This window comes from Sminthopsis crassicaudata, chromosome 3 (assembly GCF_048593235.1).
Source record: "Sminthopsis crassicaudata isolate SCR6 chromosome 3, ASM4859323v1, whole genome shotgun sequence".
Classification (NCBI taxonomy): Eukaryota; Metazoa; Chordata; class Mammalia; order Dasyuromorphia; family Dasyuridae; genus Sminthopsis; species Sminthopsis crassicaudata.
This window is the reverse complement of record NC_133619.1, coordinates 433,157,482-433,301,660: the sequence shown is the minus strand read 5'-3', so window position 1 is coordinate 433,301,660 and position 144,179 is coordinate 433,157,482. Positions and strand designations below refer to the sequence as shown.

Below are 144,179 nucleotides of genomic sequence, written 5' to 3'. Positions count from 1 at the left end.
TAACTAAATACCTGCTATTTGCAAGGAATTGTACTGGGCCTTGGATATCAAGAACCTAAGAAGCCTTCTGATTGAAACCCTTTCTTTTATAAATGAAGAATTAAGGCCCAGGGAGACTGAGTAATTTGCCCAACATCACACAAATAGAAATCAAAAAGTTTGGATTTGAACCTGTCTTCCCAATACTTAATTGTCTTTAAATCAATCTGTGATTTCATTGGTGTGATTATTCCTTCCACTGGTAAAGATTAAAGGCCCACTACCCTTTATCCTATATGAGTCCAACCTTTCTCTTCCATGGAAGATTTAGCAAACTAGTGCAAATATTTCTCTTATCCTTTACATATATTGGGATTATCATTATGGCACTGTTGACATGACTTGCTTAACTTACATTCTTGGAGTTCATGTCTTTAATGAGGTCTTTTTACCCCACTTCTCTACTTTGTATATTTTCATCCACTATGCACATTTCCTTTGCCCTTTGGGTTGCTTGTACAACTAAGGTCCTGATTAGTACAAATAATGGATCCCTGTGAAGTGATCATATTATTTGAATTTGTAATTCATATTTCTATTGGGATGGAACTAAGACCATGTTTTACATAATTGTAACTTCAAAATCCAGTGAATTTGAATGTGAGACCACTTCATAGAATTTGTTACTTATTCCATGATCAGAACTCTTGAATCCTTCAAAACTGTTTATTTTTATAATACTTTAAATAATATTATTTAAATTAATATATATTTATAAATAATATTTAAAATTAAGATTTGCACATCTTAATGGGAAAATAACAAATTGCACCTATCTGCTATATAATTTTGATGATTAACCTTATCTTGGAAGAACAGATATGAAATGTATACACCTACTTCCCTGACTGGCAGAGGTGGAGGATTATGGGCATCAAAGACTTCATATATTGTCATATTCAACTTAAGCGTTGGTTAGATTTGCTGATTCTCTTTCCCCTTTCTTTTTTTGTCCTTTTGTTTTGAGAAATGCTTTTCTGGGTTGAGAAGTAGAGATATATGTATTGGGAAATTAATTTAATCCAAAGAGGTATCATATAATGGTTTACATGTAACTCTAATAATTTGGTTCCTGATTCAAGAAAGAAATTCTCATTCTCACAAGGAATTTACTTAAAATTTAATGATATCAAAGCAAAGAATAGAATGAAAATATTCTCTATTATTTTATTATTCATCATTTATTTTTTGTCCCTCCCAATTCATTACCCCTCTGGGGGAAAACACACACACACACACACACACACACACACACACACACACACACACACCTAAAAACCATTGTGATGTACATAAAATCAAGTAAAACAAATTTCTACATTGGTCATTTCCAGAAATTTTTATTTCATTTTGCATGTTAGGCCATCACCTCTCTATCAGGATGTATGAAAATTCTTCACTACTGATCTTTTGGAATCATTGATCATTCCTTGATCAGAACTCTTGAGTCTTTCAAAAGTGATCATTTTTATAATATTGATATTATTGTATGAATTGTTCTCTTGCTTCAGCAGCAAGAATATATTTCATCAGTTTGACATAGAGGCACCCGGGTCCCTTTTTTCTGTAAGCATGGAATTTAGTCAAGAGGTGACCAGCTCTGCCAAGATTTCAATTTGAACACCAGTAGCTCCCAAACTTTGGGATTTAACATGTGTTATTCCTAGTCATAAGTGAAGGGAACAGATTTCATCAGTTGAGTAATCTAGCATAAGAAGTGCTCTCTTCCCCTCTCCCGCCCCCATGACTAATTACTATTATCATGAATGAGCTAGGTAAAGATGTATCTAAAAATGGGTAGAATTTCTTTTGTGCTTAGTTATTACATTTATGAATTTATTAATTACTCTGCCATATAACTCTCCCTCCTTCGTATAGAGGAAAGTGGTCACAGTCTATTTTATTTTTTGAGTAATAATTTTTTTCCCCAATTACATGTTTAGACAATTTTTTCTAACATTTTAAAAAGTTTTGATTTCCAAATTCTGTCTTCTTCCTTTCTCCCTTCTCTGGATGGTAAGAAATTTGATACAATATATAAATGTACAATCATGTAAAATGTTTCCATATTAGGCATTTTGTATAAGACTCAATTTTTTTCCTAGTTCTATTTTTTAAAAATAATTTTTATTTACTAGATATATGCATGAGTAATTTTACAACATTGGCAATTGCCAAACCTTCTGTTCTAATTTTTCCCCTTCTTCCCCTCCCCCCTCCCAGATGGCAGGTTGACCAATACATGTTAAATATGTTAAAGTATAAATTAAATACAATATATGTATACATGATAAGACTCAATTTTAAAAAAATGAAATAAAGTGAAAAATAATATACTTTATCATACAATATTTTTGCTATTATGTATAATATTCTCCTTGTTCTGCTTACTTTACTTTGCATCAGTTCATGTAAGTCCAGATTCTTCTGAAATCATCCTGTTTGTCATTTCTTGATAGCACAATATTATTCCATATAATTATATACCATAACTTGTTCAGCCAATCCCAATTGATGGGCATCTCTTTGATTTCCAACTCTTACTTACTATAAAAAGAGCTGTCATAAAAATTTTTGTACATGCCTGTAAAATTTTTTTTTTATTTTTGCACCACCTCATGCCCCTTTTGTGATATCTTTTGAAGTTAAGTATTATGAGTAGAGAAGCAAAGGTAATCTTTCTTTCTCAGTTAATTGCAATTTTGGAAACCCTAGTTATGGGTTTCCTCAAAGCTGTGGTCTACAAAGACATATATAATCAATGCATTTCGAACACAATACCTGGGAAAAAATAAAAGAGTTATGGAATGAATGAATGAGAAAACATTTATCAAGTGTTTTCTATGAGTCAAGCATTGGGAATACAAATACACATGTGTTACAGCCTCTTCCCTCATGTATAGCTAATGTGATTCTTTCCAGACTGGGAAGATTGCAATCTTCCCTCAAAGAGCTTTCAGACCATTAGGGGGTAGATCATACATATGAAAAAATGATAGAGAGGAATGAAGATGGTAAGATGACAACAGGGTAACTATATAAATTCTGATTGTTACCAGTTTGAGCATATAAAATCAAGGATATTTTTTTGTTTTGAAACAGATTGCAAAATATTGACCATTATTTGTACCTGCTTTTCTTACAATTTATTGCTTTCCAAAATGGTATTTGTTGCTTGGTATCCTAGACTTAGTAAATATTTGGTTCACTGAGTTGGAATTTGTTTATTAATTCAGACATTCCTCACCCTTAAAATCCCCACCTGAATTAACTGGCTCCTTCTTGGCACTTGGCACAGTAATCACTTAATAAATTTCAGCTATCTGATCCATCTCCCTCCCTTCCTTGATTCTCTTTCTTCCTTTTGCTGTCAGTCTTCTCTTTTTCTGTCCCCCTTCTCTCCCTCCTTCTCTATTTACCATCTTTTAAGGCTCAACTTCATTCCAACTTCTAATTTCCTTTCATAAAAAAGTGCTTTTCCTCCCTTAAGTCTCACATAGAATTTTGTATCTTTTTTACATTCTTACTGTTCTAGTCTATATTTGAGTTATTTCTTATTTATCTTAAGATCATAAGATGTAGAATTGGAAAAAAATTATTTTAGAGTTGAAGAACCGAGGCTCAGGAAGGCCAAATCATTTATTTAAGTTCACAGCTAAGAAGTGGCCTATGTGGGATGTATATGCTATTATCTCCTGTCTTCATTATTGAGCTCCAATGTGGTGGGGGTTGTATTTTCTTGAAATGAGCATTTCTTTTGTCATGCTCATACATTACAGTGCTCTGATATGTTGGTATATAGTAAGTGGTTGCTTATTGAATGACTAAATCAACCATGCTTAGCTTAGTTCCTGAGGATAGTTGTCCTTGGTTTTACACTTCATTGATAGAAGGACAATTATATTCCCAAAGACAGTTTAGGGATTCCTGTTAAGTAACTACTTCACTGGGGGTAATTTCAAGAGTGGAGCAGTGACCTGAGAACAAAACCAACACCTGGCAGTTGTACTGATGAAGAGCAAAGACGTCATAAATGAGAGGCTTCTAGCACTGTGTCTCTAAGTTGTCTGTTAGGAGAGCTGTTTCTGTTTAGTGATATGATAAAATTTGGGACTTGAATAACTCATGTATAGCTAATGTGATTCTTTCCAGACTGGGAAGATTGCAATCTTGGGTCAGTGTCTTCTTCCATGACATAGATCTTGTTTGTGCTGAGTAATTTGAGTATTTTTTTTAATCTATTGGTTAAAATGGCACATATTTAACGGATCCTTTCTCAATCAGAGGAAAGCATGACAGTGTTTAACTTTTTTGTCTCTTTTAAGAACACAACCCTGAGCAATCTATTTCCACAGAACTTTTGGTGATGTATAGTTATATCACTCAAATGAAATATACCAGTAGGCAATTGGTGACATGGTAGATTGAGTGCTTGGGCATGGAGTTAGGAAGATCTGATTTCAAATATGGCTTCAAATACTTATAGTCTGCCTCAGTTTCCTCAACTATAAAACTAGGATAACAATAGCATCCATTTTCTAAGGTTGTTGTGAGGACCAAGAGAGATAATATTTGTAGAAAGCAAATAGCATAATATCCGACTCATTGAAGGTGTCGTAGTAATATTTAATTCTTTCTCCCTGTAAGGCTCTTATATCAGTATAGAGATGACCGTGGGTTTTTGAAGGCCAAATCAATAAATTGCAAGGTTTGAGATAAGTCTGGAGACAAACCATATATCTATTATCAAAGGATTAGACTAAGTGCAGAGAAAGTTGATCATAAGATCGGTTAGTTGGTAATTGTCTTTTGCTCTCATAAAATTAACTATGGGGAGATGGATTTTTATTTTTATATAGCTATTCTATTAAAGCTCAGAGGGCTTGTTTTCCATATTGAAAGAGGGTGAGTTCACACTGATAAAAACCTTCATTGAAATATATTCCCTGTCATAGGTCATTGTTCTATAGATTTATGTCAGCAAAAAGATGTTCAAAGTTTCTTTCTGTTTTATACTCAGTAAAGATGTTTTTATAGAACTAGGGAATTTGGAGCATGAAAGCACTTCAGAAAAGGACTATAGACTTGTGTTCTATGTTAGCTTTTCTCCAGCTCGTATCCAATCAAGAAACATGCAAAATTTATTACTTGCTGGTACAACTCAAAAGACGGAAGCAGGGATGGAGGGAGGAGGAGCAGAGGAAGCCTGAAAAACAATGTTCGAGTTGTTTTCTGAATCATCTATTTAGAAAAGAGGACAGTCAAAGTTACACTTTCATTTCTCCTTACTTAGCCCTCTCTTATATCACTCTACTTTTATTCTCATAAGATCTCCTAGGTCAGTAGTACACAGTGTCTTTGAATTCCTAAAGAAGAATGGAAGATCAAATATCCTATAGTCTGTTCTATTATCAAATTAAAGCTAAGAAAAAGGAAATTGGCACAAAGCTGTTTCCAAAACATTTGATGAACTGGAATTTGATTATGTTAGAAAGAATTGAAAGTATTTTTGATTGTGTGGACATACCAAAAATGGGTAATGCAAAAACTTTGCTGTTATTCCCAGCCTGACTTCAGCTTATCTTTCTAGCATTCCTATTCTCTGCCCTGCATCTATTTATTATAATTACAAATATTTACAACTTATTCCCATGTCACAAGAGGTCATTTATATGGCAAAAAAAGTACAATCAATTAATATTAGTATCCTCATTTGAAAGTGTATGCAATATATCATGTCTGTAACATCTCACATACAGTTATTTTTTATATTCACAGAAATCTATTTTCTTTCTCTCCCATCTTTCCTGCTCCATTGAAAAAAGAAAAAAAAATTCTTATTATATAAGGTCAAACAAAACAAATTGCTTCAATGGCTGTATGCAAATATATATATATATATATATATATATATATATATATATATATATATATATATATATACATATTTTTAAAATATGATAGTGTATTTCATCATTGATCTTCTGGAATGATGAATGGTCATTGAATTATCATAGTTCTAATCTTTTGAAATATTGAAAGCAATTTTGAAGACCATTCTATATTTAAAAGAAAAGAAAAAAATAGCTATCAAAATGAAGAAACTTGACTTCTTAATTTCTGTAGCATGTGTAGATGGGAGGAAAAAAGGTGAAGAAATGCAGTGTGAACAAGATGACTTAAATGTAGATGTAGCCTTTTTTTAATTAGAGGATTCCAAGCTGGAAGACTCTTCAGAAGTTATATTCCTTCCAGTTCTAAATATTATCATTATAGGAAACTGGGAGGAAATTGGAGAAGGACAATGGTTTTCTCGGTCATGTAAGCAGTATACAAAAGAGGTAGGTTATTCAATTTCAAACTTGGTATCATTGCCACTACCACACCATTCCTTCTTTTGAATGACAGGAATTGGTCGTCTTGTTTTTGTTTGTTTGTTTGTTTGTTTTACATACATTTCTTGTTTTCTCTACTGCAATGATGCATTTGTTCTATGCTGTTGGGACAATACTTTTTTTTCCTTTAGCTTGTATTTCACATTAATCTCAATATTTTGGCAGACAGATGCAAACACATTGAATCTCTAGTTCTGTGGACAATTTAAGTTCAGTGTGTGTTTTGAATTCCATCGTAGAAAGGAGATAGTCTAGAAGAGACATCAAGGTGATTGGATTGTTGAGATAGTGAGTTTTACATTGAACCCATTTAATACTTGTCACAATCTATAAATGTGTGTAATGAAAAAGCAAAAGGCATCAATAAAACTGAAGCTGTAGACATTTTTTAAGGGGGTGGAGAGGAAGTTGGGAAATCATTGAAGTCTGATGGTGATAACACAAATGTGCCATTGCTTTCACAAATCATAGCTCTTGCTTTTTTGGTAATTCTTTTTTGATCTCTAAAATATAGTCCTTTGAGGAAGGTACTTTGTAATTGTCACAGAAGGCACTGAGGATATATCTCACAGCAGACTCTGGACAACTGAAAGATGTACTTTTATGTGATGTTCTTCCATTCCCAAAATAAGGACTCAGGACAAGGGTATGTTGGTGAATGTTGAATAACCAACTCTTCAAAAAAAAAAAAAAAAAAGTTGACGTAAAACACCTTCAAGTTTAAATCTTCCTTATTAATACTTTTCCATCATTTTTTAAAAAATTTAGACAATCCACAAAATTATCAAGCCCTGATTTGTAGCGTTTATTGTTGCTGTTGTTGTTTTCAGATATAAATGCTCAAACATAATTTAACAATCAGCTTTTTCAAGCTGGTACAAATTGGTTCTAGCACATCACTTGGTTCAAGGGTATTTTTGACAAATCACCTTAAATTAAATTGTCATACTCATTTCCTTCTTATAGTTCTTCATAATGTGTGACTTAATCTTATCAGTAGTTATGAATTTTGATAAAAGGTACATTTTATTTCACACAAGTACAAGGTACTAAAAAGAAATGCGAGAGAAAATCTTTGTCCTGAGGACAAGGACAACAATGGAAAGGTACAAACAACAATAGAGAATCTCTGGTCCAATTGTTTTTAGGCTATAATAAGAGTAAAAGGGAAGTTGGGCTGAGCGGTAGTCCATTAGAGAATCTGCTAGTAGACTTTGCAGAGTCACTTTTATGAAGCTGTTCACTACTCCTAGTCAGTATATTGTCTAAGTAGGGTTCTGTCATCTTCATAATAGAGCAACTATGTAAGACAGCAAAGGTCATGAGTTTTACGGAGAGAGAATGTGTTCCCAATCAGATATACCACGTTAATTTCTCATATCATTATGAATTTTTGGCTCAGGAAGAAGAGAAATCTGGAAATATTTGGGAAATGTAAGTAATGAGGGGCATGGCATTTTTTCAGAAATATGTAAGAATTTTAGAATAGGAGGCTGGTATTCCATATCAAGTAAGCTTTCTGGACATAGAGAGACCAAAGAAACCACACTGATTTTTTTTTAAGCTAACACAACTTATCATCTATATTTTGAAAAGCTTCTTTTCTGTCCATTCTATATATGCCCTAACAATAATTCCCCTTTGCATACAAGTAGAAAGACTGAAGTCTACAATTATGATTTTTTTCAGATCTCTCTTTTCTCATTAGATGGTTAGAAATGTATTAGTTTAATTTCTTTTGACAAATTCTTGAGGCTTCTTTAACATTTACTTCACTGACTTGGAAATTTAAATGAAAATATCCAAGCATTGCTTCCAGCAGTGATCTAACTCAACACAGTTTGCTTTTTGGAAGGACTAAACTTTTAGATGCCAAAGAAACGTGTGGAGAAATAATTCTTTCTCATATCAAATTTAGAAATTATGCAAAGATGGATGACTGACCCTCTTTTGTCACTGGGTAAATAGATGTTTGGGTTGTTGTTATCAAAATTTCCTTTGTAATTTAAAAAAAAATTCTTATTTATAAATAGTATTCCCTTCTCCCTGTGATACTCTGTATATTCTAGCTTACACTATCTTTTTTATATATTTGAAAGTATATTTTGTTTATATAATTAGCAAATTTAATATAAATATTTAATTCTTGTGCAATTGTGCAGGGTTCCTCTCCCCCTCCCCCCCAGACATTCCACAATTGATGAGCTCCTACTTTTTTTCCATTTCTTTGTTCCCTTCAAAAATGCTGTTATGCATACTTTGGTGTAGAGTGGTCCTTTCTGTGTTTAATGTTTTCAGCATATGTGCCTACTAGTGAAGTTACTGTATTAAAGCATCTGAAACAATTTCATTACTTTTCTTACTTAATACCAATTCACAATTCCACCAATAGCGTATTAGTATTCAAATGAATGCTTCTTAATAAAGTTTTCCACCATGTTTTCTTCTATACTTATAAGCAGATGATTTTTCTTTAAAAGAATTTCTGGTTGACTGGCAAAAAATGGTTGACAAATGTCTGATGCAAAAGCAATGGTTACTGAAGAAATTGTCTTCCAAAATTTCAGAGAATTATGCTATTAAACCTAAAGGAATCTTAATGATAAGATCCTATAGATCATTTTCCAAAGTTTAGCAGCCATCATAGTTTTTAAAAATCACTTTGTTGGAGAAATTACTGACTAGCAGTATAGAAATATTCTATCTTCAACATTTCACTAATTACAAAATAAAATTCATCATTCAAAGCTTTTCTTTTTGATGGTGGTGTTTGGTGATCCTAGTTCAAAGAATATATATCTTTTCCCTGAGATTTTTCTCTACCTTTTTCCTTTTCTTCTTCCCATTTTTCTTCCTTTTCCCTCTTATTTCCTCCTATATTTCCCTCTATTGCTTTGGGGTCAAATAGTATAGCTTTGGAGCTTTTGTTTAGTGAGAACTTCAAGTTAGGTAAATTCTCATTCTTAGGAATATACTAGAATTAATGATCATAATTAATAATAATAATCAACATTTGTAAAGTACCAAAAGTTTACAAAGCAGTTTACATATTACTTCATTTACTCTTTATGGCACATGTAGAGAGAAAGGTACACTTCATTCTGTGCACTAATGAAGCCCCTGAATCAGAGGTTAAGTGATGTCTTGAATCTCACAACTAATTAAGTCTCTGAGGAAAATTCAAAATTATATTTTCCTGATTCCAGTTCCAGAGTTCTATCCACTATGCCTCCAATTTGTATTAGAGGTTTATCTGTTTTTTAAAATAAGTTTACTTTTACATGTATTTATAACTGACACACACATTCCCTCCTCCACCTCCATCTTCCAATTCATTGAACAAAAATTGGAAAAATAAAACCTACTTGTAAGTAGGCATAGTCTACTGTAATGGTCTCTTCTCTAAATTATAATCGTTCTCTAGGAGCAGATCTCTTAGGGAGCTTCTGGAGGCAGCCTTAGTTTCAGTTCAGTTCAATAATCCCAAATGCAGCCAGGAGTTAAAGTCCTTTACTGTCTCTTTCCAAATCTCTGTTTCATTTGGGGCTCAGCTAGTTTTCTGGAGGCCTTTCAGATCTTGGTTTCAGTATTCTCCACAGGACAGCCTGCCACCACTTCTCTGTCTTCCTTTGTTCTGTGAATCTCCTTGACTGAATCCTGACTCTGAATCTCCCAAAGTCCTCTTTGGCCCTGAGAGCTTCTTGCTTATATTCTGCACACTGAGCACCCACCAATCATTACATCACTAGGAAACCATTATTTGTTGTAGGATTAAATCAATGCTAAATTAGATTGAACCATGCTAAATTAGATAATTATTGTCTCTATCCTCCAGTCACTTAGCACCTTGTAAGAATCCTAACAGTCTACCAATACAAATTTTCACATGTTTCATGCTTGAAAAGTTATGTCTCTTTCTACATTTAAAATTTATCAACTTCCTAGCAGGAAATTAATGTCATTTTTCAACTTTGGCGTTTGGAACTCCTGCTTTAATCATTGCATTGACTACAATTCTAAAATATTTCAACATTGATTTTCTCTACAATGCTATTGTCATTATATATATTCTAGTTCTACTCACTTCACTCTTCCATGAGTTCATTGAAGTCTTCCCCTGAAACTGTTCATTTCATCATTTCTTGTATTTTATGGTATTAATTTGTCTAGCCATTTCCCTAGTTTCTAATTTTTTAATCTAATAAAGAAGTTGCTACACACACGCACACATACACATATATAATTTTGTAACATTATGTGTGATAATATATAAATATGACATTTATATTTTCTGTATATTATCCTTCTAATGTTTCAGAGTTTTAAGGGACCTTAGAAGTAATATTGGAGCAATGATGTTTCAGATCCACAGTCACGAAGATCTGAGTTCACATATGATCTTAAAACACTTACTGGCTGTATGACCCTGAGCAAGTCACTTAATCCTATTTGCCTTAGTTTTCTCTAGAAAATGAAGGAAGAGAAGGAAATGGCAAAGGAGTCCAGTATTTTTTAAAAGAAAATTCCACAACAAAAGAAGTAACATAGTAAAAACATCTTCATTTTACAAAAAAGGAAACTGAGTTCCGGAAAAGTGGAGCAGCTTACCCAAGTAAAGTAGGCATTGAGGAGCATGGTCAGGATCTGAACACAGATCTCATTTCTCCAAATCCAGTACTTTGTCCCCCTGGACACTTCTTTCAACTAAAACAACAGCCTCCTTGATTGCATTGACTCAAGGCTTCTAAGCAAGTTTATATATATATATATATACATATTTCCTAAATCTTCCTTGTCTGGGACTGTTTAAAAAAAAAAAAAAGCAGAAGTTTGCATTTCATCTTCTTATTGTAAGGAAAGGAAATGCATTAAGGAGAAAAAAGGTAAGAAAAATTAAAGAATGAATTCAAGTAGTCCATGCTGTAGTCATTGGGTTCCTGTTTTCAGGAGCAGTTTTTAGTTTATTTAGAGAAGAACCTAAAGTTTTCATTGAATTTGACTAGTTTGTTCTTGGGCCCTATTATTACCAGAACAGAAACAGGCAGATGAAGAACAATGGTTGAGTTGGCAGGCAATGCTCAGCTAATCACAAGCATCTAAAGAAAAGTAGGAAGAAGAGAAGTATACCAATGATTTACATTGCATGTACCAGCCTCCTCTGGGTACCATGAGTGCACTATGCTATGTGACTAGTGAGGATTATGCCCAATATGAAATTGTGCCAAGTATCTGTGAGCACAAAAGTGATGTCAATCTTGGAACGGGAAAAGAATGCAGCTGAGACAGATTGAGACAGGCAAAGGAGATTTTATCATCATAACCAAAACTGAAAGTAAATTCCTAAATTCCCAAATAATATTGTCAGTGCTAATCCCTGTTACTGTTGTATTTTTCTTGCCTTAAAATATCAATCTCCTTAGAATACCTCTCAAAAATAGTCTTGTATAAAAAGGCATGGAGGGGGAGGAAGGAGAGATACATTTTAGTGTGTAGTTTCTGTTCTGTCATTTTCAAACATTGACAAAAGAAAAAAGGAATTGGACAATTTTCCTGTTTCAACCCTATTTTCTTTCTTTAGAGTAACTCTTCTTAGGGAAGTCAAAATATATCTTTGCAACAGTTTTTAAATGGTGTGAAAGTTAAAGAAAAACACAGAGTACTTTCATCTTATGGGGAAAGTATATTTTCTCGAATTCTCTAAAAATGTGTCCTTATTTTTATTACTTTGGTTTCCCACTTCCCACCATTAATCTAAAGCTCAGCCACTGTTGCCTTCTGTATCCACTACAGTTACCTTTCTTCTGCCTGGAATATATCTTGGAAATGCTGATTTAAATGTAAAGTTGTTTTTCTCTAGAAGATAAAGTTCTTGAAGAAAAGGACTGTTTTTACTTTTTCTTTGTCTCCATTGTGTAGCACAGTGCCCGGATCACAGTGCTTAATTTAATTGACTTTTACAAGAATCTTTGGGTTTTTTTTTTTTTTTTTTGTTAGTCACAGTATCTTTAATAATGTAGCAATTTGCGAATGAATTTAATTTTGTGCATATCTCTTGGCTTCATTCTCTTAAGAATTGATCTCCTGATTTTTGAGGGGGACGGAAACATGGATATGACCCTGAGTTCTCCAAAGCTAAGCCAGCACAGTAGAGTTTCTGGCTGGTGTTAATACCACGCTAGAAAGGCTTCATTTACTGGCTCAGTGTCAAACCAGTCTGCCTTCTGAGGATAATCCTCACTTATTTCAAAAAACTTCATCACTAGAAGAATGGCTAGAATAGGATGATCCCATAGCATTGGAGAGAAACAAAAGATCTTATTTATTTATTTATTTTTCAAGTTGTATTTTATTTTTCCAAGTACATGTAAAGATAGTTTTCAACATTCATTTTTGTAAACCTTTGTGTTGCAAATGTTTCTTCCTCTCTCTATTGAAATTTGAGGGCAGTGCCTTTCCAGGGAATTGCCAGGAAACTCCTTACCTTTTCAGCTGGGGCTGTTAGTCACTCGGGGAGGTACATTAACTCTTTCAGGACAAGTAACTACATTGTCATATAACCTTTATGAATACAATCATTAATGCCCAAGAGTTAATGTCACTCTGAGGGCATCACTACTTGGGTGCTTTGGGAGAGTAGAACTTATGAATTCTCGACCTAGCCCCTTGAGTGCCATTAATACTCTTGTGTGTTCTCTTGGGAAAGGTAACTCTGTACGATCTTCCTCCTCAGTTAAATGTTGAACAAATCTTTCAGATTATTATTATTTTTTTTGTTATCTTCACACATAGAAAACTAATATTAAGGTGGTTGTTCTCTGAGTGTTGTCAACTGTAATAAACTATATTTGTACCTTATGTAAAGGCCTCGTGCTTGCCTCTTTGTTTAAAAACACTAGTAGCAAATTCATATAACTTAGACATGTATATATTGTACAAGTTTGTGGCTCCACTAAACTATGTCATCCACTATGTTTCCCTGTATCATTTCGTGTGTGTTTGTGTGTGTGTGCATGCATGTACATGGACATGTTCTCATTATGCCTAGTTCCCCACTTCCTACAAACCCCTGCCTTGGGTTATTCTTTGGTTTGTTTTGAAGGATAGTCCATTTAAACTTCTGTCCTCTCTCATCAATTCAGTTCATTTGGTATTTGGCACTGTGCTGTGTTTTTGTGGATCGTGCAAATCTACTCCATTACAGATCCTTATTGAGTCTGAAAGTAGGAAAAGTGTCCATTTGGGCCATTAGTGATTATAGTTTCATTTGAAGTATATTGCAAGGTTATAAAATATCTAGGGGAAAAAAAAAACATATTACCTAGGCCCAAAGTATTACTGATTCTTGGCCATGTGGTTGACTGGGCAGATGGTATTTAGTAACACTTGAATCCATGACCCATAACTGAATGATTGATTATACCTACATGTAACTGAGGCTTTTACTTATTATAAAATAAATAATTTATTTATTTAAAATTTAAATTTTGAAAATTTATTATTATATTTTTTATTTTGAGTTAACTCTTTGGTATTAACTAATATGTATACATATAATATATGCCACTGCAGCCTACTTTATTTATCTATTCATTTATTTATTCATGCATTTAACTATCCACCTATATATCTATTTAGTCTATTGTTGTGCCAGTGAATAGTGTGAATATCTTATTACAGTCAGACCAGTATTCTAAACTTTAGCGTTTTTTGGTTCCTATGTCTACTAATCCAACATATCAGCTCTTCCTCCTAGCTTTGTGTCATCTAAAATGCAAAAATTATGCTATCTCTTTATCTAAGTCATTGACACCTAATTTTACTGTTTTCAACTCACATTTCTCCATCTTTTCCTCAGGTGCAGCATTAAGTTCCTTTGTCAGAGATGTTGCTAAAATCAAAATAAAGCATGTCTATGATATTCCTTTAATCTACCAATCTTGTACCCTTTAAAAAAAAGGGAAATAAGATTGGTTTGACATAGTCTGTTCTTGATGAAGCTACACTATTTTTAAATTATTCCTTCCTTTTTCAGATATTCATTAACTATTTCCATTATATTATGTTCTAGAACTTTGCCAAGGAATGAAACCAAGTTTACTAATCTATAATTTTAATACTTTATTCTAATATTTTAAAAAATCAGGGCATTTGTCCTTCTTTATTCATATAATATCTTTCCTGTTCTCCATCTTCTTCAAAAAATCATTGTCACTGACGTCCCATCATATCTTCTAGTTAATTTAATGTCCTCTGGCATAATACATCTGAGTTTGAACTCATTAAAGGCGACTAAGTACTCACTATCTCCCCGTTTATCTTGCTTATCTACTATTTTTATTTTAATTGTCTTTTCATAATTTTTCCTTGATGAAGAAAAAAGAAAAGCAAAATATGAGTTAAACAATTCTGGTTTTGGTTCATCTTGTTATCATCTCTTCCACCCCATACTATGGTCCTGTCCTTTTTTTGATCTTCCTTTTTTCCCAATCTAGGTGTTTTTTGTTTGTTTGTTTTGTTTTGTTTTGTTTTTGTTTTTGTTTTTGTTTTTGTTTTTGTTTTCCTTTTTGTTTAAAAAACTTTTTAAACTCAATGAATTTTTTGTACTTATGGGGGGTGGGGAATGATACTTTAGTATACATCATATTATCTGGTCTTGCTCCCTTCTTTTGTATGGATCTTTTTCCAATCTTAATTGACTGATAGATTTTCTATATATTAACATTAGTGTGTTTAGATTAATTCCCTCCTTTTCTTGCTAACAAATTTTCCTTTGGAGCAACTCATAAATGAAATCCTGATGGCATTATCTTTTGGTCTGACTTCTGTAGATTGATATGTAAATTCTACCTATTTTTTCCCCTCAGCACTAAAAGCTATTCTCCCAAAACCTAGCCTGAAAGGCAGACAGATTGGACTTGGGTTGCCTCTACTTTTCCATCTTAAATTCCAAAATGAAATGTTAATTTCTCACCATGTAAGGTTGCCATTATTTCACCTCAGCAATCTGTTCTTTCTATTTGCAAGAATTAAATCAAGAAAACTTCCTATTATTCATTTCCCCATATTTTTAGAGTGAAATGCTTACTAAGGGAAATAAGCAAATTAATTATTAGCTGTTGTGCTTTGGGCAGAGAGAGAATACTGCTATGTGTTCAGATCATTGCATTCCCCTGTCACTAGCATAACATGTTTCCATTTCTGTCTTGTCATTGATTCTCCAAACTCTTTATTTCCTCTTTATGTCTACAAGTTCTGTGGCTTAAATAGAATGGTTATTCCCTTCCCTTTCCCTTTTATTTTTATTATATTTTGATTGCTAAGTATTTTCAAATATCACAATTATGGCAATAAAAGGAAAAGAGATAGGTCTGGCTTAAGATCTCCCAGGAAATGCAACACTCTCATTTATGTGCTCATAAAGAGATTTCTTCACCTAAATAATGGCTTTCTCCACAAAAAAGTTAAATTAAGATTTTGACTTTTCTCTTGACTCACTTCTGATTCTAATCTTCAGTTATCTCTGGACAAGCATATATGTGTCTGTTTTGTGTTTGCAGTTCATTGAGTCTTTGAAAATTGTGGTCCAAGGTTCTAACCCTAATCTTTCCACCATTTGGGGGAAAGTAGCAAAGATGATGACTCACCTGTGGGGCTATGGGATTTTAGACTGTGACAAAAAAGCCTTGAGGCCTGGGATCTAAAAGGAGGATGAGGGTGTTAATATAATTCATTTTCCAACTCAGCAAAGCATGCCATGTACCAGTCTTGATTCTAAGCAGTAGAGATACAAAGAAAGGCAAGATCTTGAGGAGCTTACAACCTGATGGAGGAGACAATGTGCCAGCAATTTTACACACACACACACACACACACACACACACACACACACACACACACACACACAAGAAATCTACAAGATAAAATTAGAGTTTATCTAAAAAGGGAGGATCACTAGCACCTTTGATAGAATCCCTAGTGTTTTTCAAAGCTCTGAGAGTTTTCTGGATTCTCTAGCTGCTAGTGCCCATTTAGCCACCCCCACCCCCAATTCTTTGTATTTATTTGATTGGGTAAACATGGTGTTTCCCAGATACAGTGTTCACTTCTTTGTGACAAGGACTCTTTGCCATCTTTGAGGGCTAAGTATTCAACCTTAGTCCCCCAAACAGTATCTAACATATAGTAGGTTTTTACTCAAATGCCTCACAAGTCAATTAACCCTGGAGAAGGAAGGGGCAAAGTGCTCTGATTGTCTTTACCAAGAAAACCTCAAGTGGGATCACAAGAAGCTGTATATATGACTAAAAATGACTAAATAACAAAACAAAATTGAATGCCTACTTATTTATCGGTGAGTATCCTCCTGAAAACTGATTAATTCTTGTGGTGGATGACATAGGTTATTGAGCCCAAACTTGAAGTAAAGTCATTATCTTTTAAGAAATATCATTGATGAGCACCAGCCTTGAAGTCAGGAAGACCTGAGTTCAAATCTAACCTTAGACATTTAACACTTCCTAGCTGTGTGACCTTGGGCTAGTCACTTAACCTCAATTGCATCAGCAAAAAAAGAAAGAAATATCATTGATAAAGGATTCTCATGGATGAATTTTTCAAATGTTGTTGATCAAGATACTGTAATCCTTATATTCCTTTGTGGTCATTCAGAATTTAAGTAACTTAAATGGAATGGTAAGTAGAGTGTTAGATGTAGAATTGATCAAATATTGCTTAAAGATACCTAATAGCCATGTGACCCTGGGAAGATCATATCATCTACCTTATAGTTTGGTTGTGAGAATCAAATAAAAATTTATTCAGATTCAGATACACACACATACATAGTTTACTTTGCAGTTTTTAAATATTATATAAATTCTAGTTTTTTCTTATGATGGAAGTTTCATGGACCCTACATAATGGAGAACATATCAGAATAGTCTTCTCTGTGAAATTCTTGTTTATTATATCTCTGAATCATAAATATGAATTTCATATTTATGCTACCTAGCAGATATGTAGAGTATGTTAGAACCTAGCAACAGGAACAGTGAACTTATTCCTGTGAGGGGAAAAAGGAGACAAGGCAATTATATGTTCACGGCTAGCAATGATGATGATTTCAGTCACAAAGTACTTCTTGTCAACTGGAGTAATTATTGTAGAGTTAGGTTTTTTTTTTTTTAATCTATATTCATTCTTTGATTTAGAATAGTGTTTTAGATAATCTCTGAAAAAATGTTCTTAGATAAAGTGGCTGATATGTATATATGTTATATAGCCTAGCAATTCTTAAACAATGTATTGCCACATATCACTGAGTAAACAGAGAATAATTGGATTCAACTTTAATGTAGTAAAAAGATAACACTGATTTTAGATACTCTTTCTTAGCTTTGCTATGTGTAATGAAAAAAAAAAAAAACCACCACTGGACAGAATGTATTTTATTTCTTAAAAATCTCTTCCTATCCAATTCATATTATACATATCTGTAAACTATTTTTCCTAAAAGGTATATAAATAGTTCACTCCTCTCTCTCCACCCAGTAAACTCTAATGACTCCTTATTACTCCAAGTTCAATTATCATTTCCTTTATTTTGCATTAAGACTTATTAGAGGGGGCAGCTAGCAGCTAGGTAGTATAGTGGATAGAGCACTGGCCCTTGATTTAGGAGGACCTGAGTTCAAATATGATCACAAATCCTTGGCATTTACTATTTGTGTGATTCTGGTCAAGTCACTTAATCCCAATTGCCTCTCCAAAAAAAAAAAATAAATAAATAATAAAAATGCTTATCACAATTTGACCCCTTCCTATCTTTCTAACAGTCTTATTGCACGTTATTCCTCTCCACATACTTTTACCAACCTATCATATTGACTTATTTGCCATCTCTCACACATGATTCTTCATCCTTCATTTTCATCCCCTTGCAATGATTGTCTCTCCTGGAATGTCTCCCCACTCATCTCTACCTTTTAGAATTTCTGGCTTCTTTCCTTAAAAACTCATCTCAGTGCCATTTTCTGCAATATACATGCTCATTTCTAACAGCTACTAGTGTCTTTTCTAAAGTTATTCTCAGTCTCATATATGCCCATTTATACCTCTGAACTTCTCTGGTGCAATTCTAAATTATTAATGTGCTAAAATCTACTCAGGTACTCACTGAAAACTTCTTGTCTATTCTTTGGGTGATCTTAACCATAATTTTTTGTAGGCTATGGCAAATCCATTATTGACAACAATAGAAATCGCCATAAGAATGTTTTTTTAATGTGTTTTTCCATGATATAAAGTTGTCATTCCTTATATTTATTGTTACATTGTTATTTTCAACAAACTACCAATATCCCAATCTAAATGGCATAGAATACTTTTGTGCATCATTTATATTTATCCACATGCAGATTTCAATTAATAAACATTTTAATAAGCACAATTGGTAAATTATTATTATTTTTTTTTTAGAATGTAGGGTCTTTGAGGAAAGGGACTATTTTGACTTCCTTGGTTTTGTTAGTGCTTTGCAACCCTATACCCAGCATTTTGTAAGGACTTAATAAATGCTTGTAGATTGATGTCCCAGATCAAACATTTAGGCTTCTAAAATAAAAGAATCTTTAATGTTGGCATAACTGTGCCAGGGATGAAGGTGTTATGTTCTTTTTGCCAATGCTTTCCTAATCCCACTGATGTGGCTAACATTTTTCTGCATATTGCTGCAAGCAATGCTGCCCTTACAAGTTGTGTTGGCTATTAAATAGAATCAATTCCAGGATGTTGGCACTTGCAAGTGATTAGGGCTGGTTCAGTTGTTGTACACTTCTGTAGAAAAAAGAAAGTATTGGCTGAGGGTGCAGCCTGGGTAGAATTTGCTTCCAAATCAAAAGCAGTTTAATGAGTTTGGTTGTTTCTATCTGATCCCTTGGGGGCATTTGAATACATCACAAACCACCACACTGTTGGCTCAAGTGGCTGCATCTCTGCGAAAAACATTTTAGACTAGAATTTAAAAGTACTTCATATTCAGATACAAGGCAGTTCTTACTTTCCACTTTATTGGCACCATGCTTGGCTTTCGAGCTTAGACTTATTAGACTATCTTGATTTAACAAAAGGATTAGACAGTGGTCTATCTAGTACTAGGTTATTATTCCCCTTTGCCTAGATTAAATATAGCTTAATCTAAGGGCCAACTAAGAGCTTTAAAAACCATTTTCATTTGCCCAATGGATAATTTTGCTTAGATTGACCTGTGATTCAGGAGAAATATCAGGAAATTCTTACTTTTTCATTGTGTTGGAACAAATATGAACTCTCCTGTGAAAAAGGATTACCATTACTATTCATTGAAATATTAGGCTTTTAAGTGTGCAGCAACCTTTCTATTTTTTTTTCAGTATTTTTTTTTAAAGAGTGATTTTTGTGGCAGTTAAAATAGTTATCACCACATTTTTTAAAACAGTAATTATTTTATTGAATTTTCCATTAAAGGCATCTTCTAAAGACAATAGAAAGCAAACATTCTTTATGTCAACACATGAAGCAGCTATACACCTTACTAATATTGTCAGATTTTCTTTGAGGATTTCTTCAGTCAACATCAATTCAACTTTCTATTAATTTATATATAATTCATGCAGCTCAAACATAAAAATTGTAACCTTTGTTATACATAGGATGTATGCAGCCATAATATAAAGCTCACTTTGCACTCATTTTGGTCTAAAGAAATTTCTTCTGTATGAATTAAGTGCTAATGCTTTCCTTGTACATAGTATCATATAAAGTAACATCCAGAACTTAGAATATTAAGTATCACCACATTTAATGATACATTCATTAAAAGCACCTTAAGGACAATTTTGTTTTGTTTTGAACCTCCAGGCCTATAGTAATTTCATTAGTATGCAAGATTTATATAAATTCTGCCTTAAGTTTAAGGCCAATGATTTTGCACTATGTTTCATTTGACTTATGTAAGGTCAATTAGGAAAAGATAACCACAGTGAGGGGAAAAATGACCATCTACAAAGAAAATATCAAAATGATTCTAGAGAAATTCCCCCTCCCATGTCAAACAGTTCTAATTTGTATCCACTTAGAAAAACTGACTAGACCAGAAGTCCACAAACTGTGGCCTGCAGACTAAATCTTGTCTACTGTCTGCTTTTGTCTAATCTTGGAGCTAAGATGGTGTTTAAACTTTTAAATAAACTTTTGTTTCATTTTCAAATAGTACTCATAGTACTCATAGTACTCATAGTACTCTAATAGTACTCAAATAGTACTCATAGTACTCTAGTTTCCTGACTCCTAGAATAGACTGTCTGATCCTTGAACCTATAGTCTTTTTGGATTACAATTTGGAAAACTTCACTGGTCTATTCATTTTACTATGCACTGTGGTCTTGCATAGATATACCTTTCTAGAGATATCAGGAAAAGACAGATCCTGCCCTCTGGGAGGTCACAACTTAATGAAGGAGACCACAAACAAACAACTAAGAAGCAAATTATATACAGGATAAATTGAAAATATTCAATATAGCTGGGAAACTTGGCAGTGCTTATCAAGTCCGGAGGAACTATGTAAAAAATAAAATCAAAAACACACAAATTATTCATGAAAAAATCCTGAGAAAGGGAAAAAAGTCAAAGAATGTTTCTGCAGATAGTATAAGGGATGTTGATTACATCAGGGATTTAGCTGCTTGGAAAAAAATTTCTACCTGAGACCAAGAAGATGAACCTATGCTCCCTTTTTGTATTGTTGTTTGTATGTTGCCTCTTTCTTCAAACTGCTAGCTTTTTAGTGGAAGGGGACGTTTTTTCCCACCTCTTTCTGTTTCCTCAGCATTGTCTAGCACGTAGTAGGTGCTTAAATAAATGTAGTAGGAAAGGAAAGAGAACCTGAGATTATGAGCAGGATGTATTAGTATATAAGACTAAATACTACAGAAGGGAAGTAAAAATAGGAAGCATTTAGAAGATATTGTTTAAATGTTTTAAGGTGACAACAAGCTAAAATATATATATGCCTAACTATTACTTACTGGCACTAAGATGTCAATCCCTCTCCCTCAAAGATTCCAATAATGTCTATTTGATTGGCCTTTTGGCCAAAGCATCTGATAGATTAGAGAACAGTGTAGAGAGCTAGCATTGGAGAAAACTAAAACACAGATTCCAACTACTTTAATCTGAAGAATTTCTGCAAAGAATTTCAGCAAGATAATCTGGGCAGGAGGCCATTAGGGAACTTTATGATTAGGAGCTGACTGTCCATTACATCCATTAGAATACAAACTCTTTGGGACCACTGGTTGCATTATCTTTCCCACTGTTTCCTTAGCACCTAGCACAGTACTTAATAAATGCTCTGTGAATGGATAAATGAGGTCCACCAAGTGGTGGAAAATGAGATCCAAAACTCAGTTTGCAGATTCAAGTTCTATAGTTAGGAAGTCTAGTTTGAGATTAGCAAACTACAGTATAGTACCTGGTACATAGTAGGCACTTAATAAATGCTTATTAAAGACTAACTGCTAATTTAATCTCAGTTTTTTTTTTTAAACTAATAGCACTTCTTTAAAAAGTCCCTTTTTTTTTTTTTTTTTTAAAACAACTTAATTCCCTGGCACCGTGAGCCTATGTAGATGACATATAACTTGTTTCTGCCAAACATATTAGCATATTCAGCCTTCTGTTGGTGCTGGGTCATGGGTGGCCTCCAACCAGGCTAAGACTGGGAGTTGAGCCAAGGATAAATGGTCAACAGAGCTCTGAAGGTGAATCAAAAGTCAGTCAATGAACAAAGGAAAAAACTCCAGGACAAAGTTCTGAATCTAAGATTAGGTTCAAACCAGGTGGATAGAGTGGCAATGGAGTGTAGAGCCTGAGATAATCCAGAGTTCTACTTAGTCATGAGATCAAAGGTTATAGAATAAGGTACAGAGCAAGAATCAAAGTTTAAGCCAACTCTGGGGAGAAACAAAACGAAATGGCTAAGAAATGGAGCTTGGTCTGGGAAATTGGGATAGTATCTTCTGAGCTTGAATAGACCTGCTTAACACCCACAGCAATACAGTCTGGGATCTGTCAGTTTGGATCTCTCTCTAGTTTAGTTCCCAATATACAGCTAGAAGTTTGGCTGGTGGTCTACGCAAATGTACCTTTTTGTTTTTTCACTCGTGACTGACTCCTCTTCCATCTCTGTCCCTTTGCATAGGCCAACTTTCATGCTCAAGTTTGCCTCATAAAATTACTAGTTTCCTCCAGATCTCAAGTTTGAGAACTTTTAAGAAACCTATTCCAACCCACCAACTGCTGCTTTCTTTCCAATTTTTGTGTACTTGTATGCATTTGTTTGGTACATACTTGGATATGTTCATGTGGCTTCAGTCCATTGTCATTATTAAAGAAGTAGATTTTCCATGTATATCAGTTCATCTCACCATCAACCATCACTTTACCCAGTAAACCTATGACCATGTTTTTTCCTCTTATCTATAAAGTGATTGACACTAGCTATTTGAATCCACTGCTACTGCCCTCAGATGAATTCATTCCTCCAAGTGTTTTTTTTTTTCTTTTTGCCTTTTGCTCCAGTTATATCATCTATTTCTGAGAAAGCAACTGATACCACTTATTACCTTCAGATTCTCATTATCTGGCACAGGAAAATGAGAGGATCTCTGAGTTGGAATGGAGCTATCTAGTCAGAATTCAAACTTAAATATCTACCAAAGTAGATAGCTCTTCTTCTGCATTCCACCACAGGAGGAAGTATCTTTTACCTCCATTGAGAGGAGAAAGCACTCCCTCCTGAGGAAATCCATTCACATTTCAAGCAATTATATTTGTGATTGCCAACGATCCTTTTTCCTTCTAGGATATCTGAATGTAGTTCCTTGATCAAATATTTCTTATCCAAGTGGAAAAAAGAATGATGTTTTCTTTCCAAATTGGGCATTCTTTTATTCATAGACAATGCCATAACATAGATTCCAAGGCCTTATCCTGATAGAGATATGATTTATGGACTTGACCTCTGCTATTGCTTTTAAAATCTATCCTTTTATGTATTTGACCTTCTGGATGTGGTAATCTTCCAGAGGAACTATTAGTTTCTGTAACTTTGATTTACTATGTTATAGTACAGGTGGAAAATGTCTTTTATAACTGTTTTGTCTAATAGTGTATTTGGATGGACAAGCAACGATTGTAGTAGAAAATATGACAGTTCTGATGCCATTGTTTTCATGAAATTTGGGATTCATTTTCTGCTACCTCTCTGCTAGACTTGTGATCTCATTCTTTCCAGAAGTTATACAAAACTTTGGGTAATTCTAGGTGGGAATCATGGCCTGGAAAGTGAAGGGAAGGTAATAAGTGAGCATTTATTAGTACCTTGTATATATGTGCTAATTCCTTTACAAAGATTACCATTTTTGATCTTTGCAATCTCCCTGGGAGGTAGATGCTATTATGATCTTCATTTTACAGTTGAGAGAAGTGAGGCAAATACAAATTAAAAATGCCTAATGTCAAACTACCAGTAAGTATCATAGGCCAAATTTCGGTTTTCTTGACTTTAGTTCCAGTGTCCTATCCATAGTGTCCCCTATCTATATTGGATGCTGGTAATGTTTTCCTCTTAGAGTCCTATTTTTTCTTTTCTTTTAAAACTAAAGTTGAATTTAAAAAAGTCGAATTTGAAAGATTTAATTTTTCATTGTTTTGGGGTCAAAGATTTTGGGTTATGATTATTTCAACACCTTTCATTTTATTTTTTATTTTTTATTTATTTATTTTGGTCTGCTGGTCATTTCTTACAGAACAATAATATTCCATAACATTCATATACCATAATTTACCCAACCATTCTCCAACTGATGGACATCCATTCATCTTCCAGTTTCTAGCCACAAAGAAAAGAGCTGCCACAAACATTTTGGCACATACAGGTCCCTTTCCGCTCTTTAGTATTTCTTTGGGATATAATCCCAATAACAGCAATGCTGGGTCAAAGGGTATGCACAGTTTGACAACTTTTTGGGCATAGTTCCAAATTGCTCTCCAGAATGGCTGGATTCTTTCACAACTCCACCAACAATGCATCAGTGTCCCAGTTTCCCCACATCCCCTCCAACATTCATCATTATTTGTTCCTGTCATCTTAGCCAATCTGACAGGTGTGTAGTGGTATCTCAGAGTTGTCTTAATTTGCATTTCTCTGCTCAGTAGTGATTTGGAACACTCTTTCATATGAGTGAAAATAGTTTCAATTTCATCATCTGAGAATTGTCTGTTCATATCCCTTGACCATTTATCAATTGGAGAATGGTTTGGTTTCCTATAAATCAGGGTCAGTTCTCTATATATTTTGGAAATGAGACCTTTGTCAGAACCTTTACTTTTAAAAATATTTTCCCAATTTGTTACTTCCCTTCTAATCTTGTTTGCATTAGTATTGTTTGTACAGAAACATTTTAGTTTGATGTAATCAAAATCTTCTATTTTGTGATCAATAAAGATCTCTAATTCTCCTCTGGTCATAAATTCCTTCCTCCTCCACAGGTCTGAGAGGTAGACTATTCTCTGTTCCTCTAATCTATTTATGATCTCATTCTTTATGCCTAAATCATGGACTCATTTTGATCTTATCTTGGTATATGGTGTTAAGTGTGGATCCATATCTAATTTCTGCCATACTAATTTCCAGTTTTCCCAACAGTTTTTTCCGAATAATGAATTTTTGTCCCTAATGTTGGTATCTTTGGGTGTCAAAGATTAGATTGCTATAGATGTACCCTTTTTTGTCCTTTGTATCTAATCTGTTCCACTGATCTACCGGTCTATTTCTTAGCCAGTACCAAATAACACCTTTCATTTTAAATAAAAGCATTCCTCACTTTTAAAATGTTATTAGGCATGCATGTACACATCTGTGCCACTGTTGATATTCCACTTTCTCTTCAGTGTGTTCCATGTGCACAGATTTTTAACCTTAGCATTTACAATGGAAACCTCTCTTGCAGTATAATCAAATGAAAAATCAAGTAGCTATTGACCATGCTTGTGCATACCAACAGTTTATTCCTGTTGTTCCCTCCTCAGTGTGTATACTCTGTGATACTCTGAGGAAAACAGACACCCTATTTTTTGCATTCATTCCTTTGCAGATATTGCTAATTTCTATTCAGCTTGACCAGGTGATGTGGTAAAATTAACCAGATGGGGACATGAATTCATCCAGGTCACATGAATTACAATGCAGCCAAAAACTTAGTGAATGATCAGATGGACAAACAAAATCATCACCAACTTTCTTCGTATTAGAATTCAAAATGTAGTGATATAGTTTGTTAATAAGCAAGATTTTTTCATGCTATAAAAGAAAAGACAAATAACTCCAATAGCCCATAGGAAACATTCAGTATTCCAAATAAAAAAGTGATTTGATGTGTATCTTAGAATCTAGGACATAATGTGAATCTAGAAGACAATATGCCTAAAAAATACTTGTTGATTGATTGTTTACCATCATTTTAAGAAATTGAACTTTGCTTCACATATATACTTACGTATTTATGGGTTGTTTTGTTTTTACTTTTAGGTGATTTGGCTATCTTCAAAGTTCACTACAAACTTTTAAGTCAAATATGATCTGCAAAATGGAATAAGGCTGGCAAAGTATCCACTTTTTTCCTCCTATGTGAGACTGAGACTAGATTGGGATGGTCTTTGGTGCTTGTGACTAGATTCTCACTGCAACCATGAGTTCAGAGGAAAAGGGCATATCTCCTGCTCACAGAACCTCCACTCCAAGCCATAGAAGTGCCTCCTCTTCATCATCCTCCCAAAGGGAAAGTAGACAGGTAAGAGGACAGTATGAGACACTCTTTGTTTATGTATGCATGCTAATATAATGCTAATTTTCTGTATGGTAAACTTGGTAATTCTTACATTAGACTCAAGTGAATTCTGGAAAAACACCTAATGTGTTTCCATTTTACTTGGTGCCTTCTCTTTCTCTGCTTCCTGGACCATGTGTTTGATATCTCTTCTCTTCAAATAACTGCTTTTTTTTTTTTTTTTTTTTTTTTTTTTTTTTTTTTTTTTTTTTTTTAAATTCTGATAGACCATCTAATATTCTATAGGAAAACTTATTGTTTTTCATAGATGCTCCTTGACCATGGCAGTAGATGATGAGGACTCACCACTTTTATCTCTCTTTAAGTGTTTTTTCTCCTTTCCGAGAGTGGGCTTCAGCCTGGAGATGGACAGTGGTGTGGAAGTGTGGAAGCCATGATATATTTATATGTATCAAACACTGGGATCCTAAGATGGTAGAAGGGGCAGAACCTTTATAAATATTGTGATTATTTTCTTCACTTGCAGGAGGAATGAAAGATTTTCCACAACAGAAAGGAACATTCTTGCACAAAGGTGTACAGTTTCACACATGTTGACTTCTGTTTAATATTTGATTGGACTTAATGATAATAAAAGTACCCAAATGAAGATAAATTGCAAAGCACAAATTTTATTGTTTTATTTGAGCCTCACAACAGCCCAGTTATTATATCTCTGTTTTACAGATAAGGAAACTGAGACTCAAAGAAGTTTAAGCAGCTTGCCAAGAGTCACAGAGGTAGCAATTTTCCCTAATTAGATTATAAACTCCTTGAAGTCAGAGATCATGCCATATAATCTGTGTATTCTCACTAGCACAGTGTCTTATTCATAACAAATATACAATAAGTATTTGTTTGTTTTTACTGTCTCAAAGTCAGAAGGTATATGGATTTTTAAAATCCTGAAGATTAGTCAAGTTTTCATTGAAGAATTTTTATTATATAATTCTTTTTCTCTTTCATTTCTCTTGCAGACAGAAAAAATAAAAAAAATTGCCAGATACCTGGCAAGTACAATTGTTCTTCCTGACACTATTTCATGTGGCCCAATTAATGAAAAATATTAATGAAAAAAGTAGAGAAGTAGTGCCCTTCCTATTTCCCTTTTTTTTTATTTTTTAATCAATTGAGGAGCCTAAGAAATTGTTTTCCAGGATGTTCTCTATTTAGTATTTGCCAAGTTGAATATATTAGCAATTATCATTTGCATTTAATTCAAGTCCAAAATGTCTTTTTTTCTTTTTAATCAACAGCTCACAAATGAGGCTTTTCCTACAAAACCAACTATTACTCATCAGCTACAAGAAGCATACTTATTGAAATTTCAGATAGGAAAGGAAGGGGCTGAGTAGACATCTGCTTAGGTTATTCCTCAACAAATGAAGCAGCAAACAAATCTTATTATCCCTGAAACTATCCTGAGTGCCACAATGGTTTATAATCTCTTACCAAGTGATAAAAAATGAGAATATTGACTGTGGTAGTTCTTTTGTGGTATAGAGTATTTTGCCAATGGGTTTTGGCAACATCTTGGCTCAGATCTTTTTAACAAGAGTAAAAATGAGAAACAGTCATAATGTGGCCATGTGATTTCAATGGTAATACAAAATTGAAAGCTATCAATATGTTCTACTAATATGTAGTGGACTTTTCAGTGATAGGCCAAGAAATGGGAAAGCATAGTAGCTGGTCATCACTAAAGGCTAAAGTTCTGAAGAATATTAAATTTCTTGTCCCTTCCTCTGTGATTTTTTAATACTGGAATTAAAAGCATATTACAAATAACAACCAGATCTTATTGCACTAGCCCATTTTTTTTTTGAGGAGATATATGTAAAGGTTGAGTAAATTACTTAATAATTATTACTTTATAACTAAATTAAATTAACATTATAAAGCTTAAATGGTTCTTAAATGTGCTCTCATTTGAATCTCACAATAATCATGTGAAGTAAATCTAGAAATACATATATACATATACCTTCACATACTATATATATAGATGTATTTATTTGCATATATACAGATATGCATATATGTGTTTCTTGTGGAAGGAAGCAGGTTATGCATAAGATTGGTTTATTTTTATGATAATACAGATGGAGAGTACATGTTTTAGACTAGTCTAGAGAAAAGGATGAGGAAATCAGTGGGAATGAAAAGGAAGGAATTTAGTGGCTGACTAATGAATAGTAGGAGGGGAGTAGGAAAAGTTCTAGTGAGTAATTTAGGTTTGAAAATTGCTAGGAAGAATGTATTAGTTATATATATATGGAAGGGGAGTTGATTCAATGTGAAAAATGAAGCTTTTCATGTCAGAGATGTTGAATCTACAAGTATCAAAGGAGAGCAGTCATTGTTGAAGAGAATTGGAAGTCTCAACAGAAATAATTTTTTTTTTTAATGCATGAGTAATTTTTTTTTTATAACATTATCCCTTGTATTCATTTTTCCAAATTATCCCCTCCCTCCCTCCACTCCCTCCCCCCGATGACAGGCAATCCCATACATTTTACATGTGTTACAATATAACCTAGATACAATACATGTGTGTAAATACCATTTTCTTGTTGCACAATAAGCATTAGATTCCGAAGGTATAAGTAACCTGGGTAGATAGACAGTAGTGCTAACAATTTACATTCACTTCCCAGTGTTCCATCTCTGGGTGCAGTTATTTCTGTCCATCATTGATCAACTGGAAGTGAGTTGGATCTTCTTTATGTTGAAGATTTCCACTTCCATCAGAATACATCTTCATACAGCATTGAAGTGTACAGCGATCTAGAAGGAAAATCTTTATGAGCAAAAAGCACAAAGGGGCAAAGACAGACCTTTGGGAATGACAATTTTTAAGGATAAAGAAGAGAAAAGGCTAGTGAAAAAGAAAGAAAAGAAAATAATTGGTGAGAGAACCAGCAACATCTCAGAGGCCTAAGGCAAAATATTCAGTTCTCCTTTTCAAAAAACCTGCACAGTCATCACTGGACAATCTCCTAATATTATGGAATCTGATTTTTTTAAAAGGCATATTTAAATGGAATGTTGGACTTGGAGTCAAAACAAAATTTGAGTTTAAATCCTCTCTTGGGTCTTTATTAGTTCTGTGATTGGACAAAGCTATTTAACCTCATTCAATCTCAGTTTCTTCAGTAAAATGGGAGGAATAGTTACCCTCATTTTATAGGGTTGTTGGGAATATCAAAGTGACACTTTGCAAATCTTCAAGTGCTAGCTAATGCTAGCTAATATGATTTAAATGATAGGATGTTAGGATTGAAAACTAGGGTGGTTAGGGGGATTTTGTTGTCTTTTTTGTGTGTCTGGTTCTTGGGGACTACATCTAGGTTTTTCCTGGTAGACATGGGAGAGTGGTTTGCCATTTTCTTCCCTTGCTCATTTTATTTTATGGATGAGGAAACTGAGACAAATATTGTGAAAGGCCATAGAGCTATTAAGTGTCTGAGGTCAGATTTGAAATCAGGAAGATGGTTCTTCTTGACCCCAGGCCCAGAACTCTATCCACAGCTCCACCTAGTTGTCCTGGTTAGGGAATTACTCCTTCACAAATGTAGATTGCAGTCTTCCATGATTTTATGTGTGCATATATACAAAGAAACTTGATGGCCAACCTATCCTGGTCTTCTGACAGACACAAAGCCATTTCCTAGGATTTTATGAAAAATCTTTCTAGCTTAATGTTATTTGATGTGGATTGCTTTGTGTTGGCATGGCATTTGGAAACTTAGAATGAGGCATCTTTAGGTCTTGTTGGATGCATCTCTTCACATCATTAATCATCATTAACATTCATAATCATTAATAAGAAAGCTTTATAATCTCCACTTAGATAAGAAAACAATAAACTTCCCCATTTCTTAATTATAACAGGCTTTGACCCCAAGGTTCATAGCAGTGTTATATCTTAGGAACTCTTTTTCCCTGATACAGAAGACAGGGAAGACAAAGAGAATATAAAATTACTCCCCCCCCATATTTCTGGGAATATGGGGTAATATTAGTGAACTTTCAGTTGCATGAAGCCGATTTTGTATTTTCATAAGATGGTAGTTCAACTCCCATTTATGTCAACCAAATTCTAAAGCCAGCTTCATGGAAGAGTTGGAATATTCCCATTTGCCAAAGCAACCCTCCATAGTGTTGAGATTTTTTTTTAAAGACCTAAAACCTTTCAATTTAACACCATTGGGAAAGAAAGGAAGAAAGAAAGGAAGGAAGGAAGGAAGGAAGGAAGGAAGGAAGGAAGGAAGGAAGGAAGGAAGATTTGAACAACTATTGCATGCTAACAATGCAATATTATTACAAACTAAAGTATGAGGAATCCAGAAAAAAGGTGGAGAACACGTATGAATGGAAATAGAATGAATTCACCAGAACCAAGAGAATAATATATACAATTGCTACCATAATGCTAATAAAAAACAACACAAAAAGGCACCTAAATTCAAAATAAATGCAATGACTAATGTTGAATCCAGAGGTCAGTCAACTACGGATGCTGAATGTGGCAGACATTTTCTAGTTCATTTTCTAGTATTGCTTGACTATTTTTCTTTATTTCAAGCTTGGTGGATGGAAGCATTTCTTTGGGGTGGAGGAAAGAGTATAGAGAAGAATTATGGTATTAAAAAAAATTTTTAAAAACCAAACATACATAGTCTTTTTTTAAAGAGAAATTTGACCCTTTTTACTTGGCCCCAGGATTCAGGAATTTGGAGCACTGGGTAAAAAAGTAGAGAAGCAAATTTAGACTTGATATAAATTAAAATTTCCTGACAAGATATATCCAAAGCATAACCTCCGACTTTTCTCCCTTACTAAAGGTTTTCAAGTGAAGGCAAAACAACCATTTTAATAATGAAGCTATCAAGAGAAAGGGTCTTATTCTGGAATCACTTGGAATAAAGAGTCTTTGAGGTGCCTTTCAACTCTTGAAGTTCTGTCATTTTTATCTCTAGCAAAAAAAAAAAATACAGATGCAAATTGAGTAATTCTGTTTTCTTTTCTTTATTATTCTGAGTGTTCAGCCTAGGCTAGACTAGTAATTCAGGCTAGGGATTAGAATTCATCAAATGCAATAAAATATCACTAATAACAAAGTGTAAAAAAGAATAAAATTCCTAAGGTTAAAAAAAGATAGTAATTCAGATAAATCATTTTTTCCACTTCATTTCTGATTTCATCCACTCATCACAGCAATTATCCATGCTCTGTAGCTCAGAAGAATCTTGACAAGATAATGAGAATCCTGAGAATACCTTGACCTGATAACACCAGTTCCCCATAAGGTAGACCTTTTATATTTCAGGCAGTAGGGAAGTCAAATGACCTCCCTATTTCCTTGAAAGAACAGAACAGGACTGTATAAAAGAGGTGCTACTCCTATATTTCTTATTATTGTTCTTTTTTACTTAAAAAATTTAAAAGTGTCACCTTTAAATGTCCTTGCTTTGTCTAATATAGCTTTAAAAAATGTTGTGCATAGTAGAATTGCAGTTTCATATACAATCATCTTTTTTATTGTGTTACATTATAGAAATGCTTGTTTTATTACATAAATTAAACATAAAATTAAAAAAAAAAAAAAAAAACCTAGTCCTTAACATGAGTAAACCTAGAGTTTGTTGAGAAGTAATCTCAGACATCTTCCCTTAAATCGGCTTTTTAGGTAATATTTATTAGTTGCTTTTGAAATTTTTATTTCCTAATTTTTTTTTCATCCTTTCATACTGAATTTCCAGCTTTAGCACCATTTTGCTAAGTAAAACTTTTATCAATCAGTTAAAATAAGGCAAAAATCTTGCTTTTTAGACAATCAGATAGAAATTATTCTGATTTTTGTGTTTACTATATATTTTGAGCTTTCTTAAGTCGTTTATGAGCCTAGTCCCAGACCAAAATCAAGTTCAGGTGCCTTTATCCCACTTTCTGGAATGAATACCTTCCTTCTTTCTGTATCTTCTTTTCTATACCTTCTATTAAGGTTCATTAGAAGCACCACTTAATTCATGAGACTTTTCATGTTCCTGCAGTAACAAGTGCTCTCCTTACTTCAGGTTATCTTGTATTTGTTTGGATACACTTTTGCAGACACATGCTGCCCAACATAATGTATGTTTCTTGAAATATTCCTTACATCTAACACAATGATTGGCATCCAGCAAAGGTTTAATATAGGCTTGTTAAACAAATGGATGATGGAATGAATGGATCAGTGGACAATATTAATCTAAATAGTCTTTGCTCTGAGGGGTCAGGAAGTGCTATCTTTCTCTCTTAAAAATTGGTGTTTTTCTTGTTTTAAGGCCAAATAATGGGAATCTACCCTGCCCATCTATGTTAATGTAAATGTCAGTTCTTGATTAACTAACTGACTTATGTCCATTAGTAATTGAAGGAACCATTTAATTTCAGCATAAACAGAAACAACAGAAATCACTTATTTGAGAAATCAAAGGTATTAAAGCCATTCCTAAATATTTTCTTCATATTTCAGTTAGCTGATTATCATCCATAGGTATAGTTTTACTGGGTTTTTTTGGTACATATTGAAAAAAAAGAGTTGATTTTAATATTAAACTCATTGGTGTCTATCCACCACAAAAATACACGGTCTATTTGTCTTGATATCTTGACTATTCCCCGCTCAAAAAAAAAAAAAAAAAAAAAAAAAAAAGATCAAAAAAAAAGTTTAAAACATGTGCTTCAGTCTTCATTGAGACTCTACTCGTTCTTTCTCTAAAGATAGATAGCATTTTTCATCATGAGTCTGTTGGAATTGTCTTGGGCATTGCAGAAAATAGCTAAGTCATTCATGGTTGATCATTATAAAGTATTTCTGTTACTGTGTATAATGTTCTCCTCATTTTGATCACTTCACTTCACATGATTATGACTTTAAAGAAAACAGTAGTTTCTTCTCCAGACCTAGTTTCTGCCTTTCCACTCCATGTGAATATATTTCACATTTTTGATAAACTAATATCTTTCTCTCCCCGTCATTTCCTCTACTGTACATTGTTTCCAATAGCCTAGAATTATAGTGCCATTGAGGAATCTCTGAGGCTATTCAGTCCAATTCCCCCATTGTTAGGGGAGAAGACTGCAAAAGCCACATGGCAATGTTAGACAGAGGTTGGATTTGAAATTAGGTCCATTGACCCCAAAGCCGGTGTTTTTTCCTTTACACCACACTCTTAATAACCTTCTGTCAAGTGAACTCAGGTTATTTATATCTACTGAGGACATTTGCTTTATCAGCAATTTTGGTGCATCTGCTACTGCAGTAGTGATGGTGGCACTGCTAATATTATGGAATTGGCAGAGTAACAGTGCAGTGTTGACTCATTTCTTCCAGAAAGGGCAGGAAGGATTATGATAGGCAGCCTCTGTGACACATCACATGTGGGAGTCCTGCTGAGCTTTACCTTGTGTGTGTGTCCTTGAGAAAAGGAGGTTCAGGACCCGGGAATACATGAGAGTCCTCTAGTGTTTTGCATGGCACAGTTGTAAGCATTCTGACTGCCCTTATATTTTCAGGATCTTGTCATATTTTTCCCCAGAATAAAGCTGGCGGACTGGATCTTAACTCTTGCAAAATGAATGACAATCTTTTATTTGGGAAACTAATTTTGAAGCTGAAAAAGAAACAATAATTGCTTTAAGCTGAGCATTTATTATTTATAGTTATATAATCTTTTCCATCAATTTCTTTTGTTAGATTTGTACAAATTGTAGAAGTGTTAAGTTCCTCTGACATGTTTATATAATTTGATTTCATGAGTTTTTTGGCACGATTTTGGACCTTAGTCTTTAAACATCATTTCTTAGTATAAGGAAAGAATTACATTGGCTACAGAAGTAATGACAAGAATCAGCTTTTTAAGAATAAGGAAATAAAAGTTTTAGATGTTTCTGACATTAAAAAAAAAAAAAAAAGTTTGTGGTTTGCTTTTTTATTCCCTTCTTCCCTTGCAATTTGTACTCTGCAAAAACACCTTGTGGAGTGGGACAAACTACTAGCAGAAGAAAATTAGTCTTTGACCTTATTCTTAAAGGTATACAATCATCTCAAAAATTTTAATATCGTTATTTTACTTTTAAAAAAGAATTTCCCCCGAATTCATTATATATCAGGCATAAAAGAAAATAGTACCAAAAGCCCCTTGCTAGCCTTTAAAATGAAGTGCAAATTAGTAAATAAATGATGGGGTTGCCAGCCTAAGAAAACCTGTTTAACATATTTATTTCCTCCTGGACTTTCATCCTTCCTACCCAGAAACCCTTTCTTTGAGAGTCATATTCTTAGTTACATTAAGCAATTTTATTCTTAAGTTTCTCATTGTCTGCCTGTTTACCCCACACTTTACTATGAAGCAAGGGAGTGGCAAATTTCTACTTGCTGATGATAAGGCATTGAGATCAGTGTACAACAACCTGGTAAGAGCAAGATTCATAAGATTAAAAGGATCCTGTAAAATGATTTCTAGAACTTTGGTCCTCAGAGTGAACATGCAGCTCTTCTCTCTCTATAGGAGAAGGAAAAGGCACGTGAGTACTTTTTAATTTCAATCAGGATTGTCCAGCTGATCTTGAAGTCAGATAGAATGATTTTAGGCATTCCATTGAAGTGTCTAAAAGTAAGCCAGCATAATGGAAAATGTCTCCTATTTCTTGGCTGAATACTTTTATGATTGTATCTGAATTGTCTTTCTCTTCACTTTTCTTATTAAAAAACTGGAACATGAGTCCATCATCAAAGTTTTTTTCAATGTCTGTTATGTTAAGATACCATACTAAGTACGGCTGTAGGAATCTATGCCCTTTAGGAATGCATGATCTAGTAGGGAGATGAGATAAATATATTGGAAAGCTTAGATAACAATTCAGGGATGATTAACATCCAATGGTATTAAAATACTGAAGTCATAGCAGAGGAAGAAGTCAGTTTTCAGCAATACATAGTCTAGGATTGTCTGGAACACTAAGAATTTAAGTGATTTGGCCAGTCTTATAACCAGTATGTCTGAGTTAGGACTTGAATACACATCTTCCTGATCCTGAGGCTAGCTCTTTATCCTTTCATTCCCAATAATTTATGAATTCTTTAAAAAAATAAAAGTCACATTTTACCCATTTTTTAAATCTTCCATTCTTCTGCACAAGTGTTAATATACATACTATTGTTTACAGTTGTTATTTAAACAGGATTGTTTGTGACCCCATTTGGGTTTTCTTAGCATTTCCTTCTCCAGTTCATTTGACAAATAGGGAAAATGAATCAAACAAGGTTAAGTGACTTGGTCAGGGTAAGTGGTTGAGGCCAGATTTGAACTCAGGAAAGTGAGTCTTTCTGAGTCCAAGCCAGACCCTCTATGTCCCTTATTTGTATACAGATGCCACCCGATATAATTAGTAAGCTTTCATCTGTACCTACATATAATAGGAACTTAATAAATATTTCAATGAATAAGTGAATAAACAAATGAATGAAAGCAATTATTTGGAGAATACAATTTCTAAACATTAATTTTTTAATAGTTTATGTGGTTTTGATATTAAATATGAGCAGAATGTTTTAGAATTATTTGCTTGGAGTAGTTTTCATATTTAGAATTATTTAATGAAATATTAACACAAATTCTGCATTAACTTGAAATAAAACTTGAACAACTGATGTATGCTATGGAGATGGAGAATAACATAAAATCAAGCTTGGGAGCATTTTTCCTCTGGCTTCATGTAAATTAAAACCATTTTTATGTTTTAATGTTTTTGAATAAATATCTCAGTCAGCTTTTTTCTTAAATTAAGAATAGACATGTTAGAACAAATATATCAAATAACTAAAAGAAATCCTTACTTTAAGTTTATATTGTCATTTAATGACACAAGAGAAAGTGAAAAGAAGTATATCAAAGGAAAAATGAAATTATTTCATGTTGGGAAATATTTTTTTTAAAAAATGTATAAGGCACTATGGAACATGGGGATACAAAGACAAAAAACAATTTCTGCTCTCAAGTAGCTTGTAATTTACTGTGAGAATACCACATGAACACCAAAATGTATAAGGTAGGGAATGTAGTTGGGAAAAACTCCCAGAGAAGGTGGAGAAAGTATAAAAACTCAGTCAAGAGCACCTTAGAAGGATGGTGGCAGCTAAGTTGAATATTTGAGAGAAATAATGACTTCTGAAAGGTGAAGTTGAAGAATATATGCATTCTAGGGTTAGAGTAAATGCCTGTACAAAGAAAACAAAAAGTTCAGTTTAAGAGAAAAGTAAGTAGTTGGGGTTTTGGGGTTTTTGTTGTTATTGTTATTGTTGTCATCTAAAACATACAATGTATGAAATGCCAAACAGAAGGTTAGAACTATATTAGATGATATTTACATTCCAGATTAAGGTGTTTTTGGTTTTTTTTTTAATTAATTTATTTTTGCTAGAGGTGATAGGAAACTATCAGAAGTTGGATTTTTATGTATTTTCTGTTTGGTTGGTTGGTTGGTTGTTGTTCACTTTTTGGTTGATTGGTTGGCTTCTATTTGGTTTTGTTGCAGTTGCTGTGGTAGTTTTTAAGCAAGAGTATAACGTCTTAGGAAGATTATTTTGGCAGCTGTGTGGCTAATTAGTTGAAGAAGGTAGAGACTTGAAGCAGAGAGATCAATTAGAAAATCTGTTAAAACAATCCAGCGCAGAGGTAATAAAGGCCTAAATTAGGGTGGTGTCCATGTGAAGGGAGAGAAGGGTAAAGACGCAACAGATGTTATGAGATTTTGTTAACTGATTGGATATTTGGAGAGCAAGAAAGAGGAATGAGTTTAAGAAGGATTGTAGTATTATTATGAATCTGCCTAACTGGGTTATACCTTCCCCAGAGGGAGGAATATTTGGAAGAAGAATAGATTTGGATGTGTGTGTGTGTGTGTGTGTGTGTGTGTGTGTGTGTGTGTGTGTGTGTGTGTGTGTGTGTGATGGTGGTAATGAATAAATTATGTTTTATAATAATTTTATTTTTATTATATGCAAAGACAATTTTTAATATTCATTTGTAATATAATTTTGAGGTCCAAACTTTCTCCTTCTTCCCATCAAGTGTAATCAATTTGATGTAGATTATATAGGTACTATCATGTAAAATATATTTTCATATTAGTCATGTTGTGAAATAAGAAACAGAAAAAAAGGGAAAAAACAACAAAGAAAGTAAAAACAGTACTCTTTGATCTTCATTTAGTCACCATCAGGTCTTTCTCTGGACATAGATAGCATTTTCCATTCTTTTAGAATTGTTTTGGATCATTGTATTGTTGAGAAGAGTTAAGTCTACCATAGGTGATCACTTCACAATGTTACTGTTTCTATGTACAATGTTCTCCTGATTCTGCTCACTTCACTCAGCATCAATTCATATAAGTCTTTCCAGGTTTTTCTAAAATCTACCTGCTCATCATTTCTTATTAAAAAATAGTGTTCCATCACAATAATATACTACAACTTATTCAGCCATTCTCCAGTTGATGGGCATCCTTCAATTTTCAATTCTTTGCCATCTCAAAAAGAGCTACTGCAAATATTTTTGTACATGTAGGTCCTTTTCTTTTAAACTTCTATTTTTGAAGAGAAAAAAGATTTCAAAATAAGATAAATAAGATAGGGTTACACAAAAATGGAAAGTAATGTTTACTGAAATATCACGTTAAAAAGATATTCAAAGTATCATTCTATTCTTTAAGATAAAATTCAATCAAATTATTTTGTAAGCCTTCTGTCAATTCTAACAGTTTTAGTATATGTATACTACAGAGATGTATAAAGAGAGATATAGAATTTTGTAAATGATCATCCTCATTTTATCATTTTATTAGGATATCACTGCTAAAAATTTATATAGCCATGCATACAAATATAAGAATAATAACTCAGCCTGGTTTGCATGAAATTCAGACAAAAGGGGAAATGTCTGAATTGTTCTCTTATGTCCAAATTCTGTTTTTGTTTATGTTTTCCATTTAATTTTTATTGATATATTTTGTTTTTTAACATCATCTTCATTTCTAAATATAGCTCTCTTCCCTTCCACATTCCTAGGAAGCCATCTCTTAGGACAAGTTTAGAAAAAAAGAAATTTTTTTTTGCTTTTTTTTTTTTGTTTGTTTGTTTGTTTTTGTTTTAGTTTAGTTTAGTTTTGTTTTTTTAAAGAAGTTTAATGTATAACCTATATCAGATTGCTTGCTGTTCTGGAGAGGGAGAGAGATGAATTTGGAACTAAAAATCTTATAAAAAATGAATGTTAAATTATCTTTACATGCAATGAGAAAAACACATTTTTTAATTTTTTTTTTAAAGCAGTTAAGCAAAACTTATTCAACATATCAACAGCGTATAAAAAGAATATGTCCTTCTGGTAGGAATAGTAACCAGAAAGAAAAAACAATCTATGCAGGACTGGCTTTACCAATCCAAAGTTAGGGTCATCTCTTCTGACCCCCTCATATTGAGACTCAAGAAGGCTAAAATAACTTGTCTGCAACAGAGGTGATGGGAATTGACAACAAATTTTTGAACCCAAGTCCACTAATACCAATCCTGCAGACATCCAGCATTAACAGAATGCAAAATTATTTTTACTGCATTTATCAAAAAAAAAGAAAAGAAAAAAAAATTAGTTTTGCTTAGTTAGAAAGCAGATGGGGGAGGGTCAGTATCTATGAGAATGGTATTTGAAATCTTTGTTCTGTAGCTTTATACTGCATTAATACTGATTAATGAGTTTTCTTCAATGTCTAAGATGAATGGAATTCTATGGCCAAATTAAAATTTTTTGTTTTTACCAAAAAAAAAAAAAAAATGTGAGTTAATATAGTTTTTTTTTTTAATTTTGTTATCAATAATAATAGCTTAACTTCCTGTAGTGCATTGATGTTAACGCAGTAGATGGATATTAGGATCATTAATATATCCATATATAGTTAGCCTAGGAAGGTCAGAGTCTTATACAGCTCATCCTGGTGAAGCCAGGACTTAAATTCAGTTATCTCCTGACCAGACCTAGTGTTTTATCTACTGTATTCATTGTTATCTATCTAAATGATAAAGGAAGATATAACTTTATTCTTACTTTTTAAAAAATGGTCCACTATATTGATTTTAGATATGCCTGTGAAGATTGGCCAATTTCCTACTGGTTTTAATTTATGTCTAAGATCCAAGTGATTAAGAACCCTGAAGATTAAACAGATCATGAATCAGAGATCATTGAGCTAGAGTTTTAAAAGACTTTAAAGGCCATTTATTCCAACCCCTTCATTTTATAAATGAGGCATTTAAGACCCAGAGCAGTTAAAATAACTTGCTCAGGAAGTGTCCATTATTGTCTAAGAAGAAAAAAGGAAGGTTATAGTGCAATATTTCAAGGTATGATATTTCTTTAATGCCCAACAGGGAGGGTGGGAGAGTGGTTTTTAAATTTTTTAAATTTTCCTCTTATTCAACTATGTGGTGATGTTATAAGAGATAACCATTATTTGGATCCCACCATCAATATCACTTTGCCATGTAAAGTAAATTTCTCCAATTATTTCCAATTCTAGTTATTCATCCTTTGTGGGCCATCTAACAGGTTTTTTGTGCTTATACCTCATCTTATGCTGCATTTCTGCTGCCTAATCATGGTTTCATTCTTTCCTTGGAAAAGTATTGATATAACTTTTTGAATCATAGACTTTTTTTAAAATTAATTTTATAATTATAAAAATTTTTTGACAGTATATATGCATGAGTAATTTTTTTTATAACATTATCCCTTGTATTCATTTTTCCAGATTTTCCACTCCCTCCCCTAGGTGACAGGCAATCTCATACATTTTACATGTGCTACAGTATAACCTAGATACAGTATATGTGTGTAAATCCAATTTCTTGTTGCACGTTAAGTATTGGATTCCGAAGGTATAAGTAACCTGGGTAGAAAGACAATAGTGCAAACAGTTTACCTTCACTTCCCAGTGTTCCTTCTCTGGGTGTAGTTATTTCTGTCCATCATTGATCAACTGGAAGTGAGTTGGATCTTCTCTATGTTGAAAATATCCACTTCCATCAGAATACATCTTCATACAGTATTGTTGTTGAAGTGTACAGTGATCTTCTGCTTCTGCTTATTTCACTCAGCATCCGTTGATGTAAGTCTCTCCAAACCTCTCTGTATTCCTCCTGTTGGTCATTTCTTACAGAGCAATAATATTCCATAACATTCATATACCATAATTTACCCAACCATTCTCCACCTGATGGACATCCATTCATCTTCCAGTTTCTAGCCACTACAAAAAGAGCTGCCACAAACATTTTGGCACATACAGATCCCTTTCCCCTCCTCAGTATTTCTTTGGGATATAAGCCCAATAGCAGCAATGCTGGATCAAAGGGTATGCACAGTTTGATAACTTTTTGGGCATAGTTCCAGATTGCTCTCCAGAATGGCTGGATTCTTTCACAACTCCACCAACAATGTATCAGTGTCCCAGTTTCCCCACATCCCCTCCAACATTCATCATTATTTGTTCCTGTCATCTTAGCCAATCTGACAGGTGTGTAGTGATATTTCAGAGTTGTCTTAATTTGCATTTCTCTGATCAGTGGTGATTTGGAACACTTTCATATGAGTGAATATAGTTTCAATTTCATCATCTGAGAATTGTCTGTTCATATCTTTTGACCATTTATCAATTGGAGAATGGTTTGAATCATAGACTTTTAGAACTGAAAGGAGGTCATCTAGTTCAACATTTGCCATTTAACAGAGGAGAAAAGAGAACTTCTCATTGTTACAGTTGTCACTTGAACCCAGATACATAAATATTTTGATTACTCTTATTACTCCCATTCCAATGAACTATGTATCAAACCATCACACAGCTATCTCTTATTGAGGTGTAATTTATTTTTGTTGTAACTTTTATTTGTACCTTCTATTTTTGTAGCCTCTTCACAACAGTTTTTCCCTCTTACTCCTCAGTCCCCTACTCCAAGCCATCCCCTATAGCAAAGCCTTAAAAAATAAACCAACACATCTGAAATGAATGGGTAGGGATGGTTGTTAAAGGCCTATTGAAGGCCTGGGACTAAGACTGAAACAGGTTTTTCAGAACTTTATTAAAAACTGGGAAGACATGGGATAGTGAACATGATACCATCAGATTTTCTATTACTACATATACCTTGTATTTATAGCTATTAACTAGCCATTTGATCATGTCATTTTTGAAAGCTTCCTTTTGTAACAATTGATGTCACTATTTTACTTTAAATATTTGTTCCTACTGATTGGAATCTAACAATTCACAGAGCAAAAAATCTAAAACTTTCTAAGGCTCTTAATTTCATGTAAGAACTCCTGCTTTATATTATGAATCTAAGAATAATTTAAGCAGTTAATTTGAAATATTATGCTTACTTTGGGTTTAATTTAAGTGTTTTAAAATATATTGTCATGTTTATATTGAAATGCATGTACCATTAATTGTGAATGTTTATCATATATGATCATTTTTCATATTAAGAATTCAGAATTTCATGTTTTTCTATTCTTGTAAATCAAGCACATTCTAGGGCTAGATTTTTGGCTAGATTGGGATGTATATTATACTGTATCTTGGGAGAAAATAGAATGAGAAATTGCTTTTCTTTTATGTAGACCAGTTGGTATTAGTGTGAGCTATGAGTGAAAAAAGTTTGTTAATTTGACCAGTTCCATTCCAGCAACTCTTAAGCATATTGATTTGTCACTCCAGAGGTCAAATTCATTTAGCCCATTTGATATGCATAAATTCATTTTATTGCAGCAAATTATTTCTGTGATTTGACTTGCACATTAAATGATTCCTTTTCCTAAACTTAGTGTCCTAATTTCTTGAATAATAATCTTCTCTTTCTGCTGTTTTGCTAATGTGAAATTTCTTCTCAGATTTTACTTTTCTAACTGTGTACCCTTTTTCTTGACAGATTTGGGAAGTAAGGTCTGTTCTTAGGGAAAACAAAGTCCAAACGCTCAAAAAAATTTTCCCAGAATTCATGTCTACTGCAATTTTACCTCTTGATGAATAGACTACTTGACCTGGGGACCATAAGAGAAAGATATAGCCACAGGAAATTCTACAAGGAGAAGAGTTGTTCAAAGAAAGTTTACTTTTAAATGTTTTTAAAGGAGAGCATACCCAGTGTTGCTTAAACTACCTGCTGTTTATTCTCTCCTTCTATTCACTAATAGGCATTTTCTGGTTTTTTATAATGCTGTCTATAATTAGCTTAATTGTTAATGAGGAAAAAAAAGTTGATTTATTTTCATTAACTAAGTGATTAAAAAAATACATCCATGTTTACATGGTCTATGTGTTTCTTTCTGCTTTCCACAATTTCATTCAAATATATTTAAAGTAACATTTTAAAACCCCTAAACATTTTCCTAGAACTTTTTCTCATGGTAGTTCTGATAATAATTGAAAAATAGGTTCAATTTTCTCTGTACCAAATTTTCCATTACATTGCTTTATGAATAGGTTTGGTGATGCAGATGGATTGAAAGGGTTTAAAAACATTTCAGATCAAATTAAAATTATGTTCAATAAATATAATTAAATATATCAGGTATGTTTTTCCTTTCTCCATGTTTTCTTTGAGAGAGATACCATGCTAACAACCTGCATGTTGAAGGAGAAATCAATATTTACCTTTAAGCTCCATGTTTCAATTCCCGAGAATATAGTCTCAATAAAGAAGTTTGAGTTTTATGTTCAGCTGATTTTCTTTGGTTATGGGATGTCATTCAGATTCTAGGTTCAACTGACAAATGGATAATGCTAAGACCTTAATATTAATCTAGCTTTTAAGAGTAGTTTTCTCTTTTGGAATCACATAGTTTGAAAAGGGCATGTCTAATGCATCACTCCATGGTGCCCATTTGCTTTAAGCTTATTTAAGTGATATCTATTGGTATTAGCACTGTCATTCTAAGTGAGGCTAGCCACCCGGGAGTGAATATCTCTTCTAAAAGGAAAAGGAGCCTCAGCTGATGACAAATTTTTAGTACCATTGGAGTCATACTAGCATTTCCTAATACCTCTACTCTCAAGAATATAATTTCAACTAATTCTTATTTCATTTGTATCCTTGACAATTTAGAGAATGAAAATCATTTGCAATTTGTAAAACTTCTATTTAATATTTTGACTTTGTTACTAAACTGTATCTATGGAAAACATCATCCATTTAGAAATAACTGATATTTTTGCGGACTTCCAGAGCAACTGTATATTATCCCTCATGTTTTGTGACTGATTTTCCTTGTGATCCAGAGCCTATACATAATTTTTGTTGCATAGCAACACAATGATATATAATATTTTTTAAGAATAAGAAACTATATCTTTAATGCTCACCACTAATAATGATTCCTCAGGAAAGGAAATGCCAAACTGCTGTGGTACACAGTGTAACACCATTATCATCATCATCATCATCATTATTGTTATTATTATTACTATTACTATTACTACATTAATGATAGTGGTGCCTTCTGGTTTTTTTGGATGATTTAGAATGATTTATTAAAATATTTATTCCTCTTGATTTTTCCTTTGATTGTGATAAATTTATATTTTCTTATCCAGGTAGCATAAGCATCTAAAGCTTTATAAGCATATAAATTTATTTTCTTATCCAGGTATGGATAAGAGTGTTGGTAACTACCAATTTCCTTGCTTGGTAACTGGGTGAACCTGGGCAAGTCACTAACTCTCAATTTTTTATATCTTTAAAATGGGTATAATAACAGGACCTAACTCTCAAAACTGTTGTGAAGATCAAATGAAATAATTTTATGATAATGTGCTTTTTAAACCTTAAAGCCCTATATAAATGCTAGTCATCATGTTCTTCTTCAGGAAGCTCTGTAGAGACTCATGTTTATTAAACTTGGGATATTTTATGCTATTATTAAACATGGGATATTTTATCCCATGGTAGTTATTTATGGACTAGACTCAGGTGTGCTAGTCAGACACCAGCTCATTTTGGCTCAACAGAGTGATTGTTCAATTTTCGGTGTGAGCATTCTCACCTTTGAAATCCAAAAAGGCTACAAATCCTGTTTTGGTTTATTGACTTATTGTTTGACTATACATAAAAAAAGTGATGGAGAAAGTGTTAATTAGGCAAATTAAACTGAAATGTGTGTGTCATAGGCATATTTTCTCCCTCAGAGAGCCAATTGTAAAACATTTTCCAGTATATCCTTGTGATTGACTGAAACAAATCCACACATTTCTGGGCAAAATTACTTAGAAGAGTTATAACTTCATACTGATTGTTATTTGTGTCCTAGCAAATCTGAAGTAAAGTCAGCATGGTGATAGCAAACATCGCTGCAGCATCTCAGCAGAAATACAGCCTTAAGTAATCAATGAGAAGGGAAATGATACTGTTTGGATACTTGAGTGGGTGATGCTGCCAACTCTGGTTGGGGAATTTATCACATTTTAAATTGTACATTTTTTTCTCCCTTGTCCTTTCATGCTTCACATTTATTCTATTATTTCTAATCTATGGAATGCACATCAGAAATTAGACCCTTAACTTTCGCTTTACTCTCACTTTGTTTTTAGAGTGTCCACATTTTAGAGAGGAATGCTTCTACTGGTAATGAGCCATCTGCAAGCAGGCAGTTGCTAGAAACTGAACCTGTCTCACTATCTAAGGTCAGTGAGGGACTATGGTCATTTCTGTAGCATGCTTGTTTGGGAAGGGTTCAAAATGTGTGGAATTTTTATACTCATCTAAACTAAGCAAGCTATGAAGCCCAAGGCAAGAGCAACCTTCCATCTCCTCCTACTTACAGTGTAGGAAAGTTATGATACCCTAACAGGATATTGTTGAGTTTTTTGGGGGGTGGGGGAGGATTTTCACAGTTATGATAAAAGCTCTAAATTTTGTTTTGTCAAAAGAAAAAAAAATGGTGGTGGACACATGCCATTTTCCATCACAGAGATTGGATGGGCAAATAACATTACCATGAAAATGAAAAGAATCATTTTTCTTTTGTGGGCCTCAGTTTTCTCATCTGTAAAAATGTGGAAACTGTACTAGATATCCTAATAAAGATCTCTTCCAACTCTGGATCTGATTTGAATATATTATTTATATCTGGAAGGGTAAAATGTTGGACAAGTACTCTTGTGGGCTGGTCTTGCAGTTTATTGGTAGCATAAGGGTCTATGGAGAAGCACAAATTTTCATCTTCTCAATCAGTTTCTTAACTCATGGGGAGCTGCCAAGAGAAATACTTGTATATTAACTAATATACTTTTTGGAATTCAGAACTTCTGTTGCTTACCATATCTCTAAGCCAGTAATTCTCAAATTGTGATCTGAGAATCCCTAAGATATCCCTGAAATCAGAGTCCGGAAAATCAAAACTATTAAAATACTCTTCCTCCCTTTTCCAAATAAATTTATGTATAAGTCTGGATTTTCTTCATATTCTTCAACTGAAGCAACATATTTCAATAGAATGAGGATAGAAAAACAGATATGAGAATCCAGCTGTTTTCTTCTAAGGCATTAAAGAGATCTGCAAAAATATAAAATAATGCCATTCTTCTCAAAAAATACATTTTTTGTTTTGGAAAAGATTATAAATAAGTAAATATTCTAAAATTCATCAGTTTTAATTTCTGTTATGATAAAGATATATCACTATTACCCACATAAACAAAAACTTTGCTGTCTTCAATAATGTTTTTAGGATTGTGAAAGGATTCTGAGACCAAAAGGTTTGAGAACTGCAACACAAAGTCATTTTCCTATGCATAATAATAATATGGTCTGTTGCTTCTGGGTGAATTTTTATTTTTTTAAAATAAGATTCCTGGATAGCTCAGGGTAGGTTATAAAGAAAAAGATAATTATTGCAACAAAACTGGAAAAAAATTCATAAAGATGGAAAGACAAATATAGAGAAATTATTTCTAAACTGCCAAAGTCTTTCCTTACTGCCAGTTTATTGATATATTAATTAAAATATTATATAATTATAATGAATATTATATACATAATTACAACAGTCCTTACTCTTTTCTTTTTCTAATTCCTTTTGGCTCCCATATCAAAATATTTTTTCTTTATCACCTAGATCATGCATATGTGTATAGTTCTCTCTTTCATATCATGGTAGTTGGGGTACTAGATCTTTGAGATTTGGAAAACTACACAAATTTTTTTGGCCTTCCTTTCATATCAGAAAAAGTCTGAATTATTATACTATTAAAATGTTAAGTATGTTGATATTACATAATAATATCAATATATTCTGTGCATTTCTGAGTTTCTAAACTTTTTTGTGTCATCTGCTTACCTTTACATGTCACCTGTGGCTTCCACCAAACTTTCCATTTAATTTCTTATGCAAACCTGCAATATATTGTAACCATAATAGAGAAAGTCATCATTTGGAAGGGATAACTATATTTGTATATATATGTGTGTGTGTGTATGTATATATATGGGAAGGATTGTCAGTAATTATATGAATTTTTCTTTCTCACGGGCACTTTTAATAAGTGCATGAATAAATAATGTGTATATATACATATATAACTATATAATTTATGTATTGCCATTTTTTTATTAAGTATATTTTTAGGTATAAAACACATTACATTTTTGCTCATGTATCTCAAATAAGATGTTGGAAGATATGGTTACATTCCTCTTAAATTTATTTTTTTGGAATCACGATGGCTTACTTTCAAAACTTGTAGAAACTACTATAGTATTTTGACACAAGGGCAGTTTTATTCTAAAGTTCTTATAAGTCCCAGACTTTGTTCTGTTCCTTACAGAACTTCTTTAAATTCTAGATTAGAGCTCTAAAGACCTTTAAGTTCCATGTTGCATTTTTTTGCAACAAGTGGCCATTATCGTTAGACCTCTTGGACAAATTTTTTTATTCAAGAAGCAAAATATGGGGAATTTGTGGTTTATTCTGAAAATAATTATAAATTAAAATAACCCTTTGCCTGAAAGAGTTTCTAATGCAGAAAGCCAGCCTAAGTGAAATTTAGAGACCCAAATTTGAAATTAGAATGCTGTGGACTGACTGTTAGTTCTTAAATCTTGTGCTAGTACCATTCCAGTGTTAATGCTTTCCTCTCTTTTAATAAAAACTATATTTGTGACAGTATCAGCCATTTCAAATTAAGACCAAATTTTTCCTTTCTTATTCTTTGCCTCTATCAGTTTGACAACTGGTTTAATTCTTAAGACTATATTTGGATTGTTTGCTATTTCTCTTTTTGTTCTTCAGAAATACTGTATTACTGTGAATAGTATTATGGCTGAAAACTACTTGAATAAAGCTGATTTAGCCTTAAGAAAAATGTTATGGTGCTTCTACATTTTCAGGAAAAAATATTCTTTTCCCTTGCTGCTAACCTTGTAAAGAAGAAACAAGTGTAATAGAAATCAGTAGCTATAACTCTATAGAGACATAGTGATATTATTCTCCAAATTTAATTAGCTGAAATGTAAAAAGCATTTCTATTTATTTTTATTTCCATTTTGCACAAGATAGAAAAAACATTCTTTTTCACACAAGGGGCAGTTGAGAGGTGACCCACCAGGCTTATAAAATGTTGCTTAAAAGAAAAGTGTTCTTTTCCCCCAAAGAGATATACTACACATATATCTTTGGAAGTAAAGAGCTCAGAAAATTCAGTTAATGTTCCTTGAGAATTTACTAGATTGTCTCTGAAGATGTACAAGTGGAGACATGGTCCATAGAAATGGATTATGCCAGAGTTCAAAAAAAAAAAAAAAGATCATGAGTATTCTCAAAAAGATGTCCCAGAATAGGGAATACTGAGTGTTTTTAGTAGATAATAAAGCCCAGAACAGAATTTTCCAGGGTCTTTATAAAAACCTATCTCTTCCTCTGCCAATTTTTTCTAATCTTGCTTGTGATCTGTAAGCATTTTAAATTCCATATTTCCATTTCCCCCCACGTTTTCTGCTTTCTTTCTAATCTTGCCTACATTTGTTTTATTTGTGCAAAACCTTTTTAATTTTATGTAATCAAAATTATCTTCACACTGTTCTTTATCTCTTATTTATTTATAAGTTGTTCAATTATCCATAAGTCTGATAGATTATGTATTCCATGTTCAGATTTTCTTATAATATCTCTCTTTATATCGGGGTCATGTATCCATTTTGAATTTATCTTAAAAAATGATGTGAAATATTAGTCTATGCCCAATTTCTTCCATAGTGCTTTCCAGTTTTCCCAATAATTTTTACCAAATAATAAACTCATTCTCAGAACTTGTCTTTACATTCATCAAATACAAAGTTACTATATTCATTTGCAGTTGTAAATTGTGTCTGCTCTGTTCTACCGATATACCTTTCTATTTCTTAGTAGCAGATAGTTTTGATAATTATTGCCTTATAATATAGTTTAACCTAATATTACTACACTTCTTTCCTTTACATTTTTTTCAATAGTTCCTTTAGGCAATTTGGGAAGTGTTCAAAATGTGTGGAATTAGCCCATGTAATAATGATCATAGACATTTTCTATCACTGGGGCACTTTTTGCTTTTCAAAGTACTTTTGCCAATATATTGTTAGTAATTGTCACATGTTCCTACTATTCTGATGATTTATATGTCCAATATATTATGTTCTTATAATGCAATTTCAATAGGAACTGAAAATTTCTGGTACATAGCATCCCTGGAGTGTTTGATGCTTTAGTAGAGAAAATATAGAGAACCAAGAGTACTAGACTGAATTATATCTAAAACTAGCCTCCAATAGTGGGTTGCTTAGTAGCACTTTAGGAGTAGCATAGTGGATATAGAACAAGTCTTACAAACAAGAAATCCTGATTTCTAATCCTACCTCTAACACTAACTAGTTACTCTGGACAAGTCATCTAATTCCTCAATACCCAAGACAACAGCAGTTACAAATAATCTAATCTGCATCCGTGAAAGGATTTTCTGTGTTACCTTTTCCCCTATACCAATAAATAGCTCTTTCCCTTATTCATTCTATCTCTATAGCAATTTAAAATTTACAAAGTATTTGAAAACAAACCCTATTTACTATAAATGGTAAACTCCAGTGACTCCCTATTGCTTCCATGATCAGATATAAAATCTTCTTGTTGACTTTTAAGAGTCATCATAACCTGGACAGTTCCCAACACTCTCATTACACCATATTCATCTCCTGGCCATGTGGTTTCCTTACTTGCAAGGACTATAGTCTGCAGGAGATCAGAGACACACCATTTCTTCTTGCTTTCTACCTGTCTTCTGACCTGGTCTGCTTTCTGGTGTAGGAGAGAAAAGTATTCCATCAGATTCCCCACTAACCCCTACCTAATACTGAGGAGACCCCACCCTAAAACTAACCTGCACTCACTTAGCAGTGATTAACAAATTCCCATTAGATTATATGTCCTATTCCAATGATACTGATTCCTTGACTATCCTATAAATCTGTTCCCCATTCTCTATGTTCTTTCTTTTATTTCCATCCATCAACCCAAGTCTCCGATTCCTTAGAGCTACCCACTCCTTTCATTGTATTATCTAGAAAACGTGCCTCATGAAAAATTGCTTTCATTTTAAATCTTTATGTACGCCTTTCATATTCTTTTCCTTACTGAGACCTGTCTTGTTCCTGATGATGAAGCCTTCATGGACTCTTTTCCAGCACTGGTTGCATTTTCAGCCATCTTTTCTGATTCATTAATTGATGTGGATGAATTGTAATACTTTTCATTCCTCTATTGCCACTTTCTGAGTCTCTCTATGGTTCTATTAATCTCTCCTCCTTTAAGGTTCATTCTGTCCATTTTTACCCTCCAATCAAAATTCCTGTCCTGCTAAATTCACAGATCCTTTTGGTAGACAACAGTCTCTAGGATAATGTCCTTTCCTGATGACTCTAGTCTTTTTCATGGTAATGTTTGCTCTCTTACCAGAATGCTTCCGCATATATATTGATATCTTCTCAAACACTTTACTGTCTCAATTCTATAACTTGCTTATTTCCCTTGATTTACTCTTCCACTCCACCTCAGCCACACACAAAGATAATCATCTCCTTATCTTCTGTTACACACAAATCTCCGTTTCCTCCAGTCCCTTAATCCTTTAGTTTTTTGCACTGACTACACTCTTGCTTTCCCCATCCTGACTTCTTTGTGAACCAGTCTAATTCTTTTGAATATCCTATTGCCTGTATCTCCTTTCTTGGATTACTCCCATCATACTGCCCTTATATCTTCACACATGCTGCGAAATCCTGGAGAAAATCATAAAACCATTCCAACTGTACCTACTACAAATTTATTATGTTGTCTCAATGAGACCTTTATGGAGCAAAGTAATCCTTTTATACTTTCTTAATTTATTATACTACTCATCACAGTAGCTTTTCCAAACCTTTTCATCCTTTCTCAAATCTTCTAGTTTCTGCTCCTCCACCTTCTTAGCTGAGAACCTTATATCATACTTTGTTGGGGGGGGGGGGGGGAGAATGAGGTTTTCCTCTTTCCTCTTTTGACTGATTCTTCTGCATCTCTTTTAATGGATCTTCATGTAGATCATGCCAGCTTAACCTTTTCTTTTTTTCCTCTTCTGTTCACTTGGTGATCTCATCACGATCTCATCAATTATCATCATTTTGTTGATGATTCTCAGATTTACTTATCCAGGCCTAAATTCTCTCTTGACTCCAATCTTTGCCTATTAGACATCTTGAATTAGATGTCCTTTAGATACCTGAAATGAAAAACTGAACTAAACCATCCTCTCTTACTAATGTCCTTATTACTGTTGAGGTTACCGTCATGCTCCCAGTTATCCAGGATTGACACCTAGTTTCATCCATTACTTCTCTCTCTTTCCTACCCCACCACTTTCTATAACCAAAATGTTTCCAAGTCTTGTCACTTCTCCCACATCTTCCTTTTGATTACACAACTCCATCCCCTCTGCAGGCCCTTTTCACCTCAAATCTATACTATTACTCAATTCTGTTTTCACTCCAGTCTGTCCTTCACCCAGTTGCCAAAATGTTAGTGCAGGTCTGACCATGTCAACCACTCCCCTTATTTAATAAAGTCTACTGGTTTTCTATTACCTCCAGGATCAAATATAAGATACTCTCGTTGATATTTAATTTATTTTATGATATTTGATATTTAAAGCCCTTTATAACCCACTATCCTCTATTTTCAAGTCTTTATATATCTTATACCACCTATACCCTCCCACACACACATCCCTAATATACTCTACAGTCTAATAACTGTTGCCTGATTCTTGTCTCACTGATATTCCTTGGACAAGAAACTTCATCTCCCCAACCTAGATTTATTTAACTATAGCTACTACCCCAGCAAGTTTTCTCCCTCCTTATCTTTACCTATTGACTTCCATGGCCTTTGGGACTAAAATTCTGTCTTCCACAAGAACTCTTTCCTGGTCTTCTTCTCTGTTGGTCATCTTTCATTTATCCTCTAGATATCTTATTGTACAAGATGTTGTCTCTCCCTTTGTGTCTTTGCCTTTATATCCCAAGGACTTAGTCCATAGTGTGAGGTGCCTAATGAAGACCTACCTTCTACAAAGCCAGAGATTTGCAAAAATATGTAAAAAAGAAGTATTCTTTTTGCTAATTTCTTGTTTTAGAAAACATTTTATAAAAATATATTTTTGTAAAATATTATGAAATAAATATATATGTCATAAAAATATATTAAGATATTTTTATTTATTTGTCTCTCCTAGCTTCATGCGTCTAATGGCTTACAACCTTGCTCCAGGATATACATGTTCTGAGATACATAAACACACACACACACACACACACACACACACACACACAAATATATGTATGTATAGCATTCTTCTCAGTAGTTTGTACTCTTCAAATTGTGTCATAAAGTAAGTCTAGTTTCATTGCAAATATTGACCACAATATAATTGTTTCTTTCTTGCTTTTCTATCAGGAGGCCGACAGCTGGGAAATAATAGAGGGCCTGAAAATAGGCCAGACTAATGTCCAGAAACCAGACAAACATGAAGGATTTATGCTGAAGAAAAGAAAATGGCCTTTAAAAGGCTGGCACAAGGTGAAATTCTCATTGTCTCTGTGTATAGAGTATCATTAATATCATTGTTGATAGCGTAATTATTTTATTCACTATGACAAAGTATTTCCTGTGTTCACATAGTACTGAGTGTCATTTGTGTGAAGATGCATAGTTTTCAAGACCTGTTTTTAACCTCCGGGGCTGTCATAATCACTGTGCATATTTAAACCTGAGAACTTTAGGGAATGGCCTTATACTTGGATGTCGTCTTTAAGAGCACCATTAATCAGTATGGACTTCTCCCTCTCCTATAGTTAGTGAACTATATATAGTTTGTGCTTATAGTTAATGCAAACAAAAATTTTTTTGTACTGGGGTTCTTAATCTTTTTTTGTGTCATGGATCCCTTTCACAGGCAAATGAAATATAAGGGATACCTTGTTTTAATGATGTTTTTAAATGCATAAAATAAAATGCATAAAATTATAAGGGGAATCAATTATATTGAAATAAAAATGTATTATTTTCCTCTTCTAAATTCACAGATCCCTCTAGATTTCAAGCAAATATGCTTTGGCTGTATATATACCAGCACCCCCTTTACCTCAATTCAATCTAAGTCTTTATTGATTGGATTAGGATAAGTTTTGAAAAGGTGTTTTTTTTTTTCCCCCACATCTTCATTAATTAATATGAAGACTAAAATCACATAGTAAGGTAAAGAAATATTCATGGAAATGTAATATTTAGGCTCTTTAAACTAGCAATTCTCAACATGGAGTCTGCAGGCCCTCTGAGATTTTTGCAGGAGATTGGCAAGATCAAAATTATTTCCATAATAATACTAAGCTTCTATTTGTCTGATAAAATATCCTTCTTTTTTTACCTATACATCTGTATGAGACCAGTTTTCTTCATATACTTAAACAATGTATCAACAGATTAAATGCAGAAGCATATCTGAGAATTTAGCTTTCTTTCTATTAAACCAGATTTGGAAGAGATTTGTGAAAATATGCAAAGTAATGCCATCCTCACTAATTTTTTTGTTCTAAAAATAATTATTTTTCACAAATATGTTAATTATATCTACAAATTTTTTTTCCTGAGGCAATTGGGGTTAAATGACTTGCCCAGACTCACACAGTTAGGAAATGTTAAGTGTATGAGACCAGTCCTCCATCTCCAACATGCCCAGTATTGATGAATATAACTCATCTAAACAAAAGCCCTTTGTTTATAATAATTTTAAGAATATAAAAAGATCCTGAGACCAAAGTTTGTGAGCCATTATTTTAGATTATATGTACCTAAGTATAGAAGAGAGCTTTCCAGTGCTTATTATGGAAAAAAAAATTTCTAATTTTTGTGTAGTAAGCAATTAATCTTAAATATTCCTATCATTGTTTGCACTTTGATTCATGGTATGGGGTAAAGGAAAAATAATTTTCTTTTGTATACCCTTAGATTGATTTCTATAATGGAGTCCAACATGGAATAGGCTTTTAAGGAATTCCTAAACCAAGTTTTTGTGTTTTGTTTTGTTTTTTTTTAACCCACATTTGTCACTTTTACAAAGTATTTATTTTGTTATTTTGAATTGAAAGGCTTACAGATGAGTGACATCTATTACTACTTGTAGTTCATAGGCTCACAGGAATATAGATTTAGAACTAGAAGGTAACTTAAAGGATATTGAGTCCAATGCCCTAATTTGACAGATTAACTGAAGCTTAGACAAGAGTGACTTTTCTAAGTGATGAATAAGTATAAGAGCTGGAACCTGAACCCAGATCCTCTGGTGCTAAATTAAACTACATATTGAGGAGATTTTGATTTATGTGTTCTTTCCCTATCTACACGCCGCTTTCCCTGGATTCTCATTGCTACCTGTGGCCCAATATCTTCTTCTTTCTTTTCTTTTCTTTCTTTTTTTTTTTTTTTTAATAAGATCATAGAGCCATTGGTCATACTCTGTTAGGAGCCTGCTTTTCTTTCGATCCATCTCAATCATTCCATAAGTCTTCTAGTATAAGTCTTGCTGTCTATTTCTGTGACCTTGCTATCCTCTTCTATTCCCAGATGGAAATAATATAAGAGAATAGGGGGCATAGGAACAAAATTACATATGAGTCACTAAATTTAATATTTTTTTTTACAAAGTCTATGATTTCATCGAACTGGCTTGGAGTCAACTGTGACTCCAGAATATGCTGTGGAAAATTTCTCCCCATAAATAGTAGAGATCCAGAATCAATTTTCTTATTTCTGTCTCTAATGTGCTCTAAATAAATCATATTTTTATTCTGACCTAACCCAAGTCCTGTGACATATGAACTATGAGCTACTCACTTAAATGCCTTTTAAACTAAATTTGGAATAACTTTTTCCGAGTATGAATCTTTTCTCTTCAGATTTGGCCTCAGAGGTCTACATTCTCCATATTTTGTAGCAAAGGGATATTATATTAGTCTTTCTTGAGTTATATGTTGAGGAACATTAGGATCAACCTGCCTTTCTATTGCTAAGGGCTACTAAGTCACATAGTAATTTTCCATTGGAGAGAACTTCTTACTACAAACAGGCTCCCTGGCATTGATAGCTTACAAGAGAAAGGCACTGGACCCATTGTTTTGCTACATACTATGAGTTATTTGTTTGGCTTAGAACTGTACGGGGATGGAAATAAACAGATTTCTTATTTTTTGTGGAGCTGTAATTGAAAGGACAACTGAGAACCAAGGGATCACTGAGTGGCAGGTATACATTTGGGATGAATCGCCCATGAATTCATTTTTATGTCTTTGCCAAATTATGTGTATTTTTATTAATATTATCTGGAATTAATATTACTATTTAATCAAAAAAAGAAAGAAAGAAAGAAAGAAACTAGGCTATAGAGAGCTGAAATATTTTCTTCTGGGTCGCTGTTTTTACATTTTAGTAGCTCCTTGGTCCATTGACAAATCCATCAACTTTGGTTTAAACATCCATTTCTTTTTCTAGTTCCCAATGGAATTCAGCTAACTCTGCCAGAGTAAGAAAAAATTCAAATGTAATAAGATTGTCACTTGCAGAATTTTCCTGGCACTTGACCATATTTCTCATACCTATCAGGAATTGTGACTAAACAAGAAATATCGTGAAGTTTTCTCTTTTGTCATTTCTCACTATCAAAAAACAACAACAACAACAAAAAAGATTAAAAAGGAAAGTCTTAAATACAATATGGACATTGAGATATCCTCACTAATGTGAGAAGCCATAATAAATGGTCTCTGTTGTCAGATTATGAAACTAGTAAGCAAGTGTGCTTACAATTGTTCGGCTGTCCTAATTGTTCGGCATGACAAACACATCCAAAGTCAGGGAATATGTTTTATTTTGGCTAAATTCATTGACTATGAAAATTCTGAATATCAAGAAAATTTAAACTCACATTTGTAAATATTTATTATAATTCAGGTTGTTCACAGATACTAATAGTGAATTATTTGGTTCTTGCAGAGGTTTTTTGTCCTGGATAATGGAATGTTGAAATATTCAAAAGCACCACTTGATGTAAGTAAATTCTAACATATTCTTCAAAGGTTGTTTTAGAGTTCTTTTTGATGTGACTACATATCATTGCATTATAATTCTTAGCCTAGTTACTAGATTTATCTCATTTGTTCACTTGTGGTGTAATTTTAGATTTAATAAAGCAACCAAACTACCTGGATTCTATAGGACCTGTGTTTTGTGTTTATGGTGAATCTAGTACAAAATTTCAGATTTTTGACTGAAAAAATCAGAATTCAGTTTTGAGATATGCCATTGAAATTTTCAAATTGACCCTTAAAGTAATATACTAAAAATGGAGTATTCCTAATGTTATCATGGGTAAGATTAAATTATCTTATTTACTTAATAATAGTGTGGTATGTGTATAACATCTTAAGAATTTTCAGGTCACATCTGTACAACTGCTATAAAATTTGGAGCTAGATAGGGGAGATAAAATTCCCCTTTCAAATACTGAAAAGTGATCTCTATAAAGGTTAAGTAACCTCCTTAAGATTGCTGGGCCTACCCATGGCTGAGCATAGGCATTTGAACCATAGCCTATGATGTTTTGTATAATTTTTATCATTTTAAATAATCCCTGTTCTCAAGACTCTCATGATCAAATAGGCAACAAACCAAACTATAAAAGATTTCATCAAAATTTTTAAAAGCAAGGTTTATACCAAAAAGAAGTGAATCTTTGTAGCACAATTTCTTATTGGGTAGACAATCTTATTTTTATTCTCAAAGCCAGAGTCATTAATTATTACAGAAATATGAGTGGAAGGAGAATTGGAGGTAAGAAGAGGATATGGGAAAAAGGATTTGGATATTATCATTTTCATCAATGTTTATTTCTTATTCTCCAATATCCCCATCTAAATTTTGCATCTTCCTTAGCTGAGGACTCTAAAATAGTAGTTGCTTAATGTTTTTAAATAAATGGAGTAATAGAATAAGAGAAAAAGAAGAGAAATAAGCAAAAAGCATTATGAAAATATTATATATTATTAAAAAGAGGATAGGGAAACCATCTTGAATTCTTCAGATAGAGATTTCGGTTTTCTTTCCCTTGAGCAGAAATAGCGTTCTCATTTTCTTTAAAAAATGTAAAAAGCCACCAAACTCCTTTAAAAAAATTTTTTTTATATTGAAACATATCTAAATACATTATTTTTCCAATCTATTTACACAGTCTTTTTGTTTTTAGATTCAAAAAGGCAAGGTCCATGGTAGCATTGATGTTGGTTTATCAGTTATGTCAATTAAAAAGAAAGCCCGGAGGATAGACCTTGACACTGAAGAGCACATCTATCATCTAAAGGTAACCAGTCTTTAAGCAGAATTTTCTTCTATTTCTTCTGGGAAATCTCATGTCTTCATCAGGGTTAAGTGAGATAATAGATTAATGAATTCTTTCTCTTCTTAACTGTGTTTTAGGTGAAATCCCAGGACTGGTTTGATGGTTGGGTCTCTAAACTCCGCCACCACCGATTATACCGTCAGAATGAAATTGTAAGGTCACCAAGGGATGCAAGCTTTCACATATTTCCTTCAACCTCCACTACAGAATCTTCACCAGCTGCTAATGCTGCAGTTATGGATGGAAAAGTAAGCCTTAATTTTAGGGAAACCAGTCTTAAATGTGCTTAAGAAATGACACAAAGTGTAATGATTGCCCATATACATATGTAGGGCTTTGTAGTTTACAGAGCCTCTCACAAAGAGCCTTGTGAGGTATCTAGTGCATATATTATCAATTCCACTTTACATAAAAGAAACCGAGACTCAAAGACTGTGATTTACTCAAGGTGACATAATTTGAGATTGTTGAAGACAAAATTTTAAGCCAATTCTCCTAACTCCCAGCATTCTTCCTATTTTTCTACATATTTACATAAAAATGAGACAGTTCATGAAGTGTAGAATAATGAAAATTCCCTTCCTAATCTAAAATCTAGCTCAGTCAAGGACAGCAGAAATTATACAAAATCAGCAAACCAGCAAAATCAGTCAAAATAATAGGATGAAATGAAAATGAAAATCAACATCTCCTTAATGTACAAAAAAAATGAGATAACTACAAATTTATGGTTTTACTAAATTCTAGGAAAGCCAGCTAAACCTGAAATAGTTGACCCAAAGAGCCTCATTTATGGATGTAGATTCCAAAGCATGACTTTTCCTTATTAGGCTTCAGTTACAATATTTAAATAGTCCACCATCAGCAACATTTTCTCCCATTCTGGTGTCTACTAGTACCTGGCACATAATGGATGCTTAATAAATGTTTATTGTCTGACTTACATGTTTCTGGGCATAGCTTAAGGAAGTCCTACAATAGTACCAACTACTTCTAAATGTCAAATAATCTCCATACAACCCTCAAGGCAGCTATCTGTGTTTTAGTTTTCATTGACTAACTGAATTATATTTCCTATAGAAGCTGTTCAAATTTGTTTCTTCAAATTTTTACCAATACTTTCTTCTTCCTCTCTCTGCTTCCTCTCAGCAGAGAATCTGACTTCCTACTTTTCTGAGAAAACAAATGCTATCTCTCATGAGCTTCATTTTCTTTTTTCTCTGAACTTCAAAACTTGTTATGCTCTCACCTATTATCTCTTCTTCTTTCCTCTGCAAGAACGATAGGGCTTGTTCTTGCCGAGAGCTACACTTTCTTGTACTCATCCCTTTCTGTCTCTCTTGGAAACTTGCTTTTTTGGCCATTATCCCCCTTACCCTATCTTCCTCTCTGCTTCCCTTTTACTTTTCATGTATATCTATATCTCTTCACCTTTGCTTCTCTTCTTTTTTGCTTTTCCACTTTGTTCTTTCCCTTTAACTCTTCCTCTTTCTCCCTTTCCCCTCCACCTTACCTCTGTCTCCCATCTCTCTCATTCTTTTCTCTTTTTCTTTTATAAATATTTTTCTCTCTTTCACCTTTCTAAATCTAATAAATCATTCCTAATTCAAGAATGTACTGGAGACAGTTAAAACTGCCTCTTGAAAACAAATTGTTAATTTTCAGAGTGAATATTTAAACCTCAGAAATCAGCAAATGTTACAAATCAAGACTTATTTTGTTGATTAGCCTTAAGAAAGTGATGGAGAAATTATTAATAATTCATTAATATTTTATATTTAAAATATATCATAGGTAAATTTTTTTTTCCAGAGAGCTGTTTGCTAAATATTACCCCAGCACTAGCATGTCCTGACCTTTCTAGCCTTAAAAAACCTTTGCTGTCTTTACTAATCAAACTTGTGGGGTCATCCACATTTGTTGCCTCATTCCTCACTTTTCACTTATTGCTTTTTAAAAGATATCTTTTTTTTATTTTTAAATATAATTTTATTTTATTATTTTCTAATTGTATTTCAAAATTTTAATTTTTTAACTTTTTTCTTTTTTTAATTTTGAGTTCCAAATATTCTCTCTCCGTTCCTTCTTCCACCTCTTAAAAAAAGACAAGCAATATGATATCGATTATGGCTGACTCATTTCTTAAGATTTTTCTATTTTAATTTCTAATCTGTCTTGCTGAAACATCATTCTCCAAATTTAGCAGCTAATTCCCATTAATTAGCTGTGTGACTTTGGGCAAAATTCCTTACCTCCTTTCAACCCCTTTCCATGATTATTGAAAGTTTTTAGATAACATGTAAACCATAAAGTATTATATCAATAATAGCTATCATCATCTTTATTATCATTATTAGAAAATCACAGAACCATCCATGCTATAGGTCAGATATTGCCATATTTGTGGCTTGGATAATTTTGCTTAATTTTTTATATCTCAATTAAATTCCCCAAAGTATCTCAAACTTTTTATAACTTCATTATTGCTATCAGTCAGGTTTTTTTTGCTATTCCCTTTCAAAGCATATGTGTCCTAGATCAAACTTAATATGAACTGTAGCTATGATGAAAAATATCCTATGAGAGGATGTTAAGAAGTGAGAATAATGAACTTAATTGAATGATATTCATCACAAGAAACGTGATCCTCTTTTTATTTAGACAAAAGATTGGAATAAACCTCCTGATTTAACCAAAATTCCTGAAAGATAAATCAATCACAGACAGATTTTTCTAAATATGAAAAATTAATACTTGTGCCATAGTGATTTTCTTTTTTTTTTCCACTTCTGTCTCGTTGTATTGGATGGCACTAAGAGTAGGGTACCTTCATTATTACTACTGTTTCTGGTCTGGTAATTCAAGAGAAAAATGATTTGAAACCATTCTCATTCCATTTTTTTAGCTTCAAATAGGAAAATTGTATGACTTTTCTAGGAGACCTATTATTCTAGTTTCCAATGAAATACCTCTATGCTTTAGCTTAGTGAAATATTTCCATTACATTTATCAGAATGTAATAAAAAAAAGGAAAAGAGCTATTTATCACCCTGCTTGCATCCTAAGTATCAAATTATGAGTCTCGGAAATGATAATTGGTTTGTGGCCCTCTGTGGATAATAAATAAGCCTGAGTTTGCTAAGCATGCACTTCATTGGGTTCATGATGATTTAAAAAAGGAGTGATCTGTTGTAATTGAATATTAGAGTCAAAGATGGATTTTAAATGGCTTCAGCTTTTTTGAAAACATGGCTCAGTCTTTTATTTCACAGTGTGCCTTAGCACCTATTTTTAAAAAGCTGTTTCTTGTAGATTATTTATACCATCCAATATCCTGATAATGGAAGATGTGTTGTATGTAGCTTATAGTGGTTTGGTCTCCTAAGACTACCCCTTAAAATATTTCTTCTGGTCTGCATAAATCATAAGCCATGCAGAGATTGCTTGTAAATAAAATACTTTCTCCCTCTCCCTTCCTTCTTCTCTCTGTTTCTGTCTCTGCCTGTCTCTTTCTCTCTCAGTCTCTGTCTCTCAGTCTCTCTCTCTTTCTCTCTCTCTCTGTGTGTCTCTGTATCTGTCAGTCTCTAACTCTTTCTGTCTCTCTACACACACACACATCTCTCATAGCTAAATGCTAAATGTTTCCTCATCTCTCTCTTAGCCTTTCTCTTTCTATCTCTCTGTCTCTTTCAATCTTTCCTCTCTGCTTCTGTTTGCCTGTTTCTGTTCTGTTTCTTTATCTTCATTGTCTTTTATTCTGTCTCTGTGTTCTAGCTCTTTTTCTTTTTATAGTTTTTTCTCTCTTCTTCCCCTTCCTTTTTTTTCCTCTCTCTCTCTTTTGCCCCCCCACTTTCGTGCTTCATCATCTCCAGATGATTTATCGATTATGACTAGAAACCTAGCAAATGTTGATGGTCACCAAGTTAGCTCAAGGTTTTGGAGACTTTAAACCTGAAAGAGGTCTTAAAAACCAGCTAGTCTGTTTTCCAGAGGAGCTCTACAATCCCAGATCACACAGAGTATTCAATGGGAGAGCTGGAATTTTAACATAGAACCATGGCCTGTAGTCTTATCACCGCAACTTGCAATATCTATGATTCAGTCAACCAGTTTGAAGAAATGGTGGGATCCCCAAACCACTTGCCGTTGCACCCTTAAAGACCTTGAATTTTTAGTTTGTGGGTACTGTGGTTCTGAATTTTTACCTTTGTAAATAACCACAATGGGGAGAATGTTTTGTATTTTAATGCCTTTTTCTATACTGTTACTTATGGATTCTGGTGTATATGCTCAATATATTGTGAGACTTCTGTAAAATGAAGTTCTCTCTTATTTTACTAATGTATAAGGAAGATTGAAGTTACCATTGTATATCATATCATTTAATCTAACTCTTCTTCAGCATCCTCTCTCATTTACTTATCAATACTAATGTTCCTAAATGTTGTCTGTTTCATGATCAGGTACAACAGAATAGCTTCCCATGGCAGCCTCCTATACCATGCAGTAATAGCCTTCCTGCAACATGCACCACTGGTCAGAGTAAAGTAGCAGCTTGGTTACAGGACTCTGAAGAAATGGACAGATGTGCAGAAGGTCAGTGGTCTCTGATGATAAATTATAGAAAAGCAATGAACTTTGGGGACTAGGGATTTCTTTTGTTTGTTTACTTTACAGATGAGGAAACTGAGATAGGTCAAATGACTTTTCCAAGTTCATATGGGCCACAAATGATAAAAATCAGGATCTGAATCCAAATTCAGTGCTCTTTCTACTACCTAATTCCTCTTTATTTTAACAAGCATTCATTGCTGATAAGGCATCAAAGGGGTTGCAGAAGGAACAATACTTGCTCTCAGAATATTTACCAGTTCTTTTTACTTAATAGATCTCATCTCCAAGTTGATCATTCCTCCTCTCTGAGAATAATATATTTGTTAACTCTGTCATTCCTTTACACCTTCTCAGTTTTTACCCTGTGACCTCCCTTCATTCAAGCCTTTCCATTTTTTGCCTATCTGGATGCACTTGAACCCAAAGATAGGTTGAACTTCATGATTAGCCTCATCAAATTTGTCTTTACCAACACTCCCGAGTTTCTCGTGTAATTTATCTTTCCCTCCTTTTCCATTACCAAACGAGGATGCCAAATGACATTCACCATCTGCTTTCTCAGCTTTGTATTTGGCATGTAGGATGTTGCTAGAGAAAGTCACAAAACTAATGCTATTTTACATGTTATAAAGCTGTACTCTAATTTCATCCAGGCCCTCAGTATATTATACCAGCAATCCTTTCCTTCATCTCTGGTTTCTTCTCCATCATATTCTAACTTTTATTTCAAACTTTCACCCATTCCAATATTGTCAAGCCCCTAATTCTACCTTATCCACACAGAGTAGATAATTTCACCTCTTCTTGGCTTGAGACAAATGAGGCAACTAAACATGAGCTCATTCATCTGTGTTATTGATGTTTAAATAGCTGTTTCTACATTTATTCTTTTAAATGTTAAAGAAGAATTTTATTCCCAAATTGTTCTTTATACTTTTGTACATGCCTTAACTGCAGTATCACTATCACATCCTTTATCTATAGCCAAATAACTTAAACTAAAGACTATTGACTAATGAATTGAGGAAAGTTTCTTGTGTCATTGTAAGGTTCTGACCTATGCTCCTAAACTAATATATTTATCAAAGGGGAGGAAAAGTATATTTATCTGACTTATGGCTGTCATGAAACAGAGAGAAATTGCTAATATGTTAGCATGAGATGATGAGTTGTAGGATCTGAAGATTGCTCTTAGTGATCACATCTTACCTAACCTTTGAAAAGCAGTTATGTCAAAGGAAGATAAAGTGAGTTTCTGGTCACTGAAATTGTTCAAGCAGAGATTAAAGATATTATAGAAGAAATTCATCCATTAGGCATGGAGTCATGGTTCCTTTGAACTCCACTTTGGGACGTCTTCAATTCTTCCTTTCATTGGCTCCTTCTGCAAGAAATTTTTGTTACCCATAATTTATTTGGCAAAAATGAAAAGCACTGTGAATCTTTGTCAGAGTAACCCATCTCTGAATTGATTTTGAATATGTCCACATTTCACATATTAATAATGCTATACATTTAAATAATGCTTTATGCTTTTCAGACCTTTTTCATATTTCTTATCTAATTTCCTCTTCCCAACAACACTATAACTTGGCTGGCAAGTATTTTTATAGATGAGGAATTGCAGTGCAGAAAAGTTACTTTCTCCAAAACAATTTGTGGCAAGGACTGGAACATTCATTTCTTTTGGGCTAAATCCTATGTACTTTTCTCTAGAACAGAAGTTCTAATATGAATCTCTCTTCACCCTCTCAAAGAACCTATTTATTGTTTTGGCAGTTGCAACCTACATTTCTGTATTGTCAGGATGGCACTACTTTGTGAATAAAGAATAATCACTAAATTGAGTACCAAATGTTTGTGGCATACTGCCCATATACCTAGTAGCACTGTGCTAGACATTTCAGTGATCAAATAATAATTAGCAATCTTATAAACTTGATGTTACAAGTAGTAGAGTCTTCATCTTACAGATAGGGTAACTGAGGCTCAGAAGTTAATTGATCAGAAGGTCACATAGGTAGTAAATTTTAGAGCCTAGTTTAAAACCCTGATCTTTCAGCTCCATTAAGTAGGGTCAGCTTCATGGTCCTGATATGTTTCTTTAAAAGATAAAATAGAATTAGGAGTAGAATGATGAATTTTAGTTTAGGCCAAAAGTTTAGTTTAGTTTAGGTTATGAGATTCTGATTTAATCCTTTACTTGACCAATGAGGAGACTTCATGAGGCTCAGAGAGGTTAAACGACTTACCTAATATCACTCAAATGTGGTTTCTGATAAAAAAAAAATGTTCTTATAAGTGGAATGCATCTTCTGCATCAAAAAAGTCCTGATGCAAATAGAACTCAAAATCTTTTCTCCTTTTGAATTCTCTCTCATTAAGTATCTAGGGCTTTCCCACAGATGCTACAAGCTAAACCAGACCCGATTTAGAAATCTAGATATAGATTTTTAAAATTTATATAATCCTATAAAGAGGTTTTTTGCTTCCTAGATTAATGTGAAAATAGATGCCTATGGTATTCAGTAGATAATTGAAATTAGTTTTTCAGTGTTTAAATAGTGTATGTGTGTATATCATTTAGGCAAACTTGCCAGTTTAAAAAAAAAATAGTCTGCATGTTAACAGTGTTTTCTACAGCCATGTTCTTTGGTTGACTGTTATTAATTTGCATGCAGAAAAGTAATTACTGTTAAACTTCAGTGGCCTAAAGGCATGTCCTAAATGTTTAATAATGGAGTAAGTCAGTGCTGATTTTTCTGTATTCTAGACTGTATTTAATTGTGTGAGCAAATTTTATGAGATTCTTTATATTCCATTTTGCTATGCTTATCAGTGTCCAAAGAGACATTTTTTTCCCTTACCTATTGTAATTTGATTTTTTTGTTCTTATTACAATAACACCTGGAAGTCATCTTTATATCTTCAATGTTAATTTCTATAATGGGATTTCCAACACTTTAGCAATTTCTTTATTCTATTCCTTCATTCTTATAGTTCATATTATTGTGAAAATACTGCAAATTAGAGAAAATAAGTTTATTTGAAGATAGGTTTCAGCTTTGCCTAGGCACTTAGTGTTTTCTTCCTGTAAGAGAAAAATCCTTAAAGGCAGACCTTATAATAGTCCTATAAACTCTTGGAAAATTTTTATCTGTTAGTTTTCCATACTTAGCACAATTCTGAACACAACCAATCTGTTGATGAATAGAAGAGTTTGACTTGTCATAAAATTAATGTTTAAAAGACTTTGAATGAAAAAAAAATGCATTGACTAAAAGACTGAGTTAATTGTTAAGCTACCTGTTTAAAAATGAGATTTGAAGAATCTTATCATTAAATTTAAAGATCAGTAAGGTTTATATTAGTTTGTTTATGTTTTACATCATAAACATATGATTTTTTTAAGGAAAATCATAGACATAAAGCTGAACCTTAGAGGTCAATGAGTCCAGTCTCCTCATTTTACCAGTTGAATAAAATAAATAAACTTATAGGATTTAAGTAAACTGCTCAAGCTTATAAAAGTAATAAGATGCAAAGCTGAAGTATGAACCTAAGTACTCTGAAACAAAAACCAATTCAGTAAAAGCATTGCACTAACTAATTTTCACTATTTTAAAACCTCTTAATTAACCATATTTCTCTTCATTAATAGTTTTCTTACACTTAGTGGAACCTCAATCATTTAAAATTAAATTAATTTTGAAAAGAGAAAAAGATAATTGATATAAAGCTTTCCCTGAGACTGCTCCTTTAAATGAGTTATCATTAATAATTACAGGATAATCCTGTATTGCTTTACATAGTGTGCATACATACATGCAGATGATATATATAGGTATATATGTATATATCTCTCTATATAATTTTAAATTTTTTTAAGTAAGAAGTTCCCAGTAACTTTTTGATCCTGAGCAAGTAGTTTCTATTTGTTATAGTTCCTCAACTGTTAAATGAAGATAACCATAGTACCTGCCTCATAAGGTTATCATGAGGATAAAATGAGATATTTGCAAAGTATTTATTACCATGCTGATACATAGTGGGTACTCATGCTTTTTTGACTGCTTTTTGGCAACATGGATCAAATTAGGCAGATCTGAATTCAAATTTAGTCCTGAATACTTACTACCTGTGTGACCCTGAGCTAGTCACTTTGCCAGTGGGGACATTCAGAGCATGTATCCCCTAGGACTGTTGTAAGAATCAAATGAGATAATATTTTCAAAACACTTAGCACAATGCTTGTCAAATAGGTGCTTAATAAATACTTATTTGCTCCCTTACTTCCTCCAAGACCAAAACTTGGCCAGAATAACATTGTCTTAACCTTTTGCATTCTAGTCCTTTTATGAAACTGCTTTTTATTTCATCCACATGCTTGTCCATTCTCATACTTTGTGAACCACAGTTGATAGGGCTGTTATTGAGGATCAAAGGTATGAAAAGTATTGTAGAGAGAGCCAGTAGCCACAACAGCAGCATCAATGATAATAGTAGAAGGTTTACTGGGGGATGAAGATAATGGATTACTCAGTTTGATTTGTTTTACCAAAATCATGAGTGTTTTTCTGCCATAAAGAATAATGTCTCATTTACACTAAAGTGCCACATGAACAACAAAAGCAATACATATTGAATGCTATGAAGTTTAAATAGTTAAGTCTGTTCCCTAAGAAGAAATAGGAGAAGACAGCTCCCTATACTTCTTTGCAGAAATGTGGAAGCATGGGTGTGGAACACTGCATATAATGAGATTTTTTTTAATATGTTGGTTATTTTTAAGGAAATGAGTTTTTTGCCTCTTTTAATTCTTTCTTATAAGGGATAACTCTCTCAGAGTGGCAGAGGGAAGGAGAAAGTGGAAAAACAAAAGAAATTAAAACTTATTTCTCATATATTCCAGGCTTGGTTTTAAGGGGGAATGATTTGCAGTGATATATATTTCTATTATTCTTGCAGCTTTGTTGGGCTTTCTGTTTCTGCTTCACTTGAATTTGCCTTCAGATGCTGCTGTTTAGCACTTCTGTTGGTGTGATTTCCTCCTCCAAATCATTTGTGTCCTCTCACCCCTCCAATGCTAATACATCTTAATTTCTGGTTTTTATTAGATCTTGCACACTGCCAATCAAACCTTGTGGAACTTAGCAAACTACTTCAGAATTTGGAAATACTGCAAAGAACTCAGTCAGCACCAAACTTCACTGATATGCAGGTAAATGCATCATAAATATTTCTTATACTACTTCAATGGTCTTTTCCTGAATAGGTAAATGAGTCTATGAAGATAATTATAAAATGAAGTAATTTGACATCTGAAATCTTTAAACCTCCCTAGATCTTAATATGATTTAATTAGACTATGAAACTAAATGTTGAAATAGTCTATTACTGGCTAAAATTATCTAGAAGAAAGTAATATCTTTGCTGTGTTATGTTAGCAGTGATTGATAGGGGAATATAATTTGAAGTCTCAAAAGTAACAACATTTTTATGCAGAAAGAGAATTAGTATCTTTCCATAATAAATACTGTGTTCAGTTTGCCTAGTAGCAAATATTTGCCCTTAAATTTTTGGCTCTATGATTTCTGTCCAGTGGGTACCAAACTTGGTATTCTCTCCTTGTTGTTTTTTGTATGGGCATCTAACACAATGATTCTTTACTAACTTACTGTGCTCTCTTTGTCTATCTATACCTGTGTCATCTGTGTGAACTTAATAGCACTATGTTGCTTTTAACTATTTGTGTAATGTAGGCTAACTGTGTAGATATTTCAAAGAAAGACAAGCGGGTCACAAGACGATGGAGAACAAAAAGCGTCAGCAAAGATGCAAAAATACAACTTCAGGTACCAAATTCATATTATTTTTTTCCTTCTTTCTCCTTAATATCAATTTAACACATCAGCCACTGTTCATAGCCTAGTGAGATAGCCTCTTAATTTATATACAATGCTATAGGACAACTAGTTATATAACCTAGCAGAAAGTATCCCAAAACATGTCAAATTTTTTTTTTAAAGAATCTCACATACAGTTGTATTTAAGATTCTTTTAAAGGATATAATCCCAAAAAGTAGAAATCCAAACTTTTTGAAATTTTTGGATCCCTATAATGATACATTATTTGACTTTTTCTTTAATAACCACTTCTATTTTGAGCTTTTCTTCCTCCTTCCAGTCCCCTAGGTCCTTGGCTGTCCTATAATTCATTACTCCTTTTTCTCCTTCATGCATTAGGATCACAGGTTTTGGTTTTTTGGCTATATATGGTCCTTTTGGTAAGTCTATATAAATCTCAAATGCTATTATGGTAATATAATAAAGGGAAATTAATATTGATGTAATTATTGTGAATTCATATTGAGCAAACAACACTGAATTTTTTTCCATGGAATAATTTCCCCTTGACTTTCAGAAATAATAGAATCTCATAAAAGGTGTCATTCTGTTATGAGCATATTTTCCAATTATACTTGAGTCATTTCTCTTATTTTTTGCTATATATTCCAAGAAGGTTTTGTGAACTTAGTTAACTTTAATATCTGTAATCTGATCATAAAATCTTTTTAAAAAACATTTCTTTATAAAAAGTGATTGCATTTGTTTAATCTGTAGTTAGTATGGACTTTTCTTTCCTTTCATAATGGCCTTTTACACCTTCAGAATTTTGCTAACCAAAAAATAAATTGACATTTATTCCTAAAGCTCTTATAAACCTTAATAAAACTAAAACAGAAAACTTTAGTTTTTCATTTTCTAAGTAAAAAGACCTTGAATTATTGTTTTCTATTATTAAATAGAAATGTTGAGTACTTATTTATGGATAAATGCTTACAGATATTTAAAATAGAAAGAATCAACATTAAACAAAAGAAGCAAATTCCAAATCAATATACATTTAAAAAAACCCAAAACTTGTCTTACCAAGTTGCTTTATTTATAGATCATTGGCTGAGTGAAGCTGATTTTGGAATGGATCCTTATAGCATTCTAAATTATAAGGGATTTATTCCATAAATCATTCTATATTATAGATAAATGCAGACTCATTTACTCATCGACCAACCTGCTTTGTATCAGCACATTCATTGTTCAGCACTATTCTATAAGAATGACTGAGCTTGTCATTTAGCTTTTCTTTTTATTATTAATGTAAAAAAAAAAAATCAAAGTTTTCCTTTTCAGAATTGTTGTCTTACAAATAACAAAACCATCCTTCTCTAATGTTTTGTTCTAATTCTATATAATAATTTTATAACTAACATTTTTTTGCTTGCTTACTAAAATGATTTATAGAAAATAAATCTTTTGAAGTAGTAAAGAGCCACATTTTCTTGTCAGAAAAGTTGATTTGTTTCTCTTTGCTGTATACTTTTTATGTGATTTTTCTTTTATTGATAAATTTTATGCCATAAAAATTTTAAATCTTTCAAATAATTTCATAATAAAATTATGTAAGATGAGTTTTGGCAGTTTGACTTCCTGTGAGTTTTTGAAACAGTTTGTGATTTAAAATAAAAACCAAATAAAAACAATTATGGATATACCTACTGCTTAACATTGAAAGCAGCTACATTTTATGAAATCAGCATTTAAAAAAAAGAATATGCTAAATTAATATAAATTTTAAAAAACCTAAACTTGTCTTTCCTAGTTGCCTTATTTACAGATCATTTGCTGAATGGAGCTGATTTTCAATTGACAACCTTATATAATCATCCTGCTTTCCATGCTGAAAGGGCCCTTAGCATTCCTTTTATAATTCATGGATTTTGTTAAGTGAATTACAGGTACCTAGTTTTATCCTCCTATTGTTAGTTATATCTCACTCTTGGTCACAGGCTGTGTTCAAAATGTAGAGTAGTTAAATTATTTGGATTTATTTGGGGTTATAAATCTTCAGAAGGAATAATTTTTTAAAGGACAATTTCTTCATTCACACCCAACCATCTTAATGAGAAGGAAAGAGATTGGGGCAAGGTGGAAGTTTCTTAGAATCAGTCAAGTACTCCTTAAGAGAAAAGGTGGAAGTATTTCATGCCAGTAACTGAAGAGGTTTGGGGGCTTAAGGAGAAGGGAGGCTGGAGAAATAATGTAGGTTTAAATATGAAAGCTTTATTTTACTCTTCATCTAGAATTAAAAAGGGGAGATTTAGGCAATATCCAGCCAATTATCTGTCATTCAGCTCTCACTGATAAAACCTGGTATATTGTAAGGGAAAAATTCTGAATTTGGTACTTCTTATTGGTATCGACAGACCAACAAATCTCCTGTAGAATCCTCAAGATCTATTCTTACTTCTTGCCCATATAAGTTTGTACAAAATGTGGAAGAGATGGGATGGAGATTGGGAAGAGAAGAATGCAATTAAGGAAATGAAATGACAAAGTTGAACCAAGATTTTTTTGTTTCTCAAGATATGAATTTTCAGAAATTTAAGTTTGGGGCATGCTAGAAAGACATACATTTATTTTTCACTACTCTGCTTCTATTTTTGGGAGTATTTTTAAGGTGATATTAAATCATGCACTGTTAATTAACTGAGTAAAGTACTGTAAAGGACTGAGAAATTTCTCTATTACATTTTTCTCTGTCTTATCCTTAAAATTCTGACCTTTACTTTCCAAGATGTTATTCCATTATTTCTAAGATAATGTTATTCCATAAATCCATTAATTTGAGATAATTCTGTAGTTCACATCACAGCCTCCATCCCCTATTATTGTTTGTTATTTTTTTGAGGGTCATCTGGATACTCAGGTTCTTTATTTACAATGGAATACATTTAGCACAGCTGTGGGAGGAACTGTTTTGAATGAATTAATGAAGCTTGTCATTATATTTCAATTTAATAGACTTGGGCCAATATGGACTTGAATGCAAGGTGTGTGGGGGTGATTGTGCTCTTTTTCTGAATAGGCCAAATTATGCTAATTACTTTAATTCAGGAGGGTTCTTTGGTTAAGTTATATTTGTGAATCTACACATTTCTTCAGGAATCCATTTGGTCTCTGGCTCTGTATGATTCTGAGTTTGCATGAGTCAGTGGAAAGCAGAATTTGTCCTAGGAAGTCCCGTGGGAGTGTTCTTTTTGAAAAAATATTTCCTATCTCCCACAGTTGACTTCTTGTTTTAATGAAACCTCAAAACTGTCATATGATTGCAATTTGTAATGTTTTAAGTAGTTCACAAAAATATGGATCCTGGAAGAAAGCTCCAGTGTGAGATAAGAGTTGATAATGTTTGACACTTTAGCCTCATGTATTGAATGCGAGACACCTGGATATGGTTAGCAACAGGGAAAGGAATGCTGTTACAATGGAAGCAGGTCATGAGCAGTATAAGGTGAATGACTGGATGTGAGAGATTCATTTGTAGTTCCTCTGTGTCTTATAGGTACTTAAATTATACTGTCAGAATAAGTTCTTTGCTCCTTTTTGATATATGAGGGAAATCTTGATCAAAGTAGATTATGTGGAGAATAAATTATTTTGTGTATATGTATCTGTGTACATGTGCATATATTCATATGTGCAGTGGAATACCTATGTGTGTGTGTGCATGTGTGTATATATACATATACACAAGGAGAATTTTTTTAATTTTTTTGCTGAAGCAATTGGGGTTAAGTCACTTGTTAAGTGACATAGCTCTGAAGTGTTAAGATCAGTGTCTGAGATCAGATTTGAACTTAGGTCCTCATGACTTCAGACCTGGTGCTCTATCCACCTCACTACCTAGCTGCCCAAGAAAAAAATTTTGAGAAAGGGAAAGAAAAAGGAACACTTAAAAGGAGAAAAAGAATTTAAGTTAAAATTAAATTAAGTTCAAATTAGGCTGAAATTCTTTATATATGACTTGTTGTTTTTTTTTCAATAGTAACTTGTTTGTTCTAGATTCACAATAGATAAAAAATAATATTAGCCTGATACAGGGAAGACATTCTGTCAGGTCATTCCAAGAAGTGAGGCTATTTAAATTGAGGATGAGATTAAATCTCATTACTGGGAAAAGCTATAAATAATTGAGGGGTGTCAATTTCTGGTAAAAAAAAAATATAGGGAACAAGGAATGGTTAATTACCCTACAAGTGAAATCTTTCAGGATTCAACATATTATGAAGTTCAAGCATGAATTATTGACATGGAAGAGAGTTCATGATATGACTTTGTACCTTGAAAAATCTTTGAATGACTCAGTTTTTTTCCTAGTTAAGGTTGTAGAACTTTCTGTATCTTGTTAGGGCCCCTAAAAACTTTATTATATTGTAGGATCTGTCCTATTCTTCTTACAAAATCTATTACTATTGCAGAAAAATGCATTTTAAAGTGCTGGATATTTTTAGGTGATTTGGAAAGAGAACAAGAATCTTTTCTGACAAGTCCTTTTTATCTCCTTATTCCCAATTATCTAAGTTCCTTTAGGTTCTTAGCACACCATTCATGATAGTTGATAATCAGTTGCTAAGGCTTTCTAAGGTTGTGTGATTTTAAAATAAACTCCATTGAAACTTCAAGTACTTTATAGCATCTTTTTACTTTCTAACTTCATGCAACATCACATTAAGGAATGAAAATAACATTCAATTTATTTTTATTTTTTTTGTTTAATCTCAAAGTTTACATATCAGTTCATAATGCTTCAAATCCTAGGGTGGGAGAAGGGGTTTATTCAGCAAACAAACTTGAGATGGTTTAGGCATCTTGCAGTGAGAATAAGAAAGTTATCCTCACCAGCATGAATGCTATCAAGTTCTTCTTAATGTTAAAGTTTGGTGAAAGTAAAATTCAGTATAAAGACTCTCCCTCTCCCTTGTCTGATCATCTTTCATCCTCCCATATCCCATTATCTCCTTTCCCATTCCTTGTTATCTCCTCCCTTCTCTTCTTCCATTCACTGTCAGGAAGGGCCACCTCCGAAGGGCCAATTCAGCACCACACGGCGCCGACAGAGGCTAGCAGCGGCAGTGGCTACAACAGTGAGTGGATTTAAAAATCAAGGGATAGTTTTATAAGGATGGGAAATTGTATAAACAAAGTGTAAAACTGTAATACCCCAAAATTGCCCTTTCCACCTTTATGTGATAGAGTCAGCCATAACTCATTGTTTTTCTTCAGCATAATTATGGCATAATTCCTCTGTCTGTCCTCTTGTATGGCAAGAGTCACACATGTATGTGCATGTATGTTATGGAGAATGCTATTATCCCACTTCCGAATCTGGGGGGGGAATCAAACTTGAATGTCAACCCTTCTCCAGTGGCATTTCCTCAAATTATATTTTTGTTTTCTCTAACATTATTTTCAAAATCTTTTCTATATAAACTCATGGCTAGGTTCTATCTTATTGATTTTTGCTTTTTGTTGGTTTACTTTAATTATATTATAATTATTTGAAACATGTGTGAAGAGAATAGAGGAAAAGAGAAGATGAGTTCGTATGGAAAATTAAGTTGGACAAAAGCATTCACATCATAGAATTGGAAATATAAGTTCTTATTCCAGTAGCTTTGTTTTAAAGGAGAGGAAACTAGGATCAAGAGGTCATAGGATTTGATATAAATAGAAGATTGAAAAGCCTGTGTCTAAATTTCAGTTCTTAATGTCCAAATCTTGTGTGTGCTTTTTCTTCAGTGTCTTCTGCCTTTTGAGTTCTTTCATAGATAGATGATTTCTTCAAAAGGGAAAAAAAACATTTTATGTGAAAAAAAATTGAGATGCCACATTAGGAGATAAAATATGAAAAGGATAAATAGCAAAAAATTTTTCTAGGTAATTTTTTAAAAGGAGAGATATTAAAATGAGGCCCAGAAAGTCCAAGACAAAGAGCTGTAAATATATTGAAGGAGAGAAGCTTGCTAAACTGGAATTTAAAATAGATGTAGAGTTTTTAGGACAATGAGCTAAGATGTAAGATGTGTGGGAGTATTGTGAAGATAAATTGAATAGTTTAACTAATACAAAAGCAGTGTAAGGTATGAAATATAAAACAGAATATTTCTTTCACCTTGAGAGCAGAAATCTTCCATTTTCCAAATTTATATAGAGTACTAAGTTTATGAACTGAATTTATCATTATTATTATTTTATTAAATAACATATTTTAGAGGTCAATTCCCTTATTTGTGACTTTTGGTCATCTTAGCATAATTAGAACAGTTGATAGCCCTATGAAATTTTTTTGTGTGTATGGAAAACTTTTGGCATTAATAAAAAAAAAAGGCCTGGATATTAATAGGAAGGAGATTAATTAGTTAAACTATTGAGTAATGGCCTTTTATATTATATCTGGGTTTTCAGTTGGATTGACTGAAACCTGCATTTCATTATTAGACAACTATTTGGACATTGTAAGAGAACAGACAATATTTTTTTCACCATCTGTCAAAGTTTGAATAAATAAATTTAAATGAATTAAATTAAAATTAAAGAAGAATTTATACCTGTTGTTTTAATAAAATGATAATCATTTTAAGTGCTTTATATGATCTCTCTGAATGCATTCACCTTGAAAGGGATATTTGAACATTGTTATTAAATGAAATTTAGTTTTATTTTTATAAATATAATTTATACTTAAATACATATGTGTATATCTATGCACATATGTAGATATATGCCTATATGCACACATATATAATTATGTTTCACATAAATACTTTTTTCCCCCCTAGTTAGACTAGTAAATTCTGGACACTACATTTTAGGAAAGATATTTATAAACTGGAGAGAATAACAAGGGGCCTCAAATTTATTCCATATTAGGATCAATTATAGGAACTAATAAACAGATTTATTGTCAAGAAAAAGGGGCTTAAGAAGAGACTTGATAGCTGTCTTCTAGTGCTTGAAAATTTTTCTTGTTTAAGAAAGATTGTCTTGTACTCTTTGACCCAAGGAGAAATAAAAAAAAGGGTAGAAGTTAGAAAGATGTCTATTTGAATTTGACATTAGGAAAACGCTTTCTTGCAATTAGAGCTGTCCAAAAATGGAATGAGCTGCTTGCCTCCTAAGGTAGAAGGCCCCGCTTTATTGGAGATCTTCAGGCAAATATTGGATGACCTTTTGATAACTATTTGTCCCAGCACCAGACATAGGATGGACTACTTGACTCAAGTGCCTTTTAGTTCTGTGATTCAGTGATATATAGCCACTAAAAGCTTGTAAAGAGAGAAGGTAGAAGATAAATACAACATATAAATTTTACTTTAACAAATACAGAAATGTACATAATCTTAAATTAAAATGTATTCCATATTAATAAATTACCTAAATTTTACATCATTAACTTTACATTAGTAAAGTATTTTGTGTAAAATACAAACTTCAATTTTATGTCCTTTTGAAATACATGTTCACTATTCATTATGAACTTCTAAGAGATCAGAAAATAATGTTGAAAAATTGCCTGACTTGTTAATAAAGAAATTATTTTTACATATAATGAAGATAAGAAGTGTTATGGTGTAGGAAATGCTGGTCTTAACATTGTACAAGCCCTGATTCAAGTCCCATTTCTAACACTATGTATGTGATAAGAGGAAGTACTAACCACTAAGCACCCCCAGGCAATTCTATTAGACTGTTGCAGGTGAATTGGAAATCTGCCTCAGGAGAGGGAATTTCCACATGGGAAGTGTCCTAAACCAAGGAAATCAGAAGTGTAAAATCTACTCTCCTCAGTAATATGCACATGCAAGTCATTACATCATCTTTGAAGTCACTGCTCCTCTTTTAGAATGAAGGATGAATAACAAGCATTAGGACAACATTTAACATCCCTTTTGAAAAGCTGGTTGAAAATTGGGAACAGAGAGACTTCTTTTAGATTCTAAATGGAAATGTAAATAAAGAGAGAGAAAATAGAAGTTAGTGTTGGCAGCTATTGATGGAAGTCCTTTGTGAGTCATCTTCCCTTTTAATATTTAAAGAAATTCAGCACGAGAGAAAAGATAATAATTCAGCTCTTGGAGACTTTTGCCCAATGAGACTGAGGCAGAAATTGATGGATAATGTGATGTAAAGAGAAATATGTGGTTCAATCTTCCAAAAGGTTTTGATTTATTTTTAGGAAGTATGAGGAACTTCTCTTTAGTCAGCAATATTGGCATCTATAGTGATAAGAAGAGGTCTCTTAAAAGGAAGGGGAAATATATTTTTTGTCAGCTCAATATCTAGTGAACTCAAGGAGGCAGTCTGTTTATATAGGCACTACTAGTCCCTAGGGAAAATTTGTTACAATGTGAAACTATATGTATGTGTAGTCATATATGTGTGACTACAGTATGTATGACTAAATGTGGCACATTTTATTCTATTTGTGTGTAATATATTTGGTGAAGTCGTCTTGTGTTTGAAATATATATATTTCCTTGTAATTGTATTATATTAGTTGGGATATTGTTCATACACAATGGACAACTATAGTATTTGTTTTTCCTAGTGTCTTACATTATAAAGCAAGTGCTTCGGTGATTGCTAAAATGTTCCTGGGTCTACATGTCCAGTTTGGCATATGGGTTCTAAAGAAAAACATACATATATAACAACTTGACATTGTGATCATTAATTCAGATTTTAGAAGTAAAGGTCTGATGTGTCATATTTCCTTTTCTCAGCTTTTGGCCAAATGCCTTTGACTTGATTCCATGCATTGTGCTGTGAATGATAATTAGTGCTCATATTCCTCTCTTTTGCAGCCAACCAGCAGTAACTCTTCATTTTCAGTGTAATCGTTTTTAAAATGCTGAAGTGTAGAGGAAACACAATCCATGAAAGTAGCATGACCCTTAAAATTGAAGAGTACAATTGTCCTCAGTTTGCCATCCACAAAAAATTCTTGTATTTATGTAGAGCACAAAAGCGTCCAATCTGATACCTGTCAGAAGAAGATCCTCAGCTTTCCTAATTTTTGGATTCTCTGTGCAGGTTCCTTTCAGTGCAACAATGTCACCTGTTCGGTTGCATTCCTCCAACCCCAACCTTTGTGCAGATATTGAATTTCAAACTCCCCCAAGCCACCTGACTGACCCCCTGGAAACTTCCACAGATTATACAAAGCTTCAAGAAGAATTTTGTCTCATTGCTCAGAAAGGTAACTTGTAGATCTGTAATATACCTCCCCCCAAATCATTCTTCCTTGAGCTGGCCATTTATTCTCATATTCTCTCTGCCTCTCTGTGTGTCTGTCTCTGATTCTCTCTTTACTTTCTTTTTCTCTCTTTTTCTCTCTCTCTCTCTCCTTTACTATCTCTCTCCTCTTGTTTTTCAAAGCAAAGCCATTTACAGGAATGGTATATAACACGAACAGTAATACTGAAAAATGTCCATAAACTTTGGTCATACTCTTTTATAATTACACTGGGAAGCACTAGCAAAAAGAGGCACACATACAAAGAGAATACTAATATGGAGGCACACATATTAAGAACACAAATGGCAAAGACAATTCATATTTCTGACACTAAAAGACCCCCTTTCTGCTATTAAATCTGCCATTTTCTCTTTTAATCTTAGGCAGGAATGCTGGCCATGTTAATTTGCTATATTACAAAATGACATTTTATTTTTATGCCTTTCCCTTATGGGATATTTCAGGAACCACATGTATGTGTAGTCACATACATGTGCCCATAGTATATACAGTGCATTTCATTCTACTGATATTCTACTAAAATGGAATATATTTAATGAAGTCATGTTGTATTAAAAATGTATTTTCTTATATTAGTTGAGAACATTTTTCACACACAGAGGAAAAAAACAATATTTGTTTTGTCTCTGTATTTCATCTTAAGAGGAAAAGTGCCTTGATTATATGGTTTAGATTCCTATCCAAAATATAAAATCTGGTAGGGACTCGAGGGGAAAAAAACAGATATAAATGTCACAGGTTTCAGTTTTGATTGAACCAAGTGTCAATATGGGAAGTCCATTAATTACCTTAAAATCAATGTCTGACTTATCTCAGTGTCTTTCTTTCATGGGTGTGGAGTCACAAGATCTGAGTTCAGATTCAGCCTCTGCTTCTTAGACTCTGTGACAACTAGAAGAGTTAATATCAGTTTTCTTGATCTCAGTTTTCTCCTCTATATATTAAAGGGATAGTTTAAGATAACTTCTAAGACCTTTTTTTTTTTTAGATCCCAGTCTATGATTCTGTGTTGCTATTTGTTAGATACTAATTAATATACAAGGCAGCTGGGTGCATAGTAGATAGAGTCAAGGAGATCTGAGTTCCAATCTGGTCTAATACACATATTAATGATGTGAACCCGAACAATTCACTTAACCCTGTTTGCCTCAGTTTCCTCACCTATAAAATGATCTGGAGGAAAAAAAATACTCTAGTATCTCTGCCAGGAAATCCCCAAATAGGGTCATGAAAAGTTGGACATGACTGAACAGTTAATATAATTAACATTCAATATAATAATATTTTATAGTATCAATATAATTTCATTTTATGAATTAGTAAATTAATATACAGTTCATCTACAAAACTAAGGTTCCTTCTAGATCCCATTCAATTCAACAAGTACTTAGAAAGTAGTAATAGAAGGTAACTAGCGATTTATTAACTGCCTACCATATGCCAGGCACTATGATAATCATTTTTTTTTTTAAATTCATTTTTCCAAATTATCCCCTCCCTCCCTCCACTCCCTCCCCCCCATGGCAGGTAATCCCATACATTTTACATGTGTTACAATATAACCTAGATACAATATATGTGTGTAAATACCATTTCTTGTTGCACATTAATTATTAGCTTCCGAAGGTATAAGTAACCTGGGTAGATAGACAGTAGTGCTAATGATTTACATTCGCTTCCCAGTGTTCCTTCTCTGGGTATAGTTATTTCTGTCCATCATTGATCAACTGGAAGTGAGTTGGATCTTCTCTATGTTGAAGATTTCCACTTCCATCAGAATACGTCCTCATACAGTATTGTTGTTGAAGTGTATAGTGATCTTCTGGTTCTGCTCATTTCACTCAGCATCAGTTGATTTAAGTCTCTCCAGGCCTCTCTGTATTCCTCCTGCTGGTCATTTCTTACAGAGCAATAATATTCCATAACCTTCATATACCACAATTTACCCAACCATTCTCCAATTGATGGACATCCATTCATCTTCCAGTTTCTAGCTACTACAAAAAGGGCTGCCACAAACATTTTGGCACATACAGGTCCCTTTCCACTCTTTAGTATTTCTTTGGGGTATAATCCCAATAACAGCAATGCTGGGTCAAAGGGTATGCACAGTTTGACAACTTTTTGGGCATAGTTCCAGATTGCTCTCCAGAATGGCTGGATTCTTTCACAACTCCACCAACAATGTATATGACAATCATTTTACAAATATCATCTCATTTCCAGTAAATGCCTATCAGTGCAAAATGCTCCGTTAGATGCTGGATCTAGAATTTTATAAGTCTCTCAATAAAGAGTAACATCTTTAGACTGATTAGGGGTTATCTGGAAGGTATCCAAAATCTCATACATCTGTAGTTCTGTAATATTTCTGCTAAACAAATGAATCATTAGAGATGTTCATTCCTTTGGAGACACTGCTGGCATCCAGTTATCCTACTTTAAAAATACATTCCTTAGAGGAATAACATTAAGATAGTGTCAGTAACAGCCAATTGTAAATTAACTTCCAGATCACTTCCTTTCATTTTCCTTTTTTTCAGACTAGACTGGAAATTGGTACAATTTGGAAGCATGAGGCACTGTTCAGTGAGATAGGCTTAGGTATAATGCCAAGGATGCACACCCTGGACAGACAAGCAAGATCAGAAGGCTAAGTGTGAGTGTGAGCAGTAGAGGAAAATTCTTTTCAGAAAGCACAGAAATGGGAGCAAATTTGCCTTCTTAACAACTTGTCGAACTTTGTCCTGTGGTTAAAGCATCCAACCAGACACTTTTTCTTAGCGTGGTCTCAGTGACTTTTCTTTTGGAGGCATAAATATGTTGCTCCCTTCACAGCTGTGTTATATTTTCCTCATGGTGGTAGCATGGATTCCCTGTCCAAACCATTATATTTTTTGCCTTTTGAAGGTCAGATATACCTGGCAACATAGCTTTGAGAGAGTACATATTGATGAATCTTAGCAACTTCTAAAGGGAAAATGGCAAATGATTACCTGAGAAAATTTTGACTAGTTCTTTGAAATCCTGGCCCTCTTCATAAATCCCAGCTTTATCTTCTCTTCTCTTCTCTTCTCTTCTATTTATTTATTTATTTATTTTTTGGTTTTATTTGGTTTTATTTATTTATTTATTTATTCTCTTTATATTCTCTAAAGAAAATTCCAAAGGTTTTATTGAAATGACACATTTTCTTTCGAGGGCACAAGCATGAGGCTATAAATCCTCTTTCCTGGAACATAAGACATTCTCCTGATGCCTAGGTGAATTATATAGATATAACCACTTAAAAAATAAATGGGGGCAGGGGGAATTCGGCTTTTAATGTTGCTTCTTGGATCAGGGCCTCCAGCTCTTATTTTTAATCTGAGATTTATCATCATTGGACTAGGACCATTGAACAGTTGCAAAATATAAGTGCCTGGATGGAGATGAGATAGTACTATTGTCATTTTTTAAAATGGCATTCTTTTGTTTTTTATACTTCATTTTGACAACACACAACAGTTATTAAAATCAAGAAAACCTTTTTTTAATGAGCAAATTGCTTAAGGACTATTTAAAAAAAAATATTTGAGAAAATTCTCAAGCAAATTAAATCAATATGCTGTTTTGTTGGTATCAATGGATACTTTCAGAATCTGAATCTGAATAAGATTTCACAAGGAACAGAAATCCTCAACAATCAATGAAATGCACAAATCTTATTATTCCTTAAATTTTTTTTTTTTACTTAGTTTTGATTTAAAATAAGCACTCCATTTATCAAGCCCCTCTGTGATCTAGAACAGTTATTTAAGGCAGAGATTGATTTATTCTCCAACCTGAAATAGAACTATTGCAAATTTTTCCTCTTTTTTTGGTGTTATTTAAAACTAAATACTAAGTAAGGAAAAAAAGAGAAAAAGAAAGAATAAAAAAGGAAAAAAATTTAAAACACAATAGAACATTGTTATATTGCCAGTAGAACATTAGGAGAAATTTAATCTATATAATAATAAATTTCCATTTAAAGAAAGCATATTTAATAATAGAAGACGTATTCATGACTGTCCATCTTTGCTTTCTTGTAGATTATCCTTTTGTTCTCTGCTATATGCTTTTTATTTTATTTTTTTCCCCTTTCATTCCCCTCACTTCCCCCAAGCAGGCTACAATTAAGCTCAGATATATTTATATATAAATATATCTACACGTATACATACACAGAAATATATACATATGCATTTACACATGTAGACATGCATCTAAAACATTATTAATATGGATGATATATAATGTAGATTTTCTCTTGAGTGAACCTTTTAATTTGTTTTTCTCTGAGATCAATGATTACTAACCCTATTAATTTTTTCCTAATAAATTCTATTTCTGATCCTTATTATTGTGTTTGTTTATATCTCTTATTTTTGTATTCCTGCTAACTCTTCTACTTCAGTTCTACTCTTTAATTTGCCTTACTATTACTTAACTTGCCCCCTACCCATAGATTCCTAATCCCTTATCTTTCCCCACCCTCTTTTGCCTTATTCTTTATCCCATTCCCATTAATCTACATATTTTATCCTGCTCCCATTAATCTAAACATCCTTCTGTACCCACCTTTTTCTATACCATCTTTTCCCACCTCTTTTTTTATCCTTTTCCCATTAATTTACACACCTTGCCCCACTGCTTTAAACTACACTTTCTGCATCCACTTTATCCTATTCTCTCCCCCTATTTCTTTATAGATTTTGGAGGTTACTTCATGGTGTGTGTGTGTGTGTGTGTGTGTGTGTGTGTGTGTGTGTGTATTGTTCCCTATTTAACCCATTCCTGATATGACTAGGTTTTCAGAACTACTAACCCTCTTCCTCCAACTAATGCCTGTGTTGCTTCTTCCTCTGTACCTCATTTGTGTAGCATAATTATTATTTTTACTTTTTCTTAGACAGTTTTGCTTATTAGACTTAGATCATACTTATCTCTGCCCCAGTCTTTCTTTTGAGTATACCCAATTACTGATGTCAGTTTGAGACATATGGTTTACATTTCTACGTATAAAACAGTGTATCCTTATTGAGGCCCTTGAAATTAATCCTTGACTCTTATATGTTATATTTTATTTATATATGTGTGTATGTGTATATATATATATATATATATATATATATATATATATATATATATATATATATATATATATATATGTTAAATTTTCAATTAAATTTAGGTTTGGTTGAGACAGGATCCTGAAAATCTGTGTATTCATTAAAAGTCCATTTTTTTTTGGTTCAACATTATGTTTAGTTTTGCTGAATATGATATTTTTTGGGTTCTTTTGATTATTGATTTATAATATTCTAGGACCTTCATTTTTTAATTGTAGCTGCTGATGAATCCTGAACAATTCTAATTGTAGCTCCCACATTTTTAAAATTGTTTTTTGGTCTTTTTCTGGTAAAATTTTCTCAAAGCAATTGGAGTTAAGTAACATGCCCAAGGTTATACAGCTAGTAAATTAAGTGTCTGAGGCTAAATTTGAACTCAACTCCTTCTGACCCCAGGGCAGTTGCTACATCCACTGCACAACCCAGCTGGTTCACCTTATTCCAGAACAAAGTGCTAGAGAACCTTCCCTTCAAAGTCAAAGATAAAATCTTATATTTGACATTAGAAACCTTTCATAAGTCATCCTCCTCTATGTTTCCAGTCTTCTTATACCTTAATTCCCTCCTCCTTTTCCTCATCCTGACTCTGTCCCTTCCACACTCTGAAATTCAGTGACATTGGTTTCCTTGCTGATTCTCAAATAAGACCCTCCATCTCTACACTGTCTCTTCCCCATTCCTGGACCACTCTCTTTATCTCTGCCTCCTGACTTCCTTCACTTCCCAGCTAAAATCCTGTCTTTCCCTAAGAAGCCTTCTCTGATACAAAAATACTTACTCAGTGTTAATATCTTCCTTATATTGATTATCTCCCATTTGTTCTCCCTAGATAATATTTGTAAATTGTTTCGTGTTGTCTCCCCCATTAGACTGAGTTCCTTGAAAGAAGGGAGTTTTATGCCTTTCGTTGTGTCTACAATGCTTAGCACAATGCTTGGCACATAGTAGGCACTTAATGCTTATTGACTAATTAATGAACTGACTTTGGGCAACAGTTGATAATAAAATCCACATAACAATTTATAGATAGTATAGTTAAAGCTTTAGTTCTGCTTTCTCACTCCCAAATAATTTTTAAGCATTAAATGTTAATCACTGCATTATTACTCAGCCTTTTAGACTTTAAAATTTTCCCATCTAATTAACCCTTTTTTGCATTATTTTTTTTTCTTTTCAAATATAGATGTTCTGACATATTCACTTTTGTGGATGACATTTAGTTAGGTTGTATTCATTTTAGTTTATTAATTGGTCAAAAAAAATGGGAAAGGTTCCTAGTAACTAGAAAAGAAATATCTTGTTTCCAGGTAATTTTTAATGCAATTAAGAATTACTGTGTTCTCCACAGCAACAGAACACACAGATGTCCTAATGTGTCATGTGTACCTACTGCTAAAATATATGTATATTTTCTGGACTTTCTGAAAACAGTATTTTTTTCCTTTCCTTCCTTTCAGTGCATTCCCTTTTGAAGTCTGCTTTTAACAGCATAGCTATTGAGAAAGAAAAGCTAAAGCAGATAGTTTCTGAACAAGATCACAATCAAGGGCACAGCACACAGATGGCAAGACTCAGACAATCACTTTCTCAGGTAAGTTTTGGCTTTGTTTCTGAATGCATGCCACATTGCCCCTAAGTGAAGAGGGGCAGGGTGCAGAAACGTTCTTACTAAAGAGGCTATAGATCATGGGTGTGGTCATTAAGTGATTCAGTGATAATGTGTTTTCATCTGCAGTTCTGCTACCATGGCCAATGAGGAATGATCATTCTCCAAGTAGTTTTAAAACAAGCTCTTAAGTTTTCATAAAAATAAAACTTTACTTGGTAGCATACTCTGATTCTTTGACCTTTTCAACCTTAGTACCTGTCTATCTTCTTAAGACCATGTAAAATAGTTCCTACTTTTAATGTACTATATGAATGTCTAAGTAAGTCATGCATATAATATCTGTCCACTTCAACATGTACAATTAGCACTGTTGAATGCAATGTTCATTTATAGATTCTTCCCCTATCCCAGCTAATATATCTTTAATGCATTGAAAAATAATGAAATAACTATAATTCTTTTCTTTCTTTCTGTTTGATCAGTCAGTTGTAATTGTTCTCTTAGAATTTCTTTCTTCCTCAAAAAACATCCCTTACCTCTTGAGTCAACTTTATGATATGATAAATATGTATTTGACCAAGGGGCAGCTAGGTAGCCCAATAGATCAAGTACCAGCCATGGAGTCAGAAAGACTTATCCTGAATTCAAATATGGCCTTAAACCTTGGCAAGTCATTTAACCCTGTTTGCCTCAGTTCTTCATGGGTAGAGTGAGGTAGAGAAGGAAATGGCAAATCCTTCCAATATTTTTGCCAAGAAAACCTCAAATGGAATCATAAAGAATTGGGCACAAATGAAAACGAAATATGTTATACAATGAAATTTACTTATATCAAATAATTGTGCATATTAAATTTGAAAGTTCTGCCAGAAATCCTTTAGACTATCTGTACTTTGAGCTCTTCTACCCCATTCAGAATTACTTCTTCTGAATACCCATATTTACCCTTCTTTTCATTTGACCTGTCTATCTTCTTAAATTAAGAACTGTGAGAACTCAATGTTGTGTAACTTTATGTGAGAACACAGTGTTTATGTAAAATATTGTTCGCTTCCTGGTGCCTTGGATCAGAGCGATGGAGCAAACAAATCCTGGGTAAGTGGCTTCCTATACATATCAGATTCTGCTTGAATATTTCCCCTTAGACCATAAAACTTAGACATCCTTATATTTGGTACTATGGTAGTATCATTTATTTTCGTAGGTTTGGGTTGCAGTTCTCTTTTATTGTCCCTTCACATAGTTATATGTATGGTTATTTAATTTCCATGTGTTGCTTTGAGCATCAAATTCAAATGATCCTTTTATAGCATGATCAATACAAGTGACTAAGAACAGGAACTTTTTTTTTTTTTTTAAGTCTTAAATTTCTTGTAGTTTCTCCCAGAATGCTGATAGGCAAATGGCCATTAGATGCAGTCTTTAATTGATGATCAAAATGACTATTTTGATTGTTGAGTATGAAAAATGAGACAAGTAATCATTTTTGGAAACAACTGAACAATTTCACTTTTCTGCCCCTGGAAATATCACAGCTCTTTCTTCCACTTAGTTTTAATGGTGAACCCAAAGCAGTATGAATGGTAATTGTTAATTGAAAGGAAGATTTGTAAAAGAAATCTGATAGTATTAAAAGTCATGGTAGCTGCAATGACTGAGAGAAATAATGAATCAGTGAGAATATTCCTTTTAAATAAAGATGATTATATCAAGTGTATTAATTGAGAGTGATTTTGATAGTATATGCAGGACCAAGGTACTCTATTTTAGAAATAGTTATTATAAATTCTTATAAGATTGGATTTATAAGACATTATGGTAAGAATAGTATTAATAAAATTCCGGTGTCAGTTCCCAGCCTCTTTTCCATGGCATTGCTCATCTTTCAAATAACGTTAGAAAACAACTACACAGATGCAAAAAGAATATCGAATTCTATTTATATGATCTTCCTTCAGGCCATATTCTTCATTGCTCATATGTTGGTTTCACAAAAATTTCCCCATATTTAACAAACTATTTTTCATATCCACAATTATATTCATGATAATTTGTTTTAAAAAAATAAAAAAAAGATGAGCCTATCTTACCGTCAAAGAATTGAAAAATTATTTAAACACTCCATTTGTGAATTCTAATGCTATATTTTATCATTATGAAAAGAAAATAATCCTTCTAGAAGCCCTGATAATAAGTGTTCAAATAAAGTCTGTGTTGAAAATTCTAAGATCTTAATGTAATTACTACAGAATGGTCCAAAGAGCAATTATCAGAGGTTCTTGGAATTCACAAGGATCTTAGAGGTTGTCCCATCCATTCTCCTACTATGTATAATGGGAAGTTTTACAATATTAAAGATAAATGGTTACTGAGGTACTTCTTAGATTCAGTTACAAGGAAATCACTTTTACAGAAAATACTTCACAATATTGTCACAATATTATTAAACAGTTTATTTTTATTATTAAACAGCTATAGTTATTAGAAAAGTCTTTCTTAATCTAAATTTGTCTCCTTTCAACTTTTACCTATCAGTTCTAATTCTGTTTTCTGGACCAAAGTAAAATCAATTTCTTCTTTTTCTAAACAGCCCTTCAAAGACTTGAATTTTTCCCTTTAATCATTTGTCTTCAGGTTAAATTCCCGAGTTTTTTTCCCCCACCAAAAAAACCTCTAATATCTTTATTACCTATCCAGAAGTCTCAATGAATAAGGATATAATAAGAGAATAAAATATTGGTAATACCTACTTCCATCTATACTAATTCTAATAGCTTATTACAATTGGAACTATGATGACCCTAAACTGTTATTGTAGCTCTTAAAATGTAGAACCAGGAAATGATCATTTTTTTCTTACAACAAAGTACAATAGGGAGAATTTTCCCTGTCGTGTAGACATTGCCTTTTATGAATGCAGTCTGGGATTCATTGGGTTTATGGCTTTTCTTTTAAAGCAAACTTATGTTGTTGGTTCATATTAAGTTAGTGACCTCAGATCTTTTTTCCTTAAATTATCCAAGCCCTATCTCTCCTATCTTGTACTCTTTAATTTATTTAAATCCAGCAGAAATGTTTTAACGTCATATTTTATTTAAATTATAAGGATATATATTTTCAAATTATCAAAGCATTCAGGTATTTAAAAGGAGTTCTGACATCATGTAATGGAAGAACCATTGGTCTTGGAATAAGAAGGCCTGGATTTGAGTCCTACCTCTTATTAACAATGTAACTGTGGACAAATCATTTAACCTCAGTGAACTGCAGGGTCTTATAAAATGGGAGGAAAGTAGAAGAGATAATATATCTTACACTATCTATTTCATGAGTTGTATAAGGAAAATGCTTTACAAAACATGACAGTAAGAGGAGAAGGAGGAGTAGTCACAGTAATAGTGGCAGTACTAATTTAGCAAAATCCGTGATCACTGAATAAAGCATGTAGCATTTAAAGAACATGAAATTAATATTATTCATTACAATTCAACAAAAATATCACCTGCCATGCTCAAGTAGCTGTTTATATCCTCGCTCATCCTAAGGATGTACTTTAAGAAGCATTCCTTTCCTAATATAACTTAAATAAGCTTAATCCATACACACATACACACACACACAAAATATGTTTATATATACATGTTATTTCTCCTCCTGAAATTGGCTTGCATTTTGAGAATCAGAAATGTACTATTAAAGTACATCTTGGATTTATACTCATCAAGCTGTATTTTTGGTATTATCTAGTAGTATAGATATTTAATGGATTCATTCTCTACATTCTTCCTATATACTTACTTTGTGCTAAATACTATGCACAATAGGTTTTGTTTTATTTGCATATATTGCTAACATTTATGTTTATTTGGACATTTATCATAAACACCCTGCTGCTGCTCACCTTCTTGAAACTTCAGAATTGGCTTACATGTATAAAAAAGACATGGCTGATATTATATTAGATTCTGGATTTTATACCTGTAGAAGAGAACATTTTATATTGGTATCTCTGTAAATGATTAAATTCCAAATCAATTATACCACTTGTTCTGTTTAAAATAGAATCCTCCACATGACAGATTTAAGCATTTTTAGTACTACTGGATTAGCATAATTAATACTGCATTCCACATGACATTATCTTTTCTCTTCAATAAATTGTTCCTAATCTCTGTGCTTGTTATTATTGCAAGGGGTGTCGATTGTAGATAAATGACCACAAAAATCTGACCTGTGCACAGCATTGGAAGTTCCACATGAGAATGTAAGAGGAAAAATTGGCTCAATATTTATAGTAGTAGATAAAATGTCAGTCAATGGGCTTCAGACATTAACTGTGTGAACTTGGACAAGTCACAACCCCAATTGCCTCTTTAAAAAAGTATCAGTTATATAATGAATATCCATCTTTTTTCATCAATGCACCCAGTAGCAAGCTTTCGAGGCTGAAAAAGCAATTCCAGATGTCATCATTTCTTAACTTAGTCATCTAGACTATTTTCCTGGAACTTAATCAAGTTTCCTAAGTCCTATTCTTTATTAGATATCTTATATGTATTTATATTTTAAAAAACCCTAAAATAACTCAGCAACTGACTTTACATAGGTCATTTTTAGCAGCTCAAGTTCATTCTTTTCCTTCAGGTATTTTCTTTGAGCTGAACTTAATATATTCTTATCCAAAAGGTTTTAATTTGCAGACTTTGTCCTAAACTTATTTTATTATGCATTTCATGCCTTCTCTCTCTTATCTGATTCATATTAATGAAACAGTTTCCTTTTAGAAACCAACAGTTTTATTGAATAAAATATGGATAGAGTAGTTCTTCCTCCAGTGATGACGTGCAGTATGCAGATATGCCAGTGACATGAGTAGTGGGGGACTGGACAGAATTTGGGATCACTGATTGAGCTTTGGTAACTTAGGTATCTGTGTTTGTTCTAGGGCTTTCAGTACAGCTTTTTTTTTTTTTTTCTTAAGGAAACAGTTGTGACATTAACTATGTTTGTCCCCTCAGGAGAAGGGCCATGGAAAAATAAGTTGATCATGTAAAGTTTACACAGACAAGATGTGATTGAATGTTCCAACAGCTATAGGAAGAGGAAGTTTATGAGCATGCTTTAATGGAGAGGCAAACCAAACATAATAGTTTAAATAAATTTATATTCATTAGCCCATTCTTTGATTGTAATGTACTTTTCATGATTTGGGCTGAATAAAGGATTATTACTTTGTAAATGGCATGCTATGGGATCAGATGATGCATCTAAGAATTACATATCTCTTGAAGCAATACTATTGGCCAAGATACCACCATAGTTTTGCTTACTTGCTAGTGTGTTATATTACAATAGGCAGTCTTCCTTTTTTCCTCCATTCGCAATAGTATAATTCAACACCATACTTTTGGTGTCAGCTTTTCCATTACCCCATTCATTTATCAGACCCCATTTTCTTGCCTCTGATTTATTTTGATAGCAATTCATTAAGGCACCAATTCTTTGAGAATACTAGTCTCTCAAATATTACAAAGGCAGAGGATAGAGTTACAAAAGTGAATCCTGGGAACCAGTAGTAAAGAGAAAAAATGTTAGTACAATCCCAGGCATTGTCTAAACAAATAATAGTAACAGAGTTTGTGCTGTTAAAATGAGGCTTACAGCATTTCATTTAGAACTTAATATCAGTGAGCCTCATGACTCTCTGTGAGGTAAGTGATCAAGACAAAATAAGGCAATAAGCTAAGAATGACTCAGAATTAGGCTATTTGCATGCTGGGCTGTCTGCTATTAAGATTGCCCTACCTGTGACTGGATGTTTATTTCTGTGTTCTGTCCTATCTAAAACTAACATGTTGTTTTCTACCACTGCATATATATTATCAATCATAATATTTTCCACATAGTTATTCCTTTCCAAAATCCAAGTCATTCACTACTGGAAGAGACCTTGAGAGATTATCTAATATTCACCTCTGTCTTCAGGGCAAGATCTTATTTAAACCCATGGGGGCAGATAAAGTCTAACTCATTCTTTAATACTTTCAAAGAAGAGAATTCTGTAATTTCCTTTAACATTAGTATTTATTTTAAAATTCCCACCATCAGGAAATTTTCCTCACATTTAACCTTAATCTATCATGCAGTTGCTATGCTAGCCATATTGTTTCAGTAGAGCTGGGGAATGACTGACTTATCCATTTGGATAAAAGGTGGCTAGAGACTGATTTTAATCACACATAGTGGCTCAGTTCATAGTCACCTAACAGCAGTAATCACACATAATTTTTTGGGGGGGGAAGGGAAGTGAGGTAGTGTGTGTATGTGTGTGTGTGTGTGTGTGTGTGTGTGTGTGTGTGTGATTTCCATTGGAGGTTTTAGTGGGTCACTGAGAAATTAAGTGACTTATCAGTGATCACATAGCTAGTATGTGTTAGAGGCATACTTAAGGAAGAAGATGACTCTGTATGTATATATAAATGCATGTAAACAATCTATCTATATCTTTATCAGCTGTCTTTCTATGTATACGTTTCTGTAAATGTGTATATATGTTTGTATAGTTGGTGGTTGCAAAGACCTTGATGCACAGGACAACTTCAGTATATTCCAGACTATAGCAAAATAAGAACATTCAAGCTTATTCATAAACAATACAGAAGTCATGCATGGAGAATATGAGGAATATTTTAAAGTCACAGCTAACTGGGATAGCTTCCTAGGAAAAATGACCAAAGGCTCTTTGGAGAAATGTACAATTAAAATCCTTCTGAAAATTTATTTATATTGAATTAAAGAAAAACAGCTATTATTTTTACTTGCCAAAGTTCTGAGAATATGAAAACTAGACACTTTTAAATTTTCTATATCCCTTTTAAGTGCAGAAAATTAGTCTAGTGGTTTATATTCTTGTATCTTACAAAGCCAATTTATTTTCATCCAAGTATTATCAATTTTCTCAAGGTGGGGCACACACTTCCTCTATCATATTTTTCTACCTGACTGTACCTTATGTTCCCAACCTGGCCACTTAGAGCTTTGTGTCAACTCTTTCAATATTTCTAGGCAGCATTGTAATCAAGTAATGAGAATGCAAGGCCTAATTAATTGTATCTCCCCATAACAGCAAATATGTGTAACTATATAAGTGCTGTTATAAAATGTTTGGAACCCTGTTTGGAGTCCATAATATAGAGCCATATTAATTATTAACTATGGCACAATGAGGCTCCTCTGGGGCTCCTGGAATTCTAGTTCTAGTTAAGGTCCAAACTCCACGTAATAGCAGGTAGTTTTACAAGGAAATCCCAAAGCACCCAAAGGTGCACATTGGAAGAAAAGCTGCATAGTGTAATATAAAAAGATATTTTCACTCAAATTAGAAGTTCCTTGATAGCAGAGGCTGCCTTGTTCCTTTGTAATAGTGTCTTTGGTATTTAAGCACAGTTTCCTGGCACATAATAAGCAATTAATAAGTACTTATTCTTCCCTTCCTTCCTTCTTTCCTTCCTTCTTTCCTTCTTCCCTCTTCCCTTCTTCCTTTCTCCCTCCCTCCTTTTCTCCCTTCTTTCCTTCCTTCCTTCCCTCACTCTTTCCATAGATCTGTCTTTCAGTCTGTCTATCAAGCCTGAGACATTTCCTAGAGGGAAATGATTAACTTCTGTTTCCTTAACTGAGTAAAATAAGGGTAATAACCATACCTACTTCGCAATATTGCCATGAAGATTAATGAGATAATATTTATAAAGTGTTTAGCACAATACTTGGCACATAGTATACATAGTATATTTTATAGTATATAAAATATAGTTATTTTTTCCCCCCATTTTCATCTATCTTGAGAATCTGGAGACCTGGTTTCTACACTTTGGTTTACGCTAACCATCTGTGTGGCCTCAGGCAAATAACTTAATATCTAGACCCCATTTTCCTCATTTGTAACATAAAATTAGTTTAAATGATCTCTAAGGTCCCTTTTGGTTTATTATTTGAACTAATTTGAGATTATGGCAACTGAGATTTTTATTTTATATTTTTAGTAGCAGCTGCTTACATTTTTAGTGTTCAATAAAAATGTGTACATGTTGATCTTCTGTTATTATTTACAATAAGTAGCTTATAACTTGCAGACCAACCTTCAATGATTTCATGGTCACATATATTCTAAAGGAATATTTAGAGCTCCAGTATTTCATGTTACTGAAACATTGCCCATCTCATTAAAACAGGCTGAAATTCACCTCAATAAATGGAGGTAGTTTCTTTATTCATTTCATTCCAAAGTCAGTTCCATGATGTTCATTTTTCACTCAAATAATTTCTGAATTTTGGAAAATGGCACAGAAATTGAAGGAGCCAATTTTCACTGCCAGTAGATCATTCTAATGTTCTTCATTCATGAAGGAGGCTGGAAAAGAATAATATATATGTGGTGGTAGCACAGGCCTAAAAATAGTGGACCCAGATCTTCTGGTGAAAAGGAACTAAATGGGTCATTCTTTAGTTACAAGAATGCTTTCTGGTGGCAAATAGCATTAAATACTAAACAGTAGGTTTCCTCATATCATGTAAGAATGACTGTGTCTTTACTGGGCCATTTATTACCTTCTCACCACTAGGCTTGGGCCTAGCATGCTTTTAAGGAAAGAGTGTGATATAATTTGCTGCCCTTGCTTTTTTGAGAAGCTAGTCTGTGCCACATATGTGTGTCTGTTCTATTGTGTGTCTGCTTATTAATTTCAAATTATATGTATAATCTTTGTTGTTTTAAGGCACTTAACCAGAATGCTGAGCTACGGAGTCGCTTAAACCGGATACATTCAGAGTCTATTATTTGTGATCAGGTTGTCAGTGTAAATATTATTCCTAGCCCTGATGAGGTAAGACTTTGTTCTTTGATGAATTTATATAACATTTAGAACACTGAAATTCATAGCTGATTTTTTTTAACAGTTCTCTTACTATTAGAAAAATATGACTTATCTGAATATTTGTGCAGCAGACTTTTCTTCAAAGTGAAATAACAGTCTCCATGTTTGACATCTTATATAGCTTTTGTCTTTTGTCTAAGCTTCCTTTATTGATGTTTGGATACTATAATGAACATTTTTGTCTCTTATTTTTGTCCCAAATTGTGAACTTTTTTTTGTAGCTGAACACTTTATTTAAAGTGTTCATCAGGCATTTTTAGTTTAGTTTTTAAGCTTTAATTTAATTGAAGATTCGAATTAAATTTCTATAATCATAATGCCTTAAGCACTTTCTTGGTCTACTTCGTGATGGCATGAAAGGAAGACAATACAAGGGAGGAGAATATTTAACACCAATCTAAAACTGCTATTTTTAATGACATTTTCTGTAATTTCATATCCAAAATGTGCATTGTATGATTTATCTTCCCCAAAAATAAAAAAGAAAGAAAATAAAAACCATGTGTGTGTGTGATCACAAGGAGATTGTTTCAATTAATTCAGAGATCTTCATTTATCTTTCTAGAAAGCTGAGAACATAGAGATAAGTGCCTTACCAACTAGTTGCTTAGCAAGTATTACTTAACAAATACTTCCAACTAATTGTTTAATAAGTAAAGCTTTTTTGTGGTCCATTGTGTCCTCAGACCACTGGCCTGCAGATATTTTTTATCCTATGTCTCCTCCTGTCCCTTATTATTGATCATATCCTATCTGCCAACAGTCTTTGCATTTGGGTAATTTGACATTATAACTCTACAATGTGGAGAGGCCAGCAGCATGGCAGAATATATAGCAAGTTTAGAAGTTTAGCCCAACCTCTCACACATACTGTCAGTGGGATCCTGGGTAAGTCATTTAGTCTTAAGCCAGGCAGTTCTTTAAGTCATGTAGCAAGTGCAGGTCTGCACTGGTTCAGTGAATATCCTCACTAAGAGTTTCCTAAGTCAATGAAATCATAAGTCTAGTCTGAAAAAATTAATATGCTTAATTAGAATTTTCTTATAATTTATTGATGTATCACATTGTAATTTTCTATGATCAATCAAATATGAATAATTTCCTATAAAATAATTTAGCTTTGAGTAAATTAAAAAAAAACTTGAAAGTGAATTATTTGGTGTCTTTTTTAAATAGTATCTAGGTAAAAATATGTGTCAATCTGAGCATATCCCTTCATCAATCTTAACATTTTATTAAGATTAAATTTGTTTTTAATCATGTACCTAGTAGTTTTCATTAACTTAGCAGACATAATTTCAGTGGTGACAGACAGAACTAAGTCTTAGAATTTTAGGGTTTTTTTCTTTCATCTGCTCCTGTAACAAAATTTTATTCTCATCTTAGTTTTTTCGAAGTTGAAACTCAGTTCACTCCCCACCTATTTTCCAAACACTTTTGAATTCTTGAGGTTAAAAGATAGAAATCTTTTCAGTATTATTTGTAAATCATAGTACCTTAGCAAGAAAGACTAGCACAGCTCTAGTTTACCACTCTGTCAAGTTACATTTTCATTCTTCAGGGATCTGTGATTTCACAGGTTGATTGATGTACTCTACCCACTGATATAGGCTATAAGCCTTCTAAGCTTTAGTAGATTTATTTATGACTTTCTGAGGTCAAAAATATTCTTTGGACTAGTGTCTACTCTTCTTCTGATAAAAGCTTTTGTATTTGACAAGGCTGAAGTTTGAATAGCACTATGGGATTTAAAGGTCTAGGAAATTATCTAACCAGCTACCTCTCTTACCTCAGTAAGATCTAGAGTGGTTAAGATAGCCTGCCAAAGGCCACAGGTATAATAAGTAGAAGAGTTAGAATTGAGACCCCAGCATCTGAGTATGTTTGTCTGGACATCTCCAGTTCCCGGGAGACAATCACAGAATCTGTTTTCATACTGGATATTTTTTTTCTTCTAGAAACATGTGGTCAGTTATTCTCTGTGCTCCAGACTAGCTCCTACCTGTGTGAAATGTTGTTCTAACATTGAAATACTGTAACAGATGACACTCTGGCATTTTGTTACTTTGTAGCCTGGGGAGCAAATTCATGTCAGTCTCCCCCTGTCGCAGCAAGCTGCTAATGAGAGCCGGCTTTCTATGTCTGAATCTGTCTCGGAATTCTTTGATGCTCAGGAGGTGCTCCTCTCAGCGAGCTCGTCAGAAAATGAGGTAAGTGATGAGGCTGTTCCCTTTTTGTAATCTTTCCTACCAGTAGTTAGGGGGAAAAAACCCAAATATGGAGATTTGCCCCCCTCAAATTAGAGAGTACATCTTCAAGATAGAATCCCCAAAAGACTCCCAAAACGCCCCTCAAAGAACAAGATTAACCTTTGTTTTCTAGCCTTATGATCCATTCACTTCTCCCACTGAAGGTCACCGTTCCATGTGCTAATTTGAGGGGGTAGAGGAGGGAAACGCAGAGACACAGACACAGGAGACACAGATACAGAGAAAGAGACAGAAAGAGGGAGGGAGAGACAGAGAAAGGGGGAGCAAGGAAGGAAGGAATGAAAGAAGGGAAGAGGGAAAGAAAGAAGGAAGGAAAAAAGGAAGAGGGAAGAAAAGAAGGAAGACCTTTTTAATATTATCTCATCAGAACTACTCTTTGGCCTTTCTTTTCTCTCTCTTTTTTCCTCCAGTCTCATAAAACTAGGCTGCCCTCCTCTTGACAAAGCTAAACCTTTTGCTTATGTCCTCAATCCCTTTCCCTCCCAGCTCCCTTGTGACCTTGTTACATCCATCATTCCCTCTCTGCCTCTTTCATCTTCAGTCTGTTCCACATCATTACCTCCTTGCCCTCTGTCAACAAACATCCTCAGGTCTCCCCCATCCTAAAATAAACTTTGCTTAACCGTATTCTCTTCTCAAGCTGCCTTCATATGTCTCAGGCTCTGACTGTAGTGATCCTGACCTTTTCATTCTCTGTAACCCTCCATAGCCAATTAGTTGGTAATACTGTTTGGTTTTACCTCTTAATATCATGGATGCCTCCTTATCTCCCCATAATAGAACAGGTCCTCATCATCTCTCAATTAGACTCTCACATTCTCCCTTGTGTCATACTTTTTTTTTCCCCTTTCTTATTTTACTTATTCGATTTTAAGGTCCTACCAATGCAGAAATGTTTTGCTTGACTGTATATATTTATAATAGGTTTTGTTTGTGTATTGTTTGCGTATTGTTTGCTTATTTGTGCTGTCTTAATGCACAGGAGGGGATGGAACGAAAAGAATTTAGAGTTGAAAATAAAATAAAAGTGAATTTAAAAAAAAAAAGGTTTGAAGATTCTTGAGATCCAGGGCTGTATTATTCTTCATTTTTATCATTTTTATATCTACAGCATCTCACATATAGTAGGATCCTTAGTACTATATATCTCAAGCTGAAAGGCATCTCTAGACACAATCTCATCCAATTCCCTGATTTCACAGAGAGACCTAGAGAATTTAAGTAACTTGCCTAAGGTTTTACTAACATAAAACAGAGTGTAAACCTAGATCTGACTCCACATTTGTTGAATTCATGTTTGTTGAATCAGTTCCATTTCTACGGTAGTTCTGTGCTTATCTCTGTATTATGAGCCCTGTGATGAATCGTTAGCCTTCCCTGGGATGTTGGGGTCAAATTGAGCATGTTTTTATTTTACTCATTTGGTTGTTTCTGAGTATCCCACTGAACTTAGCAGTTGGTTCAACCAAGTAAATTAGTGAAGTATTAGAAAACTCTTCTCCATGTATGATTAGATTACTTCCTAAATTCCATCAAATTGATCCTAAATATACTTTTCCCTGATACTTTATTATGGTTTTAGTATATTTCTCACCCCAAGTGGGTTATTGGTGAACAGCTAGAACACATGAGGCCATACTTCATCCTGTGCCCACATTATGTATTAGCATAGTCTGCTGACAGAAGATTGTAATATTTGGCATCCATTTTGCATGGTTGAATAATGAAAGGTAGGTTGGGTTTGGGAGTTTTATTTTTATTTTTTATTTTTTGCTTTAAACCACCACCCACCACCAGATGGTAAACCAAATCATTCTTTGTGCTAAGTAGTTATGGCTAGTTCTTAGAAATTCATCACATTTCAGCATTAAGTAGGTGGTGGAGGTTCTCTAGTGAAATAAATTTTGAGTTTCTTTAAAATGAGCCAAATTCTTTCCCATGATTTTGAGTGACAGTGTTTGCAACTTTATAATTCCTTTTTCCTTTGTATAATAACATAAAATAAATTGCTCACTAAATAAAATATTCATGTCCATCTACATTGTTGAATAGAAGAAAGGTATAGATGAAACTACAAATATCTTTATGGAGTACTTGGATTTCTTTTTAATTATATGATAAATTCAACATATAACTTTCAAAGCTGTTCTACTTAACTGTGAATCCTTCAATCAACCTACACACCAGTATTTATTACGTACCTATATTTATTAGGCATTGGGTGCTAGGCAGTAAGGATTCAAATAAAAAAATAAAACAATCTCAATGAATTTACATTCCTTCTGATCTTTTTTACTGGGGGAGAGGGTGGCAAGAGAACCAAGGACCTTATTCCTAAACCTTTATCTCTCTTGCTTCCACTCTCCTCTTAGGAAAAGAAAAGGAAAAAAAAACAACAACATTTTAACAAATATTCATAGTGAAGCAAAACAATTTCCCACATAGACTATGTGAAAAGATGTTTCATTTTGCATCTTAAAGCTGTCACTTTTCTATGAGGGAATAAGTACCCTCTTTCATCATTGGTACTCTGGAATTGTAATCAGTCATGTCATAGTTTGCCATTTCATTGATCAATTTTTTTCAAGTATTAAAGTTGTTTTTCCTTTCAGAAGTGTTATTAGTGTATAAATTGTGATCCTCATTTATCTAACTTCACCTTGTATTAGTTCATACAAGATTCCCGCGGCACCTCTCCTTTCATCATTTCTTATGGCACAGTAATTTCCCACTATATTCACATACCGTATTTTGTTAACCTGTTCTTCAATTAATATACAGTGCCTTAGTTTCCACTTCCTTGTCATTACAAAAAAGAGCTGCTATAAATTTTTTACATTTGGATCATTTCCATTTTTCTTTAATTTTTTTGTAGGGAAGTAATGTATGTTTAGTATTTTTCACATATATGTACATATTTGTATAATATGATTATCTTTGAATACATCTTTACTTAGCCCCTAACTTATAAGGACCATGAAGGCAAGGTCTGTCTTATCTATATTTGTAATACAGTGTCTAGACAGAGTGCTGTCTGTTTATAATAGCTGTTCAATAAAATGTTTATGTGAATGAATAAATGAGTTTTATGACGCGTAATTGCAAAATTGGATCTTCTCAAAGTCCTCCTCATACCTTCTTTGGATATAGAGATGATCCTGGGCTCTCAAAGCTTCTGCCATTGGAACTCAAATTTTTGCAGGTTCTACCATTCTCATTCATATGAATAGAAAATTTAACATGTTCTTAAAATAATCGTTTTTGTTTCTCTTACACAATTCAATTAAACTTATTTCTGTATGGATAAGTAGGTGGGGTGGGCTACTATATTAGCCAAATTAACATATATTATCACTCTATGTGTACTGCTGTACTATAAGCCCTATAAAGACAAAGACTGTGTTTTAATCTCAGCCAGCTGTTAGTCCACAAACATTTAAGTATTTACTTTGTGTTAAGCACTGTGTTAAATGCTATGAAGGAATACACATTGAAATAGAAAGAAAAATTGTTCCTACTCCCACAGAGCTTATATCCTAACAGAAGAAGACCACCAGAAAAGAAACTGAAGAAGTAGGGTTGGGGCATGGACAGAGAAAAAGGGGAATGGAAAAAAAGCTATGCAGAGAGTAGTGGAAAATGTTAGAAAAAGTCCATTGTGTAACCTAAAAAGGAAGGGAGACAAGTTGGTCTGACTATTCTCCTTAATGGATAGCTCCATCGAGAGGCTAAAATGGGTACTTAGAGTGGGCTCCAAGATGAAGAGCTGGAGTAGGTAGAAGAAACCCAGAGAGCAACTGGAGAAAAAGGAGAACTATTCTAAACTCTGTATCTACCCTAGTGCCTAACATAGCATATGCTTGACTGAGGGAATGAATAAATGTTGACATTTAAGATTATAAAACTTCATGTTCTCTGTTCATAAGTAGAAAAATACAATGTTTTCTTGATATAATTTTTCATTGTTCCTCCTACTCATTCCAACTAAACTTGTCTCTGTGCCCTTGGAATTTCTTGTCACTCATTACAGAGCCCTTAAGATATGTTTAGTGACAAGTGGGATAAGCCTGAAACAAATGTCTTAAGCATACTGGTTTGTTTTTTGATCCAGGACTATATTTATTTATGTATATTATATGGACCTATCTATATCTGATTCTTATCACCAACTACTGGTGCTGTTGTGGCTTTTGTAATAAGCAACTGTGGCCACAAAGGTTGGATGCTTATTGAATTTACGTATTCTCATATTTTGTGTGTAACATTCCGTGGTCTTATTTAGAAAAGAAATTTTTCCTGAATTCATATAAATCCCCCACACTTATACAGAGCAAGATTTTTTTTTGATAGGTAGATAATTAGATAAAAGACACAATCACTTCCTTTTTCTTTCTTTCTTAAATTGAATATGATAACATCTATATCTATCTGACATGTAGTCAAAGAATGGTTAGGAAATAACTGGCCTAACTTCCAAGGCCAGGAAACTGAGACCTAAAAATTAAATTGTGACCAAATTCACAGGGCTAGTGATATTTAAATGTAAAGATACAATATGACTTTTTTTTTTTTTTTTCCCATTTTAGGCTGTCTGTGACAAACCATTTTTTTTCCCAAATAGGTTAAAACTCTTTGTAGTGTCAAGGGACATTTTACTTCTTTCATTGATCCCTATATAGTGATGTTCATATATATTCAGGAAAATGAGACCCTTAAATCTTTTTTAAAAATTATTCATATTTTCTATTTTTACATACTTTATTTCCTAGTGCTATCCCTTCCACCTCCCTTAAGCAGAGAGCTGTCCCTTTAGCAAAAAAAGAAAAAATATTAAAAAGTTTAAGAAAACTAATTTATGCATAATCTCAAAAAGAAAATGAAATAAATGATAGTTGTGTCCAAACTATCCTCTGTAATATTGCTGGCAAATATGCCTTGGTTTTAGGATGGACTCTGAGAGTAATTAAAAATTGAAGAGAAGCAGAGGTCATTGTCACTAATTTCCCAGAGGGTGACAATAGATGTTTCTGTAAATTATGCTCAACATAAACATATATGCATTCTGGCTTTGCTTTGAGCAGGCTTCTGTCTTCAACTCTATGGCTATATAGTGATTAATTGATTGCAAAGATATGTCTTGGACTGGAATGATTTATTAGTTGCACTTACAATCAAACCTATAAGATAGCTATTATTTTGACTTTGGTTTTATTGGCTAATGGGGCAATGCAATTCTACCCCCTCGTGATCTAAGGAAGAAAAAAAAAGTCTGAATAAGGAGACTCTTTACTAACTACTTACAACTACTAACTAACTAACTTATAAACAGCTTACTGAGCTGTTTGCCATCTCCTAAAATAGCTGCCTATGGGGGGAAAAAAAGGCAAGCCATCAGAGACCAGTCATGAAAAAAATGACTTGTTTTGTCAAGGGCGAGGATGGTCCTAGGAAATAGTTCAAGAGTTTAAATGATTTCTAAATATTCTTTCATCAATAATACATTTTTTTCTTTTTTCTTGCTTCATAAAATAATTTTCTTTTTCTTTCCCTTATGTTAAAAATGTGATTGTTTTAATCATTGTCTTTCCTTGATGACTGTTTGTGACTGTTTCTATGTCCTGACAGAGAAAGATTAACTGAAATAATATTTATAAGGCATTTATTATGGTGCCTGGCAGGTACTATTTAAATGGTTATCCTCTTTTCCCTTCTTGGCTATTAAGTTCTTGCTAGACTTTCTTCCCTATTGATTTATTTACCAAAACCTTAGGTCTTTTTAGGAAACATCTGATTTTCTTGGGCCATGGGTTCTCAACAAATTAATTCAATGCACTCTACATATAGTGTGTTTGCTAAGTGCCTAGCACTGGGTTAGGTGCTGGAAATATAAAACCCAAAAATGACACAGTGTATGCCAGCAGAGAGCTTACAGGTTATTTTGGGAGACATCATATACAGACATGCATGCATTATATGTATACATCTCTATGTCCACTTGCATATAAACAATTATATGTGTATGCATATGTATATCTGTATACAAAAATACATATGCGAATATGTATGAATAAATACAAGATCAATACACTGTAAGCACTAACATTTTAGGAGATTAGGAACACCTTCATATAATTGTCAGACTGAGTGAGCTTTGTAAATGGTGAAGAACTGCTACTACTTGCTAGGCATAGGAGACAGCCAGGTGAGAAATGAAGCATCACATATTCAAGAACAGCACATAGTTCCTAATTGCTAAAACAAGGAATATGCACAGTGGAGTAATGAATAAGAAGCCTGATCCATACAGTAAGAACTTGAAAGTCCAAACAAAGGAGTTTGTATTTAATCCTGGAGATAACCTATATAGCCACTGAAGTTACTGCCTAGAGGAGTGACATGGTATTTTAGGAAAGATGGTTTTGGGGTTGTTTTTTTTTTTTTTTGAGGGGGGGGAACTTTGGCAGATGTTTAGAAAATGTATTAGGAGAGAAACTTGAGTCAGAGAGACTGTATCGAAGACTGGCAGTGTAAGCAAGATGTGTTGAGGACTTAAATTAGGGTAGTTGTGAGTCAAGAAAGGAGATGGGTATAAAAGATAATTGTAGAGATAAAACTGTAAAGACTTAGCAAATGGTCGGATATATGAGTAGCAGAGAAGGATGGGTAATGTAGGTGATGGTGCCTTTGAAAGAGAAAATAGGAGGAGAGGAGAATGAATAAAAATGAAAAGAAAGAAGAATAAATTCTTTTTTTGACTTGTTAAATTTGTGATAGGACATTTAAAAGCTATCTAGCAGATAGTTTGAAGTATTTATGTGGAATTCAAGAAAGAAGTGAGGGCTACGTTAAGTAGAGTTGGATTGGGAGGGGTCTGTGTTGGGGGTAATCTGAATCGATGATAGCTAAAAATATGGAAGCTGATGAGATAAATGAATCAGATAGAGAGAGAGGAGACAAGGGCCCAGATCAGATTCTTGGTGTACACCTAGGACATAATTCCATAAGATCAGTTAGAAAGGTAGGAAGAAAACTAAAAGAACAATATCATAAGTCTCTAAGAAGAACAGGGTCAAACACTGGAAAAGTTAAGAAGAATAAAGACTGGGAAGAGGCAACTGAGTTAGCAATAATAAAAGTCCATATAATAAGTGGATAGGGCAGTCATAAGGATGAGGAGGATCTGGACATATTTGTATATAACAAAACAAAACAAAAAAAGAACCAATAAAGACAGATCAGAAATTAGGAAGGAGAGGAGATGATCAAAGGGGCAAGCTCCAGAAAGAAAAAATAAAGAATGGGAATCAAGGGCACAAACAGCAATTGGGGGGGATAATATTAAGATTTAAAGGTCAGAGTTTGGGAGAAAAGGCAGCTTGTGATAGATGGTCTCAGTTTTATCTGTCTTAACATTGTCAATGTTTTTCTGGTGATGTCCTTAAAAAGAAAAGAAAAGATTGACTTACCTACATTTCCCTTAAGAATAGAGGTTTGGATTCTGTCAGCCATGTATATCCATCTTCCAAATGTTTTGACTGTTCTTTTTAAAGGCTTAATTATTTCCACTTTCTGAATTCCATATCCTTTCCTTTCTTAGGCTTCAGATGACGAGTCTTACATCAGTGATGTGAGTGATAATATATCTGAGGACAATACCAGTGTGGCAGACAATATTTCCCGTCAAAGTATGTAATATTGTGAACTTCAGATTTGTATACTACATACTTACCTTTGCTACTAGAATGACTTTTCCAACTGTATAAATATTGTTGTTCTTAATGATTATCTTTTTAGAACTGATTCCTCATTGATTTCTAATTTTTATATTCTGTTTATGTAGCTGGTCCAAACAGTAAACTTATTACTGCTTATTACTGAACCACAGAATTTTAAATTTGGAAGACAACTCAGTAGCCCTAGAAAAGAACCCTTACTACAACTTATCTGATAAAGAGTCCATATTACTTCTTCCTGTGGACCTCCAATAAGATAAAACCTAACCACTGGATAGCTTTAATTGTTAAAAAGTTTTCTTCAAGGTTAAATTTGTGTTTTTGAAACTACTGCAATTTACTCCTGGTCTTGCCATCTCTGGGATCAGATTGCAAGCCAATTTAATCCTTCAATATGAATGCTCTTCAGGTTTTCATAAAGTTACTTAGAATACTTTTATTGTAAAAAGTATTCAGTGACTAAATATGGCATAGTTCTGGTTCTTTATCCTACACACTTAATTTGCTTCTTGAAAGTATGCTTTAATGTTATTTGCATATATTTAGCACCTGGTAAGTAAATTACATTCCCATGATTGCTTGTGCATTAATGAATAGCCATGTGTTGATATAATGCAGTTTACTTAAATGTACTTAAGAAAGTACTTGACAATGAAGTCTTAATAAATATAGTCTATGCATAATTTAGTTTTTTTAAACATGACTTGTCTGGCCTGTCTTTGAAAAAAGAATAAGAACAAAATATCTCCCACTTTGTAATTCTTGTCTATCTTTCTCTTCCAGTCCTAAATGGAGAGCTTACAGGAGGTGCATTCCGAAATGGACGTCGAACTTGCCTCCCAGCTCCATGTCCTGATACTAGCAACATTAATCTGTGGAATATTTTAAGAAACAACATTGGTAAAGATCTATCTAAAGTCTCTATGCCTGTGGAATTAAATGAGCCCCTCAACACTCTGCAGCATCTCTGTGAAGAAATTGAATACAGTGAGCTCTTGGACAAGGCTTCAGAAACTGATGACCCATATGAGCGCATGGTAATGTTTGGGGCCACAAAGCAGTATCCCTCACAAAAAAAAAAAAAGCTTAACTTCAGAATAGAGCTCAACTAGACCAGAATACTTAGTCTCTTTTTCTTCCATGTATAACAAATAATTTAGTGAATTAACAGGTAATCATTTTAACCATTTTATAGAATTTGCATAAATTGAGTATTACATCTTAAGGCACAGTAAATATATGGCATACAAAGTTAGAACAAGGATCTGTCTGATCATGATGAGAGTAGTACAAAAAGACAGTTCTGGGCATTCGAAATCTTAACATTAAAAGCTAACAGTTACATATTTATTAAATCATATTTGACTTGCTAGATTTAGCCAATAGGGCAAACACTTGACTAATTGTAGTATAAAAATTTTAGTTATAGTATAAAATTGTTTAAGGGATGGAGAAACTGGGAAGGAACATATGAAATGCAGAAATGACTAGAAGGAAACATTTAAGTAGGTTAGGTGGTATTTTAGAAGAAATAACTACCCTACAAAGAGAAGTTCAATGGAAAATGTATTTTTGAAAGAAAGAAATTGTTAAAGTTAATGCTTTTTGAAAATTATTTTTCTATAACTGGAGCTTTTTAGAGGTTTATAAATTATAAAATGGTAAAAGAGAAAAGGGTTTAGATCAGAATACTTAATCTTGTTGGCTGTGTTTGTTTTTTAAAATCATCAGTACCAGGTGCTGCAATGGAAGAGAGTATGGTATGTGGAGTTGGGAAGATCTGAATAGAAAATGCTTGAGCAGTTTGCTAGCTTTGTTCCTTTGTTCCTTCTCTGCAAAATGGGGATAATAGCAGCACCTCCCTCACAGAATTGTTGTGAGAATCAACTTAGATAATTTTAAAACTTTAATGTACAAGATAAATGCTATCTTATGATAATCATCATAATCGTCATTATTGTGATTATTGCTAGTATAAGTCTACTTCTCTTTAGATGTAGATGTGGTCCTATGATTTTAGAAATCATGTCCTTCTAATAAAAGGAGGCCAAATGCACCTAAGAGCTTCTCTAATTCCTGAGTAAATTAAGGCCATCCCCTTTTGAAAAGGGATTCTCTCTATCTAAATTTTGACCTAGCTTAGAAGTTTCCACAATTTAGTATATGAAATAATTGTATCCTGTGCAGTTTTAAGATATGCCCAGCCACTCTTTCTGTCTGCTTCTCCTGAAAAAAAAGCTATTGGCCCATACCACAAGAACTTCAGGCCTTTGGCTGGGTAAGCAATTCATTTCTTCCTTAGCTTGGATTTCAGTCTTGTCTAGAGATGAAAACAATTCCCTCATCTGTTTAAGATTACCCCTAGCCAAATGCCCTTCTCACCTGGGCATAATTCTGTGTTCAAGGGGCCTTAGTCATTTAGTTCTGAGGCATTTTTCAAAATGTCCCAGGTATTTTCTTGTCTTGCCTAAAGTTTTAGGCTTTTTTTTTTCTTTTAAAGATTTATTTTAAAAATGTATTTATTTCTCATGTAAGAAGACTCTGTAAACAGATAACAGGAAAACAAAATAAAATGAGATATTTTTCATGACATTTAGAGATGGGGGCTATACATCTCCTACATTATTTTTCTTTCTCAACTGTTTTAACAGGTTCTCATTGCTGCATTTGCAGTTTCAGGATACTGTTCTACCTACTTCAGAGCAGGAAGTAAGCCATTCAACCCTGTGCTTGGTGAGACATATGAATGCATTCGAGAAGACAAGGGATTCCGTTTTTTCTCAGAGCAGGTAAATCTACTTCTATCCAAATTCTTTTCTGAACAGGTAGGTAAATCTATCATGGAATAGAAGTCTTTAACCAGAAATTCATTTTAATGAAGGAAAAATTTCTACCAAATTAAAGTACATCTAAATGTTGCTTATAAAACATTAAATGTTCCTAGAACTATTGTGTGCAAATCTCCATTAATTCAGAGAACCATTTTATGATTATATCATTAAAATATAGCTGAGCTGAATATCTCTTATCCCATTGGGAAAAATGTCATTTAAAAAGAATGTTCCATTACATATAATGCAGCAAAGAGGACATTTTTGTCTTGATTTCTAGACACTCTGTTTTTCTTTTTTTTTTTTAACCAGGTTAGCCACCATCCACCCATTTCTGCCTGTCATTGTGAATCAAAGAATTTTGTGTTTTGGCAAGGTTCGTACTTTTTTTTTAAATAACTTAAAGGTCACATTGATGAGCAATTGAAAAAGTTTCTCATCTCCAAATGTACTCTATGTAGAGTTCCAACTCATGATCTCAGAGGATGTTACTAATTGTTGTTGAGTTCAGTTTTAAATAGTTGAATTTTCAACTTTAAATTGGGAAAAAATGCTGGCTAACAGGCAGCGATACAAATTGAGGCATCACTATTGATTCTGTGACTTATATCGCCAGGGCTCACATTCTTAAAAGGAAGATCATTCAACCCACTGCTCTTCTCTTATTTTTTGAGAATACTGAAGATTAACGATAAAACAATGTTCACAAAGTTTTTGTAATCTTAAAGGAAAAGACTGTTTTACTTGTCTGTATAAACATTATATTATTTAGCATTTGTAAGGACAATTTAAATTTATCTGTGAAGTCACTTTCATCAAACAGCAAACAAATGTTTTTTTAATTACCTACTTTTTAAAGTGCTCAAGAGAACATAAAAAGTCCAAATAAAAGATGTATAATCCCTGCCTTCAAGGTATCTACAGTGGAGTTGAAACGTATCGAACATACCTAGACAACTGTAATATAAAATAATATGTTACAAATTGAAGAGAAGGAAAGACATAAGCATTTATATAAAGTGTGCCAATATATAACGTGTGCTAGGCACTGGGCTAAACCCTTTATATACAGTATCTCATTTTATCCTCATAACAGTCCTGAGAGCTGCTCCTATTATTCTGTCCATTTTTACAGTTGAAGACGCTGAGGTAGACAAAAGGTTTGAGTGAGTTGTCCAGACTCACATGGCTAGTATCTGAGGTCTGATTTGAACTCAGTATTCTTCCTGACATCAGGCTATGTATTCTATTCACTGTGTCACCTGGTTGCCTAGAAAGCTAGAAATAAAGTGCCAAAACTTTGAGATCACTGATTAATTAGAATTAATCTAGACCTAGTTAACAAGTTTCAGCCAGAACTACAAAATCTATAGAAATTCCTGTGAAGACAATATGTAAATTAGGCCAGTATCTGTGAATAGAGCCATCTGCATAATATGTAATTTACAATATCCTCAAGGATATTGCTTTGTTCATTTAAACTACCCAAATCTGAAGCATTTTCAAACACAGAGATTTTAGTGCAGAAAAAATAAAATCTTACTTCAAGATAAATTTTCAACAAAGAAAATAAAGCAGTGAGTCCTGTATGAGAATGAAATATACTTCCTCTTAGATCACTGGGGTGCTTGAAGGGCTGTTTGGAAGAGGGTTGTTATAAGGGACAGTTCAGTGGAGGGGAGTTATAGAGAAGGAGAACCATGTATATCTATAGATAAAAATAGAAAAAGAGGTGCAGGAGGAAAAAGAAAAAGAGAGACAGAAACTATATGTATGTGTTTTATTAAAATAACTGTGATAATAGAAGTATAGGGCATCAACAAATGGTTTTCAAAGAGAGTGTTTGCCATTCACCAAAGATCCTGAAGTTTTGTGATTAAAAACCTAATGTCTCATTATTTTCTCTGAATAGAAGAGAGAAATAATTACCAAAAGAGTATAATCCATTTCCTAAGAGCAAAGAGAATCATCATCCAGATATTTACCTGACTGGTCTTACATCACTTAATTTGTTAAGATACATCTGATTCCATTTCTTCATTGTAGTCTCAGATTTTATGTTCTCACCTTCAGGAATATATTTCATAAATATGAATGATAATACATGGCATTATAACATTATGAACTTTTTTACAATACAACTAATATATGTCATATTCATTCTTTCCATCTTATAATTATCATATATGCCACTACCTGCTTCAAAGCATTTGACATTTGCTTTAAAGTGTTCATAATCTATAGCTTTATTTCATTTTTTTAGTTAGAAAAAAATATGAAACATCCATTGTAGAGAGATGTCATTTATATTTTTTAGAGTCATATCTGATCTCTTTATGCTCAAGTAATCTTTAGGAGACTTGTGTTGCCTTAATCTCTGATATCTTTTGACTTATCAAAAGTAACTTTTTCATTGTTTTCTAACTTGATATCTACTTTTGCAGCATCGAATTCGTTCTTGAAATAGGAGTCTATTTTTCTTTTGTCTCTCACCTTTTCTTTCAGATATAAGATGGAAAAACAAGTTCTGGGGGAAATCCATGGAAATCCTACCTGTGGGAACATTGAATGTGACACTTCCAAAGTAGGTTGCCCTTTTTCTTTTTACTTACTTCCCCTCTGATTTTGTTTTATTTAAAAAAAAAAAAAAAAAGCACTTTTAAATACTATTGAAATTGTAGAGATCTTTCTTTTAATGTGGAACTTCTATTGATATTATTGTGTTATGACAGACAGAATAGTGTAGTGGAATGGGGAGTTGGAATTGGAGCCAGGAAATCCTGCCAAATCAGTGAGCACGTATTAAGTGCCTGCTATGTGCCAGGTACTGTGCTGAGCCCTGAAGTCATAAGGAAAAGCAAAAGACAGTCTCTGTTCACAAAGAAATGGAAATTTAATGGAAGTCTAGTGGAAGAGACAACATATACATGACTTTGTACAAACAAGATCTAGACAGAATAAACTTATTGGGAAGGCACTAAGAATGAGAAGGGCTGGGTAAGTCTTCTAGCAGAAGCAAGATTTTAGTTGAGATTTAAAGGAAGACAGTGAAGTCAGGAATTGGAGAGGAAAGAGAAAAACCTTCCAGATATGAGTAACAGTTGGCCAGTTAAAATGCTCAGAGTAGAGAGGTTTGTTGTGTTCAGGGCATAGCAAGCATTTCAGTGTCTCCTAGACTACAGAGTATGTAGAAATAAGTAAGATGACTGGAAAATGGACAAGGGCCAAAATGAAGCAAGATAGAAATTTACATTCAGACTATGTGGATCTGGGCAAATCGCTTAATTTCTTATTGTTCCAGACAGATCTGCAAAATTCTTAAGGCACAGAGGAGGTACCAACCTCCTCTGATAGAAGGATTTTCCTCATCTGGGAATTTCATATACAAATAACAATCATAGATCCAGGTTCTATCAAATTTGCAATTTTGATTGCATACAAATGCAAATTGTGTAACCATGGGTCATGATTATTCTCTTAATCTCTAAATTATTCAAACTATAAGATACAGGTTTATTACCATTGTCCATCTGGGAGGGAATTATCTCATGAAGGAGAAAAGCACTTTGCGAAATCTTAAAAGGCTATATAAAAGTGATGATGATGATATAAATCTAAGTTGATTTTGAAGTGTTAATGTAATTCCAAAAAATTTTACTAGTACTAAACATGCCCAATCATGCTATGGATGCAAAGCCACAAATTATAACACTTCCTGCTTTCAAAGAGCTGGTCAAGTATGCTGTAATGGGGGAAGGGAAGCCCTTCCATGGATAGCTTGGGGTCAGTGGCAGCTCAGATTCCTTCCAATCTTCAAATTCTGTGCTTTTGAGATTTTATTAAAGCAAGGGAATTAACATGTTTATGGATAAGCAAATACAATATTATCTAACATAAACAAAACAATTTTGGACACAATGTGGGGCATACCAAAAAGATATGGCAAAGAAGGTTGAGTTGGGAAGAGAATTTTAGACATGGGAAAAGCCTGAGCAAAGATACGTAGATAAAAGTTTGAAGGTCACTTGCATGGAACAAACAGTAAATAGGCCTGTTTGCCTGGAATGTGGAGCCTGGGAGTGGAGTAAGTAATGTGAAATAATAGGGATAGATAAATAGGAGCCAGATTGTGAAGGGTTTTAAATGCCAAAGAGAATATTTGAATTTAGAGGGAGCCAGTGGAATTCTTTGAGAAGGGAAGTAACAAGATCAGATCTATGCTTTAGAAATATCCGTTAATGAACTACGGGAACTTTGGAGATCCAAGACTCTAAAAGCCTATGCATTAAAACTTTCTGTACTAAGCACTTTGTGTTGGAAAGTAAAGATGACCACATCCAGCAACAAGAATTAATTCATGCATTGTGGAGCATGAAAATGCATGTAGTCAAGTCTAGTATCAATCCTATTACTCCAGAAATATGTCCTGTTTTGACCCCTTTGTCCCTAAATGAACTGGAGATAGTTCCTGAGAACTGTGCCTTATTTTGGAAGTCAGCCTACGGAAACCAAGCTGCTGCCACAGATGTCTGTCAGCACTACCTCTTCTAGTGGCTTTGAATAATTCATTTGTATAGTTTTGCACTTTCTCTCCTCCCCTCCATTATTTCTAGCTTCTTCACTGTTTGTGTCATACATTTGTATGAGAAACAGAATATAATAGTAGGCATAGGGCCAGTGTCAAAATCAAAATATACTGACTTTAAATTTTGTACTTGACACATACTAATTGTGTAACCATGGGTAATTCACTTATTCTCTAAATTATTCAAATTATAAATTACAGGCTTATTACCAATGTCCATCAAGGGAAAATTTCCACATCAATGTAATCACACACACATATATATATGATTTTGTATATAAGCATCTATATAATTAACTATAGATATTTAAATAGAAAACTTATACACATGTAAATATATGTATGTATATGTCTATATAGCTAACTACATATATTCTTGTGCATATATAAATATATACTCATATGTACATATGTCTTTTTAGCTAATTTTATACATTGAGATAGAAACACTTTATAGATATAAATATATAAGTTAAGAATGTGTGATATAGTACTTGGTTGTGCATAACCTATGCATTGGCATATTGTGTGCATTATACTATACCAATTCATTTATTTCAATTTGGAATAGATGGTTTTTACTATATTATGTAAATGTATGCAAATTCATGAGTGAGATGAATTCAAAGAACTATGAAAACATACTTCCCCATATATTTCTTAGAGAAAAGTTATAACTTTACATTAGTCACTGAATTTACAATAGTTTTAGGGAATAATCAGGTAAAATCTGGTAAACTACTTCTTTCCAAATAATCATTCTTATCTCATATATTTATGGATCAGGATCAGAAACTTAGAATCTATCAGAAAAATCACTGACGCTTAAAACCCTCCAAGGAGGAGATAAGAAGAAAAATAAGAAAGGAGTTTTGAAGGAGTTTACTTTCAGTGCATAAGTAGAGGTGCCTGTGTGTTTCACTGGTTTTGTAGTAATACAATCTCTTTCTAGGTATGGAGATTACTACGTATGGAACAAAGTCACTACCTGCATTCATAATATCCTCAGTGGGAGGAGATGGATAGAGCATTATGGAGAAATCACTATTAGAAATACAAAGAGCAGTATTTGTATCTGTAAACTCACATTTATCAAGGTAAATAATGTGATCAGGCAATATAATATAAACTATGTCCTAAAGAAGAGACAGAATATTGAATATTAAAAACAAAAAGCTTATATATTTTGATTGGGTTTAATTGTTTAAAAATTAGCTTTTGCATGTACTTACTTTTCCCTAGTATCAATTTTTAAATGATCATATTTATGATAACTAAGTTTATGAAGTCATTATCAGCTTTTTAAATATTACACTTAAATGTAATAATAAAATATATGCTAGTTATCAATCTCTTAATATCAATTTATCCCAACCATTGTGACCAACATGGAAAATTGATCCCCAGAAATAGACCCTTGGCTCTCAGGAAGGTGAGTTATTAAAATGACAAATGTATGAAGCATCCAAACACACATAAAGGCATTCTTCCCTTCCTTCTATCTGAATGGGTTGCCACAATTACATATGTATTTCTCTATGTGTAGATGAAATATGCTATTTTGATACAGGGAATATACTTCTCATTTGTTGGAGCATGTTAAAATTATTGGGCTATTCCAGTATGGCACATAGTTTTTGGCTTAATTTAAGACATGTTTTTTTCAGTCCCTTGTCCTCAGTGCTAAATGTGGGTTTCCTTTCATTTTAAAAAGTATTTCTCTTTATCTTAAGGTAACTTTCTGAAATAATTACTGATTCTTCTGTTTAGTGGGGAACTCAGACCTAAAGAATAAGACTATGTTACACAGAAATTGAAAAAGAAAAAAAAAAAGAAACTTAAAAGTACCTGCCCCCAAAGAGCTTCAGTTCTACTGAGCAAGTCATGACTTTCATTCTCAGTTTCCTTAATTGATAGCCTCCTTGAACCTCACTAAATGAAATGGTTAAACTAGATATCCTTGAAGTCTTTTCCAGTTGTAATCATGAATCCTAAAATGAGAAGACTTTATTACAAGTTCTCTAAGGTTTTTCTATTTCTAAAATTCTATTTTATTCTTCTCTTTTCTATTCTAAAATGTTCAGGTATTCAAATCATGTTCAAGTGTTTTTTTGGGGGGTGGATATAGTGTGTAGATATGTGTATGTGTATGTATGTTTATTTATTTTAAAACTTGTGTTAAACTATATATTTAGCTAGTAACCAACCCCTTTTCTTTTTCATATTCCAATTCATCAAACATTTGGAATAAACTGTGTAATTCCACAAAAAGCGTTCCTTTATAGATATTTTGAAATGGTCTAAGATTAAGTTTTATATCTAAGCAAATTTCTTTAGCTTTTATTAGAATGGGATAGGCTTTTTGATAAAGCCTTTCAACAAAACCTTTTGGCTTTAATATTAATATCAACTTATAATGACATTAGTACTATGACAAATTAAGGCAGAGGGGTTGTTGTATTTTCTAGGTCAATTATTGGAATTCTAATGTAAATGAAGTCCAAGGGATTGTCATGGACCAGGAAGGAAAGGTAGTTCACCGCCTCTTTGGAAAGTGGCATGAAGGATTATACTGTGGCGTTCCACCATCAGCAAAGTGCATATGGAGGCCAGGTGAGACCTTCCCATGTATACTTCTTAGTGTGGTACTGGGAGGAAAGGTACAAGAAAAATTACTTTAGGATATCATTTGATGAAGTAATGTTGTCACATGACATAAACTTCCACTTAATTATTTTCTCTGTTAAAGAAGAGGTCTAAAAATGTGACTAATCAAAAGTAAATGCAGTTGCATATTTAGATAAGTTTTGTAAGTTTGTATAGGAAAGTCTCACATTTACTTGGTGTTTTTAACCCCTTTCCTCCCAGCAACCCCTATGAAATAATGAGTTCAAATATCAGGATACAGGACTTGGAACTTGATAGATCGCTGTTTGAATCCCACCTTCAACAATTATTATCTGTGTAATTTGGAGAAAATCACATAATTTTTCTGAGTCTCCACTTCTTCATCATAAGAGGATGACATTTATAGCATTTTCCTCATAGGATTCTTGTAGAACTTGGAACTCAAGTGAGATTGTTTCCAAAAAGTGGTCTGCAAACCTTAAAATTCTTGATAAATGGCAAAGATTATTATAGCCATTTTATATGTGGGGACAGCAAATGATTTAGAGATTATGAGGCTGCCTAGCTTCCTGTTGTTAATAGTTACTATCATTTATAGAACTAAGTTTTGTGAGACATTTGTATCACCTCATTTAATCCTCAGAAAAATCCTGAAAGATAAATATTAAATTCCTTCTATTTTGCAGATCAGAAAATTGAGGCTTTGAGACATGAATTTTCCATGGATATATGGTTAGTTAGTGTCAGCTATAAGACATGAACCTGGGAGTCCCAGGACTACACCTTTTCCTCTATTTCAGACTGCCCTTTTTCTTGATTGTTGCTATTAATCCCTAGAAAACCTTATTCTTTCTTAATACTGGTAGGTTTAGAGACCTACTGTACTGGAACAGTGAGAATATTCTTGATTAGAATCATTGGAAATGGGGGACAGCAGTTAGATAAAGTGTAAGTGAATTGGTTATTAGGATCTAAGAAGGAAAGGTAAGAAAAAAATGCAATGGAACCTAATATAGGTCCAAAATGGCTCAGGAGAATATTCTGTAATTGGAAGTCTTAGATGCATTAGGATATAAGTTATTTTCTGTTGTGAATTTAGCTACTTAATTCTGAATTCTAATTGAAAACACCTAATAATTATATCAATGGCTTACTTTAGTCATGTAAAAATACATTTTTCTCTATTATTGAGTGCTTCCAATAAATCATAATAATACTTAGTAACTTAAATTTGCATAACATTCTAAGTTATTTAAAGGAGTTTTAAAATTGTTCAGTGGAAGTAGTCTTGTAAGTGTCAAGCTTTTGTAGATTTTGTAAATAAACAGTTTTAGTAAATTAGTGCCCAAATCAATGGGAGTTGGGAAGGGAGTGAAAGAGGAGAATAATGGAAAGAGGAAAGAAGTTTTTAGATCTAACAAAATCCTAAATTTTTAAAGACAAATATACAAATAATAATAATAGTAATAATTGTTTACACTTATTTTTTTCAGGTTTACACACCAATTTTCTCATATTTCTGTGAAATAGTATAAATACAAGGGAAAGAGACTACTAGAGCAGAATATTGTAGACATTGTCAGAGTTGTTTACTGTGTTGGGTATTTCTATTTTTTTTCCTTTTCCTTCTTAAAAGAATAGATTTATTCCAGAGGAATTAGATATTTCCAAAAATTACTAACAAATATACAGATATACATACACATGCACATATACATGCACATGCGCACGCGCACACACACACACACACACACACAAAATCAATAAAACTTTTTTTAAATGTCATCCCTAGATTGTGGATAAAGGTCTGACTGTATTACACTTACTTCTCTTTTTCTAACAAAAGTTTTAAAATGGGATGATTATCTTTTTCTAGTGGTTCCAACCATTTCTTCCCAGACAACTAATTTTTTCCTTGTTAGTAAGGAAAATCCTAAGTAGAAATTATCTTCATTGATTCATCTACATTTTGAAAAAGGAACTGATTACTTTAAGCCAGATGAAGCTATCCTTAGATATTCGCCTGGGTCACAGAGCGTTCCAGCAGATATCCAAAATAACTGAAGTATCAGATGACTGTGTACGTGTCAGGTTTATGTTTAGTTTCCTAATCCTTGCCCATTTCCTCTGGTCACTAATAAACTTTAGTGTCAAAATCCATTTTGTTTCTAACTCCGTTACTCTTCAACCAGATGCTTTCCACCATGTTTCTTTTTTACTTTATCATTCTATTGGGATTCAAGGGCACCTAAAAATGTTGGAGTTCAAGGGTTCCAGATCATTGTCACAAGATGTCTCAGAAGAATTTGCAGGCTCAGACCAATGCATCTGCAAGTCAAGGGCAAAGGTTATTTTACTTGTAATCCCAGTTAAAGTGGGTTAAATTCTAAAAGAGGAAGATAGCAGGGAACAAGCAGGTAAATTATAGGGAAAAGTGAGAGAAATCAGGTACTTCACATCACTATCATTACTCTTCTCTGATTCACTCCCTATAATACTCCCCCACACAATGTCTCAAATCTTTTCTTTTTAGGATGGGTAGCGAGAAGGATAACTACCTGGAGGTGTGTTTTTAGGTCTGAAATATCACTAGGTCCAGTAGTAAACATCCAATTTTGTACTACACTTACATTAATTTTAAGCACCTCATTTTTGATTCTCATTAGCTTCAAATATTCCATTATCATTAAATAGAAGGCTGTTATCTGACAACCAGTGATCTTTTAGACACAAAGCATCTTGGCAGTACAAGGTAAACTAAGGCAAAATAACTTAAGAAACATATATTACATCATTTCCAAGGCTAGATTGTTGGGGGGTTATTACATTAATACATTAATTTTTGTATTCTTGATAAGTAATGATGCTTTGTCTCTTAAAAGGAGTTGAAAAATGAAGTAAAAAAGTGGAAGCAGTGAGTATGCATTATATATAGAATTTTCAGGGAATTTGACTGAGAAAAGTAGGGGAGACATTAGCTCATAGCTTAAGATGACAAGATCAAATGAAGGTTAAGAAAGCTGTGGCTATGTGAGATTGGAGATTAGAGAGAAGATAATTGCAGGGACAGCCTCTTAATAGAAGGTGGAAAGGAATTGGATCAAAAATGCAAATAGTCAAAGGATATAAACAGACCAATTTTCAGATGATAAAATTAAAGCCATCTATAGTCATATGGAAAAATTTTCTAAATCACTATTCATTAGAGAAATTTAAATTAAAACAACTCTGAGGTACCACCTCACACCTTTCAGATTGACTAAGATGCTCCTTTTTGTGGTTTAATTTTTAATATATTATTTAGATAATTAAAAATATGTGTTATCCTAAATCTTTTTTTCACATATTTTGGTTTTGTAAAATGAGAGATAGTAGAAAATAGTTGATAGAGTACTAAACTTGAAGTAGCAATTTTCATGTCTCATCAGAAGGAAAGAAAAAAAACAATCATTTATTAAGTATCACCTATATACTATATGTTGTATTAAGCACTCTAAATATTTTATCATCTAACCCTCACAACAACTTTGAAAAATAAATGTTATTCCAATTTTACAATTGTGGAAACTGAGGCAGACAGGTTAAATGACTTGCTCAAGGTCACACAACTAAGTGTGTGAGGCTGAATTTGAACTCATGTCTTCTTGACTCTCGGTATAATGCTCTAATCATCTAGCTGCCTAGGACAAGTCATTTAATTTCTCTAAGTCTCAGTTTCTTATCTGTAAAATGGAAATAATAATAGTACCCACCTCACAGAGTAGAGATATTGAGAATCAAATAAAATGATGCTTTGTAAACCAACCTTAAGGCACTATATAAATGTAAGCTCTTATTTTGATAAAAGTGATTTGCATTTAAAGAATGCAGCAAAAATTTTGCTGTTCTAATTGACACTGAATGGTATCTCAACTCTAGTAATAGTTCTATTAAATTTAATTATTATAAACAACTTTATTATTCTTATGGAATCCTAGTAATTCAATTGAAAAGTGCTAATATCAAGAACCAGTTTTTTTTAAATGTTACTTATTTTGTCACAGTAAATCCATAACTTTATGAGTTTGCACATCAATTTAAGTAATTTTGAAATTGGCAGTGGAGTTTCCTGAGAGTCATTAATAAGCTTTATATTTCCTGTTGGGAAGGTAGTTAAAGTACATACAGATTGCCACATTTTTTGCTTCGCTATAATACTGCCAAAGAAGCCTTTTTTTTTTTTTTTAATTATATTGGCATTTTGCAAACACATTGAATTTTAAAAGAAACATGATAGAATGGTTTAGCCAGTATGTTCTAAAATAGTATATTAGGAAATCTGGATTTTTGTCAGTTTATTAATATAATTATATTAATATAATTTATTTTAAAATCTTCATTTTATGATAATCATTATGAAATTACAAAATAGAGTTCCCAAAGTGAATTTTAAAAGACACACTCTCACAGGTCTTGATTGAATTAATCACCAAGCTTAGTGTCCAGAATCAGGTCTATCAAGTCAAGTTTACAAGCATTTATTAAGCACATGCATTGAGCCAGTCCCTGGGCTAACTGATGGGAATACATAATTAAAAACAATTCCTGCCCTCAAGAAGGTTTCAGTCCATTTCAGGAGAAAATATGCAAACAACTAAGTCCTTAGAAGATAGAGAGATAATCAAATTGGGAAACTCTAACATTGAGACAATTGCTGTATTTCACCCAAAGTAGATCACATTGAAATTTAGTTATTTAGTTCTGGGTAACATCTTTTAAGGGAAGACTTTGACAAACTGGAGTTTATCCAAAGCAAGTCTAATAGGATAATGAATGGATTGAAAACTATTCTATACAAGGATTAGTTGAAGGAAGGGAATATTTGAGTTGGAGGACCATATTAGCTGAATTCAATTATTAGAAAAGCTAGCATGTGAAAAAGGAATTCAACATATTCCACTTGCTTCCAAAGAACAGAACTAGGAACAAAGGATAGATCTTGAAGAGACACGTATTTAGGCTCTATGTATAGAAAAACTAATGATAAAGAAGTAAAATTGGCTGAATTGGAGTAGTATTGGGGTCCCAATCACTGGAGGTCTTCACACAGACAGCTTATCCCTTATTGAGGAAATTCAGACATAGAATGAGGTCTCTTCCTACTCATGATTTCAACCCCATTATGTTCATGATTATATAAAGAGATCACATTACTCGATAGTAACTGTTTATAGTAATGAATCACTTGGGGTTTCTTAATGTATCTTAGCAATATTTTATTTTGTTAAATTTCTTTCAGGTTCCATGCCAACCAATTATGAGCTCTACTATGGCTTTACAAGGTTCGCTATTGAACTCAATGAATTAGATCCTGTCCTGAAAGATCTTCTTCCTCCAACAGATGCTCGATTCCGGCCAGATCAAAGGTAAGTTTTAAGATTTTTAAATGATTTTGATAAAACCATTGTAGGATCTCTAATAGTTACCATTCTTTTCCTTTGATGATTCAGCAAATATGTTTTGAATTCTTCTATGTGCAAGACAGTATTCAAACTAATGAAAACAGAAGCCTCTCTGTAGTGATATACTAAATGTCTTGTTTATCTAACTTACAAAAAAGACCAAACCGCTTCTGTTTTTAGCTTTTATTACCACCTTAATTTATGGTAAATTTTCATATCCCAGCCTCTATATTTAGAGGATCATGCCAGTTTTATTCTTTTCTACTTGCCCTTGTGTCCATTTTCTGCATATATATTTTTAATATCTAAGTTGAGTGATGAGTTCCATGGACAGCCACAGCAGTGTCTCTCTTAATAACTGATTGGCACAATGAGTAGAGTGGTGGGCCTGAAGTCAGAAAGACCTGAGTTCAAATCCAAAAGCCTCCAATAAATCATTTAACTTGTTTACATCAGTTTCCTCAACAAGAATCGTACTTATTTCCCAGAATCAAATGAGGTAATACAATACTTATAAAACACTTAAGTTTTCTACCATATAGTAGACATTTGATAATGCTTTTTTCCTTCCTACATTTCTTTTCTTATTCATGAAGTGTTTTTTTCAGAATATCATTTGTAAGAGTTTCTTATTAATTCAAATTTGATTTCCCTGTAAGAGTCATAGAATATATAATCCTACTATCCTTTCTCTGAATCTTTTGAAACCTATTCTTCCTTAATCTAGGATGAATATTAATCTGTTCCCTGTTTCCCTTTCCCTTTTTTGTCATCATTTTGAAGATATACCAGTCACTTCCTCACAAAGTTCCCATCATTTCTACCCCTGCCACCATTTCTTCTTTGTTACTGAAAACTAATTCTAAAAGAGAAAGTCCCTTTCTTAATAGTGTTTTCGTCATTTGAAGCCTAAAATTATCAAAAAATAATTAACTGTTTTCATTTTTGTGGAGAAAGTACTCTGAATAGTCAGTGCCTCTATATCGTGTTTGTTGTCTTTTTGGATAAGATTTCATAATCTTTGACCATTCTTTCTAGATTCCTTCTAGCAGTGTCACTTTACCCACAATAGTAATTGCTTCCCTAATCCTGATATTTACATTTTGAGTTACTTCCTTTACAAAATGTTATATACTTATATTTTGCCCTTGTTTTTGAAATTTTAACATTTTTAATATCACCATTAGAATTTTTATTCACTCTCTCAATTTTGTGCCCATATTTTTCCTGCCTAATATATTCATATATACTTTGTTTTTTTTTTTAATTCTCTCAAGAGTTTTTTACCACATTTCCTGCTAACATTTCTTTTTTACAGAATTTATTATGTTCCATATATTCTGAAGGTAGGAAAAATAATGTCTCAGCTTCTTTCTATCTTTTTTTTTCACATAAATTTAATTCAGAGTGAAAGGAGTCCAATAGGATTTCTTTACAGTGATAATACTAAACCTCCATTAATGAGTGGAAGATTGACATTCTTTTTTTAAATAACCAATTCCATATTATTCTATATTTGTCCACTATAGTGTCTAAAAACTTTTGGCAGTCATCCAAATCATCATTTTGTCATAGAAATATCTCCTGATACCCTTTAACTCATTTTCTCTTGGTCAGGCCTCAGTGGAGATGGAGAACAGCTGGCTATCTTGTCCTATAATGGCACTTGTGGATGCTTGGCACAACCTTATGTATAACAAGGGCACTTTGATAAGAACAAAGAGAAGACTGCCTTTTAATTTTGCATCTTTCAACAATATTCACGAGACAATTTTTTTTTTTAATTTCTTGACAAAAGTCCTTTTTTTCTTTCTTTCTTTCTTTTTTTTTTTATATCAATCCAAATTTCCTACTTTTTAAAAATTTCTAGAATCCTAAAATAGGCAGATGAGCCTGTTAAGGGCCAAAACATTTTTCATTCCTATCTTTAATGTGATTCTGCACAGGTGGATTTTCTATTTCATATAAAAGTATTTCTGGAAAATTATGGGAAAGTCTAATTTTGAGAAATCAAATCACCTCATTTTGTGAGGTTATAGAAAATATATTACCTTTTAGATATAAAAATATATAAAATAAATATGAAAAATAAAATATATTTACCTTTTAATTGGCTGTAAGTTTTTTTTGTTTTTGTTTTTGTTTTTTTTTCCCTTCTCCCACCTCCACGGTCAGTCCAAAAACAAACACAACTTCACAGCAAAACTGATTATCCCAAGAACCCTTGTGGTGATAATTTTTGTGAAGCAAAACTATATTTGTAGTGTAAATAACTATCGGCTTATTTTTCTCATTTAGAGTTTCATATAGGCATGGTAAAATGGCCTTGTTCAATTACTGGAAGAAAGGAAGAATAAATTGATAATTTATTTGATCATTTACTAGTTAAGAAAGATTATAGAATGATATATTCATGAGTTATATGGGACTTCAGCTACCTTATAGAGGGATAAATTAAGGCCATAGGAGGTAAAATATCTTGACCAAGGTCACACAAGTTGTGTTTAGAGGTAGGATTTGAACCTATATCTTCATTTTACTCTTATATATTGCTCTCCTGGTTTCAGTTAGGACAGGGATAAAGAAAGAAAAATTGTAGTGGGTGGTATTTAGATTGCATATAAAAGAATTACTTATTCAGTTTATATTTTGAATTTCAAGAATTTTAAAACATTATCAAGAAATGATGATCTTTGCAAGATTGAATTTGTATTACCTGTAGGAGTTTTATTTTTTTATCCCTTGATGTTGAGGTGATGAGACAAGATCCAATAAAAAGATTCCAATAGTATTGAATCTATGTGTGTGTATATGTATGCATGCATATCTTTTTATATATATGTATAATGTCATAAATGATACAATATCTAGTATTAATAGCAACAAATAAATTGTAAAGATGGGAGGGTGTAAGGGCTAGGCGATGCAGTGGATAGAGCGCAGGACGTGAAATCATCATCCTGAGTTCAAATTAACTGAAAAATACATTTTAATAAATTAGAATTCTGTGATGTTTTTTACTCATAGTAATCAGGATAACTACTTTTATGCTGTGGATTAAATTTTAGTTCCCACCTAAATGTAAGAGAATTATTATTTTATTAAAATATTTTATTAATACATGTGTATATCAAATTGTTTTACTCCTATCTTAATGTGGTATATCTTCTGAAAAATAAACTCTTCTTTGTTTAGGTTTTTGGAAGAAGGGAATTTAGAAGCAGCAGCTGCTGAGAAGCAAAGAGTAGAAGAGCTCCAAAGATCTCGAAGGCGATACATGGAAGAAAATCACCTGGAACATATACCAAAATTTTTTAAGTGAGTCAGTCCATTTCTATAATCAGCTAACTACTAGTGAATAAAAATAAAAACACTATGGTAATAGGAGAATGTCAAAGGAATCAAGTTCCTTAAAAGAGAAAATGTTGCTTCCTGAGCAGGAAGCACTAAAGAAATCTTGGTGTTTGTGAATACTTTGGATAACTAATCCTGATAATGCTAAGCCAGAGTTGAATCTCTTTTTCACTCTGAATATGGAAGATGCTTATGAATTCCTTGCAAATCTAAAAAAAAGTGAGTTCATACCAGGATATTTTTGTTTAGTGATAAGATACTCTGTAGAGAAAGAGTCACCCTTCATCCATTCTTGTTAAGAAATTTGAAACTCTTCTTCTTTCAACAAGATAAATTATGAATATATACCCCGCTCCAATTACAGAACTATCCAAAAGTAGAATGGACTGCCCAAATGGGCAGCGTTGTGTCTTCAAGAAAGACTTTATTACTTCTTGTCATTACTTATAATAGGCATTCTTGTTCATGTAGCAATTGGTTTAGGTGGCCCTTTGAACTCCAGCATTCATTATGTGAATACCTATCTTTGAAATCCATTCCATTGTGATGAAAATTATTATTAAACAATGAAAGGATGTTCATCACTGTTGGGCTTTTCTGTTTGTCACATAGATTGACAATTGTTGTATATTCTTTTCAAGAGAAATCACTGTAGAGACAATACTTAATCCAAAGGGTCAAAAATCTTGTGCCTTACATTAAAGCAATGTAGATTTTGGGGTTGTTATTTCCTGGCTATTTGCTTTAAAATATTTTAAACCCTAATGGATGTGTTCAAAGTTCTTCATTCTTTATAGACATGGTTTTCAATAACCATTATAACAATGATCAGATATTTGCTTAAAAAATGTTTTTGCCAAATCCTTTTTCTAACCTATATTCCCTGAAGTAGGTGATATGACTGTTCTCATCCCTATTATAAATGAGAAAATTGAGACACAAGAAATTATGTGACTTGAACAAGATTATACTGCTAAGTGGGAGATCCAGATGCTCCTAGTCAGGTCCTCTAGTGTCATGACCAGCATTAACATTACTTCCATTCCTTCAGAATTGGGTTCAATGAATTCTAACATCCTCCTATTTCTAAATAAATCATTATTTTAATTCTGATTTTAAATTCTATAATCCTTCTTACTTGAAACATTTAATTACTAAAAAAAATACATTTCATCTAGCACATAGTAAGCATTTAAAAATTCTTATTGACTTATTTGATTGTATTATCAAAATCAGGATTTAAAAAAAGGTCATTGAGACATGAGAACAAATCAAATTTAAATCACATTGTTATTTTATTTTGATTTCATCTTTATTAGATTTAAATTGACAACAAAACTCCATCCCAAAATACTTCTTTTCTCTTACTTATGGACCTCTTGCTTTAGAATAAAGAAGAGAATTAATAAGTGAAAAAGATATCAAGAACCCAGTTAAGTAATTGATCACTCATCTAGACTAAAAACAGTTATTTTTTGTGCTATTTTTCTTGCACATTTTGGCATCAGATCCTTAACAATGATTTTTATGTGTTAAGAATTGAAATATACTCAGAAAGAGAATAATTGAATATATATTTAATTGAAATATAATTTGTAAATTACTCTCATAATTTCAAGGACCTCCTTGAATTCCCAGATATGCTGTGAAAAAATTACCCAAATGGGGGGAGAGAGGAAAGGAAGGATGCTATTTCTTTTTTGACTTAGATTTTACTTAAATACTTTTTTCAGTATATTCATCTTTTCCTAAAACTCTCAGCAAGAATTTGGTTTTCAAATGTGCATGAAAAGCCATAGTCCTCGCCTGCCTAGACTCCCCCCTGGAGCTCCTTCCATGTTTGGTGGTAGCTGGAATGAGTCCGAGGATGAGTTCACAGCTGGTTTCCTTTTACTCCCTTACTACATGTATAACTTGCAAATCCTGACAGCATGAAGTCCCTTCTGTTCTGTACAACCTTTCCTTTAAAGCTGGGTCTTGAATTTCAGGGAGTATTTTTTCCTTCTTTCTCATCAGTCAAAACTCAGGAATAAGATCACAAGTTCAGAAACAACTTCTTTCCCTTCTTCCTTATTATCTCTGGGGGGGAAAAAATGATGTTAAAAGGAGGATAAAATCTCAGTTTAAATGCCTCTCATTTTAAATTTTAACTTGGCAACTCCAGGCAGATTCCATCACTTCTCTGGACATCATTGACTTCATCTATAAAATGGAGACCATCTGAGTAGATGTCTCCAAGCTTCCTTCCATGCATAAGACATTCATTTTCCAACTCAGGACATTTTTATTGGCTGTCATCTGTATCTGAAATGCTCTCTCTTTATCTCTGTTGCCTGGTTTCCCTAGCTTCTTTTAAATCCCAACTAAAATTTTCTTATATAAAAAGTAACCCCCCATTTTCCTTAAATTTTGCCTTTGCTTATCTGTTTCTCTCTTTAAACTGTGAGTTCCTTGAGAGCAGGAACTGGGTTTTTGGACTTTTTGATGTATCCCAAATATGTAGCACAGTGTTTAATACATAATAGGAGCTTGATAAATTATTGGGCTAATTGACTTGAATTCCCTTTCAGCTTCAATACTCTTGTGATTTAAAAAAAAATTCAGATTCAACTGTATCATAAACTCACTTTGTCTCTGCCTGCTCCAGATTATTCCAAATTAGTGAAGAAGTGATGAATAAGTAGTAATTAGTGCAAATTAATGAGTAGTAATTCATATAGCCCAGAAAGCCATCACATATTTGTGTATCTTTGATAACACTTAAAATCCTGTAGTTTTAAAAGACTTTAAAGGAAGGCTTCCAGCATATCGGGTGGATTCTCTTTGGCAAATTTGGAGATCATGGCCCAGAGTAGAATAAGATAACCAGACATGGTAAAGTTGTGATCTGCATTGCTGGAAAGAATATCCGTATCAATGAGATCGTAATTCTGGTAGCATATTGAGACCCAGCTGGATCCTGCAGAAAACGGGAATTTAAAAATCCACTTTGAAGTGTTAACCAGATGGTTTCCCACTTGAATTATTTTTCCTTTGACATGGTTATGAACACAACAACAGTGGGGATGTGCTAATACATCGAAATAAATAGTGACCATGACTTTGCGAAGTACAGTGGACCAAGACTACTCCAACTGAGCTGTATAAGATAACCTATATAGCCAGTAATATCAGTTTTGGTGAGTTTCATGGCTACAAAAGAAAATCAAGATCTCTTTGAATGCCTTATAATACGTCAGGCATTTAAAAAATATTTGGAATTGAGTTGAATTGAATCTGATGTGATTTTTTTTTTTTTCTGTTTTCACAGAAAAGTCATCGATGCCAATCAAAGAGAAGCATGGGTTTCTAATGACACTTATTGGGAACTTCGAAAGGACCCTGGCTTTAGCAAAGTAGAAAGCCCTGTACTCTGGTAACCCAAGACTATAGATCTGAGTACACATATCACACTCTGAATGAATAAATAACTATGCACAATGATGTTTCTTATAGCTAAGCGTGGTTTGTGGGTCTACAGAAAACTTACCATTTGCTTTTCTATTCATCTTTATAATGGACTTTCAAAAGTGCATTAGACCAGGCCCCTGACCACTTTGGAATTTTTTCTGTTTTGCTGCAGCCATACTCCTTAAAACGTCCTCACCCTTGAAACGCAGAATAAAGGGAGCAGATAAAAGTAATCCAAAGTCCGAAGAGCTTGTAAAGAAAAAAAAAAACTGTACCTGGTGCTTAAAGCCAACCTCGAGAGTTTAAAATACTATGTATAAATGTATAAAATATGAATTTGGTCATTCGCTTGGAAGAGCCATGATTATATACTCTAAACTCCTGGATCACAGCTCTGGGTCAGTTCAGGCTTGACATTTGTCTGTCCTGTGATATGACATGCTTGTGCTGGCCTTGTTAAGCAACAGTGGCAACAACAACAAAACATAATGCTTTGGGAAACCTGTTCCATTCATATACCATTGTTCATGCCTTAAGAAATGTGAAGATGTAAAATAAATCATTTTAAAATGTGTGCTCTTAGGCTGGTGTGAAGAACAGCTCTTTTTGAAGTATGATAGGATCTCCAATCAGGGGGTCAGAGCAGTCCCATAAAACAGCATAAATGGGTAATCACATGGCAAGAAGTAACATAGCTGGCTTTGGTGAGATGCATGCTAGGGTTGGGATCCATCAGCAGAGAAACAGAAAGCTGCATCTGGGTTGCTAGTTAAGAAATTCCTATCCTAAAATAACCTCTGAAAAATAATCCCTGCTGGTCTTGAAATCACAGTGAGCCCATTTAGTGGACAAAATCTAATTTGCATACTTTGCAACAGTGTTAAGAAATCTTTGAAGGAGAACCTGGAGGACATGAATAACTCTTCAGGGCTCTATAGTACTATAATCTTAACTGTCATTTTTATGTAAGGCACAGAGGAGATTTAATTACATAGATTTAGAGCTGGGATTTGTCATCATATTGCTTGCCAACCTCCTGACTCCCTCATCCAGGATCCCTAGATAATTTTCAGTAGGAACAGGAAGAGGAACACCTACCTATTAGCATTAATAACTGCTTATTTGTGTTGTCTAAATGAGTCCTATGCAAAACTGTGTTCTATGTTTTCCATTAAGTGATTCTGAGATTTTTTTTTCAGGGAGGAAATAAGATTTTTGTTGGTAGATGGCCATTTATTTATCAAGCACTTAAGGGTTCTTTTTTTTTTTTTTTTGTTCAATTCTGAAAGAGGAATGGATAAGGAAATCATCGCTTACCCCAAAAGTGGCCATACCTGTATTTTGCATAATTTAGGGCCTGTTTTTCTACTACCACATGGGAAAGTTAAGCAGGCAACTCGCATCAGTATTCACAGTTTGTTTTGCATGTAAATGGCAAAAATTAATGCCTGTACGAAAATCTCAAGAGATTTTCTTACAAAAGATCTACATATACACTCACATATTTATTCTTAGTTAGAGCCCTATAATTGGGCTACAACTGTTATCTTAAACTGATAACAAGATCATTAAAATTTTACTTGTTTAATCACTCATAGTGATTCTAGTATTTATCACACCCAACAAAAAAGCCAAGACTTGAAGAAAAAATGTATATTCCATTCTTTAGATAACACCTGTTTCAGGAGTAAAAAGAGAAAATTCTAATGAAAGGATAGGTAAAATTGATAGAATCTTTCTTAGGCTAACCAGTTTAGTTAATATGGCTAGACAGGGCACAAATTCAGGGCTTCCTGTTTAATCTGATAGGAACACAAATAGGGTAAAGCTTTGCATTCGTTTGTATAAGGTATGCAGACCATATTAAATTAGCAAATAACCAGATTTTGGCATCTCCCTTAAACCACATGAATTTGTCTCCTTCCCACTTTTCCAGTTATCCCCATTCCACCTCTGTGGGTAGTTCTACCCACGGGATTACATGCCTTCTTCCATGCTCAACCCACTCCTCTGTCCACACAGCTTGCTAAGGCGTATGCTTTTAAACAGAATCCTCTTGACCTCTTCTTGTGAAAACAGCTGCTGACCTTCTGTAATTAATGTTTGAAGCTTCTTTCTCCTACCCTTAAGAGTACTTCCTTGAAGTATCTCATAACACAGTCCAAACATAGCGGAAGTGTTGTACAAAATAAGTGGTTATTAAAGATACGGTTGCAAAAAAAGTAAAGTAGGAGATAGCTTGATGAGGCAGTTTGGAAAGGATAAATAGAAATTTGCTATATTGTAGAATTGAGTCAGAAAGAATAAAACTTCTGTGGAGAGTGTGGAGTCTGTGATGGTAAAAGATCATTTATTAGAAAGTAGGTTTTGATTTTACATCTGGCAGAAGCTAGCTTGATGGTCTCCAATTGAAACTGAGGATATGAGGAATAAAATACACACACACACACACACACACACACACATACACACACAGATTTAGTTTTCAAGTCCACCAGGCATCTTACACTACAAATTATATGCCCATGAACGAGTTATTTAACATCTCAGTATGCCAATCAATTCTCTAATTTAAAATTTGCATCAGTGAAGGGAATTTACATATTAGATATTCTACAAACTGTTGAAATCCCAGGTACACTCCCTCATACCCATTTAAAAAAAAAAAGGCACTTAGAAACCTATATGACTTAATTTTTTTGAAGTTTAGACTTGATCACACTATAATTTGAAAATGTTCAACAAGATTTTTAGAAAACATTATATTGAATATTGTAAATGCTAGAATTGGTGTTTGCATTTACATTTCCTTATGGTTCATTTTTCATATATTATTTATGCAGTGCTTAAGTAACTATAAAGTTTGTTATCTTTAGATTTTTTATATAGTAGTTTAACTGAGACTTTCTAACAGCAAAAATAGATAATAATATTGAACAGTTGTTTTGATAAAAGCCTAAATTGATTTCTGGAGTTGTTACCACTCTATATGCCTATTTTGCTATCAAAAGACCTCTGTGCATAGAGACTGGGACTTCTAGTAGTATTGTATTATCCCAGAGATTGTTTATCACCTCTCCTCTCATTATTTCTAGTCATTAAGGAGAGCAATAACAAATGACTACGACCCTATGGCTCTGGTTATGAATGTGCAAAATGGGTCAGTGGTACAGCTCAGCAAGGAGGCAGCAACAGAAACAAAGTATTTTATGGCATGAATATCACTGCCTGGCATTGTGAATTTGCTCTCTAATAAACCAGCTCCTTTAACGATGACATTTTTTTTTATTAAAAAGGATTATTTCCCCAGATTGAAAGATATATTTCCTTTTATAAGTCTTATGAATACTTATGAATAAATGAAAAAAATCATTATTAGAAATTTACAATGTACTGGGTATACAAATAAAAAAATAAGATAGAGCCTGATCCAAAGAGTTCACATCCTACTAGAGAGAAACAATACATAGAGGAAGGTAAACAGGAAAGGCCATAAATTCTTAGTACAAGGACAAGGCAGTTGCTAATGCATCTTCTTGAATCAAACTCTGATTTTTATAAACAATAATTTAAAATATCACTCTACAATTACATATGCTCATAACTATAAAATGCTGTCTCTCCCAAACCCATTAAGTATCACTTAAGCTATCTTCAAAGTTGGCACTGAGAGTTTTCTTAAAGATGACTTTCATTCCTAACCAAGAAACCTTCCATCAAAAGAGTAATTATCCATTTTTTGAGTTATCAGGTGTGTCTTGCTTGTCATTTTTCTACCTTTTTACTGTTACTTGGAACTTCACTAAATTGTTAACTGTTTCACCAAGAAATGATTAGGAGAAATGAAGACAAAAACTAACATAAATCCTTTTTGTTTAGCAAACTAATTAAAAGTTGAGCTGTGTAAGAAGAGGAAATAGTCTTTGGCTCGCTAAAAAGCAGTTGATCTGGCCATTACTATTTAGATTTTGATTGTCCAGTCACCCACCTTCACAGATAACAAAATGGCAATGAGAAGAATGCTCAGCACAAAATAGGGTTTCAAATAAAAAATGGATTATTAAAATGAGTCCAGTCTGTGTACAAAAATGGAGTCATTTCCACAGAAGAGCATTATATATATTAAAGGTTTATGAAAAGTCACCTCTATGTTCAGAACATCTAATGAGACAATATGGAATTGCATTTCATACATTAGTGATTTTCTCATTGCTCTTAGACCAAAGTATTTTCTTCAAAACAGCCCCATAGCTTAGGAAATGCTACTTCCGAAAGCTACTTTTATTGGATTTCTTTTCATTAAATTCCTTTTGTAATTTTTAAACTAGTATTTCAAGCACATAGAGCACTTACTTGTGCCCGTGTTTAGGCTATATTACACTATTCTTGGCTTGCATCTAGCTTGGATGTGTAAGTTTAATAATGCATCCATTTCTGATGTAGAACTTGAAGGCCTTATTTGACTCCCCAAATTTTTTGTCATTGGGTCCATTTAGAGGAAATGACAAAATATATCACTCCTAGAAAAGATATTGGCTCTCCTGAGTAGAGGCTTAGTATTAAAGTAGAATCCCTTGTTCAAGATAGTATGACAAAAGCATTATGTCCAGCATTTTAAGCACATGCTACCCAAATGTCTAAATTTGTTTTGTACCTAAAAGCAGTTACCTTTTAATATTCTACATCCTCCTATCTTTCAAAATCGATTAATTGACTTGCATTCTCTCTAGTTCCTGAACTCTCATTTGAGGGATAGGAATGCACTTCCTGTCCCTCTTTTACAATTTTTTTTTAATATGACATTCTGTTTTTGTAAGATACATAATATTTATGCATGCTTGTGGGTTTAAAATAAAAGAAACTGCAAAGAGACTCTTCAAAGATTAAAAACAATACCATATAATTATATAGCACTTGTTACCTCAGTGTTTTCAAATAGAGAGCACCTGGTGAAATTTTATGTCTTGTTTGCTGCAAATTTTTTTTTTTTTTTTGGTAATGTAAAAATGTTTATATTCGTCTCTTCATTCTGGACTCACCACCGTTTTCCATTGACTGTCTTTGTATGGGGATGGGACAAAAAAAAGGGAAATAGAAGGCAGTTTGAGGACTTGAGAAAAGAGGGTCTAATCCTATTTGTATACTGCCTATTTCTTCACATAATTTCTAGCCACTATAAGAAGTCGATGAAGTTCTTAGCACTATTTTTTTAAGTCTTCCTTCTGTTGCAGTAGGTTTCCTCCCTTCACTTTATATTTATTATACTTTCTATTCTCATTCCCATAGATCTTCAGTAATTAAAATGATGTCCTGGAAAAAAATTAAACTAATGACTTTAAGATGGCTATATCATAGTTCTTGTAAGATTATTGTTATATGTGCATAAACACATTGTCTTTCAAAACTTGCCCTCCAAACACATATACACCCCAAGTAGCAATATACAGGAAAATTAGCAATCAGTGCTAGCAAAGGTGGCCCAGTAGAACTTGAACAATATACTGTCTAAATCTTAAATTTCACAGTTTTAGATAACTAACTCTTTTATTTCTAAATGACCACATCCATGAAATTCCATCCTTCTGGAATCCAAACTGGTTTTAGTGCTGAAGGAAGCATGTTAAATGTTATCTTCTCCCCCCGCCCCACGCATGACCCCCTCTTATAGTGAAATGTCACCGAAAGAACAGAATTCTTGCTCATAAGAATTTGGTTTTGATGTTGGTAATGATTATCAGGGAGTGGCTGTGCCGCTAACGTGTTTGGTTACGTTCTTAAACTTGTTTGTTTTTCTTATAAGACATGTTTGCCTTCTGCTCTACTCAGTGGGGTTTGTTGTACTGTCTGATAATTTCTGCATTCATTCTACATCTGGGAAAAATGAGGTTAAAACTAATTTTTGGCTGGAAATGGGTACTATTGGCAGTGCATGGACCTGAGTCAATGTGACAATTGGGTTTCCACTGGTCTCTCTGGGCAAATTCCAGTAGTCATTTAATCAGACACAGCACTCATTATTCTCTAGCCAAGTTAAAAGTACTCTAATATTACTCAGTAATGAAGAGATAGAGTTTTAAAAAACACAAGCAAAAGCTATGAAAATTCAAATATTAACCAGGGAAAGATATTGTAGAAGGGATGCCTTTGGAGCTTACCAAGAGAGGGTGGGAGACACTGCTTAATACACCTCATTCTTATCCTTACTTCAATCCCAAATTCAGCCATTTTTGGTTCAGTGACCAGCGGGGAATGGTAGGGAGCACTTTAAGCCTACCATTATCTCATAGGATTCTAAGGCAAATCTGGTAACTGATTGTCAATATTAACCAAAAGTATTCTTCCTGAATAGCAATGTGTATATAGCTGAGAATACTGTAAAAAACCAGTTAAGGTCCTTTCCAGGAACTAGAAACCCATTATAGAAGAGCCCATCATCCCAAGAAATCAAAAGTTTTTTCCTCCTCATTAGCTCATTACCTCACTGGCTGTACTGTCCAGGTGCAAAAACTTGACACCAGATGCTTTGTATAGCAAATATCAGTAGTATTATTTATGAAGGAGTGCTGAATACTAAAAAACCTGTAGTATTCAATTCTGGATAAAGGATGGCTCAGATCACTTTTCTAGATTGAGCTCCTATAGGCTAGCATAAGCCTCCTTAAAATGCTACAAGTCCCAGCTCCAGCCTCCCCTTTCTTTCTCTGCAATTTTTCTTTTTTCCTGCATCGCTCCTATCTTGATAGGAGAAATTTGTAGAGGGATCCTAGAAGGGAGGGTGGCTTTTGAAACTAAGGAGCAGGAAGGTCTTCTAACAATTGTTTAAATCACTGAGAGTTAATTTCATAAAGAAGCTACATCATCAGATCTTCACCCAAGTGGGCTACTTCCTTTAAAGTGTAGTGGAAGAATATTTTACCTGAAACAGGTCCACTGAAAAGTTACTCAGCTTATCAACAAGGGTGCAAAATGTCTGGAAGGCAATAATCATGGGCAAATGGTTTGCATTTATGGTCATTCTAAGATGGAAAATCAGAGCCAATCAAAAATGAAGTGGGGAATTCTAATTTTAAATAGGTCTGGTATTTCAAGGAGCTTTTTTTTTTTTTTTCTAAAAAAGGAAAAAGCCCATAATGAAATTTACTAAGAAAAGACTTAATTATTCGCTGCAAAATGTTTAAAATTGTGCCACCTCAAAATAGGAATTGTGCCTCTTTAATGAATGTTGTATATATGAGAATGTTACATTTGTAAGAGCACAGGAAAATCAATAAATTTTAAATGAATTAACTATCAAAAGGTCTGAGTGTTCTCTAAATCTTCTGTAGAACATCTATATAAGGTACTGGAAACCACATGGTATAGTGGAAATTACTGAACTTTAGGAGGTTAGGATTCAGATCCCCATCCTCCCAATTAACACCTTTGGTTCAGGCTCTTTATATGTTTGGTTTTCAATTATGAAATAAGGGGCTTAGAGCAAAAGATTTTTAAGGTGCCTTCCTGTTCTAAACCTATGTTCCTATATGATCTATTGTCCTAAAGATCTAAATTTTTCGAGCTTATTTTTATTTTTCAGTATATTCAAACAATTACACAATTTCTCTAGTTTCCATTTTCCACTTATTACTCTGGTATATTTTAGTGCATCTATGATTTCTCATCCATATGATTATTCTCTCCAACAATTCATCTTATCCTTCCATGTGAATGCTTACCCACACAGGATGAGTCTAATGTTCAGAGGGCCTTCCATGCACTCTCTTGATACCCAAAGGCTAGCAATAGAACACATGTGCTTAACTCCTAGTCATGTGCCCAGTTCCCAGTCAAGCAGATAGGGGGTTGAGTGGATAAGAGCCCTTGGAACTGGAGTCAAGATAGAGTTGAGCTCAAATCTTGCCTCAGACACCAGCTACAAGCTGGTGACTATAAGCAAATCATTTAACCTCTATCTGTCTCAGTTTTCTTATCTGTAAAAGAGGAATGATAATACCTATCTCCCAGGATTGTTTTGTGATAAAATAAAATATTTGTAAATCATATTGAAAACCTATTATTATATTTTAGTCTTTAGAAAACTCATGAGTTGTGGATGGATCAGAGAACTTTTAGCCATGACATTTAACTTCACATATGGAACTCAAGAGTAATCTTAGATTTCTGAGAAATGTTGGCAATCTCTGAGAAACTCTATTCTTATCCAAGTTCTCTCTCTATCAGTGGAGAATGTCACAAGAACGCTCACATTTTGTCTCTATCCTAATGATTATCAGAATCAGCTCTTTCTTTGGTAAATTAGAATAGTGGGCCTGGAGTAAAAAAAAATCTGAGTCCAAAATAATAATTATTGTTAATTGCTGAAATGTTTATTCCACTCACTAAATGCCAGTCACTTAAATGTACTAAGCACTTTACAAATTTTATCTTACTTGATACAACAAGTCCTGGGAGGGAGCACTATTATTATTCCCATTTACAAATGAGAAAACTGAGGCAAATGAAAGTTAAGTGATCTGGTCGTGATTCTGCAACTAAGTGGCTGAGATATATTTTAATTCAAGTTTTCCCGAATCCAAGCCTATTGCACTACCTAGTTGCCCTTAGTTACTAGCTGTGTGATCCTAAACAAATCACTCTCAACTTCAGTTTCCTATAATATCCTAAGGGATATTAATAGTACTTACCTCCCAGGTTTTTGTTTTTTTAAAGATCAAATGAAATAACACGTAAAACATTCTTCTAACCTTAAAGTGCTATGTAGATCCTAGTTATTATTACTGTTTCCATAATAAAACATTTAAAACAAATTATTCCATCATATTTTTTAGATCTCTAATTCTTCATTAATTTCTGTATGGTGAGAGTGGTGAGGGTAATGGGATGGAGGAGGGTAGATAATGCATGGGAAAAAACAGAAATAAGGTAAGTCATACTATCCTAGCTTTTTTAATCATTTGATTCTCAAAAGCAATTTCTTCTAAAAACACATTGGTAGTCTGTTTCAGCACTCTCATGGAATGCATCCTGTGTACACTTTGCTCTTATGTGACTCATCATGGTGAATACTTTGGTGTATCATAGCTCCATCTTTAACCTTGTCCAAGAAAGCCTAGTTATTGGAAATTTCAGAAGGACTTATGTCAGTAACATTCCCTCAGCATGGACACCAAGGGCATTGCTACAGGGAGACTTCAGTTATATCAGAAAGAAATGTGAATAGCAGAAATTTAATTAGAAGACTTATTCTTTATGCATTTTTCTGTGTATGCACTAGAAATACTTGACAGTAGGGTTTAGCTTGTTTTAATTTAAGAACAAGTTAATACTGACAGAACATGCTGAAAGTGCCTCTTGCAAATATCAAGGAAATGTTGATCTCATGTTATGCATAACAAAGTAATACAGAAAATTAGAAATGTAAAGACGAAACCTTACATAGAATTACAGAATCTTAGAACTTTAGAACTAGAAGTCAGTCAACAAATGTTCATTAAGTACTTACTACACACCAGATGTTTTGCTAAGTGCTGGGAATACCAAGAAAGGCAAAAACGATTACAATCCCTGCTTTCAAGGAACTCATGTTCTATCAAGGGAAACAGTGTAAACAATCTTGTAATCTGTAATTGTATAAATCTATAAATGTCACACAACTAGTAAATATCTGGAGCTGGATTATGAATTCTCCCTATTATTATGAATTTTGGTCTCCCTAAGCATGGTACTTTATCCACTATCATCTAGCTTCCTCAATAATATATATATATTAATACATTTGGGTATTCACCTGGGACTGGAAATGTCAGAGACATCTCTATAGTGTCATTGGCTGTATTTATCATAGGATAATAAATTTAGAAGTAGAAAGGACCTTAGAAAACAAACCTCCCTATCCACCCACCCATTACATAAAGAATCAAAGAGGCTAAGGGATTTTTTTTTTCCAGGATCACACAGGAACTCTATCTGACAGCAAACGGAGAACTCTTCCCCTACCAGTATACTTGCTCATGTTTTCTTATTTTTCAAAAAATATTCAATCCACCATATTATATTTGTTATACAGAATTAAATAAGAAATAAGTAGTGTAGGGCAGCTAGGTAGCACAGTGGATAGAGCATCAGCCCTGAAGTCAGGAGGACCTGAGTTCAAATTTGATCTCAGACACAACACTTCCTAGCTGTGTGACCCTGGGCAAGTCACTTAACCCCAATTGCCTCAGCAAAACAGAAAAAAAAAAAAAAAGAAAGAAGTAGTGTAGAGTAGTGTAAAAAAAATCTTTAAAATTCTAGTTTTAATTTTTAAATATACAAATCTTTTTTATGTACATATACTTAATATTAGAAAATTATTAGCAAGTAGTAAAAGTAAGCAAAATGTGACCAATTTTAGGAGCATTAAAAAGCTTTAGGATATTTTTAGTATTTCTATAATTTCACTTTTTTTCTTAGTTTTAATTGTTACTTCACATTAAACAAATAGTGGTACATTTCTCCTTTTCTATTATCTTTTTTTCCTGCTGGATAATTACAACACCCTGATAATCATATAATTTACATGGTCTTTATCCAAATGTGCCCTTCCATTATGTGTTTCCCTCCGGTAAATTCATCCATTCTCTTGGGGTTTTTGCCAGCATATACAAGATGAAGAAAAATAGGGCATGAAACCTCTTGGCCACCACCTCTCAGCTTTCCTGTGCAAATGATGTTGTGCAATCATGAATCATTCCATAGTGACCTTTTTTAAATGTCACCCTCACCGCCTCCAAACCTAGATTTCCACTGGTCATTAGATCTTGGAGTATCATTTCTGTGCCATTTATTTCTACACAGTTTGTAGCTTCACAGCTGCCTACTTGTCTGAAATGCAGCTGGAATAAATGCCTTTGTTTTCTATACAAGCCAGGGGCATTATCCCAAACAATCCTTTTTTCAACTAGTCATCCTACTTGTCCATGCACTGCTATTCCAGAATCTTGTCCCAAATTTTTTCTGTTTATGCCAAGAATGGTAGCAAATACTTAATAGATATTTTTGATTTTCTTTGAATGTGTTCATGGAAATCAATGTTTTGACATTTTTCAGGTTAATTGCTACATATTATTTTTAATTTGAGGACTAATTAACAACATAAGCAAGCTTCTTTGAAGAATGACCAAAAAAATTGCTTATTTTTCACAAGAATAGTTTCTGTAGTCACTAAACCATAGTGTGTGAGATGGTTGTATTTCTGTCATAGACAAGTGATTTTTCTATGCACAAAGTGCAAACTTTTAGAAGAAAAGGGACCTTGAGGAATAACTCTCTGCTCTCCAGGTTATCAGGGAGAATGAAATATTCTCTTAAAAATATTTAGAGTGAAGACAGCTAGGTGGCCCAGTGGATAGAGCACCAGCTCAGGAGGACTTGAGTTCAAATTTGACCTCAGACACTTAATACTTCCTAGCTGTGTGACCCTGGACAAGTCACTTAACCCCAAATACCTCAGGGGGGGAAAAATTTAGAGGAGGGTAAGAGGGGTAGAAAAGGACTTCAACATTAATGGAGAAAAAGATAGAATACTGACCTTTGATAGGAGGTTGAAGGGTGAAAGGAAAGGAAGACCATTGAACACTTGGAGTGAAGTAAAAGAAATGAGAATAGGATCTAGACCTGCAATTTCATTGTTATAGGGAATTCTCATGTGAGGAAAATCTCTTTATCGTTGTAGTTCAGCAACTCATGGTCTCACAGAGTTACGTTTCATACTAAGATTTTGAGTCATTTTCTTAGGATCACATGATGTGTCAGAGACAGAACTGAAACTTAGGACTTCCTGACTTCAAGGCTAGCTCTCCATCCATTATATCACACTGCCTCACTTGCCAAAGAGTAGTGAATTGGATATTCTGAAGAAGCTATCTCTTTTCTAAGGAATGGTGGGGCTCTTTGGTAAAAGATTAACCAATTAGAGAGGAAGAAGAGAAGATGGTTGGTGATACCCTGCTGCATGGAAATTATTTACTGATATATCAACAACAATAATGATGATGATGATAACAATGACATCTTTTGGTGTTCTTTGGCTTTGTATTGATGATAGAGAACACTACAAGACTTCTCAAGCCAGTGTAAATTAGATCTCTATGATTGGTGAAAAGGAGAACAATCACATTATGTAAGGTATGGAGTTGACATGACATGAGATAAATTAGAGAATGGAGATTCTTCTTCCTTCCTGTTTTTAGAGAGGACCCTTTTGGGAGAGACTCGTAGGGAAATAGAACAGACTTTGAAAGGCAGACACGTAAGAGAAAAACAGTTTTACATTCTCCTCAAGCAGAAAGAAGAATCAGAGAGAAATGGAGAATGGAATCATCATTTTCTCCACCAATGAAGAAAATTTTATACAAATACTTTAGGCTTGAGAACTGGATTATCTTTGATAACTCATGTGAACACAAAAGCTACTGACAAGCAATCTGGAAAGCTAGAAAGCCTTGGGAAAGAAACTAAAGACTTTCAAGATACAGTTGGTATTTTCATCACTACAAAAGCAAAGACTTCAGAAGAGAAAGGAAGATTTAGGATAATGTTAAGAAGATAGTGCCTTAAAATGAGATATGAATTTGGAGAGCATAACAACATTCATCTCTGGAAAGAGATGAAATGCATGAAACAAGAGCTAATAGCAATATATTTCCAGATATCTTGCAAACCTAATAAAATTTACTTTAAAAAAAAAAAAAGAAAGAAACAAGTGAGACAAACTTCCTATGTATATTCACAAAACTAAGCTTAACTAGTAGCATATGAGTAGTTAGCTGCCTCTATCCAGAAATTCAAATGAAATAAAATTCAAAAAAGGAGCCAAAAATAAAACTCAGATGTCTGTAAATAAACTCACAAAATAAGATGGCAAAGTAAGTAAACCAGGGTTCTGATTCAAACTGAGAATTTTTCTTCATAGCTATCACTGAGAGATGTTGGGATAGTGCTCCAGAGTAGAATAAAGGTATACTTCATATAGGATAGGAAAAAGGGATATGAAATAGACAGTATTGAATACTAAGATATACTCATGCAGAAATATTATATAGAAGGTAGAGGTAGAAATTAAAGACACTTTGAAGAACATTAATGGAGGCAAACTGAAGTTGAAATATATTACAAGTCACCTTGACAGAATTTTAAAATAGATAATATTGGGGAAAAGACAACAGTCTAACATGGTGTAAAGGTAGGGAGGCTTGATGGCATATGCTGAAACTATATTTCTGTCCAAACAGAGACAATTATATTTTTTATTTGCCTTAATGATAATTTCATTATTCAGTAAGTGATTGAACTGGGAAAAGAATCTTCTATTTTGAATCTAGTTCTCATCAATAAGGAGGAATTGATCTTTGGGGTAGAAATCATGGGAACTTTGTGAAGAAATAACCTCTTTGTCTTAGAATTTGTGATGGAGGAAAAGAAAGATATAATTTGATGTACACCTTATATTTTGAGAAAGCAGATTACAAAATGTTCAGAGAATAATGACTTGCTCAAAGTGTTATGGGGGAAGTCATCTGAAAGCTCTCAAGAATGAAATTTTGAAGACAAAGAGAAACAATTCAGATGAAGAGGTGGAAAAGGAACTCTCTAAAGAGACCAATATGAATACACACCGATTTTAGGGACCAAATTAGTTATTTAAAAGACATGTACAAAAAAAATGGAAATGGTATCTGATGACAGTTCAAATACAAAGGTATGAATTGTAAGTAAAGTGCTAAAACTTAGTAAAAATAAAGGCAAATAAAAGTTTGTAGTGAGATTAGCCTCATTAGAAAAAAGATGAGGACTCAAGAATGAAAAAGGTATCGTTTTGGAATTTATGGGTTATTGATAATCAATGACAGAAGGTGGGGCTATTAAAATTTATTTTGCTTTTATTTCTTTGTTAATTGTTTTTTTTTGTATAAGAAAGACAAAACCAAAGTGATTAATAGGAAGATGATACCAAAGATATATAGAGATTATAGTATAAGAATATTTGACTGTCTTTGAAGAGTTCAAGTCACAAAGGCTGAGAAAAATATTCCAGAGAAGTAAAAACAACTAACAGATGTGACTGCTGAGATACTGTCAATGATCAAAGGGAGAGAGATGACCCTCTAGAAAAATAAATCAGTACAAAAACCCAAAATAACTTTATCAAAAAAAAAAAAAAAAAGGTCATGTTAAATTAAGGTCATTTCCACTTGAAAGGATATTTAAGGAGATGCAATAAATATAATTTACCTAAATTTTAGCAAAGCATCTAACAAAATTTCTTTTATTTTTCTTTTAGATATGATGGAGAAATTTGGATTAGATAATATACAGGTTGGTAGATTTAAAATTAAAGGCTGGACCCAAAGAGTTGTTATTAATGGCTTAATGTCAATTTGGAAGGTAATCTCTTGTGGAGTGCCTTGGGGCTTTGAGAACATCTTTACACTAAGTTAACATTTTTATCAATGATTCAAATGAAGGAATAAGTGTTTACTTATTAATTAATACAGATGGGAAGATTAACTCATATTCTAGATGAATTTTAAAAGATCTTCACTGACCCATAATGAAATGAAATTTAATAGGAATGAATTCAAAGTTTTACACTTTGGTTAAAAATATCAGCTTCATTACTGCTAGATAATAGAGACAGATCAAAACCATAGTTCCTCTAAAAAAGACGAGAATTTTTTTAATTGACTATAAACATAATATGCATCAACAATATGATATGAAAAAATGTGATAGTCAAATATGTTTTACATTATTATTATTATTATTTTTTACTAAGAGGATTACCATGTGGCCCAGAGAACTTGGTTGTAATTAGATAATGGAAATTTGTAGTAAACCCAGTGGGAATAATTTCAGTACTCTCCAGCAGGATTCAGAACAAATGAGTAGGATTAAAGAAAGTAATGGGTAAGAAGAACTCAGGATTGGGGTTAGCATACTATGATTGTGCTAAACTTGTAGCTAGGAACCTAATAGACTAATAGGCCTGGTATCAGAAAGTCCATAGTTCAAATCCATACTTAGGCACTTAGTAGCTGTTTGTTGTTGGGCAGGTCACCTATGCTGTAAATCTGTAAAAAGGCAATAGTAATAGCATCTGCCTTCCAATCTTATTATAAGGAACAGACAAGTTAATATTTGTAAATTATTTAAGAGAATGTCTGGTACTTAGTAGGTGTTATACATACATATATATATATGTGTGTGTGTGTGTGTGTGTGTGTGTGTGTGTGTGTGTGTGTGTTAACTGTAATTGTTGTTTTTGTTGATATTAGAAAAGGGAATGGAGATTCAAAGTTATCTCCTTTAATAGCAATCTTGGAGGAAGAGATTAAAGGCAAAAGATAAGAATAACAACATGGCTGCAAGCCTGAGTAAAATGTTACAGGGGGAAAAGTAGACCTTTAATGAAGTAAAAAACTTGCAACCATCCTTGATGAAAAGTTAAAGCTAAGTAGAAACTTTAAAATTTAAACACAGGTGTTAAGAGAAACATAAAAAAGTAAACACAAATGAATATTAATGAGAAACTAAATAAGAGTACATAGCTTACATTCAAATATAAGGAAATAATACTATCCTATCCAAAGTAAAACTAATTATTAATAAATAATAAATATAATTCATTTTAAATTAAAATACTAAGTATCCTAAATAATCCTAAGTAATTATCAGGGCTCATAAGGGAGTCCAATTAGACAAACCTGGGAATGGAAAAAAGGGGAAGAGCAATACATTGGGGAGTGGGAAAAGGAAGGTTAAAGAAAATTATGAAGGGTGTAAAAATATACATCTGTACAAAGTGGAAAGGTTGAAGAGGCAACTGATATTTCAATCTCATTTCATCTGAACAAGTTAAAGGAAGGAAGAAGATGTGTATGTACAGAAATACATTTCATTCAACAGGGAAATAAAACAAAAAGGGGAGAAGCAAAAGGAAGAATTACAAGGGAGTGATTAGTTCTGAGTAAAATAAACTCAAAGGATATACAAAAATGTTTATAGCTTTTTTGAGGAGGTGAAGTAGGTGGTGCCCACAAATTGGGAAATGGATAAATAACCTATGGAAAGTAAACGTGATGGTATACTATGGTGCTTTAAGACAGTGGTATCAAGCTCAAACAAAAATAGGAACTACTAAATCATATACAGGGAATCCTGTGGTATTGGAATGAGAGGCTGAAAAGGCAGAATTTTGCTGACTGAAAAAAAATAATCTTAGAGGGAAAAATGCTTAGCTGTAAACTTATAAAACTCATAAACTTATAAAAATCATTAGTGATGTTTTGAGGATCTCTAGCCATAATGCCAAAATACTAGTATAATGAAAACCATCAACAGATTTATAAAATCTCGTTGTGCTTGGGTATACTAGTCAAAAAGTAAGAATAAAGAGGTCCAAATAATCTGACCCTGAAAATTGTTCAGTTGATAAAACATTTTGTATAATCCATCTTCTTTATAAATGAGTCTATTTGAAGACTGCACACACTAACAGTTTGGAAAAATAAAGTACTCTGAAGAAAATAGCCTTGAATTGTTTTTGATCACTACACTCAGTTTTAAGAATATATTTTGTACATACTTTTAAGCTCTTTCTACTCTTCACAAATACTAAAGTGAAAAATGCTATTTAATGTGAACCAAAAAAACTCTGATATTTGTTGAGAGAATCTTTACTAATAAAATGCCTAAAGTGGACATATCAGATGTCATGCTGACAGTGACAGCTATAATTAGGATTAGGGCCTTGTCCCAGGGCCCTGGAATCTGTTAAGGATCTTCCCCATGTCAATCCTGTTCATGTTCAAGTGCCCTCAATCCTTCAGAAGCCCCTTGCTTCTGACCTTAGGAAAATTATCTTATATAATGAGAGTGTATATATAGACAGTTATACAAATAAAGTGGAAAGGATAGAGTATCAGTTGACTCTTCAGTCTTATAATGATCTGAATTACTCAAAAGAAGGAAGAATAAGTGCACACACACACACACACACACACACACACACACACACACACAAAATTGGATAAAGAAATACATTTCACTCAACAGGTAAAAAAGAGTCAGAGAAAAAAGATCCTAGCTTTCTACCATTATGGTATACTCTCTTTTGGGCCCTTTCTTGGTGAGGTGGTTTTTTTCATCTGTCATTCTAAATACCTTGTATTGTAAAGATGATACTCCACAAATGTTTAATCAAATGTATATTTAAACACATTGTAACATTAACATGATGTAAACATAAGCTCTCATTATTATTATCATCATCATCATTCTCCATGAAGAAGTATTTGCTACACTAGTTTGAAAAAATTGATTTTTTTCCTATGTGATTTTTGAATGTATAGAAATTATTGCCATTTCATGATTTTAAATAAAAGTTGCAGATAGCCATCTCTTACACTATTCTATTAATAGTTTTCTTGTGGTTTTAAAAATAGAGTAAAACCAATCTGCCAGAAATGATTAGACTCACATAATCTTTCAAATATCAGCACTTTGAAAAACAAATTTAACTAAAATATATATAAACATTATATTACATGTTAATTGTACTAGAGTAATTATACATTCTATATTACATAATTGATATGTAACTATTAATAGTGCTTTATACATAATTATAAAATACAATCATATTTTATAATTCTGCATAATATATATAGAGAGAATGATATAATATATGTTCTTATTAGAAAGTCTCTGAAAGCAAGTGTACCTAAATCTGGAAAAAACTACTTTTTCTATTAATGATTTGATAAGAATTGGTGTTTTGATAAAGATCATGGTGTTACTATTTTATATCCATTTTCCTGCTCTATCTACTTTGGTCCACTGCCCAGAGGTCCACAAGGTGGCAGTCACTTGATAGGCTGTGCTCCTGATATTCCAGAATTTCCAGTCCCATTCTTCTTACTTACAGTGCTGTACAACCCATAAGGCTAGATGAGTTGGTAAGATATACTAATGTAGGAATCCATACTGTGGTGGAGGTAGCTATTGGCTAATACTCAACTCTGCTTATTCAGTTTCTAAGCTATATTGACTGTCTTGTGGAAGTCTAAATAATTTTTTCCTTTCTTCTAACTCTCCCTTTTATCCAGGTTTGGGTTCTTTTCCTCCTTACTCCTCCCCATCTTCTGCCCCCTCACCTTCACTGTCTTGTGAAGTCTATAGAGGTTCTAAATCTCATTCTGGGATGTTTAATCAAAGCTTCATTAACATTTTAGTCAGTTTCTGAAATTTCTGACTCTGAATCCTAGGAAGAAAAGGTTTTTGTGGAACTATTGGCTTCTAGGTTCACCCCTCTGATTTCAATTAAAAGAATCCTGATTGAAACATGCATACTGCCCACCTCCTAACAGAGAAGTGATGAATTCAGAATGCCGAATAATACATACATGATAGATAGATAGATAGATAGATAGATAGATAGATAGATAGATAGATGTGGATAGATAGATTTTGTTTTGCTTGACTATATGTATTTGTTAGAAGATCTCTAATTTTTTTCTTTTCTTAAAATTGGGGGTGGGGAAGGAAAGGAAAGAAGACAAATTTGGTTAATTAAAAAATGGAATTTAATTAAAAAAACAATTCTCACTCTAATGCTAACTTCTCACTATCAGTTGGGAATTTTCCTAAGGGGTCTGACCCCTAGGGAAATTCCAGGCTCTTTAACTCTCAGATTCATGTTTTAAAGTCTGAATTCTCCATAGATGCATGCTAGATACATTGTTCTAGCTTATATCTATTATAGTGGTTCAAAACCTGGGCTCTGTGAACTTTTTGTTTCTGTGAACTTTTTTTTATATATTTTGACAACTATTTTAACAGTTTCCTTTGTAATTCTACATATTTTATTTTATAAAATTTTAAAACATTGTTCTGAGAAGAGATTCGTCTATAGGTT

The 144,179-nt window shown here is 33.2% G+C and overlaps 1 protein-coding gene across 9 annotated transcripts; it reads left to right on the top strand.

Moving 5' to 3' along the window:
* Positions 1-26,064: 26,064 nt before the first annotated feature.
* On the top strand, positions 26,065-125,796 carry OSBPL6 (oxysterol binding protein like 6). Of its 9 annotated transcripts, XM_074303001.1 has the most exons (25): positions 26,065-26,326; positions 45,047-45,139; positions 52,471-52,593; positions 56,062-56,115; positions 57,311-57,424; positions 57,541-57,711; positions 61,927-62,059; positions 67,195-67,298; positions 67,840-67,932; positions 72,991-73,065; positions 77,015-77,180; positions 83,851-83,984; positions 85,074-85,097; positions 92,774-92,881; positions 95,005-95,142; positions 102,800-102,887; positions 103,719-103,972; positions 105,587-105,724; positions 106,079-106,142; positions 108,272-108,350; positions 111,304-111,448; positions 112,820-112,964; positions 118,258-118,384; positions 121,616-121,738; positions 125,085-125,254. In XM_074303001.1, the coding sequence occupies exons 1-25, from the start codon at positions 26,225-26,227 to the stop codon at positions 125,191-125,193; spliced, it is 2,904 nt and encodes a 967-aa protein (XP_074159102.1). In that variant the 5' UTR covers positions 26,065-26,224; the 3' UTR covers positions 125,194-125,254. The 9 variants fall into 9 exon arrangements, with proteins under 9 accessions (XP_074159102.1, XP_074159104.1, XP_074159103.1 ...); XM_074303003.1 differs by lacking the exon at positions 72,991-73,065; XM_074303002.1 differs by lacking the exon at positions 85,074-85,097.
* The last annotated feature ends 18,383 nt before the right edge of the window (positions 125,797-144,179 follow it).

Coding starts and splice junctions, on each gene's coding strand:
- OSBPL6 (XM_074303001.1), top strand. CDS start 26,225: ATGAGTTCAGAGGAAAAGGGCATATCTCCTGCTCACAGAACCTCCACT. Junction 83,985..85,073: donor TCAGACAATCACTTTCTCAG/GTAAGTTTTGGC, acceptor GCCTTGGATCAG/AGCGATGGAGCAAACAAATC. Junction 121,739..125,084: donor CATATACCAAAATTTTTTAA/GTGAGTCAGTCC, acceptor CTGTTTTCACAG/AAAAGTCATCGATGCCAATC.